General features: G+C 39.8%; 2 protein-coding genes across 2 annotated transcripts; one reads left to right on the top strand and one right to left on the bottom strand.

Moving 5' to 3' along the window:
• Window positions 1-1,714: 1,714 nt before the first annotated feature.
• On the bottom strand, window positions 1,715-5,365 carry UTP23 (UTP23 small subunit processome component). Its single transcript, XM_050891374.1, has 3 exons — window positions 5,149-5,365; window positions 3,121-3,295; window positions 1,715-2,213 (listed from the first exon to the last, which is right to left on the bottom strand). The coding sequence occupies exons 1-3, from the start codon at window positions 5,334-5,336 to the stop codon at window positions 1,827-1,829; spliced, it is 750 nt and encodes a 249-aa protein (XP_050747331.1). The 5' UTR covers window positions 5,337-5,365; the 3' UTR covers window positions 1,715-1,826.
• Window positions 5,366-14,884: 9,519 nt separating this feature from the next.
• On the top strand, window positions 14,885-104,126 carry EIF3H (eukaryotic translation initiation factor 3 subunit H). The gene is made up of 8 exons (XM_050891568.1): window positions 14,885-15,013; window positions 37,142-37,298; window positions 86,721-86,888; window positions 88,394-88,493; window positions 89,927-90,076; window positions 98,546-98,666; window positions 101,262-101,394; window positions 103,864-104,126. Exons 1-8 carry the CDS (start codon window positions 14,894-14,896, stop codon window positions 103,959-103,961), a joined length of 1,047 nt encoding a protein of 348 aa, XP_050747525.1. The 5' UTR covers window positions 14,885-14,893; the 3' UTR covers window positions 103,962-104,126.
• The last annotated feature ends 40,053 nt before the right edge of the window (window positions 104,127-144,179 follow it).

Here is a 144,179-nt window from a genome sequence, read left to right on the forward strand (position 1 = left end):
TGGGGAGGGGGAAGAAATACAAGCAATATTTAAGGGGGGATGGGAAGCAAAACTACATTAGCATGGCACTGTGCCCGAAGTGAAGGAGCAGGGAATATGACAGCTTGAGAAAGGCCATATACATTAAACAAATATGTTGCATTAAGGAATTTCTAGGAGTTATTAAATTTCTCCTCAGGACTCACTATTAGCAATCAATGTAGGAACAATACCACGATGAGTGTGACTGTTTTAAATTTTGATTAAAGCTTTCATCATGAGTGTAGCACCCTTCCTTGCTGCTTCCATCTCTCGCAGTCAGTTCCCAAGGCACACACGGTCTCTCGTATGGAACAATAAAGGCACAGCCCGCTCCTGCCAGCTGTGTTGCAAGGAACGGCTTCGACCTGGGCCTGCAGCAGCAGCGGACCGTGCTGCAAGCACAGAGCACACCGATGCACCTCTCCTGCGCCGGCGGGAGGGAAATCTCTGCAGATTCTAGGGAAGGACCCTGCAGTTTCCACTAAGACCGGCCAACTCCCATCACTCAAGCTGGTTTCTCAAACTCCAGGAAACAACTGTCCTTATAGTTTAAAAAGCCAACAGAAAGCATCATACATTATAGCTGTGTACGTAATCCAGACATTCAAGAACCGGTGCAGATAATGCACGAGAACTACTTTGCAAACGTATGATACATGGGTTGAAGGATTCTTTAAAAAACATGGCTTAAACCCACATAGGTGAAGAAACAGAAAGCCTTCCTTTTAAGAATTGCATCTTGGTTAAGTAGAAATGCAGCCAGAAAAAGTTAAAAATCTATTAAGAGGTGACTGGAACACTGTTAGAGCACACCTGTGCCACAGCATGTACTATACTGCATACCCCTCTACTAGGTCATCTCAGTCACCCACTTCTGCTTCCTAATGCCACCACACATGCAAGGTACAGGAAACTGCTACTAAAGAAAATCAGGTACTTGAAACATTTTTGGCAGCTCCCTCCTCCAACCCAGTTCTATTCTGTTCATAACCTTACAGAACAGTGAAACAAGTGCAACAGGGTCTGAGTCCCACCACCATCAGCTGGCTGTATTTCAGAACTCCTCCACAGCTGTGCTATACTGTGAGGGCATTAGGTGTTAGCCAGTGCTTTGATTCAGCATTTTCAAGCTGCATTCTTCCTATTTAAAAAGGAAGAATAAACTAGAGATAAACTAGACACACTAGAGATGCCATTATAATGTCAGGAATATCAACACAATCACACGCCCTCCAGGATCTTCTTAATAAATAAAGATCATGAACAACAGACATACCAGTTCACATGGAGTGTACAGAGTAATTCAGGCTGGAAGGGACTTCTTAAGGGCACCCGGTCACTTTGCAAAAGAGTTAACTTTTGTATTCAAACAATACAGATAAATGAGACGTTGTGCTCTTTTAGGTCAATTCCACATTCTGTAACAGAACAACTTTCAAAACTAGTAAGAATAGCAACCTAGATTTAGAAAGAAGTCTAGTATCCCACCAAAACCCATATGAAACCCAAGAAGCATTTCTAAAAAATTGCTACCGATCGTGTGAACTCTCTGGCAGGAATCAAGATGCTGGAGAGAACAATGAAACCTGAGAGCTCCTAAATATTTTGTCACAAACTCAATTACTAAACAACAGAATAAATTATTAGGACAATAACCTACAAATGTTGAGATGCAGTAATAACAAGTACCACCTCATAAAAAAAAGTTTTAATACTAACAACTTGATTTCACATATTGCATATTAATCTTTCTTTTTGCAAAGTTCAAACAATGTTCAAGTCCTGCATTGTTTGCAAAGATGGGTTTATTCTTCTTCATTCTTCTGCACTGACTGCACAGCTTCTGCTTTAACTCTATTCCGCTTTCTTTTTCTTCTTTTCTTCTTTTCAGCAGAAGGCTCCTGACCGTCCTGTGTTTTCTTCTTTTTCTTCTTCAGACAGCTGAGAGGATTGGGGCCGCCTGCCCTTTTACGTTTTCTTCTCTTTTCACCTTCTTGCTTTGCTAGTCCTTCTTTTTCTTTAAGCTGCACAATGCTTTGTTTTTGGTGCTCTGGAACAAGCTGATTTGTCTGCAACTTTTGAACAAATACCAAAGATTTAGGAGAAGGTTTGTCTAGCACCATAGTGTTCTGAATAATAAAGAGGAGAGGAACGCCAGCCTTCTTTTTCACTTTGTTTGCTAAATCCTGGTCCTGTAAAATTAAATACTTTAGTCAATATTTTGGGATTAAACGATATTTGCAATTCAAACGCACCTACTTTTAATACAAAACTATGCAGATAAATTACGTTATGAAAAAGATAAGAAACTTAATCTAGCAGATATACATGGCAGTGCCTTTCAGAGCAATTTCAATTTCAATTTCTCTCCTTCTGATTAGCTGTACTTCTGATGGAAAATTTATTAACATTTCCTTTTTTCATGTATCTGTAAGCATACATGCATTTTTTGAGGAAAAATTCCCAGTTCACTGGTATGCAGTCCACCACTTCACAAGAAGTAACATAATTTCTTCTATAACAAGTCATTTTAAACTCCATGTATCTTACCTAAGTATACAGGATTCTACTGTAAACCATTTTACATATATTGTATATAATTTATACAAACAGTTCCAATAACAGACCTAAGAAAAAACCTGCCTTTCTTATTTGTACACAAGTTCTACCTTCATTCTTTAGTTAAAACCTCCAAAATTTCTTAAAATTGAAGTTATATGGTCATTTAACACTTAATTTCACTTTTCAGACTACTGTGCAGAACAGTTTGGGGCAGCGGACATACACACAAGCAACATGCAAATTAACATTCATCAGTTGTTTTTCTACATGTCAAGAGGTAGTCAGTATGTTTTCTACCCTTTCTGCTAAACTAAGCAATATCCTTCTAGCGTAGAAAAATGTAGTTGTTCAAGTAAGACAAAAGATTCCCTACTTCGTAATCAGCAAATACATTTAAGAGCAAGTAAGGCTTTACAAGATTGATTGCCACAAGCTATTTAAAAATCTCATAGTCAAGGTTTCTGTAGGTTTCCTTATCCTTCGGTATCAAAGGATCACTTCAAATGAAATGGAGTTACGTTTCCCATGAGCATTTACCTGTGTAGCGATAAAGAAGTGATGAGGGTTACCTTCTTCAATCATGGAAAGTAAACAGGCTGAACCACTCACAGGATCCTTGCGGTGAGAACAGTTTCGAACTTCAAATTTTTGGGCAATTAATTTTGCTCCGTACAGTGCTTTCCCCAATGATTCCAGTTCTTTTAGAACACATCTGAAAACAAAAGCAACAATGATTTCTAAATGAGAAAATAACTACACATTTTTCACAACAGCAAAAGGTTGATGTGAGTTAACTAAGAATGATCAATGCCTAGTTGTTCAGGCTCTATGATTTGTAAATGGCATCCAGTAATCTGAAAGCAGTAGCCCATCTGAAGACATCAGCAAGATTTCCTCGGTTCCAAACAAGATTAACCAGTAAGAACATTAAGTTATATTAAATGATTTTAAAATATTTCATATCAGTGACAATGCTAAGTCCTTACCTTTATGTTCCGATATCACCTAGCATATGAACTACTACTTAACAAATGAAATTACTTGAATTAGCACAAACTGATTAATCACTGCATGCAAGTTAAACTTGATACGTCCATCACCTTGCTTCAAACTTGCTATCAGAATCTGAATCAAGCAGCAGAAGAAAAAACGATTGTCCATATGATTAAAAATCTGGAAGTTTATGGCTCCGCAAGGTTCCAAATAGAGAATAAAATGCAAACCTAAAATCCTCCTCTGAGCAGCACTCAGAGCAGATGTTCACACAGGACAGCGCAGCAGTCTATGAGGATGCTAGCTTGGATACTCAGAAATGAACAGGAGATGAAACCTAACTTACTCTGGCTACTGAGTCTTACTATTAAATGTGGACAGTGGTAAGAATGTATGGCCTTGAAATACAGCTTCAAGAATATGGTAGCAACTATTTTTCTTTCCAGAGAAGAAAGTTTAGCCTTTGAGGACAGCCTTTGTGGAGACTTGAGTCTGTTCTTTTCGCAAAGACTCTCAAGCGAGCCAGCTCATTTCCTCAGGGAAGCTCTGGTCATGCCATTGAGGTGCTGCCTCACCAACTTAGCATTCTGACAGCAGAGAAAATGAGTCCATTCAGCTGCCCTAAGTGAAAACAGGTCAAAAAGACCAATAGATATTGCTGAAAGAAGGAAGCAAGAAGTAACATTTAGACATGACTAGAATACAGTTTGGATCAAAGCGATTGCCGAACCTTTCACAGCTAAGGTCATGACTCGTTATTTTCTACTGTTTAGAAGTACGGGCCAGTTCTGTATGCTTTGCAAGATGGCTCAGCGTTTCATTTTTGTACCCTAGGGTATACAACTTCCTGATATTTTCAGCAGTTGCCTCCATGATGGGCAGTTGGCTATTCTGTCATTGCAGAAATCCAAGTGAGGAAGATTTTATCATACACAATATACAAATTCAAGTAAAAACAAATGCAACTTCAAAGCAACTTAAGATATTTAGTGTGTATGCTTTACTTCCACGCCTCTGTCTAGCACATCCTTGTTCTCCCTTGGAAACAATCCATTACAGGCAGGATGAAACTCCAGACAAGCAATAAATCCCTCCCTGCCCAAGAGATCTGAGCTTGCCTCTACTGTTCCCACTTCGCCAAGACGACGCTGGGACTGGGAAGAGGCCCACCCAGCCGTCCCTCACACACCGGGGTTACCCCTCGCCCTACCTCATCCCTCAACAGTTTCTGCCACCTTTGGAAAGGCAGCTGGTACTGAAAGAAGCTCCTATCCTTCTGCAAGTTAACTACAGCCCACACCGCCACCTCCTCACCACAGCTACCGCCCTCGGCCCCGTAACCCCCAGAGCCCCACGTCGCCCACCCCACCGCCGGCGGTGCCCGAGGCTGAGGGACCGCGGCACACACCACCCCGCACGCATGCGCACTGCACCTCACGCCCTCCGACTCCAGGACCCCCACCCCCCCGGGCATGCGCACTGCGGCTCCCCGTGGTCTTCAGCCGCCCCCCCGGGCATGCGCACTGGGGCAGTCCGGCGGCCGCCGCAGAGGCGGCGGCCTCCGTGCCTCACCGGGTGGTGCAGAGCTGCGTGGCGCCGTCCAGGTACCCGGGCAGCTGCTCCCGGATCTGGATCTTGTTGCGGAGCGCGGCCTGGCAGAAGGTGCCGTCCAGCAGCACCTGGAAGGGCTCGCGGAAGTGGAAGTTGTGCTTGTAGAAGCTCATGTTCTTCTTGGCGTGCTTCTGCCGCGTCACCTTCATGGCGCCGCCGCCGCCCGCCCGGAACGGCCGGTGGCTCCCCCGGAAGCTGCGCCGGGCCCGGCCGCCGCCGAGCGGGGCGGGGCGGGGCCTTCCGCGGCCCCCCGCCCCCCCGCAGGCCTGCGGGAGCCGGGGGGAAGCGCGGTGGGTGCCGCGGCCGCCTGCCCCGCTGGGCGCGGCCTGCGGTTACGCTCTCGCTGCGGGGAGCGGCCGGCAGAGCCCGGGTCTGGCTGCCTTGTGCCTCGCCGGCCAGGCGGGCGTGCGCCGCGGCTCGGGGCGTGCGGCGCCGCCGGTGCGCGACCGGCGGAGCTGAGTGTGCTGCCCGCCCGCCGTGCGTGGGGCCTGCAAGGGGCCTCGCTCACCCCTCTCGTTCTTCACACTCATTACCTGAAGACTCGTTCGCTACCCTGTGTTTGGCGGTGCCATGTCAGCTCCTGCCGTTTGCTGAGATCGGAAATACAGTTTTCTTTTTTCTAATTCACTGTAATGATTGAATTTCAGTTACTGTCCCAGAGACTGTAGTTTAATCATGCATCGCCGTACTTCCCTTAGGAAGGCTTATTCAATGCCTGCTTATATTGTTTGCCTGTATTGGCTACATCAGTGTAAGCTCTATGTGTGCAAAATTGAAACTGAAAAGCATATATTCTACATTTTAATACTACTACTTTTTTTCCATGACAAATAGAAAATTCAATTTCACTGTAGTCTGGGGAAACGGCTGTCATTCAGAAAGCTAGATTGCACAAACTCCTCCCTGTCCAACGGAAAACATGAGCACACCAGACATTTGGCAATTAAGAAACTGAACTTAATGCCTGTATTTTAGGCAGGCAAAGGGATGTGATATCTTAACACCATCAAAATGATAATTGGAGACATCTCTTGCTATGCAGGTACAACAGGAGACATCTTTCTGCCAGGGACAACTGTATTGCAAGCAAAAAATGGCAGGTACCTGCCAGTTAGCTGTAATCGGTCAGACCGCTCCAACGTCATTTAAGCAAATACCCACCTGTCGTATTGGTCTTTTTGCTAGCAAAGAGACATGGAAAACATCTGCTTCCAAGCAGGTTAGTTAGTGTTAAAAGAAACTGAAAAATAATGCATTTAATTACTATTGTAGAAATTCAAATGTTTAAATAGGAAGATATTTTAAAGTACTTACAGGATGAAAAGTGCGAAGAACAGGCGATGGAGAGTATTTTCCATGGGATCTGATTGTGCTGTTGACAGTATATTTCTGTCATTAAATCCTTCTTTCCAGCTGTCTTCAGGGGACAGTTGCCATTGCTCTTGAGTATCACGGACATACATGGATACATGCCCTACTCTATGAGCTAAGTGATACATTGAATTCATTGGTCTTTATTAAACTTCAGTCCTGTGGCCGACGTATTCCCATGCTGGCATGGTCTCCCAGTTCTTCTATCTAACTGCATAGTTTCATTATTTAAAACATTAGACAAGAACACTCAGCAAGACTCCAAAGTAAAACCTTATTAGATGAATTATTTTTTTCTTCAAGTAGTTTTTTCTTTTTTGGGGGGGGGACGACGACAACTAATTAACTGCCCAAAGACAGGCAGTTATTCCTTATTAAGAACACTTTTCCACATCTCACACCTAGAATGCGGAATCTGCAATGATAACAGCTGCTATTGCAGAATGGAGGTAAAAAGGAGAAACAAGGAAATGAGAGCTTGAACTAGTCATCGTTTTGAACTAAGTGCAAAGTAAGAGATAATCCAGAGTAGGGTGTTAAATACCATTGTGATGAGATACTCTGTCCCTGTTCAGTTGGTAAATAGTACCATCACAGACAAGTTGTAATGCGATTGGTATGGTAAAGTATGTTCAGAAGGCTGGCTAGCCGGCAAAACAACAGCACAGATTTCTCCTTCTTCATTGTGCAGAAGATAGCATTAATTGTAGGATAAACTACTTGCAGTACCGTTCTGTAAATTGTATTTCACTTGTATGCAGTTCTTTTGAAGTTTCTTTTTAATAAATTTTAAATGTTAAAAGTAATGTCTGTAAGAATACTATAGCAGTGCAGAGAAGTACAGTTTTTTCAGACCTTCTGTATATCCAAAGTAAGTTTGTACTGAACTTCACCAAATCTGAGCAATGATGGGCGTCATAGGAAACCCGGCTTCACCCGTTGCACTGCACACAAAACTTGCTCCAGCAGAGTATTAGCTCTTTGCAGAGAAGACCATCTCTTGGCATATATGAGTTCAGCTCTGGTTTTCAGATGCTAGGTAATGCAGTAGTAGAATTAAAGAACATAAAATTGCTGTGAGGTGGATTACTTGAAGTGAAAGCTGTTCTTTGTCAAAAGAGCTTTGATGTAGGCCTAGTCACAAAGATTTCCCTTAATAGCTGGCACTTGGCAAATGCTTGTAGCTTGGCGAGAAAAAGATCTCAGCTCCCAATTGTCTCAAACTTGTCCTGTCTCAGACCTTTTTAATCTAAATGTGTTGCTTTTGTGCAAATGTTGTGCTCTGTGGTTATCTCCAATAAGTCTTAGCACCAGACATGCTTAAATATGAAAACTTAACTGATTTACAAAAAAGGGTAGGGTTTTCAATTAGAACATTTGGAAACAAAACTATAATAAATAAACACAGGACAGTAAAATGTTGTTGGAGTGTGTCTGAAAATATTTTCCTAGGTGTATTTTTGAATTTTTCTGAGGTATGTATAGGCCACAGAATAAGATTCAGCAGCATTTAATATGCTAAATTATATTTGTCAAAATGTTTATTATTCATGGCTGGCTCCTCCTTTCATCGCCTTGAGGCTGGTTTTGAGCTTTTGAATTTTAGCCTTCATCATGTACATTCATCTTTTACAGTACCTATTTTTCTATTATCTCATGGGAATGCAGCATCTGGATTTATAATAAACATGGCTGTGACAAGCCCTGATTTTTCTTTATGGATTGGTATGAACTCAGCAGATGAGAATTTTGTATATGGTAAAGCTTTCTGCACCTTTCTGGCTCTACTGTTACCATAATCCTTAGTTAGAAGATTACTTCTTGCTTAAATACCATAACTGCCCATCACAGTGTGTCCCACATTAACTATCCTGTAAATTGTGTATCATAAGAATTACACACTTAATGCAGAGGTTAGGATATTTAGTTCACTACATTCTGGTGACTTCCATGGGTAAGAAAAAGAGTATCTATACAGCAGATATCTATACAGGCTTTTAAGTGACTGCTTATTGTAGCAAATACTTTGAGAATGTTCTGGAGGACAAAGGTGTTGCAGGCAACTTTAGCTTTCTTAGTAGAGGTGGAAGAAATTATAGGGCTGAAAATAATCAGTGGGATTCTTGACAGCTTTTCAAATGTTATACACCAGCTTTTTTCTCTTTTTTTGACCTTGAACCAAATTCACATGAATGATGAACAAAATCAGATCTTATCTAATTTAACTAAATCTTTTGTCTTTCTGAATAGATACACATCACCAATACACACCATTTAGTTTATGCAGCATTTTTGGTTGATGTAGCTCTTTAAGATGTACATGTTAAACAACCGGTTTCATGCTGCTTTAAGGACACACAAGGGCTTCCTTTCGGAGCAGCCTTTCCTCCCCGCACTGTTCGTGAGATCTGGACTAGTTAGTTGCCATTCTGCTCCCTCTATACTCACAGAGCTTGTAGAAGTACTTAAGAGTGATGTAAAAGTGCCATAAGGTAGAAAAATAGGAAGTCTTCGTGGAGTACCCAGGACTGGAATCGTAACTTCAATTTGGGGAGCGGGAAGAGCGCAGGAGACAGGAAGGTATCTTGCCAAACACTGATTATGGGATAGCTGATGTGCTAGGCAGATAGAGGGGAAGAATGGAGTGACGCTTTACATCTTGTCTCCTGTTGTGCCTATGAAAGTATCCATTGCTTCATTTTGAGCAGAACATCCCTCTCGCCCTTTTAGTATTTCTGACAGAAAGTAAATATATCGGGTCCAGTTTAGTTCTTTTAAACAACTACATGGTTCTACTTTGGAGATTACAGGAAGCTGGAAGACATAAAACATTTTGGATTTTTGGTGTGCTTATTTCCTTTGTTTCCTCATTGTTGTTCTTAGAGAAGGTTGTTATCTTTGGCATGTGATAGCTTGCGTGTCATCAAGAATCAGAAGGTGCATTAGTTGATTATGAAGATAAGGCAGAACAAATTGACATCAAAAGAGAAATTACGTGGGAAGCCTATCTCAGACAAAAAATTAACTTTATGGCCAAAATTCTGATTTGTGCAAGAGAATTCAGTTCAGTTGCCTGAGATACTATACGTGTCTTTTCAGCCTTTCATTGATTTCAGGGAGAAATCAGTTAACTGGGAACAGAAAAGTGGCATCTTTACATTGTGGTGATAAATGATATATACTCTCTATGCTTACATAATTTTCTAACTTGATACTATAACAAGAGTCTGGCTCTGCTCAAAAACATATAACAACTTTGTGCAAATAACTTTTCTTTGTTTTACAGGCCAAAATTAGCACTTAAAATATCTCAGTGTTTTTCATCAACTACGTTTTTAATTAGATAATTTTATTGTTAATTCCTATGTAATTTTTTTCCTTCCTGTTAGTTGTATGCTAAAGGTTTTGAGGTGCTATACTAAATGATCCATGAATAATAAAAAATAGCTATATACACCTGGAACATAAAAAGAGTGGATAGGAATAGAAGGTAACTAAAACCATTTATTGGAAAACAGTTATGAAAAAAGCAGAGGAAAAAAACCCCACACTTTCCCAAGAGAAGAGCTTACATTTTAAAATATTTCCTTCATGTGCAGAAATATCTTATTATGCTACTGTCCAGGACAGCTGCTCCATTTTTTTTAATATAATGCTTTTACATTTAGTCAAGCAAATGCTAAAAGGCTGCCTGTCGAAGAGCATGGCTGAAACCATGCATGGCCTCTGAAACCTCCATTCTTACAGAAAAGAAATTGAATTTTCAAAGCTTACATTCTGGTCCTGTAGTTCCTTTATTGCATTTGATGTTTGTCCCTGGGGGTTTCTATGCTGTTGCAGCTCCCACCTTTACCATTTTTCTATCACTCCTGCACCTTATTACTTTCCATTTCCTATTTCAAATAAAAAATCCAATAAAACCACTTTCTTCACTTTGATTCTTTTGAAGAAAATTAGAAAAAATTGTGGAATGGACTTCAGTATTGGCACCGATAACTTCTAAAATCACAATTAGCCTCATGACAAACACTAGTACTTAAAAATTCTTTGGCACAAAATGCACATGCAGTTATGTAGCTTGATCTTAAATTTTCACATTGAGCTCCTCTGTGTAAAGTAGTAAGCATTGGAATATCTGACACTAAAGATTATTTATCAATGAAACAGAATCCTGTAGATGCTGTAGACCTAAGTGTGCAAAGGGCCTGGCTTCAGTGACTTGCATCTGGTGAAGTAATCAGTGATATCTGAACAAAGTGGGTGTAGAGTGCTACCTTATTTATCAGGGAGAACCTTTTTAACATGGAGTTGATATGCCAGGGGATATTTCATTTCCTTCAGACTTAAAATGCTGTGGTCAGCAGAACACAAATGGCTGAAACCCCTGAATTACACAGGATTTATACACAATGCTGCTTCCTGAAGCTGTAGTCGCTATTTGGAATTGCTTGCACATGGCACGCAGCGCTACTGAATATAACTGTAGTTAATGGAAGAGTAATGCATGCACTTGGCAAAACTGCGCCGACTGGAGAGACCTGAGAGTCCCTGATACATCTTCTCCCAACTGCTTTTTTTTGTGAACAAAGGAAAGAAAAGAATGAGCATTTAGGAGATCTTGTCTGTCCCATGGCTTCTGAAACTCGATTCACAAGTCTTCTTGCCTTCCTCCTGTTTTCTCCCCATCCTGTGGGAGAGGGGAGTGAGCGAGAGGCTGGGTGGGTGTTTGGCTGTTGCCCGGCTTAACCCACCACACATACTGTTGACACCGAGGTACCTTCTCGTCATAAGGATTTTCACTCTGAGAGTGGTATGTAAGTGAGAGGCTACTATCAAAAGGCATCCGGTGAATAAGAAAGGGATTTCAAAAGGAGCAAAGAGACCATGCCATGTGTAGAATGATGTAGAATAAGCTTTTTACTTGAACGTAGGGATTAAGTACAGCCTTATATTCACTACGCTTCTCCCAAATATAAGCCTTACTTTACACAGAAAAAACATTAGATACTTACTTCATTTTTAAGCAATGCACCTGCCTGGTAAGGCAGAGTAGACACGTTAGATACAATGGCACATTGAAAAAGGTCAGCGATACGTTGACATGGAGATGTGCCATGTGCCCATGTTTCTTGATGTTTGAAAGTTTAAGCCTGAATACCTCACCTCTTTGAGAAAACTGAGCTGTTCTGAACTTCCAGCTTCTGTAAGGGTGCAAGATATTACAAGGCAATTTTAAGTCTGTGTTAGGAGAATCTGTTGCCACCGAGTTTTGGAGATTATTTTACTGGAAACAATTTCTTTTTGTAGATAATTAATGTTGTTTTAGGCAGTTGTAGTTATTAGTGCAACTTTGTATTTGGGGTGTTGTGTCTCAATGCAAGTACAGACTGCTATATGTGTATCCTAAGCCATTCTTCCCTATTCCTCTGTACTTTGTGATAATGAAATTAAGGTGTTCATTATGCTTAAAAATATTTGGAATTGCTGAGAGGGTAGGGAGGAAAAACACAGAGTTCAGGCACAACCCATTTACCAAGTGGTAACAAGTCATTGCAGGTTAGCCCATCTCTGATAACTATTCATGTGCATGGTCGTAGCCTGCAGCATACACAAAGGTAATTCAAGTTGGTTTAGCCCTTAAGGTAAAGTCAGTCTGACAATTTGGAAGGGATTACACCTTTGAACCCTTAATCAGATAATTTCCATTTAGCAACACTAGTTCTGCTCATAGCACTGATAGGGTGCAGCGGTGCTGTGGAGGGACATGACGCATCTCAGTTACACCAAGGTTTTTACTTCAACAGGACTGGGGAATAAAAGGGTTTTGTTTGGTTCCAGCTGTCTTGTGATTTAGAGTATCATTTAAAAATGATTAATGGAGTTTGTGCACTACTTGAATTTTCTAAAATATTTTGTGATGGAAATCATCTGTTTTGTGGTTTTCCTGAGTAGCTTGGGCAATGTTACTAAAATTTTTCAGTCTGACATCCTTTTTATGGCCTCCTTTTCAAGATTTCAGTATTTTCAATGGGGAAATTTTCTATGGCCTCTTGCCTCCAGTGATCTGCTGAGTTCTGTAAAGTAGAAAGTTGATATTTGTGTTTCATTTTTCATGTTAATCATAATTAACCAAATTGACTGAATTATTCTGGCAATGCATTAAGTAATGTGAGCCCTATGCCAGTCCCTCGAATAGGGCTATTTTGGGTGCCCACAGCAACCTCTTTGAACATGCTGATGTTCTGTGCTGTAGCTACTTGTTGGTTTGTTTTTGTTTTTGTTTTTTTCTTTTTAAATTACATTGAGTTTCTGTTCAAAAACTGATAGGCGGGAAAAATGTATCACATTTGTCTTATCCCAGGAGTTTTCATTCCTTTTCGGATCCCTAAGAATTTGCCAGTGGTAAAGCACTGTGCATTTACTGACAGAAGACATGTTTTTTTCTATTTAAATACCTTTCACCAGCATCTTTGAAGTAGCCCACAGATCTCCAGCAGTCCATGGACTGTAGTTGAAAACCACTATATTACCATATTACCACTGTATTACTGTTTCCTAATCTTAGTTTTCTTTAATTAAAGCTATTTGATCATATTTGTAAATTAAAAGTGGATATGCATGTGTATATAAGAGCAAAGTGAAATATTAATATTGAATCAACCAACTTTGTTCTCTAAAAAAACTTCAAAAGGCAATGCCAGTGGGAGTGCAACATTCAGTCATGGAAACCTGTGAAGGGTAGGACTCAAATTTGCAACACCTACGTGACAGTTGAGCTCATTGGCCACAGCATACTGCCTTGAAACTCCGGGTCGTTATTGCATCAGCCTCTCTACAAACCTATGTTTTAGAACAACGCCCTAATCCCGCTGCACATGCACCCTTCCGTCTCTTTGGGGCACAAGGCACATTTGACCTCAGCGATGCTGCAATTCTAAACTTCCCCTTCAATCTCCATTTAACAGTTTTTTTCCCAATGGAAAACGTAAAGTGGGATTCATCTCACCCAACTTTAGACATCTATTGCAAGGTGTTCGTAGCTAATCTGGGTGTCTAGGTTTCTTGTTAGCGTCAATGCAGATCTAGTCAGTGATATCAGTGGCATTTAGGATATGATTTGCCTGGTGGGAATGATTATTATACTAGATTCTTTGCTTGAATTTGTTCCAGCCCCAATGCAGGCAGCTGGTCGGGAACGTTCTCAGTGATGTTAAAGCCATTTTATAGGAACAGGCAAATGCTGGGTCTGTGTCTGCTGGAAAATGCAGATACATCTTGGTATTGGCGTTTCTAGGTATGTTCCCCTCCTTTAGTTAGAAATTAGCGTCAACTACATTGTTGAAAAGGTTTCTTGAAAAGGTAAATTTTTATGACGTCACATATTTGGCATAGTGTCTGGACAGCTTTGGGGTGTTTGGTATGTCTACCTTTCACAGCCCATTTCATTTCTTCAGAATAATGTGTAGGGTTTGAAATACTTGGGAAAAAACAAACCAAAAACAAATAAAAAAGAGCAGCAAAGCAAACCCAGCAGTCAACTTTTAATACAACACTTAAACCCTTTCCTGAGAACAACATGAGTAGTTGATAGTTCAGGGTTTTGTTTGTATGTAATGTTAAGATTTTGTATTCCCTCTCAGTGCACTGAAAACTCATTATTTGTGCTCAAGACAGATACTCACATAACTCCATAGCAGTCTGCTTTTTTGAGATAATCCCCAAAGCTTTCAAATCTATTATGTCTTGGAAGTGCTTCTCCCTCAATATCAAGCTGGTTTATTAGGTGTAAACGCTCCCCATGAGCAGAGCCTCCCCCATGTCCTGCTGGGGAACCCCCACTGCAGCCCACTGGCCACGTCTGGCCTAGTAACGTGGCTGTGACTTTACGTGACTGGAAGCACCAGAATCGCCCAAGGAAGCCATGGAAATCCACAGCCCGAGGTTCCCAGGTTGTCAGAAACGGTTTGCCAGGTGCCAACCGACATGTGGAGAGGAAGGGCCCCTCGGCCTCTCTCCCGTCCCAGGTCGGGTGAGCTGGGATGGCCACCGGCGACTTGCACAAGGCACAGGCTTTCTCCTGCTCCAGGTAGCCGTGGGACCGCTGGGCCGGCTGGCGAGGCCGAGCGAGGGCCGGTCCGCCCCGCCCGGAGAGCGCCCGGGGCCCTGAAGGAGCGCCGCCATCGCATCGCCGCCACCGCACCCCCGCAGCGGCACTGCGCATGCGCCTCTCTCCCGCCGAGTTTCCGCCCGGAGCCGTTTCCCTGCTGCGCCGCCGCGGCCTCGCCGTCGCTTCCGGTGTTTCGTTTTTCTCTTTCCGGCCGGTGCGAGGGGAAAGATGGCGTCGCGCAAGGAAGGCTCCGGGGCTGCCGGCAGCGGCTTCGGCGCCTCGAAAGGCAAAGGCAAGGCCGCCGCCACGGGCGACTCGGCCGTCAAGCAAGTGCAGATCGACGGGCTGGTGAGCGGAGGAGCCGGGGCCGCCGCTGGCGGAGGGGCGGGCGGGGCGGCCGCGGCCGCGTGGAGCCGCCGGCGGGGCTGGTCCCGTCTGTGGGGCAGTGCCGCTGCCGGGGGACGGTGTCCGTTCCGGGGCTGGGGTCGCCGTGGCGCCCCGAGGGGCAGGAGCGGTTTCATCCTTCTTCAGAGCTTCCTAACCCGTGGCCAGGCTCCCCCTGTGCTCATCCCTGGGGAGGGGAGCGACTCCCTCCTTTGTGTAAGCGAAGGCCGGGACAGGGCAGGAGTTAATTGCTCTTAAATATTCCCTTTCATCCTTCAGCTCCGGTGCCTGGGTTTTCTCTTTCCACCTTTCATAGCTCAGACGGTGGAAACCTACACAGGTGTAAGAGATGGTGAGCACAGGGGTTTTTTCCCTCATCCGTTGTGCTTTTTGCCTTCTCTGTTAGGACTGCTAACACTTACTGTGTTTTATTAATAAGGAATAAAACGATGGATTGAAGGGGTTTAGTAGAGAATGAAGCCATCCTAATAGAGGTGATCCTTGCAGACCTTAAGCAGAAGAGTGTCTACTGAAGTTGGTTCTTGGCTTTGCTGCTGAATGTTTTTGTGTCAGTTCATGTCTCATACGATTGGTATTATTCACAATGACATAAAGTGGGGAAATAATAGTTACTTAAACTTCTTAAGGATAGAAGTATTGTTTGTTACTTCTTCATTATCTTTCCCAAGTGTCACCAGAACACTGTACAGCTGAAGTGTGAAGGATAATTAGTATACCGGTAATGAGAAGAAAGATCATAATTTTGGGGCAAGCTTTGAAGGCTACTTGGCATTTATTAGTAATAGGCCCCAGTCATTATCCTGGAGTTATACAGTATAGTAAACATTTGGGAAGAGGAAAAATAACTTATTTGTGTATAGTGGTTCTTATGAAAGAGAAAATTTGAATTAGAGGTATTTCTGCAGTATGCTGTTCAATTGTCTGTGTATCTGTGGCTTTGGTGCACATAGCATTTTCAAGCAATGGTGAAAACTGACCAGTTGTGGAACGTAGCCCTAAAAATATAGCAGCTGACAGCAGACTGCTGCTGTTGCAAGCAGGCTAGTGCCAGATGGACAGTGGTGGGGGTGTGTGTGTCTTTCTGTTAGCAAGTTTGAGGGAACAATGAAAAAGGGAATAGTTAAGAGCAGGATACAGGTTGGCACCTTTAATTCCATTTCTGTGGGTATAAAAGCTGTTTTATCAGTTTTGGACTTAATAACAACTGTTAAATTTGATTTCTTTTGTTCCTGCTTTCATGAAATAAAGAGAACAGGTGTTTCAAAACTCTTCTCTATCGGATGTGTAATCTGCTTTGTGAACTACTGTTCATTCTAATCAACTGTGAGTGGCCCTGATGGTCTGCTTCTGACAGTCCAACAAATGCCTATGATTACTTCTTGCTTTATGGTTTGTTTTTTTTTTTTAACTTGTTCTTGTGTATTCTTCTGGTACAGTACAGTGGTGCCTCTTGCATGGAGTCTGTACGGAGGAAGGTGACTTACTGAAAACAGTGGAAAGCTTTCACCTTTCCACCTGCTGAAGATGTGTCCCAATGGATCTTACACAAAGTGTTCTCAGGACACTTAACAGCGCAGCTCACAAACTTCCATGACTGCGGTGAAGAGAAGTGTTGGCATAAATTTGCTTGCTTTGTAAACAAACTGGTCCCTATTGCAAGTCCTTAGAATGTCTTACTGAAATTCTGCTAAAATGTTTCTAATACCTTACTGATTTAAATGTCTTGTCTGTGCTCTCACAAAGTAACAAGACTTCGTCAGTCATCTTGATGATGACCAGGGGGATTTTGTGCCAAAACTGGGGATGAATTTTGGTGGGCGTCAGGAAAGTTGGCAATCTCTTTGTCTCCACTGGTGCCTCATCTCTTGGCAGTGGTATAAGGAATCCTTTCAAATGGGACTGCTTTGAAAGCAAAGGCACGCTATGTAGGTCACTTTTGGGTCTGTGTATGCAAAATAGAAGATGTATCAGTCTTCTCTATATGTGAGAATGTGAAAGTATTTTTAGAAAGCTTGTTATTTCAGAGGAACAGTGAAGTAAAAGAAAACAATATTAGTAATGAAGAGAAGACGTTCTAAATGTCAGTATGTTACCTTGAAATGTAATACATAATGATGCAGCAATACCTGCTTTTCTGGCCTCCTTCTTAAATTTGGTACAAGTAGAGCATCCTATAGTTAATTTCTTTCTTATTTTAATCTGATTAATTTCTTATTTTATTACATAACGGTGTAATTTGGATTTATATCAAGTGCAATTTTGTTTCAGGTAACACAATAGTAAATTAAAAAGCACTGCCATGGCAGGAGTGAAAGCTAACAGTGAAACCCTAACTAATAAGATAAGCTAAATTTGCGTAAATTATTTTAAAAAGTTACTACTATTAGAGTATTCCGCAAAAATAATAGCACCAAAATTTAGGAAGATTGAGGGAGAACTGTGTCACATTGTGGGCACTTGATAACTTGATTGAAGTACCTGAATGCTTGTTTATAAAATGCTTCTGAAATTACACGTGAATTTCCAATCTTCATAGTTTGACAAAAAGGAGAGGAAAAATACAAGTTGACTCTTTTCTGTCAGCTTTTCTGCTAGATAGTTAAGGTCTCGGTCATCAAATGATACATATGGCTAGCTACTGTATCAGCATGATAGTGAGACTCTTGAATATTTTATTCTATTTTTGGTAGCTTGAACATGGTTTTGTTTTCAGATTCATTTTTGAGAGATTTGTAGCAGACAGAAAGTATCTATGCATACAGTTATATTGGCTGTTTTGAATTAGGAATGTCTTTTGTAAGGTGCAATAAGCAAAAGTGGGTGGTATTCTTCATCCACCTCAGGAATACAAGGAGCGACCACAATATCAAAGAAAATTTACTCTATCCAGTTGCTTTCACAACACAGAAAAAGACACTGATTGCATGTGGATTCAGAGCCATTGAAGTTGAGGAGGTTTGTTAAATAAGGCACCTTTGAAGTGCTCTCTTTTTGGAACTGGTCGTCTTATGAATTATTGAGTTGAATGGGTATTGCAGTTTAGACTGTGTTGAATAGAAATAGGAGATTTCTGTTATTCCTTTTAAGACAATATTGTGATCTGCTTTGGGTTTATTTAGTAATAAAGATTAGTGGCAGCCTGTGCGTGTTCTACAGATCACTGTGTTTAACTCATCCCTAGTGAGTAGGGATGTGTAGTCTATATAAGAATTTGTACAACTGTAAGGGATAACATGGGTTTAGTTGCATATTATGGAAAGTGTTAATATGTCACTGGTTTATGCCATCATGAAGTGCTTGGGCTCATTCAGCTTCTATTGGCTCAGCAAAAAAAGCATCCCATGCATTTAAGTTTTTACATGGAACTTTTGTTGATATAGCAGTGTGTCAGAAAAATTATATGCTTAATAAATAAACCTGTAGTGAAAGCAGTTTCTAATGTAGGTGGTCTGGTCTTTCTAAGAAATTAGAAATCGCAGGGTAAATAATAACTCTCCAGAAACTCTCATTTATAATGTGCTTTTTCTTTCAGATGAGATGTAAGATTGCATGTATTCGTTTTTGACAATCCTGAGAAAAAGATCAGAAGATGAGTGTAGTACATCACGTTTTGTTGTCTTTGCTTCCTGTTGTAGAAATTTGAATAGAGATTCCATCATGTTCTTTCCACTCTAGTTGCCCAAAGAAAACTTATGTTCACAGTAGTGGTGATGACATGCATAGGGTATCTCTGTCTTTTTTTTTTTTTTTTTTTTTTTTCCTCCTTTCTGTGTGGCTGTGGGTAAGCAGCCTTTCCATGTTTCTGCTTTTTTGAGAGATTAGCACTTACCTGATCACTCAAATTTGTGATTATTATGACTACAAGGAGCTTTATGAAGACTCTTAAATGCCTTCTGGAGTTCTTAGAAACAGTAGTTGTAAATTTTATGGTGAGTGTCCATCTGCAGTAATCACAGAAGAAAAATGATGCTTTTAATATAAAAACTGGAAAAAAAAAAAAAAGCATGACTGGGTTTTTGCAGCTTGGTTTGCAGTAGGCTTTTGGACCTAATTAAAGCTCACACCTTCTTAAAGCTGTTTGTCCACTTGGAGTACCGTAGCCTTTTTACTTTGTGCAGATTGCTTTCTAAAGGCATTTGTAGAAGGTGAGTGAGCTTATTCTTCAAATAGTCTATTTACTCTGCTCAGCTACCTACTTGGATGGAGTCCATAAGAAAGAGAGCTCTCTTGAAGAAATCAGTTTAGTTTCTTCAGTTTAGTAAAATCACTGGCAACTTTGGAAGTATAGGTGGAAGAACATATACGAGCACGGGCATCATGTAAGTTTTCCTTCTATATGGAACTAGACTAATAATTCTAGTGACTCAGTGTCTTATATTATTGGAACATGTGTATCTGATGTGGTCACCTCAAACTGTTTTGTAGTTGTGTTTTAAAAGAAGTACAGGGTTAAGATGACCTTGTGATCATCTTTTGCCATTTGAGAAGGTGAATTTAGACAGAATTCAGACATATGAAGACTAAAAATTACTTTGGTTTACTATTAGTTCTGGGACTTCTGCATACTCTCACCTGCCTGGTGGTAGATCAGGGCATCTAGTTCCAGATGTACCAGCTGCATTCATAGTTGGTTGCAACTGTATTTAATTGCAGGCATGCCACTCAGAGATTGGAAAAGTTGTGGTTGTGACCAGACATCTAGGAGTCCCTTGTAGATAATTAAATTTTGTCTCTGTTCACTTTTTCATTGAAAGAAAGGTTATATAACATATGCTTTTTCTAAGCTTCGCATATGGAGGAGAAAGGGTAGCACAGCTCTGGTGTGTGTGTGTGAGGAATGCATGGAAGGAAAGTACATAGGCTTTCTTCCTAGTTGCTTGTGTGCAGCAGATTGTCCGAAGCCTTTTTCCTGCTGAATGGGGAAGTAGCAACAGATACAACAAACGTTGTGATTTGTAGCTTTTACTACACTTGCTGGAGGCCCTTCTGATTTTTTGTGTAGCTAGTGGGGTCCAGGTATGTAAGAGAACCATATTGTAACTTGAACACTTACATATTTCTGACAAAATTCATGGGTGTAGTTTAGACTAGGTTGTGCATGACTTTGTGAGCCATTTCTTCGATGCCTATAAGCGTGCTAGATTTTTAGTTTTGCAGTTATATGACCCTTCATAGCAAGGGACTCAAAAGCCACTCTCAGGGGTAATGATTATCACATGCTGTCTGAAAGAAATGTAAAGCAGTGCCATAATTTGCTTACCTTTTTCTTTTTTTGCAAGACGTGTTGATGGACTTGTTTGTTGTATTTTTAGAAATTCTTTAGTGGGGGCTGAATTTTTTGGAATTCAGCTGCTGAAATTAATCAGATTTGGTTCACTGACCTTATATTCTTTTCCTTCAGTAAGGTGCAATAAATTTCAAACTGAAAGAAGTTTTCAGGTTAGCTGAATAGACATGGCAGTTTTCTTTTATGAGTACCTACCTGTGCAGTCAAGTGACCTTCTGTGTTAATCTACAAAAAGGAAAGATACTTGTGCGTTCCTGTTTCTTGCAAGAAAGCAAGAGAGAAGGTTAGATTACCAAATGATTGCATTTAGTGATGTCAAAATGCAGAATAAAGTCTATAAATTTGCTGGAACTTTTACAAGACTCTTGTACCTACAATTACTAGTCTGAGCGGTCTAAATTTGTAAATTTGGGTATAAATATTAATTTTCCTTATTTCTACAAAACTCATCTTAAGTCTGAAGTTCAAACTTCAACTGCATACATAAAACTTTTGTAGCTGTCTCTAAAAATCACATATTTTCTGGGAGTGTGGTTAGTGGGGCTGTATTGTTGATTTATACAGATAGCTATATTGGAAAATATAACCTGCTTCAGGTTTTTTTCGTATCTTGGTGTTTGTTTCCTTAAAGCTAACAAACATAATCTTTCCTCTTTTTCATTCTTTGTCCTGTACTAATTTGGGATCTGCATTATGCCATGGAGGTAATGTAACAAAAAAAAATTCTGTTTTTGTTTGGTGTTATGGCTGTGTCATGAAACACTACTCTGTTGTACAGGGTTTCAGATATAAACCCACTTGTGGAATATTGCTCTTTTCTTCAGAATGCTGTTATTTATTTGTTTTCCAGTGGAAAATTTGAAATGGGAGAGGGTGAAAAGGAAATACTGTGTCAATTCTGTGCTTATTGGATTAATGATAAAGGTCCTTGGATTTCTTGCATCTGCAATTTTAAATAAGAGCAATTATAATCATAAAGAGAGTGTAATGAACAATTCTGATCAGCTACATTTCCTGATAGTTATTTATTATCTCTTAAATTGTAAGGTGGTTTTTTTTTTCCAAAATTACTATTCTGCTGTTGCAATTTTTATCTGACCTCTTTTACACAGGCACTGGATTATAGCCTTTAACTGTATGAGTGCCAACTGTTTCCTCTGTGGTACCTTTGCATCCTTTCTCTCACACAGCAAAGCGAGTAAATGAGGCAAAGAGGACAGAGAAACTCTGATTCTAAAGTACCTGTGCTGTGACCATGAGAGCAGATGGAACGAGTTAGCCTGTCATTAAAAAGTCTTGTCTTCCAGTTTGCTGCATTATTACAATGGAAGTTTGCAGGCTAACCTTGTTTCATGTTTGTAGTAACTCTTCAGCATTTGTTTTTGCAATATTAGTGTTCTTTTCAACAAAGTAATCATATGTATGATAACATTATTTAGGCTCAGTATTACATTGCTTTACTGGAAGTAGCAGGTCGATGGCTGTAGGGTGTTGTGACACTTTGATTGTTTTTCTTCATTTACAGACTGTTTTCCCGTTGCTACATAGCCTAATCTTGCAAACTTGTACTCTTGGGTAAGCCTATTCCTGGGGTACCTGAAAGTTTAGTTTTGTAAAAGGAAACAGCATGCAGATTTTCCGGTTTTTAAATTGTCTACTGTTGGAAGTACTGGGAAACGGTGTAGTCCTAATAAGAGATTCTGAATTTCCATCAAACCTTGGAGGCTTTTCTAGAATGCTTTTTTAGTGAAACTTCCAACCCTACTCAACTGTATAAAATGGCACTTATCAAGGACCTCCTTGGCATATTTCTGCAGTTCTCACAATTTTAGTAGTCACATCAGGCAACATGTAAAATTGTGAAAGCAGAGATGAACTGGTGTATCACTCAGACATAAGATCAGGCAGGGTAAGTAACATTTTTACTAGATGAGCATGAAAGCTTATGTAGTACAGAAATTGAACTAATATTCAAAACCAGAGTTACTCCATGTGGTGGATTGTGGGTCGTGTCTGACCACTAGTATGTCGATAATGGATATATGGAAACTTTCTTCTGGGAAAATAACAGCTGTGGGTTGGGAGATGGGGATCTTTTAGCAAGGCAAGTGTGCTGGCTGCTAGGCCAAATAAGTGTTTTTTATTAATCAAGTTTGCCTTCAGAGTAGTCACAAGGAGATATGTTATTACTGCGAAGCTGCTTCATTCTTTGCAAATCCTCTGCATGAGGATATTCTAGGAAGGAGAGTAAAAGTAAAGGAAAATAATTCTTATCTAACTAAATTCTTTAGCACGAATATATGACTCTTTTTTTCTTTTTTGAATCCTAACCTCTTGAATTTATGTATGCATTCAGAAAACTATATCCAGTAATACTTTTGGAGAACACAGTGTTGACTGACTGAATAAGGTTTTCTTATACATTGCTCTTGCATAACAATATAACTGGAGCCTTAACAACATGCTAAAGCATTAATATGCACATTGCTCTTATTATTTCATTAATGGGAATGATGTTTCCTTTTTTATTAAACCACTGCGAATGAGTTCTTTTTACACTTATGCGCATTGCACACAAATTTAACATGTTGTAGAAAGTAGCAAAAGTTATGTAGGCTTCTCAAAACAGCCATAGGTTTCTATTCCTTTATCTTCATAGCTGCTAATGTGGAAAGCCTTAATACTAGTAACAAATTGCCATTCTGTAGTTAATGAATATTGCTAGAGCTTTCAACAGAAGCCTTCGTGGATAGCAATGGGTGAGGGATACCTGAATCTTCAGGCCATCAAACTCTGAGATGAGGGTTAGAGGCCATGTTAATACTCAAGATGATTTTCTAATGCCAGGTAATATTTGTTCCAGCTACTTAATTCTATGAGTCTGAATATACTTCAGGTGTACTTCTTAGAGTTTGTATAGAACTTAAGCTAAACTTTAAGATATCCTTGTCAGTTTATTTGTATTAAATACAAACATACATTGGCTAAAAAGTAAATATGTCAAGAAGATGGTTAGAAGTTGTAGGCCTTGTCTGCATTGGTATTTGCACCAGTGTGAGATATGACTGATTTAATCAAAGATTGTTACTTTAAGCTTCATTACATCATCCCTGATTTGGTGATGGTGTCGTGTTCCTAATGGTTTGTATTCTCATCTATGGTATATAGAGGGTTTTTTAGTATTTGTTTAACATAGATAAAAACATGTGAGTCTACCTTTTTAAAAACACTCTGACATTATTGAATTGTTTTTCAATAGTTACTCTACTCATAGTTGTGATATTTAAGTTGCTTGTGCCTTGTTTTCTTATTACCAGCCATTTTTGTCCTAAAGGCGTATGATAGATAGGATTGTATCCCCAGCTGTTAATAGGGAAAGCCTAGTTAGCTTCTTGGGTGAGGAGCTCTGTAGGATGATACGTTTGATCATAGTAAGTGAAATAAGGTACCATGTTTACTGAAAATCAGTTTTTGAGACTCATCTTGCAAATGTTTGTTTAAGCACTTTTTTAAATGACAACTTTTGACACTCTTGGAAAGAAAGCAATCAATTCCGCAGTTGTTTGAGTAACTGGTAATAATAGTGAAGCCTGTATTGAACTAGCTAAAAATCCTTGACATTTTTTAAGTTGTGATGATTGTGCTTTTTCTGGCTTTTCTTGTGGTTTCTTCCCTTCTCCTTTACCCTTTTTGAAGACTGAGCAAGAATGCCTAGACTGTGTGTTCTGCCTGCTGTTCTCTGTACAGTTTCTTGACATTGCAGAGCTGTAGAACGGGATTTTAGGGTATATCGTTCTTCAGGCTGTATTGTGTTTTGTGTGTCCTCCAAAGGAGTTCAAATGGAATTTTAAGTTGAAGTTTAATCTCTTTGACTTTTCCTTGACCTGTTTCCCTAAAAATTTAGATCAGATTATGCTGGCACTGAGAGTTAGTGTGTGAATTGAATACTAGCTTGATGTGTTCATGGATACCTTGAACCATGGAGAAGACAGAAGCGTTTTGTGTTAGCTGGGTGATATGTATGTACTTCCTATTAATCTTCAGGTATAATGAGTTGCATGAATCTAACCCAGAGGGGAACTTCTGACATATAATCCGTGTTTACATTCAGAAGAGAAAGCGTTAATGTGTACTAGCAAGTTGAAATGTCAAGAACCTCCATGGAATATAACACTTTTCAGGCTTAGTGAAGATTTCTTAACCTGAAATGGGTAAAGTACCCACATCATGGTGGTCTGAGGATTAAAATTTCAGTGTGTTTTGTCAGTGGATAGCAGGTATACTTGCTAACAGAGCACAAACTAAATGATTTGTAACAGTGCATTGGTGCACTCAGCATCTACTAAGTGTCATGGTAAGTATACTCTAGTGAGGCATTTAGAACTAGAACATCTGGTATCACTTCGTACCGTGAAACTAGTGTGCTGACAAAAGGAGTTAATCTAAATGCGGAGGTGGCTTAAATGTGTTGAGCAGTGTTACACTTCAAGACTTGAAGGGGAAAATATTATTTCGAAACAGCCTTTTCTTTTTTTTCTGTGTGCAGGGAGAAAAAATGTGTTGCCCTCTACACTGCTGTCATTAACAGTTAAACTTCTCATTATTTTTTGTTCCTGTTATGTGCATATCAAACTGGTCTCTTGCCTTGTAATTATGTATACATAGCTGTTGAAAACAGTAAATCGTGCTCGTGTGATACCTATTTGGCTGTGTTAATACCAAGGAAAATAGTATTTCCACCAAATATCTTTCAAATAACTTACTACATTTTAATGATTAAAATGTCACATCAGAAACAAACGAGATAATAAGCATTACCTTTGTGTCTTATTTAGGTGTTAAATTCGACTCTGGTATCTACGAGTGGGGAAGTGACAATTGCTGGCTTTGTTGCTGAGACAATGCATTATGTCCTCTTGCACACTGAAACATTGTTAAATATTCTCCTTTGCTTTTCAGTTTATTGTGACAAAATTAGACCTTTACAGCTGACATGCAGCATGGTGTAGTTGAGGGAAGCATACAAGATAAGGCAGGCCATGGGTAGAAAAACAGCAGGTACGGATACTGAAAGGCCCTTTGTGGTATGTATAAAATGAACATCTTTATGCCTTATTATGTCTTAGGACTTTTTCTTCCACCTTTTAAATAAATCCTACAGACCTTATGAGAGGCCTTGTAAGAAGAGGAACAAGTCTTTTGTTTTTTTTCTAGTCTTTGAAAAAAGATAACGTATTTTCAACTTATTGTTGCTATAGTCTTTTTTTATTAATGTTTCATTGCCAGAGACATTTTTTGGGTATGATTACTTTGTGTGTTATTTTTCCATATTTACACATATGCTCAAAATACATTCTCAATGATGGTACAGTTTTGAGCATGCTGTTCTTTCATATTTTTTTTTTTTGCAGTCTTCAGGCAGCGTTAAGATTGCAGAGATGTGATACCTGCTTTAACCTACTTTAATGACAATACTTAGCAGTTCGATTATGTTACCACATAACATAATGGTATCATCTTAACGGAAAGTAAATAAATTGTTAATATAATAAATTGGAAAATTTCAGGCTTGTATAATAAGTATTCTTGTTAGGATTTTGTAAGATTATTCAGTAATCTAAAATCAAGAATGCAAAGCAAAGACAATATAACTTATTTAACTTTGATAATGTCTTTTGTAACGTGCATACACAAGGTTATTTAGGAATAAGCGTGGGAATATTCTTGGATGATGTGTGTGGATACGTGTTTCAGATAAGCATTTTATTCATTTCTTTTGGCTTAATCTAATTTTAAAGTTAGAGAGGCTTATTTACTTACTGGAGTTTGAAGATGCACCTGAATTTTGCTGTATGCGTGCAATAACAGGCTAATTCTCTTTTATAAATATTTGGCCTTTTACTGGAAAAGGAGGGTTAGGGTGTTGCTTTGAGTATATAAGGCTTGTCAGTTTCTGCCTTTGTCCTGCTTAAACATTATATCCTGCTTTGCAGTCCATTTGCTGCGCATCCTTCCCATTCCATGGGGCCCTGTATCTGTGCAATACGCAATATACATAGCTATTTGTGTTAAGCAAGCGTCATGCCCATTTTGTGTTTAGGATCTTAGTTGGAGGTGTAAGTCACTTCTTGTCAATATTTGGGTTTTTTATGCATATCTGAGGAAAACAGGCAGTCTCATTGACAAAATTCTTCATTAACATAGGGCTGAGTTTTGAGCACTTAGGACTCAGTTATTTTTTACTATTACATTATTATCAGTGCAAAAAACCTAACTGTCTTAAAGCTTTTTAAACTTTAGATGACGTATAGGGTATTTACTGCAGCTATCATATCACTTTTGGGGAACAATCTGAAAGCCACACTGCCTTATCCATTGGCGCGCTCAGTGATAAAATTAGAATGGTTGTTTTTAGTCTCAGTGCCACAGTAGCTGTTACTAGAAGTGGAGCTCTTCTGGAAGTGGTTTTCACATGGCCATGTTCAGATGGTGATACAAAGGCAAGTCTTATCTCTATTTGAAAGATGGAGAAGCTGAAGCTTACCAGCAATAACTGACTTTCATGTTTTTCCCTCAATTTTATACTTTAAGTCAGCAGGAAAACTGAAACTCAGTCCAGGCTTGGCTCTCTGGATTGCACTACCTCTTACTAGGAGGATCTGTCTCTGTCGCAGCCACTTAGCACATAACCAAGCATTTTCCAGAAATGATAAGTGCTTGAATGTGGAAAAGATTGTTGCACAAAAGGTTATAAATTATTAAAATGACATGGAAGTCATGTCCAGTAGGGATTTTACTGGTTACTTGGAAGCATCTGTTGAATGCATATGGAAGTCATGATTTTAAGACACACCCTTAAACAGTATACGTATTCCAGTTCTGTTGTGCAGGGTATGGTCTTTGAAAAAGATCAGTAGTCTCAGCTCAGCCCTGACTCCCTCCTCCCCATCTAGCTCTGCCCTATTTTACTACTTTTTGAAGGTCAAATAGATAAGGGTAACTGTCTTGCGGTTTTTCTTCAGCTTCAAAATGATAAGAGTTTGGCACAATCTGATTAAAAAATAGGCTGTTAAATAAAATTTGCTACTGCTGCTTTTGGCTGTCATCTTTAAATCTTTTTATAGGAAGCTGCTAGAAGTTGATGCTGAAGAGAAAGCCTTTTACTTGCAAATACACTACTAGCTCAATGAGCACTGAATATTTGAACGATGGTGATTCACTAATACATAGAACGTATGTATCGACTGTATGTTGAAGTATAAGCGTAAGGCTCTGGTGTATCACGTGGAAAATGTTGAAACTGTGCCTGCCTTTACTGCTTCTATATAATTTCCATATGTTGTGCTCTAAAGGAGTATATTCATCAGCTTTCATTCTTGAAATGATGGTTAGGTATTGAATTCATTAAAAATAATAAATATAAATTGTATTGGCAATTTACGAAAATTGCCTAAAGTACTGAATGTTTTCAAAAGGTTTGAGTTCGGTGAGATTTGTGAAATAGGAGAAATAATACACTAAGTAGTCCTGGGGAAATGCTCCGTCCCGCTTGTAACTAGCAGAACTTTGGACATTAATCTTATTACAGCCCTATCGCTGCCTCCTAACAGTATGCTAATAACATCTAATGCCCTGCTGCTTGCACGATTGAAATCCTGGGGCTGCCTTACAGAAATGTTTCTACAAGGAAGTGATTCTGCAGTGCCTGTGGCCCTGACGGTTTCCATGGGAATGAGCATGAATCCATGTACTGTGAAAGGTGTTATGAAACTTTGTATCGCAGAGAAATACATTATACCAGTGTGTGAACAGGGTAATGGAGAATTTAAATACACAAATGTAATGGCACATTTTGACTTACATTGAGACAATATTTAAAGTGTACTAATGGCTTGTGAATAACCGTGGAGATGGTTGTTAACCTGAACTGTTGTGTAGTCCAAAAAAAAAAAAAAAAACCTCACCAACCAAAACAAATGAAAATGTAGCAGGACAAAAATCAGGAAGAGATTGGTCTGTTTTGTAAAACACACCTTGATTAACATTCAATATTTTTCTATGTTTTAAGAAACTTTGCTTTTCTCCGCTGTTTAATGACTTTTTCCTTTGGTGCACCACAGTTTATGTTTGACTTCTTCCCTTTGCAAGAACAAGCAGCTCGCTTGGACATGAGTAAATAAATGACTTAAACAGATGTTTCATGGTACCTACAAGACATATCTGATTAATGTAAGTTCCTGACAGAGTCAAGGAAAACCACAGCCTATGAAAAACCAACAGGCCTCTAACCAAAACCCAGTAATCTCCCCTTCTAATGTTGTATTTGTACAGAAACAGGCTTAGTGTCAGTCCTATTTCAGTTCTTCAGGCTGAATTCCACCTACTTGTTTATGTCAGTAGCAAAATCTTTTTCATACTATATTTTAGATAAGATATTTGCCAGTTTTAGTTCTAGGTATTAACTAATGTTTTTTTTCATGTTCTGTGTCTGGTTTTACATAAAATCAGTGATTTTTATAATTTGGAGTAGCTTTTTTTTTTTAATAGGCTTTATGGGTTTTTTTAAATCCCTAAAGCTTTTGAAGTATCCCAGTAATAGAATGAGTGAGAAGCTAATCCATGTGTACAGCAGCTGGATATGCTTCCAGTAAGTACAATGTATGTGTAAATCACTTGGCAGTGTACGTAGTGAGCCTGGACTTGCACTGTGTGAATGACCAGCTTTGCTGGAAGACTGGGACTGTTGGAAGGTGCAGGCAGGCTTTACCACCATAGATGAAGGCCCTGTTCTTGTTAGACTGGATTTCCCTCTTGCTTGAAGGGAAATTCTAGAGCTTTTGAATTGCCGCAGTTTGGAAGTAGTTCCTCTTAAAAAGAGAAATAACAAAACAACTGAAAGAGCAGATACTTATGAAGTATTTTATATGGGGCATTACCTGGTGGTGGTTTAAGCTTTGCATTCAGTTTGCATTGAATGTGTTGCTGAGATACACATAATCTGTGTAACAGAGTTACAGAAAGTGAAAAAGGAACTGAATGTTTACTTTTTCTAGACTGAGCTTCAGGGTAAGCAAGGTACAGCTTTTCCAGCCGTGCCTCAAAGAGTGGACATAACCAGTTAAGGTTCAGGAAGGAGTGATAAAATGCTTCTTGGCCTGTCACTGAATTTGAGTTGTGCTTTGAGTCAGCCGCTTACTGAGATAAAGCGGCAAGGTATATTCTGTCTAGCTTAATACTATGTATGGATATTGTCACCTTCTTTGTACTGTTGGAAAAAAAGACAACACAGGAAAGTGTAGAGTTAGATGGCTATAAGCACTTTATGAGGCAGGAGGTAACATGGAAAACCATCAAGATTTGTATAATTACAGGGTGATAGGGTTCCTAAACCAAGTAGAAGTGACTGAAAATACTAATGTTAAATCAATAATATGTTATGATTTGGGTAGTTTTCTTCAGCCTAATGTACATATTGTGGAGCTGCACTCCTTTTTGAAGGTTACTGATGTTCCCTTTTGTACTTAAATAATCTGAAATCTTGAGGTTTACAAACTAAGCAGGTGATATGGTACAAACTGATGTAATAAGTCACCCAGGGAACAAAAAGCTTTTAGTGCTTTTCATATGATTCCTAGTATTCAAATAGTACACAAGCATGTAACATTCCCCGTGCCCACCCCCCCCCCTCCCCCCCCCCCAAAAAAAAAAACCAAAACCCTATGTCCTGGTTTCGGCTGGGACAGAGTTAACTCTCTTCTTAGTAGCTGGTACAGTGCTGGGTTTTGGATTTAGTGTGAGAATGATGTTGATAACACTCTGATGTTTTAGTTGTTGCTAAGTAGCGCTTATCTTAAGCCAAGGACTTTTCAGTTTCGCATGCTCTGCCAGCAAGCAGGTGTGTAAGAAGCTGGGAGGGAGCAGAGCCGGGGCAGCCGACCCGAACTAGCCAAAGGGGTATTCCATACCATGGAACGTCATGCCCAGTATAGAAACAGGGGGGAGTTGGCCGGGAGGGACGGATTGTGGCTCTGTCATCGGTCAGTGGGTGGTGAGCGATTGCATTATGCATCGTTGGTTCCCCCCGCCCCCTTTTTTTCCTCTCTTTTTTTTTTTTGTTATATTCCTTTTCATTATTATTATTATATTTCATTATTATTAGTATTATATTTTACTTTAGTTATTAAACCATTCTTATCTCAGCCCACGAGTTTTACCTTCTTTTGCAATTCTCCTCCCCATCCCACTGGGAGCAGGGGCAGGGAGAGTGAGGGAGCAGCTGCGTGGTGCTTAGCTGCTGACTGGGGTTAAACCACGACACCCTACAGTTCAGGATGGAATATTTTCCATTCAATTTAACAAGGATTTCCAAAATTATTTGGTACTGAGGACCTACATGAGACAAAACCAACAGAATCCTATGATTTATAATTTCTGTGTGAAAATATGTGTAGTATCCCCTGCTTGAGGATCACCTCAGATCAATATGCATTGCTTATAATAGTTGAATTCAGGCTCAGCTCCAGGAAATTTCCCTCTCATGTCAAAAACAGATTTTTATATTTGTACCTTATTGAGATGGTATGAAATGGCATGCATCATTTTGTTATACCTCCTGTATAATTATTGTTTTTAAGCCCCAAATTTCTGTCAAGTTCAGAAGTAAGATTTTAACATCTGGTGTTTATTAGCTGTTGAGTGACGTAAAATGTAAGCTTACTATTCAAAGAACTGTATTTCCAAAGGCTTTGTAAATGTTGGTGTTAGGGCTCTAGCCAGTCAAGATAAAGGTAAAACATGGTGGGGTGTTTGAGGCCTTCTGTCCAAAGGATGACTATTATACTTGCTAAACAGAACAGTGAGGGCTAAGACTCATTATTTCTGAACTTGCTGTTCAGAAACAACATTTTTTAAAGTTACCTTGGTTTTCAGGTCTACTCAGTCTTGTCCTTTTGGCCTTAGATTTTGTACAGTATGTTCAGATTAAGTATCTTTCTGATTACTTGTCAGGGAATTAAAATACCTTTTTTTTTGGCCACCAATCATAGTTAGGATTGAAGGTATCTGTCAAAACAATTACTTTAAGATGTTGAAGGTCTTAATGGAAAACAATAATTTTTTTTTACTTTTCCTGAGATAAAATTGGTCTAACAGTTGTAAGAGCTTTTATTCCAAAGTTAAGCGTGAGGAAAAAAAGAATAAATGTTTAGACACCAGTCATGTCAGGAATGGTCAAAAAATCAGCACTGTTGAATAAGAGAATCTAGAAAAATTCAAAAAGAACAATCTCTGCAGATGATCTAGAATATGCATTTAAGTGAATTCAGGATTTGATTTTCAGTAGCGATTGTCATATTTCTCAAGATTAGTATAACGTGGAAAATTCAGTTTCACCTCTAATCTTCAGTTCACCTCACGGCACGACTTTGTGGTGGCAGTCTTGCATCGTGAAACTTCATATCCAACACCTAGAAGACTAGGATATCAACCTGTTGATTTTGTGCTTTTGATGCAGTATCTGTCAGACAGTGCTTTCTAGAACATGTTTCTGTGGACTGCACTGATTAAGTTTGGAATTTTTTGTGTGTGTGTGTAAACATCTGTCTCCTTAATCATCTGGAGGAGAGCGTTATGTGTATTAGACATATGGTTTCTTACTCTTAACTGTTGCAGCGGTATCTTTAATTTACTTCAGAGTTCCTTTTCTCCTGGCAGGAAAGTTGAGAGACTTTGTTACCATCTTATCAAGTGGTGCTATAGCCAGGAGACAAATCGGCTCAAGGCAAATTTTTGCTTGGTCAGCTTCCAGAACTTGTCTTTTCTAAGTGTAGGATAAGCACTTATCTGTAGTGTGTAAAAACAAAACCACCAAAAAACCCACCTCATCTGGAACTATTAAAAAATGTTAATGTTGCCCATGTTTCACTCTGTCTTGCTCTAGTTTTCTCTTATTTTTTTTTTCAAGTCTTTGTTTAAAAACAAAGCCATTCCATGCTTACCTTAACTGTTTAATTAAATTTAATTTCTGTGTAGCTAATTGGTTAAGTTTCAGTACAGTGCAGGTTGTAGATTTGCTTTTGGTGTAGTGCGTGCTGGGGAAGCAGGCAGGGCCACTAAATTAGTGTAAAATTTGGTATGTCTTCATTTGGATATTATTGAACAGGTGAACTAGCTCTCTTTTTCCAGAAGTGCCATATATGCATTTTATGTGTGTCAGGTAGATGTCTTAATTTTGGGCATCTCTGATTTTAGCACAATTCAAACTCAATTACATGAGTTGTTGTTAGTCATGATAGTTGAGATCTGTCCATTTACAAAAACACCTTAACGATTCTCTCTTGAACTTTGTCTGTGCTAGGATTTTAAGTAAAATTGCTCATACTGTGATGCTTAAATGTAGAAGTTCATGGTTTGAGTTTTAAGAATTCATATGGAGAAGGCTCCATATGTGATACGGATGTATTCAAAGTATATCACACACTATTAATGGTAATAGCTTTCAAGACTCTTTTGCCAACCTAAATATTGATCGCAGTTTCACTAGTGTTAAATAGTGAGAGGATGTGGGCATTGTGGCACCTTCCACATTTGATGCCCATGTCGGTTATGGTTGGTTTGAAAACAGCTACATTACACAGGATGGGGAGAGAGTGTAAATAACACTTTCCCCAGATGCTGGCAATTGGTGCTTGTGGTTGTGCCGACAAAGCTGTCTTGGGTGGGAAAAAATGTTAAGCATTCAAAAAGATTTAAATACTTCATTTAAGACTGTAAATCAGCTTGTTACATCATGTATCCAGTGGGCTAACGGAAGCGCTCTCTTGTTTGATATCTCATCTGTAAGACACAGCACAGGTACTGGAAATCTGGTTTCAATGTGGTGACTTTCAGCTCTCTGGAACACGATCATAAATGAATCTTCAGTGCTTTGATTTGCTGTTGTCACTCTTTAGAGAAACACAGAAACATGCATCTTGGCATATTCGTGTCCTTAGAGTGGAATCTTCCCAGGACCCCCCAAAGGCTTACGATACTTCAGCTGATGGTTCATGTTATAGGTATTTCTGTAATGAGATACAAACTTTTGGAATTAACAACTGTCAAGTCGGGATGTAGCCAAAGTTAAAATTCGGCATTACACTCCTACAGCTAAAATATGTATCTTTGAAGTTTTTAATAGTTTCAGAATGGTTCTTTTTTGTAGTATGACTTCATTCTTAATGTTTGAGCAGTGCTTTGAAGATCTGAAGATTAGAAACACTGCTGAACTGCAAGCTTTTTTTGTGTGTGTTAATTGAAGATTAATGGCCATTAAAATCTGACAAGTGGCTACTCCAAGTGATTAAATTATTTTGGTGTTTTGAACACTAAATTTACAAGGCTGGGGGACTCTGAGTTTTATTAAGGAGTTATTTGTATATCATTTTCTAAAGAGTCTTTGTGTACCTGAATATTTCTTACATACTAATTGTATTTACTAAATCAAGCTGCATACGATTATTGACTTGTGTGTTCAGAGGTATCAGAATTTAGAAATATGATTTTTTTTTTTTTTTTTTTTAAACAATAAGTCAAATTACTTGATACCTTTTCTGCTTGAGTACATAGCATTTCCTGGTTGACCAGCTGCATTACTTAAATAACAGTGACAGTTGAAATGTGGTTTGGTTACTGTTAATTTCATGTAGCAATGGTATAGCAGTGAAGGGTCGAAGGGTATTTAAAAACAATTATAGTTTGCACAAAGAGGCGGTATCTCTTAGTAGATGAATAGGTGGATGGGCATTGTAAGTAGTGTTTGGAAAGTGAGTCAGCATTGGATGAAAGATGGGTTGTACTGGTGTTCATTTGGATTTCTTTGGGATATTTTTTTCTGTGTCATTTGGAAAAATTAATTTGTATTTCTCTGTGTTGTGTTACTTGCATTATTTATATTAACACTTCTTACATTTATTTTCAGACCAATAAAACTATCCTGATTCTGTTCTCATGCTTCATAAACATAACATCTTTTCTGGGAAATGTCTAGATGCAAGTTAGTGTTCATTTTTTTGGGTATGTGTGATTTACTCAATATGAAGTATTGGTTTGTACAGTCAAATCACGAAATGTCATGGCATTGTTTGTATAGTGATCAGCTCTTCCTGCTGTATCTAGACTAGCAAACAAATGCAAACAACATTTTTAATGTTTGAAACCGGTCTTGTTATCACTAGAGAAATAGTTCTACTTTACACTTGAAGGTCTGTTTTTAGTACTGAAATGCAAGTTCCACTGCATGTTTGCCTCTTGGTCATATGGTATTATTTTGATGGCAGGTTTTTCAATCCAAGTTTAAGAGCCTGCTGTACTAAAGACTTGTCTTATGCGCTAAATAAAACTCTTTGGATGCATTTCTCAGGCTTGTTCATTTATCTTTTTATAAATGATTTCAGTAGCTAATGTATTTTCCAGTGTAGTCATAAACCTGAACTTCCGCAGCTTGCTAACGGGTGTGAAATTTAGAGTAGTGAGTTCATGACCTCTGCTGCCTTCCTCAGACTCCATTAGAAAACAAGCTTGCAGGTAGGCCTAAATTGGGGTCTGTATCTCCCTGGATAATATCTGCTGTGGTCTTCAGGCTGGAGATTGAAAAATGCAGACTTGTGTAATAACTTCACTGTGTATTGGCGTATTTGGTTAGCATTTAAGAGTTTTGAACTCCTAGTTTTATCTCTCTGAAAAATCATTGATACTCTGTGACAGCCCATGCTCTTTTCATTTGCTGCTGCTTTCTGTGAGCAATTATGATCAGAAATGCTGTGATAAAATTGGCATCGTATCACAAATGCTCCTGGAATGGAATCAGACAGGCAAACAGGATTCACCGTAACAGGGACAGGCAGCGTGCTTAGAAAACTCAAGAGCAAATGAGGAGAAAAATACTGGAAAAGGTGAAGCTTACAAGATTGTAAAGATGTTGAGAGTAGTTACAGGCAGAGAGCATGCTGTGCTGTCATCTGTCCAGTTAGTTATGGATTCCTTGACTGTGGAAGACAGAGCTTATGGCAAATATGTGATAAACCTTAACTTTACACGAAATGCAAGCTGCATATTATTTATATGCTGGCTCTGTGGTAGAAGGCATCCATCTTCTACATCCAGATGATCTTGAACTGGTGTTTGCTGCTTTCAGCACTGCTAAATTCTACTTCACTGCCCACTGACCTTAATTTCCTTGCTGTTTTCCCATGAAATGAGATTTGTAACACCGAAGTATCTCTTTGTCTCTCTGCTCTGTAGACTTGTTTTAACAAATTGGATAAAAAGGTATGGCTTCAAAGGACTTGAGGGACAGATGTGAATGTGAATTGGGGTGAAACAGTGTTACCTACCTGTGATTGAGAAGCTTCAATGCAAGTGTATCTAGATGCAAGAGAAAGAACGAGTGAGTGATATTGTGAAAAAAAAAAAAAAAAAGGAATCAGTGGGTGTTAGTCCTGTTTGATACTTATATCCAACTTAGTTGGAAAAAGGTATTTCTTTTCCATTCTCCCCCCACCCTCCCAAAGTGGGCTGTACGTGAGGCTCGTTTTCCCATTTTACCCGAAGAAGGCAATGTATTTGTAAAAAAACTTCTTTTCTAGTCACTTTTTTCCTCCATTTAACCTATGTTGTGGTGCTTTAATTCATTAATGGTGTTTTTAAAATTGTGACATAATGTTCTGCTAAACAACCAAGGAGAAAGCTAGGGACAAATATATGTTTGTGATGTGTAAATATGAGCTTAACTGCCCCCCCTGCCCCATAGAATGTTCACTAAATACCAGTATTTGTACAAAATCTGCTCTCAGTGTGGTTGAGCTGAAATCCATTAGACTAGCCTCTTTGCCAACAGACATTAAAGTAGTATTGCTTTAATAACAAAATAGTCATCGGACATTTTCTGTTGTATTTTGCTTGGATGGATTAGGGTTTAGTGAAATAAAACCCACTTTTGCTGGACAAAGCATAAGTTCTTTCAATTCTGTGTTTGTGGTTAGTGTCTTATCTTGTTCTGGTTCTTGTTAAGCATAGAATTTTACTTAAGTGTAAAGCATTTCTAGCAAATGATTGACTGTTTTTGAGTGTTTTTGTTCATGCTGTTCCAATTTACCATATCATCTCATGAGAATTATTCATTGTAGAGTTCAGATTTAGGGAAGGAAGTGAGAATTATATTATTAAAAATATGATGAGTAATTTGTACTCCTTTTTTGCTTTATCATTCATTATTCTTAAATATCCTATGACACATAGTTTACAAAAATATAAATTACATTATCATCTGAAGTAAAACTGCAATGAGACGTAGTTTTGAAGGTTAATGTAACTGAAATTTGATGCATTTTGTGCCTTTAAAAAATTTCCTACCAGTTTCTGCAGTTACTTTCAAGGTCTTTTGATAGTTTCTTGTGCAATGTTTCCCTCAGGAGGGAGCTTATTGCCCCTGCAAGATAGCTTTTAACAGTTACAGCAACAAAGTAAAGTAAAAAAGATCAATACTTCATTTTAGAAGGGTGTTTCGGAAAATTGGTTCAAAACTGTGTTTTGACCATTCATTTAATGGTCTTTTTTATTCTCCTGTAATATTAGGATGGCCTCCAGTTCTTCAACCTGTATTAAAATTGCTGGTGTTTAAGCCACTAGCTCACTTGGTTTGCAACTCTAATTTATGCAACACTTCAATAATTTAAAAATTCCAAATATATAGTTTGAGGACAAAAAAACCCATTGCATAATATGGCTTTCTTGTCTTTGTGTTGTAGGTTGTGTTAAAGATCATTAAACATTACCAGGAAGAAGGACAGGGGAATGAAGTGGTCCAGGGAGTGCTGCTGGGTCTTGTGGTGGATGACAGACTTGAAATCACAAATTGCTTCCCTTTCCCTCAGCACACAGAAGATGATGCAGACTTTGATGAAGGTAATGGTTACAGTTTTGCAAAACTTTAGGTAAAAAAAAAAAATCCAAAAGTGCAAAAAAGGATTCTACCCTCCCCCCCCCAGTGACCAGAAGCTTGTATGTGATCAGAGAGTGTTTTTATTTGACTTGAGGTATCAATGGGTTACTCACAATGCCATCCTGTGTATCCAACTGAAATCGTGTCTATGTAAGAAAAGTTATAGGGATGAATACTGTATTATATGAACACACTTATTTTAGAGTAGGACTGTCCACACAGGAAGTTGCATAAGTTTCCAGTTTATAATTTATATAGACTAAAGCTTTTTATGAAAATGGCTGTGTGTGTATATGTGTATATATATATACAGGTACGTGTATGTAGTCAGTCATATAGATTGCCTGTCTGTGGATTTATTTGTATGTGTTAAGTATTCCTTGAAAGCCTGGAAAACAGAGCTTTTTAAGTTTAAGAGGTACTGGTTAACTTGAAATCTGGGTAATATTTTTGCTTTTCCAAGTGAGCTAGAAGTAGCATCGGTGGTTTCTATCTGTCTTGGTGGTGTTTCCTTGCTGGTCCTAGTAATGTTTTGTTATTGCCACTGTACGTCAGTATAATCGGCTTGACACAGAATGGTATAAAATTTATAAAGTAAACTCGAAAGGCTTACAATTCTAATCTTGGTAATGTGTGTGTGTGTGTATTTAATGATACTAGTAGAAACGCTTCTTTGTTAGGGCTTAGAGAGAGAAGTTTAACTTCAAGAGTAACTGAAGAGGCAATATAGTCAAAGTAGTTGCGGTTGGAAGCTTGATTCTGTCTAATTTTGATAATTCAGTCTGAGCGAGATTACTTAATCTTTTAAGTATAAAATGCTTTTTCTTGCTTATAATGAGATTAGATATTACTAATTCAATCTTTTCTCTTATTACAAAAGAGTCTCGGACCCTGCCTTTAAAACAGAGATCACTTCAAGAATTCTTTGCAACTTAGTGAGGTTTCTTAGCTGTTTATTGCTTCTGTTGTGGGATTATACAATTTGCTATATGGAGGAAAAAAAAAAAAAGCAAAACACAAGGGAATCTTAATTGTCCTACATTAATATGGTGCTTGACTCAGAACTATATTTTATTAAAGCCTAAAAGATATTTTTAAGACTCCTTCTCTTCTGGAGCTCTTCAAAGGATTGGAATAATCTAAATTTTTAATTGGAGCCCATGCTTCAGTTTTTCCTGTAGAAAATGCCTGAATTATTTTCACGTAGCTGATAGGCAAGCAAGGAGTGAAATAAATTTCTTAGTTTCAGAGATGGATTCATCTCACCATATGATGACTACCATGCTGAGGCTGTAAGCCTGTGATCTGGTGTGCAAGGTTCGACTGTTCCTGCTTGGGAGAAACTTCATTCCAAGAAAGTGACTCGTTACCAGCCTTTCTTTTTCCCTTTTTAGCAAGTAGGCAATAATCCAGGCATTAAGTAAGGTGCAAAAGGCAATGCTTGTGGAGCTTCCCTCACCTGGATGCCTTAGCTTTGTCAACCTTCTGTTCCCATGCTGCAGGCACAGAAAGAAGAGCAAACTCCAGCCAGAGTGGAAAGCGAACCTATCACAGTGATGCTGATGCATGTCTCTAGCAGTGGTAGGGAATTTGCAGCCAGGTCAGGGGAGCTTGCCTGTGCTGAACCCTATAAGCCAACCTCAAGAGCCATTTTGTATTGGTTTTCATCTTCCCTAGCCTCTACCGTATGGGTCACAGAGAGGTTCTCTCTGTATTCTTCTCAGTGAAATACAGTAAAATAGACTGAACCATTCAGGAAACGCACAGTGCTCATGTTCATTCTGCATTCCCTTTACGTAGGGCCTGTTCAGCCCTTTGACCTGTGTGGTAGAGGCTAGGGAAGATGAAAACCCAAACAAAATGGCTCTTGAGGTTGCCAGCTTGAGCGTTAGGTACCTTTTTAGGCTCTATATAGAGTTGTCTTCTGTCTTGCCAATGTGAAAAACAATAATGTTTTATAAATACTCCTTGTTTGTTTTCCCTGGAGCGATGTTTCCCTATGCGAGCATCCTGCCAGATTTTCAAAAGATTCTTTTTTTCTTCTAGGTACAGATATTTCAGCAGAGAAATCTCTTGTTATATGCCAGAACCTTAAAATTCAGGATGCTAAAAACCAAACCAAACAAGGCACCTCCCTCCCCCCAAGACTTGTATGTTACACCAGTATCATAACTGGCTTTATATAGTTGCACAAATTCAGGCCCAGAGGTACGGAAGGGAAGTATAAGGGTCTTGACACTTCAGTGCCTGCATCACCCAGAATGATACTTAACGTTGTTCTCTTTGGTCAGAATAACATTGTATTGTCTTTTCTTCTTCCTTAGTGTATATTTTTATTTTTTATTTTTTTTCCCCTTGTCTAAGATTCTGGAATAGGAACAATCCTATTGAGATTCCAAGTTTCTGGGCCTGCAGAAAGCATTTCTTAGCGGACTTTGGTCATACTTGATCTTATGTTAATGCAGGGACTGTTGCACTGGCTGAGGGGCCACACTACCCCAGCTGCTCTTCTCCTGAGGGGAGGAAACAGGGAGCAACCATGGTGTGGTTATCTGTTGGCAAACTCTAATCTGCTATGCTGAGAATTGAATGAATACACTCAAAAAATCATTTCTTCTATATCATTTTGCAGGAGCTCTAGGAACAGGTCACCTGAAAAATACTCATTTGCCTTGTGGTCTCAACGTGATCCTTGTTAAGAGAATTGAGCTTATGTACAGGAGGGTGGTATTTGAGCAAACAAACTGTTGGATAATTGGCAAGACACATTTAAGATAATGTTTTCCTCTTTTAAACTGAGCAAATCTAATATAAAACACATTTTTGAGGGTGCTAAGAAAATATCCTTAATTTGAACTTGAAATAGGTATGCATGACATTTAAGAATCAGTTTGATAAAGATGTATTTCTAACTTTTTAGCAACAACCATTTCTTCAGATATGCTTAGATACGCTTTTGTTATGGTGCCATTTTGTCTCTTGCTGCTAATGCCTGAGATCATATTAAGTTTTGACTATTTGCTGCAACAGAATTCCTTAAAAAAATGAAATTTTTGATTTAAAAAAACCATACCCAAACTCGTTCTTTCAGTACAAGAATGTTTTTTAGTGCAGTTTGAATTGGACTAGAAACTACAGAAAACATGAGAGGTTTTTTAGCTTCATGTAATTCTTATTACAAATCTGGGAGGATTGTCTACCATTTATGAATCCACAGGTGTTTTTCATCTTAGAAAGTTTCTCCTGCAGTGTCGTCTTCCTACGATTCTTTTTACAAAGTGTAATTTTTTTGTAAGATTTTCCTGTCAGGGAAGTCTTAAACACTTAGGTCGGCCTGCTGCAGCACAAGATTTTTGGAGGGGGTGGGAGGGTTCAACCCAGCTGTCTGTGTTAGAAATTTGTAGGTGAAGTTTAGTTGATGATGTGTGAGCTAATGGAGGAAAATTGCAGAACAGGGGTATGTTGTTATGTCTTCAGCAAAAGATGCTTCAACATGAATGTTTGATATTTTCAGGCTGCACTCTGGACTTTTGGTCAAGCGTTTACTTTTCAGATAACTGTGTTTCCTTATTACTAGTGCACTTAAATCGTCATAGGTTTTGAATTTATTTTTCAAAACACAGATCTTTAATTTTAAGAAGATACACTTTCAGTTATCTATACGTACAACTCCTATTTGTGTGCCCCCCCCCCCCCCCCCCCATCTTTCCCCCGATGGATTCAGCTCTTGTTTAGGAAAAATCAGATTTCAGCTGTAAGGATTTTTGGCTTAGGCACTTCTGTGAAATGATGCAGTACCCCAGCTTGTCTTTGCGAGGGTAGTTTTCTGAGAATTACTTTCACTTTAGGGCACTTCCAAGCTTTTGTCTAAGCATAGTTTTGCTTGCTTTCAGTAAAGGTTTACAAAAAAAGTGTAATGCGTGAGGTGTATTTTCTTCCTAAGAAATAAATGTATTATTCTTGACTATAAATTGTGTCTTTAAGCGACATGTTAAGTTCAATCCTTTGCACTTCATTGTTTTTTATCTTCAGTGCTATTCATTGAGTAGCTCTTCTCCCTGTTTAAAGGAAATTTATATTCCTGTCATGGAAAACTACGTTTTTAACTGTTGCATACATCTTGTGATTCATTATAGATCTTGTGAGATGTTATTTTGATAAGGTATTTTGAAAAAGATTTTATTTCAACATGATAGATTTTAGTACCTTACTTACAAAGCTGAGATAATAAATTAAGTGCTGTGGTAATTATGCCAATAGAAACTTCGAGACAGTTATATAATTATACATCAAAATAAGTTCTAGAAGGTTGTAACTTTCTCTTCTTTTATAACTATGCAGAGTTTTCATTAGATTCCCTCTGAAATGCTACAGATGAAAAGGTGATGCAGCCTTCCTTCTCCTCCCCCCGCCAACATGATTTTTACTTTCTTACCTGAGAAGGTTAATTTTGTTTTTCAATTATCAGGTTAGAAGTATCTAGATGATGAAAGATTCTAATACCTGTATTTTTTGGTGCTGTAGGTTGTATTTAGTTGTATCATCAGTCAGTAATTCTACAAAAACACTCACCATTTTCTTTTTTTGTGGCTTCTATTTAGCCTCAAATGAATGCAGTTGCATATGGAGAAAGATGTCGTAGCTCCTATATAGTATTTTTTTCAGGATTTTAATTGGCCAGGGGTAGCAGCAGTTGATACTGCTGAGCCTTACCTCCAGTGTTGCCAGTACAGTGACCTGCGATATGTGCTCCTTGCAGAAGCAGAGGGCTTCAGGTAGCTAAAAGAAACATGCTTAGAAAAGTTAATTTAAGATAAAGCAATGAACTGAATGTGTGCTTTTGAACTGTTGCCTACTGCAGTGAGAATGCAGTGAGTGCTGACTGTGTTAAGGCCCCTCCTGTTTTATTGGAGGACTTGTTCTTGAGGTTGCATTTCTTGAAGTGAAGCCTGTGGTCTGCTACACTGGTTTGACATTATAGAGGCTTCAAGACCAAAGTCACATGAGTTCTTACACCTTCCAGCATACTGTGTCTTGGTGCTTAGGTGTGGTAGTGTTTAGTGGACTGTTTTGGCTTTTTAAAAAGCATCTTAATAAAAAAGGCTACTGTCTTCTAGAGTTATTTTTTTTTTTTCCTTTTATTAAGTTAATAGTGTAGCTCCACAAACAGCCTTGTGATCACAACTGGAGAGGTAGTATGAACCCCTAAGGTGCTTGAAAATCCTGTATGGTCAAACCAGAATCTCCCAGACAGTACGTATATACCTATAGGGACCAAATAGACTCTGTGAAGGTTGATTTCTTTTGCTAGTGTTGCTGTAGAAGTCTTGATGTCATTAAATCAGAGCCCCCTAGCTGTGTTGATTCATCTCCTTTCTGTAAAGGCTTCTGTCAAGGCTAAATTTTGTCAGTTTTTCCTGTGAAAACAACTTCCAGTTATTCCCATTTTAAATCTGCTAGTATTATATCTCAAAGGTTTATCGTTGTAGGCATATCTTTTATTTCTCTTGTATTGTTGCAGGACAGAACTTGAACATGCTGTAACTGCTCTGAATAGGTAGATACGATTTTAGCTGACAAATTTTTTTCTGTTTTTTTTGTTTAGGTTTATTTAGGTATAACAGTTGGCAAAAATAGAGAAGGTCATGTGTATTGTCTTTTATTGTGAGAAAATGGAATGTTTATGAAATGCAGAAATACAGTTATATGAAATTTAAGTTTTATTTCACTAAGGACAGGAACAGATGACCCAAAAGCTCCTAAATCACAGCCTTGGTTCGGGTTCCAGTTGTAGTCCATTTATCTGAATTCCTCAACCGTGTTTTTCGTAAGTTCCTATAGTAATTTAGGAAGAAAGCTATACTATGTAAATGTTGACTTTTCAATTACTAAGTGCTGGCAAAATCCCATCAGGTTTGTGAGTGCATTTATGAAGTTTCACTTTGTGCTCTTTGTAAAAAGGATATTGAATTTTAAGTTGGATTTTTTTCTTTATCATTTGGGTGTAAAGAATTCATGAAATAGTCTGTAGAATTGGAAAGGATTAATTTATATAAGGAATTCAGATGATTATGACAGATGGTCAGTTGTTAAACATGCAAAACAGTCTCATCTAATCTTCCATATTTTGGGGTTTTTTTTGTGGGTTGCCAGAACTGATATTGGAATATACTGATTGACAGAGAGGTTCGTTATTAGGTGTGCTTAATTGTCATGTAATAAGATGTATCGTATAATCAAGGTTCTTCAATACGGCTGCTAATCACACCTGAGTTATTTTGTACTTTATCTGTCACTAGTGTGAGTTCTTGATTTGTTTCCTAAAAGGAAACTAATATTGACACTGTTCACATAATTGTAATGGTTCAATGGAGTAGCAGGCATGCAGCATGTTAAATGTTTTGCGTAGGTTTTCATACTGTGCAGACTTATCTCTGCTGGAGGTTTTTCTCTTTATTGGGCAAAGAAGAAGAAACTCAGATAAAAGACTACTTTTCAGGGCACGGTCTAAAGTGCGCTGTATGTGCGGATACATGGACTTGTCTATATCAGATAAAGCAATGTACCCCAAAGTATGTTTTTGTAACAAAAGGTCCTAAGAATAAGTGCTTTTAATGATTGTAAATACAACAGAGGAATGTGAAGAGTACGTGTATGTATCCTCATCTTAATTTTAAAGCTCTCTTAAATCAGGCTATGGACTGAAACCAGCGTGACAGCAGGCGGTCTCGGTGGAGCCCCCATTAGAGGGCACTCGTACCCAGCACACAAGCCTCCAGGCTGGGCTGCTTTCTAAGCCAGGAAACCTGGGGCTTGCAGACGGAAGAGGGATAAAAATTATTTTCATCTGATAAGGTTCATATAATCTTTTATACAAATGAATTCCGAAAATACGTTACCAAGTGCATTGAATTAAATACAGCTCTACTGACTCAATGTTTTTTTCGTTTCTTAAAACAGCCCAAATGTGCTGTGTGTTCTAAGGAACTATATAGATTGGTAGAATTCAATTCAGAGACTTTTGTGTGTGTATATGTATCCTAAAAGCAGAACAGGAGCTTTCTTGTTTTGCAGGTTCTCTTCTTCACTTCCCAATTCTACCACATGTAACTAAGAAAGAGGAGATAGCACTTGTGACGGATCTTCTTAGCTTATTTAAGTAGGTTTATACTGCTGGACTGTGTAGACTTAAAACTGCATGTAAACTATTCCTTTTCTGATGGTATTGCATTAAATGCCTGAAATGCTTTGTTTATTACATTTCTGGATTTTCAAGTTGATTTTTACTGTAGAGGCAATGCTTTAAAGTGGTAGGTAAATCCTTTTGTTCAAAGTCTAATTTTGAATCAAAAAAGATAAATAATTTTGCTCTTTACAGCACCAGGCATATTAAAGTTTTATTTAAGTGCAGTTCCATGAAGATTTTGCTGCAAAAGAAGTTAGTGTAATTTGTTTTTAAACACAGAAATGCTGTACTATCTTTTATCTTTTTTTTTTAAGAAAACATATTTCATGGCATTTTTCCTTGAGTAATTTTAAACAAAAACCTTGTGGCTGCCTAGATTCTGAAAACTTCAGTCATAGTTTGTTTGATTTTTTTTTTTTTTTTAAATAATCCACAATTGCAATGGATATTAACATATCTAATAAACTTTCATGCTGAACTTCACTGAAAATTATGCTTAACAATAATACTTTAGTAATCCTAAAAATGAAGTTAGAGAAGCATCTATTTTAAGTGATAAGTAGTTTGCTGTATGTAACTATCTTTTAGCAGCATTAGAATGAGCTGGAAGACTGTATCCAGCTGAGTTTTGCATTCAACCATTTCACTGTATGCAAGTTTTGAACTTGAAGCCAGGAGATTTTTACTTCATAGTTTGTGTTCTATCTTAATTGTATTCTTTATTTATAATCATGATATACAATCATTTAGTTTGCTATATGGATATTTCATATAGTTTTGTAACACTTGCAGAAACTCATTAATTTTTATGTAATCAGCAATATGAAAGCCCAATTTATTCTTTTATTTTCTGCAATTTAGGTAAAATATTAGAAGTGAGCTATTCTGAATTTGATTTTTCATGCTAATATAATCAGCTCAACTCTGACTAAAGACATTAAAGTGCACAGAAGAGGATAACCAACTAAATAATAAAAGAATATTCAGATGTTTAATATCTGTTCTTTGATTTCAGGCATCAATCTGTGAATTTCATGCCTATATTATAGTTTGTGATAGTGATTTGAAAACATTAAGTCTTATACTTACTGTTTATTAGGGGAGAGAAAATGTACAGGTTATTTACCCTGAGTACTCAAAAGTTTTTTTTTTAAAACAATTTTTGATGAGTTAAAAAGAATCTGAAGGTTGAGTTTTACAGATTCATTTAATATATTATTTGTTCAGTTTTGAGAATATGCAAGAACTCTGAAATATGAAAATATTTTGTATTCCCCCACACTTTAAATCACACAGATGCAAATGACCTCATGTTTATATTTTATCATTAACTTGTGGAAATATTATGGTAAACAATGTCTAGTGTGCTAGTTCCTATTAAAAGCAGAGGCTCCCAAGTAATTCTTTTAGCTGATCTACTACAGATAAGTTTGTGAAACAATATTGCTGTGAACAAATGGCAAAGGTGAAACTTGCTGGCTTTTTTTTTTTTCCCAGATTTACTTTTATCATGTACTGAGCATTTGAATTTTGCTGTACCACAATTCAGGAAAAAAGTCTGGATATAACCATTAGTATTTTAAGGAAAGAGAGTTTTTCCAGGCAATTGCTAGAACATATAATAGACATCCTGGTAGATCCTGTATTCATCTTACCCAGCTGAGGTAGGTGCCGCCTTGGGTGCTTAAAGGTTAGAAAAGGAGAAGCTTTAGGCTACCTCTGTGTTTGGAGGAAGTAGAGCTTCATCCAGAAGGAAGCCCAGACCGTGTAAAGACAGTGTTGTCAATTCTGGTAAAAACTTTCTACTTCTTCATCCTTGATTATGATTCTTCAGTATTAGACAACGTGCTACAGGAGTGGACGTTTCCACTGGGCTGCCTGGATCGATCACTCTGTGCTTTTTGTGTGTTTTGTTTTGGTCTGTAGCATGTCCTTTCTGAAGAGACCGATTGCTTGTGGTTCCTGTGTTCCCCTGTAGCTTTGGCCAGGTATTTTGACTCTATGATTGTTTGTTCTTTGGTAACACTTCTCCCAGCATGACTGGACCAAAAGGGAGAGAGTGCTCTTTTAACACCTTCTTATTACCTCTTTCCATTCCCCCTCCTTTCCTTTTTTGCTAATGCAAGTATTTAGCCATTTCCTTCCCCGAAGAATGCTGCAATAAACTTGAGGGACCTGAAGAAAAGCACGGCAAAACTAACACATCCCACGTGCTAATATTTTTTCCTGAGACCCAAAATGAAGGAAATGCCTATAGATCTATTTAACAACAATTCAAATCACTACATCTGGGTGAAAAATAATAGAAACTGATTGAAATAAGTAGTAGTGGTAAATTAAGAAAAATCTTTTTGGTTCTTGTTTGTTGCTCCATAATGTTTTATGGATTTCTCAACTGCATAATCTGGAAAAATTATGTAGCATTATTCTCTTCTAGAAGAAAATTATACATATTCAAAGTATAGAACACATTAAACGCAAGTCGCACCTTTTTTGTTTATAGCATTTATATTTATTTTATTGATGGAAAGACAGAGACGCATTACTGGCCCAAGGTTCAGTACTGAATATTGAATTGAATGCATGAGGAATGGATTTGAAATCCATTTTGCTAACAGGAAACCTACTGCAGCAGTGGAGTTGAAGGGATAAGAAGTGGATTCACAAAGATTACTAAACTTAAAAGATTTTCTAGACAAATACTAGTCTTCGATAGAAAAGAGAAAAATACTTAATAGAGTTTAAGTTTAGATCTATATTTTAGCATTATTTATTTATGATTAATATATGTTGTTAAATCCAGTGGTGCAGTCAAAAATATATGGAGAAACTGAGAAAGCTCAAACTGAGCAAATCTTGCATTTTGCTGTAGTCTGTGTATAGAAACTTAATAACAGCAAAATTTAAGGAAATAAAAACTTCTTTAAAGCTCTACTGAAGATGAGCAGGGTGCGCATAGCTGCACATGTAATAGTGTATAGTAGCTTAAACGTATATAATTCTTTATCACCTGTATCTACAAAATGTATTTATTGCAGATAAGGTTGTTCTCACCCATCTTAACTTCAAGACATTTACTATATTTTGGTTCGTGATGTGTTGGTTGAGAAGTTGCTGTAGTATGCAGCTTGTCTTTTGTTTCACTGTTTGCTGAATACACAGTTTGGTTTCTTTTATTGGATTACATGCTTCAGTTCAGCGTAAATTCATGCAGTAGAAAAATACACATTAAAATAGATTGTTTACTCTTCAGTAAAACACTTGTATGTTTTTGTAGGTTTAGTGTGATAAATCCTCGATGCACATATTTATAGCCAACATGCAGCACTGTGGAGTTTTAGTCAATAATAGAAATGGAAAGATTTCTTAAAACTTTTTTAGAAAACAAGACAGGCATGTTCTTTGTGCAATGTATTTAGGTCATAAGGGACATCTGCTGAGGATAATTTTTTAACACTTGCTAACAATCCTAATATAATATGGCCTATTCATCAGTCATATTGTTCCTGACTTGGCTAGTGCGGCTTTTAGTGATTCCCGATGTGCATTCAGACTCTCTTAATTGCTAGTTTCTTGCTGTTCTATCTTATTGTTTTGTAGGACAATGCATAAGCGGGCACAGAATAATCAAAATGGTTTCCCTGGCCATATTAGGCACCTAACAGAGATATATTTGCTGTGCAATGTGTGCATGTTTTCGCAAGTGGAAGTCTCGTTGAAACAAAATAAATCTTAACGGGGAAGTAATTCAACAAGATTTGAACATGCTATTCAATATGTGTGTGTGAATACATATATATATTAAAATACGTGTTTATATTTATACATGCATATATATATTTATATATATAAAAACCTAATCGGTGTGATACATCTTGGAGCTTTTATAGCATGCATTTATGCAGCAGAGAAATTGGAGGGGTAAGTTAGGGAGGCAGTATAGACACTGAACATCAGGATTTTAGAGTTCTCGATAAACTGTTAAATTATGCCAGTTTTGTGCCTTTGGTTGAGAAAGAAAAGCTGGTTCAGAGAGATTTCCAGTATAACTGAGATCTAATCTTTTATGTTCTCATGAACTCAGAATTTCGCTTAGCTGTAAGGCATTTGACTCCTGAAGAGGTGCATGTAATGTTCCTTGAACTAGCACATGCAAGGCAGATAGTAAGTAAGATGGGTAATGCTAGGCTTCAGTGTTTGAGGGGAGACAGGTTATGGTGGGTTTTAGATTTTGATATTAGTGAAACAGGAAAACTGACCAGCTGAAGTCTGGCAAAATTACTGAAAGGGATATTTGCAATTTGACTTCCGCATGTAGATGGAAATACATTCCCCCCCCCCTTTTTCCCCTAGCATGTTTTTGTTTTTTTCTTTTTAGCAGTTTGTATTGCTCCATACTGTGTTCTTACCTACCAATAGAGTAATAGCTGTTTAATGCTTTAGGATAATCATTCTAATCATTAAGAGTTTTATCTTAATCCAGTTTTTGCAACTCTGAACTGTTTGTGATAGTGAAAGAAAAAAAAAGTAGAAATTGTAGCTTTTGCAGCAGGTTGGGGGAAGCTTTCTTTATAGCTTACTCCAGGTGTTGAATCTTGTTTAAACCTAAGTCTTATCCCCCTGTTCAATTTTGGGAGGAAACAAAAGGACTTTATTTGCTAGATTTGTTACTCTCATTTTTACTCAGTTGTCTTAGCCAAGCACAATAGATGATCTTTAAAATCCTGTGTAGCTGCAAAGCATGAAAATAGGTTTGTTGGTTTTTTTTTTTTCTAATTCTTTAAGTGATTTTTAGTTCTGCTCTAACAAAGAGTGTTTAGGAAAACTGGTTTGGGCTATTAAAGCAATACCAAAGATCGAGAATAAATCAGCTCGTGGCTGTTAAGTCAGTTGTTGAGTACAGTTGAAAGACCATAGTCTATGCAAATGTTGATTTCATTCAGAGTTTAAATCTGTAGCTGTATGGCTTAATTGAAGTATTTTATCGGACTTGATAGTTGTTCTCCACATTAAATAGTTGAAAATTTGATTCATCTATACACTGTTGGTTAAAACAGTTCGGCAAAAGCTTTATGTAAACTGCTTTGCTTAAAGTATACTTTATGAAATGTACATTTTAAGCATAGAGCTGCTGATTTTCTGTGGCTGCAGCCTCGGAGAAAGGAATGAGGGAAGACTGTTTGAGAAGGGAATTGAAGACGCTGTTGTAAGGATGCAGTTTGGACACTGGGTGCCACTCCTGGTACACACTGAGGCTCGAAAGCCTTTCTCACGCAGCGGAACAACAAGAACTCTTAAAAATGGAGGTCTTTGTTACTCAGGAAATTCTGAAGGTCTTCGTCCCCTGAGCCTAGTGGTTCATCTAGTTGAAAAACATATTTCTGAGTCCTACAAGGAGTAACTAAAGCTAAAAGGGCAGGATTATTTTTTTATTATTTTAATTCTACTGAGGATGAATTTCTAGACTTGATGTGTTGCTCTCTAGTTACGTAGCTCTCATCATGTACAAGAAAGACAAGGTTGCAGCGCCAAGTATTCAGGAACTAGACCAAACATGGCAATTCTCCTCAGGAACAGAAAGAATAATTTCAAAATAAAAAAAAAATAGGAATTAAGTGTCTCCTCGGAAGTTTTTTTTTTTGTGGGTGGTTTTTTTTTTGTCTTTTGGTCATGTGCTTGTTAGAATAGTACAGTGTCAAAAATCATTGAGTGGTGTGTTACTGATGGAAGACTAGATGAAAAGACAGTTGAGGATCACTTTGGGATTGATCAACTTGCAGAAACTAGAATTGGAGGCGCATAGTGATGATTTCCAATAGGCACCAAGTGCTGAAGATAAGAGGAACGCTGAGGAGACGGAGTGAGGAGTGGGAGTAAGAAGTGTTTAGATGTAAATTGGAACAAGGTTAGTGCTCCCATCCTGAAAGCTGTGTAGCTCTCAAACTAGGAAGCACAATGTGATTTATGCTTTACTGTGCTCATGCCCAGAGGCGTTAGCTGGCTCTGGGGGTCCTAAACATGGTACAAACACATATTTGCTCAAACATTTTAGAAACGGCACAGGAGTATAGGTGTCCAGGTCCTAATGGCTTTCAGTGGAATATTGGCATCTCTACCGGCTAATTTGGAAACTGAAATGTCAGTTATAACTGACAGGCAAATGGAGGTTTGGAAGGCTACATGCTATAGCATTTTAAAAATGTTAGTCTTCTAAACCTGATTTCTATACAACAACTTTATCCACTCTTTTGTTTGAAAAGGAATTGAAATAGTGGGTCAGAAATTAAAATGTACTTGGAGGGGGGGGGAAAGCGAGACACTACTTGAAATAATGAATGGCAGGATAAGCGATGACAGAGTTCCTTGTAAAATTCTACTTTGGTGCAATGGTGTAGAATTAAAAACAAAAAGTCCCTCCATCCTCAAATGTAGAAATTTGAGCTCTTGGTTTTACTTTTTAAAATTACATTTGAAAATGGGTTCCTGTTATTCACAGTGCTCCATTCTGTGATATTTGACTGAATCTTGTAAGCCACTTTTCTTATAATGATGTTTCAAGTGGAAAACTAATTAATGTATTTGGATGCATAAAGCACAAAGTTAAAACGAAGAATAAATATCAAATAATCTTTTTTTTTTTGGTCTGCTTGCTGCCAGAACTTATACTCCTTTTAAAGGTAAAGACTTTAAAAAGTAGTTAAAAATATTAACTGTGTTTTTAATTGAAACTTGCAAGTTAAGTCTCTTGAAGTTGCCATTAAATTTTTTGGGCTTTCCAGGGCAAACATATTGGCCCACAGAAAACTATGGCAAACATGAGTCATTTGGTATCTCCTTTGTAATTAGCTAAGCTTTATGTAGATAGTGAATAATACAAAGCCACATTGGTTTCTGTGGTTTTGTTAACTTTTTTTTTTTAAATTAGACCTTCTTATCAAAAGGCACCAGATACATAAGCAGAGCCAGAAATGAAAGAACTGGCAACAAACCTTCTTTTGTTGTTACCTAGAAATCTATTAAATGGGCCACTTGAAATAATGAGTATGGCATATGATAAGCTAGAGCCACCTGGGTTTTATTAGGCTACTTGATGCTTTGATCACAACTGTATTTAAAGAGTTGTCTGTTTATAGTGTCAATGTTCCTTGTCATCGCTGTGATTTAGATTTTCATCTGACACAATACAAAGAGGGATTGCAAAAACCAAGACAGTATTCAAATCAGAAATCGGTATGGGAGAGATGCTAGTTGAACTTGTCAACCTTGGAACAAAAGCACCTGTTAAACAAAACCTGTAACCTGAAAGTAGAGCAGTAGATGATTTTCAGCGGATGTGGGACACATCTGCATCATGCCATGGAGAGCAACGGTAGTAACTCACGCTTGCTGGGAGCAGACAGAGGAGTTCACGTGGAGCGGTGCGGTGTCATCTCGGGTGGAGGGATCAGGGTGGACGTCAATAAGGACGTGTGTGTGTTGGCATGCTGCAGTCGTGTCCCTTGGAAGCTAGTGTCACGAGTAAGCACGGCTGTAGGCCATGTGCACACTGCACATTTCACAGGCATTGCACTGTGAAACAGCTGGGTTCTGGTCAGCTTCAGGTGCCCAGCACTGCCCTCTGTATGATACAGACATGCTCCTTATGATTTTCCTTTGCTTTCCCTTCACGCATTTAAGTGGCCCTTTAACATGAAAGAAGGAACACTTAGGTCCGTCCTCTGATCCTGCTCATTCTTGTTAATAAATTAGTAAAATTTGATCCATCTTAATAACTTGAATATGGGAAATATCTGTCTTTATTCTTTCTCTTAATAAATTTTTGATGCAGTTTTGCAGACATGAAATAAAACCATCGCTGTATACAAAATGCCTAGGTTGTAACTTTTTGAGGATTTGCTGATTGGCAGAGCTAGGAGAACTGCTTGTTTGATAGCATCTGTGTATTTGGTTTGGTCGTGGATAATTAAGCATATTATTCAGCCTCTAACAATACTACTTTTCTTGCTGAGTTTATCTGCTACTGAAAACTCTCCCCCCCTTTTTTTTAGTATGTAACAGAGTAACAGCTAGTGTTTAATAATAAGGATGACAATAGTTCTTAATTGGGATTTTTTTTTTTGTTTCTTTTGTGTGTTTTCGGGTTATTCAGAGTAGACAGGGCGAAGAGACATTGATTAAGTCTCCATTAAGAAAAAAGTTTCCGCAAAAGAAGAAGAAAATATTTTTTCCTCTGTCCAAGATGGCTGCAAGAAGAATCAGTGGGTTTAACTTTTATCAAGGGTGAGTCATGAGGAGAAATACTGTAAGGGTAGTGGTATGCTATCGCAGGTTGAGGGGAAGTCTGGGGAGGTCTCGAAGGATATGTTAGCCAAACGCTCACTACAAACAGTATATAATGGGAGGAAACGGCTATCAAATGACATTTAGCTCTGTCGCTATGATTTTGATATCGTATTTATCCTGAATTTGAAAGAGACTTTTAAATTACTAAAATCTATGCATTTCAACATCTGTAATTTGATCAACTTGTTTGGTAATATTTTCCATATACCCCCCTGTATGTGGAAGTCTTCATTTGTGCAGGGGTTGATGTGAACGTGGTTTGAGTTCATTGAAAATATTTAGGGTTATGAAATGGAAAACCAGAGTTTGTATGAAAACATCTCAAACGTTGTAGTTCAGGTATCTCAGAATAGTATAAAGAAGAAATAATGTTTTGCTTTTCATTATTTGGCATTTTACTTGGTTGTATGTGTTGCAGTTTTTACCCTTTTGACACAGAGGAAGGTAGTTGATGTGAACATGGTAAACACAGTGTAATGTCCAAACGTCTTTGAGATCCACTATGTTATAAAATGAGAACAGGTCATTTGGGCAGGATTATGGGGGATGGGGAGGAAAATAGGGGAAATGCTCCCCACTTTTAAACGTTTCATTTTGGTTTTAGGGTTTTTTTTCTGTTTCCAGATTACATACAAAAGTTAAAGCTTCCTTATATATATTTTCCTGTAAAATCTAATTTTTCCTTGATACTTTTTAGCAATTTGAGTGTAAAATTTAATGTTCATTAAATATATGCAAGCAACTGTTTCATTAATCCCCATTTTCTCTTTCAGAACAAATAAAGTTTAATTACTAAGCTAAATTTTTAATTAGTTTTACTGTTGGCATTTTTTTGCATTCAAAGAAATGCTATAATCTTAGTTAAAATAGCAGTAGGTGCGTATTTTCAGGTGATATGCATGCAGTGTATATATAACCTTCTTGCTTATTTCACATGTCCTTTCTTCAGAAGTTCTCATCATTGTGTCGCTGTCCTTCAACTTGCTTCAAAGCTTAAGTGAACCTCTGGAAACATGTGTCCACAGGAGATGCTGGACTGACTTGTAGGGACCTAAGTCCTGTAACTCCTCCTAGTTGTGCCACTGCAATTAGCAAGGGCTCTGGCTGGTTTGTAGTTAGTGCTGCTGTGTGGTCCTGAGCAGGCAAGGGTCCTGCTCACAGGGTTTGTGTGAGCAGTTATTCCAGCAAGATCTGTAGCTGAGCCCTCGCTTGTACAGGCGTGAACTGGAAAGGGCCATATAAATGGGGATAGATCTGTGACTGCCTATGGTTATCGGGACCTAGCCCATGTATTTAAGAGACTTCCAAATATCTTTCACAATGAGACTGTTTCTATCTGGATCAGTTCTCAAACGTGGTACTCTGCTTAATGTTAAAAAGGTATTGGCCAAATAAAGCAAATGGTAGCGGTCAATTTTTATATTAAAGTGTCAAAGCATAATATTAATGTACACTCCCAGTCCCTGTTAACTCTTTTTTTAAGTTAGCTAAAATAGTGACACAACTTCCACAATACTCTAAGTCTTTCTGCCAAATGTGTGTGTTTAAGTGTGGAAACTAGTTGATGAAATGATTTGTTTATTGTAAACTTGGATAAAAATAGTGGTATTTACTTTTAACAGCACACTTTTGTATAAGCTGTTGTTAGGAAATGTGCTGCTAAATTCTGGGCCTTCAGCTCAGGTACACTTTTTTTGTTTTCATTTCCTTGTAAGGTCTTGCAGATCTTTGGCTCAGGTAAAGGCCCATCCCCATTTTTTTTTTAAAATTACAGGAAACTTAGGGGAATAAAGTAATACAACTTCCACTCTCATGAAAGATCACTATCATATCTTGATAAAAACAAGATCACTATTCTGGTTGTATCAAGAAATGGCTAAAGTGTTAAGAGAATTGTAGATGTGGTTGAATAACTAAAGCTTTCACTAAATCTATTTACTAATACTAAATGTATTTTGTCTATAAATCCATTCAAACTCTTACCAATTAACAAAACCCCCCATTTTTGTTATGTAGGAATAGAATTAATATATCGTGACATGAACAGCCTAATGGATCAGGTGTTTTTAAACACTTCAGCAGTCTTTTAATTTAAAAAGTATTAAATATTTAGAAGTGCCGTTGGTATTTTTCTTCCCAGAATACTTTTCTTCTCCAGTCAGGACTTCTGTAAATGTATATGCGTGCTTCTTTTTGTCTCTGTATAGCAGAAAGGTGTATTGCGCACTGAACATCTATAAAACGGTATTGCTGTTGGCTCTGTGAAAAGGGAAAAATACTCAAAAGAGACTTGGAAGAAAAGAATGGAAAGGGACCTTGGTTTCAGGGCTGGGGAACTGCAGAGCACTTCTGAGCTGCTGGAAGAAAAAAAAAAAAAGGCTTTGTTTATACTAGTAAATCATAACTAGAAGCTATAGTGAATGCAGAACTAAAGTGGATTTAGCCAGTGTCGTGTAACTTTGATCATCATTATGGTTTGTTTTGCATTTCCTTCGTAGTGTCCCACCAGGCTGTCTTTGAATCGGCTTTGTTGTCATCATGTCATCCACACGTGCAGACTCCGAAACGGCTGTTCTTCCGTCCTATCTGGAACCTTGCAAATGCTGTGTTTTCTTTAACTTTCTAAAGTGTTTTGCTTTTTCTTCCGTCTTTTTGTATGGAATATTGCTTTATGGTAAACTAATTTTTACTGTCACCTCTTTTCTAAAGTCTCTCCCATCTCCCATCCAGATTATGGCATTAGGGTAACAGCTGATTTATGACTGTTTTTGTCTCTCTCCTTGATCTTTCTCTTTCCTTCCCCCAGCTTGTCCTGTTAACATAGAGCAGATCTGCCCTTGCTTGCACTGCTGCTCTTTTTCCCCTGCACTTCCTGCTTTGAAACCTTTTCTGTGCTTGATCTTCTGACCTGCAGACCAGACTGATAAAAGCACTATCTCTTTGCTGCGCTGTCCTTTTTGCTACCTCTGCTGCATCCGTATCACCGGTACATCATGACTGTGAATTTTCCAGTGTTTGTGTTACTGCCTGCTCCGAACTTAAGATTGTTTTATTAATTTAGAAGGAAGTCTTCATCTAATATGTTATTTACATAATGTTATGATGAATGAAGTGTAAGCATTCTAACTGGGTATAGAACCAATGCACGTTTTGAAAAGTATGCAATTAAAAGTTAAACTTACAAAGATGGCCAGTGGTCCTTTTGCCCCTTCTATGCTACAGCTTTTATGCAAGTTAGATGGTATCTGGCAACATATCTGTTACATGCAGCTGACAGAAACTGCATGGATCTCATAGTACTGCAGCCAAAACCTGAATGCCTGTATGCAGCTTGCAGGCTGTGTATTTGGGCAGTCTACCTGAAGCTGCAGATGTCTTGAACCAAATGCCCTGTTTTATGCAGGAAAGTGTAGGTAGCTGAACCACAAAAGTGCACTGTGTCTAAGATGTCTGCTGTGGGGAACCTAGCCAACGTATGTAGTAGAGAGTTTAAATGGTTGTAAAGCTGCCAACACTAGGTAGAAGGTGGGATAAGAGAATGATTTGTACCTAGAGTGTGAGATTAATACCCTGCACTTGCATAGCACCTTTCATTTGAGGATCTTGGCACACTTTATGATCAGTTAATGGCCTCATAACCTCTCTGTGAGGTAAACTATCAGTAGTTTACAGTTAAAGAAACTGATGCATAGAAGAATTTAAGTAACTTCTTTGGGATGCCTGGGTAGTTGTGGGAGAAACGTGTGAAGTTTGCCTCCTGCTTATTTTGGAATGTCTAACATCACAACACTTAATTTCCCTAAACAAAAGGCAATAACTGATCCTCGCTCTTTCTTGCTCTTCCAGCTCTTCCGTTGTGTGGGTTCCTTTCCTGTGGTTTTTTTCCCTGTCGTCCTTTGAACTGTGGTCTTACAGGTGGTGGCTGTGGCGAACTGTTGGAAAGGGAAAAGAAGTGCTCTTTTGACTGTGTTATAGGCACTGCAACTTGTCCGTCTTTTTTAGATGCTGAAGAGCAGAGTTTTACCATGAAAAGAATTGAAGTCTTCTGACTTTCTTCCCATTCTCCTGAACATACAGCTGTCTTAAAGCTTCTTCCTATGTTCCCTATTGTTCTTGTCACTTAGGGAAATCACAAACCAGTAATCCTGTAGTGCCCACGTTAACATGCTCGTTCGCTAAATGTGTGTATTGCTGGTGACGGTCTAGCAATGCTAGGTGAGCTATACACTACTGACTAGTAATGCTCATGTTAAGGCATGGCTTTGTCTCTGTTAGAACTTAGAAGCACTAAATAAAATTGCATTTCTGTTTTAGCATATGAACACACCTTTCTGTGGCCCAAAGAAAACTTTCACAGTTAGTTTATTCTAATTGGCCTTTTTTCATGTTAGGAATAAAATAATCAGAGCTATCTTTTTAATTATTTTAACCATGTCTGTATAAAATTCCTGCTTGTCTACACTAGTTATAAAGACAGAAGTGAGTAGAAGTTAATATGTGCCGGGAAAGAATATGTTGGGTATTTGGTTGAAGAGGCATTAGAATATGAAAATTAAATTTATCTTTTAGGGAAACAGTGCTACAGGCTGCATCCTTCGTAGCAGTATATATAAAAAGCTATCTTTAGAAAGGCAACTGACAGTAGTAATTCTTAAGATAGAAAAGTACTTCAAAATTTTTTTGGAACTATGACAATTTATATTCTGGTTTGAAGTACACGTGGATAAAAATGGACACTGCGTACACAGCCCCCAACTTCATGAAACGTGATTTCCTTATTACATGTACCAGTTCCTGTTAGTAGTGACTTTCTTCTGGTTTTAAGACACTGGACAGTGAGAGGTGGTGAAAGAAAGCTGGAATTAGCCATGTGCTCAATAAGCAAAACACATTTTTTGACCCGGCTTTGGAGAAGAAAAAGAAAAAAGTAAACAGGACTTTCCCTTAAGATACTGCAGACTTGACAAGACTGATAATTCATTTTAATCTTTCATTTCAGCTGCTGTTGCCTCACAAGATAAAGTATTTTTTCTTCTGTTTCTTAATAGGCAATAATGCATCTCATGCTGCAAGGCAAAATCATAAGGTCAAGTATTCAAGATAGACAAAATTTTTGTTGTTTACATAATTTTTTATCCCAAACCTACTGTTTAATTGTTCTGCTTTTCTGATCTGCATCTCATTTAGCAAAGCTATACAGTACTTCTTTAAAATAAGAGCAACTAGAGCTGAACGTAATTTAACTGGTTTCTTAAAGAGAGATCTTTTGAAACAGATGTACAAAGCTTGTCTCTGTTACAGGAGACAATTTTAGAAACTTTGTAGATGGCACAAGGATGACTGTTGTGATGGGAAAGGTAATGGGTTGTTTCCAGGGAGAAAACTTACCAGCTTTAAGTTCAAAAAACAACAAGTTGAGTGGTTTTGAGCTAGATGCATCTGCTGATGCTGTTTTTAAAAATGATACTTTTACTCCGATAATGTATTGCGTACATGTAATATTAACCAGCTCACTCTAGCTTATCATCCCAACTCCAAGAAAGTTAATTAGGCTCACATTAGGTATGTTACAAATTTCAGAGGTTCATACTGGTAAGCGTTCAAACTTTCATGATAGACAGCTGAGCAGAATTAATCCCTTGTCTTATCAGTATGCCTGCAAAACTTCTGACCATAGCTGTTTTCTTCTAGTGTTTTAATGGTACTTGTTCTGCATTTGGGATGTAATAAAGAGCAGGCGTTATTGGAGTACCTGTTGCTGTAGCCTCAGTAAAGTTATGGTCATCTTGTAGAAAAACAAACACCTTTGGTTGTTTTTCTCTTCTGTGTAGTACACAATGTATGGTGTTGTGGGTGTTTTATCCATTTATGTGCTCCTTCTGCGTGGGGTTTCTCTCCCGACTGACTTACATGCGTTTTTCATTGTCGAAATGGTACTGATGCATCGCCCATTTTCAGTGCTCAGTTAATTTGTCACACAGAAGATAACTGACTGCTGGCCATAAAATTTGTTTTATTGCCAATACATTTAAACACTTCTGATTAACTTTTATTGGGGTCATTTTATTAAATTTGATGCCTGCGAGTATCATGCTGAGGTAAAGATTGCTACTTCAGATGCAACAAATTTTATTAAATTGTTATCTGAGAGCATGGTGTTTTTTTGTTCCTGGCCTTGGACATCAAATTGATTTGGAATCTGGCGAAAGAACATGTTGTTTCCTTCTTTTGAATTGGTATCATGCAAAGTAGTAGGGCCTCCCAAATGCTTTATACAATTATTTTTAAAAGATGCAGAAAACCCCAGAAATATGAAGAGACTTCTTTTAAAAGCTTGGATGAGTCATTTGAAGGACAGATTTATTTGCTTTGCCTCTTCTACAAAAGAGTTCACAAAATAATAATGCCCAAGAAAACGTACCTCTTTGCAGGTAGTTTTATTGTCTTTACAGAAAATAATCCAGCTGACCTATTTGAAACACATATTTGCTGTTTCCCTTCACAGTGGGCTGGAAATGAAGTTTGTAGTATTTAATGATTCAGCCCTGGAGGAGATTTTTTTTTTTTTTTTAACTGAACTGGCTACTTTTAGTGCAAGTTAATTAGATTTTACTCCCAAGAAGAGTAAGACAGTAGTAGTCTCACTGCAGCTCAATATTGATTTGCAGATTACATTTTATTAATTTATACTTTAAAAATAAATAATTTTTCATTATTTAAGAAACGGCTGTTAGAAGTAGATGTTCTTATTTTTATTGATAATAAATAATTTTTATATAATGTAATAGAAGTTATATGATTCTATATCATGAAGACTTTATGTGTTTGTTAATTGATATCATAGCAGTCGAATAGTATTACAAGTCCATTCTGCTGAGGAGGAGACGTGCGAAACAGTTACATACTAGGACTTGAACAGGCCAAGTAAGTTATTAATTTTAAGTAGTAAATGGGCTACTAGGTAATGTTTACCTGCAATTTATACTGGGAAAAAGAATGTCTTTAATAGGCTTTTGGTGAAAATTTTAGATGGATTAACCCTGGTCCCCAGCGGTAAATAGAAAGGCAAAGAAGGATTGGCAAAACAGACCAGAGAGTAATGCTTAAGAGAAATGCAGATGATAGCTTACTACTTTTATGTTTACAAGATGATAATTTACTACTTTTGTATTTACTCAGTGAGAGTTGCATGAGTAAACAGCCACAGCTTAGGCAGCAGGGACAATGGAAAGAAATATGGGCATTAAATTGGCTGAGAGAGAGATCACAGCAATAAGAAGTGGAGAGAGAGAGAAGAGGAGAATTTATACATAAAGAAATAATGTATTTACTGTGGTGTGAGTTGTAATTTGGTGTTACTGGGAGCGAAATGGTGATGGAAAGTAGAAAATGGAAGGCCAAGTATTGGTCTCTCTTTTCATAAAGATAAGGCTAAAATGGGTAAGTTTATTTCCTACATTGTAAAAATTGAAGGATTTGATTCAATGCATAAAACCGGCATTTGAGAAATTTGATGAACTGTGTGCTAAGTGATTATTTTACCTCCACGAGAGACCCTGAGGACCTGCAAGTTTTTGACACTGAGGGAAATGTGTAATTCTTTAAAATAACTCCTGCTGCTAACCTAAGTAAAGAGAGAACCTTCCTATGGAAACCTAATACATGTGTTCCCTTAGTCATGCCAGAAATGCAGATATGGTGTTTCATGTAGGCTTTTCTGTGGCTCCCAGTAACAAAATTGCTGAACATCTGACAGCAATGAATGTATTTCACCATAAATTGGTAATCATCTGCGCTTTGGATGAGAAAAGGATAGTAATCTTTTTGCCTTGTGTCGCCTAATCTGATTTTCAATTCTTCAGTTACATAAACACTACAAAATCAAAATGTGGGCATCTGTTCTAGAACATTTGGTGATTTCTTTTTTAATACTAATTTCTATTTTCAGTTTGTGTTTTCTGTTAAAAAAAGATTTCTTAAATTTTTTTTTCCTCAGGCTTTCATGGACTAATCCTCTTCCGTCATATTAAACCATGGCTTTCCTTTTCTAAAAATGCAGGAAATAGCTGTGAAATGTCTTAATTTCTTGAGCCTTCATGTGAAGAGCTAAAGCATACCAGCCCCCTCCCTTTTTTTCAAAGGAACAAGCTTTGTATGCTTTTTAAAAATTACTAAAAATACTTTATCATTGTGTGCTCCATCATGGTAGACAGTATTTCAGGATAAACACGTATAAGGTACAGATTACAAAAACTTAGTGTACTGTATAGATGTTGTGGAAGGTGATATGTCTACATACTAGGAAAGATGTTTACCTCTACTCAACAAAACCAGATTATTTTCTTAAGCAAGAGAGCTGTTTATACAAAATACTGTCACTTCAGGATACATACAAAGTTAATGACTAGATGAACCTGTTTGAGGTGCCATCAGATGGTGGTATGCGTTTTTGGCACACCATACTTACTAGTATTCTGATGTTTCAGACCAGATTTTATTTTAAACATAATTTATCTGAAAACTGGGCATGTAAATAGTGCTCTCCCTCCTCACCAACAGAAACACTCTTTTTACAAATTTTCTCTGAGAAGTTTAACTATATCGTTGTAAAACCAACTGGAGAACAAGACCTGAACAGATATGAGAGTCACAGTATTTGAAGTTTGCTCTGTCTGCTGTTTTTTGTAGGAATATTTTTTCTTTACAAGTAAGAAGAAAATAAATTGCAGTAAATTACTATAGCTGGATGGCCTTCATGGAAGTTGAAAAAAAAAGAAAAACAGCTGACTTGCTAATAGATTGTAGAATTTGTAACTGAAAAAAAGGGATACTTCACAGCTATTAGAAGACAGTGGGCAGTATTATAACCAGCTAGAGGAAAATGGGTTGTAAGTCATTCCAAAATAAATAAAGCTTGTGGTTCTTACTGTGATACTGGGGGGGGGAAGGGGGGAAGTAAAATCTTTAGAAATATTTTAATGTGTTGTTTTTCTAAGTGTAATTAATTAATGACTCCTAAGTTTTTTTCCATGTAATTTGTACAAGTCAATTATGACTAATGGAAAAAAAAAAAACCCCAAACCAACAGATTTTCAGTTATTTTGTACAAAATTCCACAAAAGGTGATGAACGAAGTCTGGTAGCTGCACTGTTCCTTGCAGTGGGCAGATTGAAGCAGGATTTTTAAGCATTTCTTTAGAATAAGACAGCTACCTATCCAGTTTTGAAAATTTTACTAGTCTCAGATAATTGAGGGAAAGGACACTGATAAATTGAGTTGACCCTAATCTAGTCACACTCAACACTTAACACTGTGGACAGAAGGAATCCTACTGTTTTTCAGACTCCTTTTTTGACTTTCTTAAATTACATGAACGTAACATGTAGGTTTTTCTGGTACTTCTAGTCTTCTGTGTGTCTTGGTAGCTATAGCTGCTGTGGAAGTGGTGGGCAATTGCAGATCAAGGGAGCAGTTTACAAAGGTGGAGGAAGGATGGGGTAGTAGCTTGTGAATGTCCCTTGACAATATCTCAGAGGCCAAATTTATTCTATTGAGACAGATCTCCTAGGCTCGCTTTTCATTTATGAGAGGGCAAAGCTCAAAGAGAGCGGCTAATTTGGTGGCAGGGAAGATCTCAACTGACATTTCACTCCAGAATGAGAGGGTGAGTATCTGTGATCTGGCCATAATAAAGGCACATCACTGAACGGAATTAAGCAACAAATGGTAAAAATAAATGTTTAAGTAGTGCATAACTAACCTGTTAAATGTTGAAAGTATTTACTGAAGGAGGTGATAATTTTTCATTCCAAGTTTATAAGACAGTACTATGTTACACCCTCACAGAAACATGCAAGTGAAGAGAGGATAACGTGAGGTATCTTGTATTTTACTAGAGACTAGAGAGTAAAAGCAATTACTTTTCAAGGTATAACAAACTTTCAGTGTAACACCATTTGTTTTAAAATAAGGTACTAGCTTTTAGTCAAGTTTTTCCTGTGCTTTAGCTGATACATTTTGATTTTTTGCAAAACTCATGAGTTGTTTGTTTAAGCACGTTTTTAAATTGTAATTGTGCTTAATGTTCTGGTGAGATGGAGAGGACTGTATTTGTGAATGGTTTTTTTAGTTATATACTGAAGCAGTTTTTAAAAAATATTCTACTGTTTGAGTCCTTATGGTACCTCAGCCTTCCTAGTATCCAGTTTAATGAACTGTCTCCGTTCAAACACAGGCATGTTTTCTCTGCTGTTTCTTACGTGCCTAAAAGCTGGGTGTCTCAGAGGATTTTTAATTCATAAACTGCTCACTAATTTTTCGCGGAATTCAGTCTTTTTCCCATAAATTACATTTAATTGACTCAGAAGTTGTAAATGGGTCCTTCAGTTTCTAAGTGTATAGGAAAGTGTCCTCCTCCCTGCAACGTCCATTCGGTGGCGTAGCAGTTAAAACCTATATTAGAAAGGTGGGCTCAAAGGGGTTGCTGTACATTTGCTTATTCACCTGTGGGGATGGTTGCAGCAATGGAATCAGAGTAACTGGCAATGTAGGGATAAGTCCATCTGGGCTGCCGCATTGTGGCAAGATATCACTGCCCAGCTAGAGAACCTGGTTGTGAAAGTACATCATGTAGATGCTCACGTACCTAAGAGTTGGGCCACTGAAGAACATCAAAACAACCAACAGGTAGACAAGGCTGCTAGGATTGAAGTGGCTCAGGTGGATCTGGATTGGCAACATAAGGGTGAATTATTTATGGCTCGGTGGGCCCATGACACCTCAGGCCATCAGGAAAGAGACGCAACATATAGATGGGCTCGTGATCGAGGGGCAGACTTGTCCATGGACACTATCACACAGGTTATCTATGAATGTGAAACATGTGCTGCAATTAAGCAAGCCAAACGGTTAAAGCCTCTTTGGTATGGAGGACGATGGCTGAAATACCAGCCACACACCAAATGTGTTAAGATATTTGTCAAACCAAAATGTGGTCACGTTACATTTGTGCAATGCGGCAACTGCCATGTTTCTCTGCTTGGAAGTGTTAGCAACTTGAGCATGGGTATTAAAATAGACCTGATAAATTAATAGACTCTTATCAAGCTTTCTTAAGCATCCTGACAGAGCAGTGGTTTCTCAAAGAATAATGAGAAGGATTTGCAGCTGGCTTTGGACAACTCTTCATAAGCAAAAAAGACAGTGCTTGTACTTTCCTTCGTAAGTTTAGGTGAAATACTGCAAAAAGATAATGGAGATCGGTATGGGGTGTGGGAATAGCAAAAAGGAAATGAGCCTTTCAGTATTGAATGAGAATTTACATGCAGAAAATGGAAAGGCAGACAAAAGCCTTAGAAGTGAAGAGATCAACTTACATTTATTGTAACTAGAACACTGCTTCCCTTCCACTCCAGTTGTCTTTATACTGTATTAGAGTGTATTAAAGCAGTTGTATAGGAGAACTATCTATATCAACTTTGTGAATTTATATGAAGAAATTACTAGTATACTGGTCAAAGCCAAAGGAAAGCAAATGTCAGATTTATAATCAAGAAAATATCAAGAGACCGGATCATTTAATTGTCCACTTGTTGTTCCTGTACATAGGAATGGCTGTGTGTTAAGTTCTGATTGACTTCTCTTAAGGATGGGTCTAGGATAGAACTTGAGAGGATCCCCACGTGCTGACTGTAAGCAGTATATTTAGTGAGCTTTACACATCAATAAAAGCAGATGTATTCCAAGGTGGGATTTTTCATGTAAAGTAAAGCGCTTGGATTGACAAGAAAATGAGCCATAGGGAATTTCAGAATATGGAAGAAGGCCAACTGGGAAGAAGAAGAAAATATACTGGCTAGTTTTTATCAGCTGTCCTATTTAGAGAGGAAATTGAGAGGTTTTGAGAAATGGGGAAAAGGTGATTCAGACTGTTGGTATAAAGCCTGAGCTGGTGAAGTAGCGTTCGTTCAATAGGAAGATGCTCAAAGATGTCCCTTCTCTAGAAAGGGCATGGAGGTGTTAGCTGGTGCTATGGGAAAACTCATGCTGTTGTGATCTAATCTGAAGGATCAAACTCAATTTGGGGACTTGATCCTGCATTTGCTGCAAAATTAAACATATGCTTCAATCTTTTTAATTGGTCTGCTATTTTACCAGTCTCCCAAGAATAGAAATCTCTGTTCTCTCTCTTTCTCACAAGAAATGCAATTCACAGTTGGAGTTTGAATAATATTTGTTGTGATTCATCTTGTCCATATAGAGTTCTGCAGAGGGGAAGACATTTTCTTTGATGGTACCTGTCTTGCCTTATTTCATGTAGTTGTTAATTGGTCATAGAGTGAAATACAATATGTACCATTATTTCTTCTGCGTAATTTGATCTTACTCGACCTGCCAACAGCACCACAAAGCTACGTGTATGGGGGGAGTGGTTTGCATGCACTGTGGCATGGGGAGAAGAATGCAGAATGACTTAAAGCAAGATATGTCAACATTTCCAAGCTCTGTAACTCTACTTGGTGATATAACTTTTCAGAGACTATTTCCTAATAATTTGATTTTATATAAAAGTATTCAAATCAGTAATTCTAATTCCAAGCAGCCAGGAGACCTTGAGTATTAACACAGTCTTCTATTGCATGTTTTTCTATTTCAAACTGTTTTGGAGCTTTCCTTTATCATTAGAGTACTTTCGGTATTGATACACACTACTCCCAAAATACCTGTTTTAGTTGACAAAGCAAATGCTTACCCTTTACATAGCTTTTTACACAGAAGACCTTTTTTTTTTCTTTAAGAAAAGATTTATTGTTTTGGAATTCTGACACCCCTTTTTAATCATTCGCTGCATAAATCCTGTATCCGTGCGTAGGACACTCTGAGTATGGATTTGTCCTCCTTCACGTTCTAACCTTCAGTGAATTAAAGTTTCCAGTTAATGTCACAGGGCTCTTGCTCTGAGTTTTACAATCTTTTTTCAGTTTCTCATATGTGAAAAACAAAGTAAGGCTATACATATGTATTATTTGATAAATTCTGTAAGTTCTGGATGACTTTACATCATTTTAATGGTATTTAAGTTTCTTTCTTGTGATTCTCCTAGTTAATTATATCTCTTGTTATGGTACGCATTACTAGGAGCAGACCATTTCATTGCAGTGCCATTTCTGAAGCAAATGATCGTTGTTACAGGGAGACCTTTGTAGGTAGTGTTTAATTTAAATATGTTCTTACAGCAGTCTCTTGGCTGTTAAATTTTGTAATTCAAGCATCTGTCATTCAGAGCTCACTCCCTGGCAAAGCACATCTTAGGTAACAGAGGCATTTATATTGTGGCCTGGAAGCAGCAGTGTATTGATTAAGGTGGATGGTTTCAAGAATGGTAAATTAACTGTAACATGTAATTTACCCCTTCTTTGTTATTTCAGTAGGATAGGTTTTTTAAATATTGTATAACAAAAAAAAATTGATTGGGTGTTTCTAGTTACGATACTGTTCATTCTAGAAGGAGTGATTTGTTGTCTGCAGGTGAACTTTCATAATACATGTAATCTAATCTAACAGCCAAGGAATGGGAGGGGTCCTGACTGTTCCTCTGTGTGCTTGGCTGCATGTTCCTGCCTCCTCCCTTGCGTAGGATCTAGCGATTGCATGGCCACAAAGTGAGTCAGATTAGTTTGTTCATCTGCTGGAGAGTGAATCCAACAAGTTGATGCAGCTCACGTAGCTGGAGGAAGAGGAGGATTGAGTAGGGACCACCCATTTCAGCAGCAATTTGGGGTAAAGGATTGAGTGTAACATGAAACAGTAGCATTTTTGTTCCCATATTATTTACTTTGTTGTCTGTTAGCACAGTGGAGAGTTTATTTTATCATAAAATGATCAAGAGCTGTAAACATTATTGGGGTGACTTGTTTAACTCTTAGCTAAATATCTAGATAACATGTCAGATACAGTAATTCTGAAATAAGCCCGAGCAAAATATTATCTGTATCACAGCTGTAGACTTATTTGTCAAATTGTGTAGAAAAGCCGAGCAACTGTTTTGTGTCTCATTAAGGGAAGAACTAAATTTGAGCTCACAAAGACAGGTTAGCTGAGTATTTATCTTTACATGATACTTTGCTTGAGATTCCTCCAAACTGCTGTACATGGACAAGGTGGTGTAAACAGATAATGATTTATAGACCCGAGCATACAAATTTCATAGGGCTGTCCATGTCAGAGTAACGTTTTGGTCATTTGTACTGGTTTGGGTTTTTGGGTGTGTGGTCCCCCCCCCGCCCCAGGCTGATTTGAGTTATGAAAAGCTTTTGCATCACACTTGTCTTCAAAGTATTTCGAAGTTACATTCCAAGGCAGACTATCTGCAACAGTTATTTGGAACAGAAGTTGAAGCTTGCTTGCTTTTTCTTAAAACCAAACAAATGGAAGTGCCCCTTCTGCCTCTTGGTTTTCATTATGTGAGAGGTGGTCCCTTTCTTTATCCATTCTTCTCTTGGAACCTTTCATCGCTTTTCTGCAGGGTGTCAAGGAGCAGGACACAAGCCTAACATCAACACCTAATAACTTGGTATGCTTGGTATTGCAGTTCTATTTCTGCGTGATAGATTCTTGGTATCGTGCATGATTTATATCATAACGCTACTCACTTCACCGCGTTTTCCACGGCCAGTTCTTAATCTCTGTTTTCCCTAGTTGACTACATTACATTCATCTGTTCCCTGTTTTTGTCTCATGTCTTGCATTAAGTACATGTAGAACTTTTTTTATTATTATAATAAAGGCTATTATGCAAAGGTAAGTGGGAGAAAAGGGCCCTGTACTGAGAGAGTTCTCTGCAACACAGTTTGTGTTAACGTGTGGTCTATTTGGTGGAAAAGTTTCAGTGTTCCTGTGATGGCATTAAACATTTTAATCGCTTTCAGTTCTACTATGAAATTTTTATCCAGGAAAAATAAGTTTGGGTCTGGATATCACTTCTTCATCTTCTAAGTTTGACTAACCAAATGCCCACTAGGGTATTTATTCTTCTGATTTGTGTCCCAGGTTTGATGTTAGAATTGTTTAGTGACCAAGCTCTGTTTCCACTGTCAGTAATGTTCCTACCATTTATAACACTGCGTAAAATCCAGTCTCTCTTTCATCAGTACTAATGGAAGTGAATGATAGTATGAGGTGATGGAAACATTTTATTTCCTAAACACTTCTCAGTTTGCCGTTGATTTCGGTTACTCTGGAGGACTGATCTTTCACAGCTGTTGCAAAATCTAAGTGGGTTTTTTCCCTGCTGTGCAGATATCTGCCTTTTTCTAAACTCTCTGTGGCACAAAAGGGTCTTTTTAAAATGTCACAAATACAAAGCAATTTATGTTGGCATTAAATGTAAACATTTTGCTGTCATTGTTTATGGAAGAAATTGAAAGTTTAGGAGTGGATGGGTAAAAAGATAAATATTGAGCGACCTCCTTATAGAAACAGGAATGCAAGTTACACATAGTTTTTTCCTTAGGAAATATCTTATATTGAGTTTTATCAGTTACTACTTAAATACTTGGGGCTTCACTTTTATATAATTACAGTAACTATGTGTTTTACTGTCTGCTCTTGTTTTTTACAAATAAGTTTTGTCAAATGTAATGACGTATGGATGAATTAATTGTTGTAAGTTTGCTTGTGGTCTAAGCCTAGTGAAAACTATATGTATGTATATCTAGTTTTATCTAGCTATACATACATATATATGTGTATATAAATATGCCTAGATAAATGGTTGTGTATGCATAAAACTGCCTAAAACCCCCTATGATATAAAATAAGAGGATAGGTTTTAAATGAGATAACTTTACTTTTAGAAATTGTTTTCCACTGAGGGTTAGTGCTGGACATTAATGCATACATATGGAAGCACAATGTTGATTCAGATGGAAGAGGAAATATCAATTTAGATTGAGGAATGTGTTCCCTATAATCCTCCTTGTTCTCAGTTATTCTTATAGAGCTTTGCATAGAGCTTGTAGCTATGGTGCGGGAATACTAACTTCAGTAGCAGATGTGAGCCTGAAGCTTATTACATGTTTCACCAGATGTTTCATTTATCTTTAGGGCAACCTTCTGGTTTGTTTTTTATATCAAACACTGTGAGAAATAAAATTCAGAATGTATTTTAAACATGTTATGGGTATTTGGAGATAAAGGAACCCTTTTATTACCTGAAGAAGCATTGTAATGTCTCATATTAAATATATTTTTCTTTTAAACTATATTTCAACAAGATACTTTATAATTTCATGTATTGATCCAATTTGATTTACGCTAAGCTTCCTTGTAAAGATAATGTAACCCTAAACTGAGCAGGTTTTGTTTGTTTATGTAAGCTCATGTGTACTTTAATATTTCTTTATTAATAGTTCATGTGATTTAATAGCTTACGTATTTGCTGTTAAAATTTGTTTACAGCTTAAAATAATCTTTTGGTTGAATAAGCCTCAGCGTTTTCAGTAATAATTGTGAATCTCAGGAAGAGATCCCTCAGAGAGGCTGATTCAGTTGGGAGTTGTGGAAGGAAATTGATCTTTGGGACACTTCTGTGGCTCACTGTCTTTGTCTCTGTACAGTGGCCATTGCTTCTGTGCAGGATAGGAGGTCAGAAATTCAGCTTCTGTGTTCCTGCACCTGCTCACGTGCTTAAAACCCTGTGCTATCCTTGCCATGTTTGAGTTACAAGATTGTCCTAAAGCTGATGTGTGTTTGGTGTCTGTTAATGAAAATTTTAGTACTTGTGACTCGCAGTTCGGGAGTATAACAAAACCACATTTTGGAAAGTTTTACCAGTGAAAATTGTAGGGGACAGCAAGTGAAATGTCTGTAAAGTCTTTTTAGTGATTTTTGTTCATCAAGCACATTTAATGATGTTGCTCATTCCGCACCGTCTCTGCCTTCTGACTTTTCTTTCATCACCATGTCGATTCCATGAAAAAGAAATACCTCGTTCGCAAACTTACCAAAAAAACAGAGTGAATTGTCAGTCAGCTGCAACTAGAAGGTAAGTAGGAACCAAGTAAACACTTAAATCTGACTCTGTTCTGTATATCTGAATATTACACTTCAGTTCTGGAGAAAAATTGTCAGACTTTGCAAAATCCAGCAAAGGTCGAGTGCAATTCTTGCACTTGAAATGCAGCATTAGAAAACAAGTTCTTTATTGCTCTTGTCCTTGAAAGGAGAACTAAAAGAGATAGTAATTTTAAAAAGCACTTTGGATCAAGAGTTTGTGAACTCTTGTGTAAGATGGAGCAGATCTTAACAAAGACTATTCTGTGTACATACTCTTCCCTTTGTGGATCTCTCCTTTGTGGCTGTGCAAACATCTCTCCCCTTTGGGACTTAATTACATAGCCTCCTTATAACAGCTACAATTGCTTACATAGAAAAGTAATACTGGGAGAGTATTTCATGTATTTATAACTGTCTTTTAAAACAACAGCTGGCTACCAGAGCCAGCACGATGTGATCAGCAATTGCTCTCCAAAACAGAATTTGGAAGTCTGTTTTAAAAGCTAATTGACGTACCTTTAAGTGCGGGGTAGTATTTCTGTTCCTCCTCATGCTTCCAAAGTAATGCCTAAGAAGGGAGGCCTTGAGGATAGACTTTCATTGCTGTATGGCCTTGTGGGGGTAGAGGAGTAGAGAAGAGAGAGCAGCCTGAGCTCCACTTCTCCTTTAAAAGACAACAGTGGAACGGGCAAAGTTTCAGTTGTGTCAGAGTGATCATGTAGCTAATTTAGCCAGTTGCCTAAAAATCTCACTGAAGGGTTGTCCATTGCAGGAATGGTACAGTTTACCATGGACTGGGTTATGCTGAGTCCCTAGTGGAAGTCTGGATTTGTGAAGTCATTGTGGATTCAGCTCTCCCATGCTGAGGTTTTGGTAGTGCAATTGCCAGTTTGTTGAGTCTTTCTAACTCACAGGACTCTGGCGAGGCCATTTTTCACGTGGAATCTTCTCTTCCGCCAGCTGAAGGAGTGGGACGCCATTTCCAAGACCCCTCAACGCTAAGTGTAAAAACTCAAAAAAGATTATTTGTAGAAAAAGTGTCTTAGACTCTTAAGGTAAACAGTAACTGTTTACTATGCAGAAAAAAATTCTTTTTTTATTATGCCACCAACCAACATAATTAGTTGGTGTTTTATGGCTAAGGACTCTGTGCACACACCCCGCAAGCTCTGTGTCTATGTGGATACATTAATGCTCTCTAATAAGCAGCGCTGTGGCTCACAGTCTTCCTCCAGAAAGAAGGATTTTTTAGGTTTTTTTTTTTCAGTCCCCTGGAGTATATTCTTACAATAAAATATGGAGGAGGTGTTGGAAACACAAATTGCAGTTTTTAAGTAGTTGTTTGGAGACTCTGAGAACAATATAAACACCTTTCTTCTGAGGCAGAGAAAACTTTTGACAAAGTTTGCAGTATTTCCTGCTGGCACCTGATACTATGATTGTGATATATATAAATAAAACAAATTGGGAAGTTTAATTATTTTAAGTAAACAGAATTGAGCTTATTCTTATTGAATTATCACCTTTCCAGATACCTCAAAGTTGCCACTGTCCAGCTCATTGAACTTTTGTTATTCTGAACTGTTTTCTGATATGAATGTATATCTGTGGCACATGTAAATTTTTGTTTTTCAGTGAAATACTTCAGAAAATAACATTCTTTGTAATGTCTTGCAGAGAAAGGATCTTCAACAGTTCATCTAGTTTTTATTCTGGTTATATTATTATTCAAGAGAATTTACTGACTTTGCTGTTGATGGCTGCAACAGTATTTCTCAATTTTCTTGATTTAAATGCAGTTTTAAACAGAGGATATCATGGTCAGTGTACTAAGAAGCTTTTTAATTCGTATTTCTTTCTGCCATGTTTCCCCATCTGTTGAACAAAATGAATTCTCTAGGCCTCTCTTTTCAAGTCCTCTTGACATTGCAGTTCAGTGTTATTCAGTCCTTGGCTTTGTTTCCTTTCTGTCCTTTGACAGTTCTGTATTTTCATGTTTGCTTACCATATTGAACTGCAGTCGCAAATCTAAGCACAGTTTGTGAAACAAAATATTTTCAGACTGGCTTACCCATGTTAATTTTTTGAAACCATTTCTGTTGCATTTTTGACATTCAATGAGAGTGGCTAAAATAAATATAGGCTGTGGCTGTTAACCAAAGATTTTGTACCTATTGTGACTAGTGTCTTGTTTGCATTTGAAAAAGTATTTAGACTGAATCTTCTGAGAATTATATAGTGCTCTGCATAATTGCTTTTAACATTTTCAATAGCTAACAAAAAGATGAATGCAGAATGAAAATAACTGCTTTTGAAACACAAAAAGTCTCCTTTGATGAAATTTCACACTATGGTTGTTTGTTTCTAAAAGCCTGTATTTTACTCAAACCGAATTTGGATTACTTAGATCGCCATAATTTTTCTTTAGTATGTAGCAGAACTTTTGGGATCTCGGCTCCTTTAAAAAAAAATTAAAAAAGAACACTAATATTTTGTGTGACTTGAATTAAGATTTGGTGGTTTTTTGGTTATTTGTTTCTTTACCATGTTCTAACTTTATTGAGCCATCTTTTCCAGTCATAGAATCACTGAATAGCTGAGGTTGGAGGGGATGTCTAGAGGTCTCTGGTCCAATCCCCCTGCTCAAAGCAGGGTCAACTAGAACAGGTTGCTTAGGGCTTTGTACATTTGGGTTTTGATTATCTGCAAGGATTGAGGCTCCACAGCTTCTCTGAACAAGCCTGATCCAGAGTTTGTCCATCCTCACAGCTTTTTAAAAAAAAACCAAACCCAAACAAACAAAAACCCCCAAAAAGGTATTTTGTCTTATTTTTAAGTTGAATTTCTTATGCCCATTACCTTTAATCCTGTCACTGGGCACCACTGAGAAGAGGCTGGTTCTTCCTTCTTGATATCCCTGCCCCTCCCTGCTTAAGGATTTATGCACATGGGTAAGATCGCCCTGAGCCTTCTCTTCTCCAGACTGAACAGCCCCAGCTCTTTCAGCCTCTCCTCATATGGCAGATGTCCCCAGTCCCCAGTCACCTTCATGGCCTGTCCCTGAACTCTCTCCAGTAAGTCCATGTCTGTCTTGTACTGGGGAGCCCAGCACTGGAGGCAGCACCTCAGATGTGTCCCACCAGTGCCACTTGACCTACTGGTAACTCTGTCTAATGCAGCCCAGGAGGCTGTTGGCCTTCTTTGCTGCAAGGGTGCATTCCTAGCTCCTGGTCAACTTGGTATCCACTAGGATCCCCGGGGTCTTTTCTGCAGAGTTTCTTTCCAGCCAGTCAGCCCCAGCATGTGCTGGTGCCTGGGGTTATTCCTCTCCAGGGGCAGGACTTTGCATTTCCATTTGCTGAACTTTAAGATTCCTGTCAGCCCGTTTCTCCAGCCTGTTGAAGTCCCTCTGGATGTCAGCACAAACCTCTGGTGTATCAACCACTCCTCCCAGTTTTGTATCATTGCAAACTTGCTGAGGGTGCACTCTGTCCCATCATCCAGGCTATTAATGAAGATGACAGAAGAGTATTGGACCCAGTATTGAACCCTGGGGCACACCACAAGTGACTGGCCTCCAGATGGACTTTGTGCTGCTGATCCTGCACGCCTCATCATTACTGTGTCTTTTATCTGGAGTCTTTTTGGGTAGTATTAATCTTGATGAACATTTTTTTCTCCAGCTATAATTTAGGTTTGTAAATATAATTTAGTTATGAAGGCATTTTGGCAGTCAGTGAAATATAGGTACCACCAAGTGATTCAATGATTCATCTTTTCCACAAACGGGGCTGTTTTGCTTTGGGGCTGTGTTCAGAATAAATGGTGAATGCTGTCCCAAGGGTTTATAATCTTCAGAGAAGAAGCAGGAATGGAAAGAATTGACTTGTCCAGCCCCCATCAGGGAGTCCTTCAGCTGAGCGAGCAGTGGAACCACAGCCTCCTGCCTCCAGCTCCCATGTACTGCACATTACACTGTGCTTTTTCTCTTACTTGTTAGAGAACTGATTGCAGTAGATCTGTCCCCCTGCTTCCCGACTTGTTTCCCATGTACAAAACCTGCTTTAAGTTTGTAGCTTCCTCCTTGGCAGAGAGCACTTTTTCTGCCTGTTTAAACAGGGTGTGAGTTTAGTTCTTGGCTACTTTAAAAGAACAAGCCACACTTAGGTATAAAAGTTGCAAGTGCTATGTTGCTGAAATATTAGCTTTGGCTTGCAGAATCCTGCCATATGATGTTACAAGCCCTAGAAAGGGGAGAAATTCACCCTAACTCTGTCTTGTGTAGCTTGATCTAAAAGCCACGAGTTTCATTTTCTAAATTTAATATTCTTAAACTGTTGAGGGTTTTAGTTTTGTTTAAATCATTTGCTATCTTTTGCATTTGAACATAATGCATGATCTCAAGTTGTTAGATGCCAGAGGCTGCTTGTGAGAAGGCATGACTGTCTTTCACCTCAAATATCTAACCACTCCTGCTTTTATTGTTCCTCTTGCTGTGCTATGGAAAAGACTTTTTGAAGCTGACCTGAATTCATTGTTTCTTTGAGGACACATTGAAGAAGTTATACTAACAACAGGCGTTTCTAGTGTTAGCCTGGGCTTTAGAAACTCTACTGAGTAATACCAATGGTAATGCCATTCAGTAGATACCGTGCAGTGTTACAGCTCCTAACTGCAGCACTAACACACAATGAAATGGGGATTTCTGTTTTGAGTTACCTTGGTCTGAATTCCCTAACTGTCAGGTTGTTATCTTGGGCAGTGGTGTGAAATCATAAGCTGGATTGATTGATTTATTTATTTTGGGGGGAGGTAGAGATGAACTTCGTAATACTGCGAACGAATGCATGCTGTCAGGCTTCTGTGTCTTGTTTGCTGCTGAGAAGTTGCCTTTCCATTACTTATTGTTGAATTTGCTTTACAACACCCTTTTTCCATGTATATAAAAGTATGGCTGTGTGCATTAACATTTACCATGGTATCCACCTTGATTCTTGGTTAAATGTGTATTTAAATATAGGGGGGTTGTGTATATTCTCTCTCTCTCTCCCCTTCTCTCCCCCGCCCCCGGTATATGTGTTTGTATATGTACATATAGATACACACATAAGTGAAAACAAGGAAGCAGTAAGTGATGATGAGAAATCTGATTTCCTTGGGAAAAAAATAGGACCTGTAATAGCTAACTATCCAGGTTGTCCAAGACAAGGTTGGAAGTCTGATGTAGAAGTAGTTTTGGGATTTGGAGAATGTTAATGCATCAACACAGTTGGGCTGGATCTGTCTTGGCCAGCTGAAATATCATTTAGTTGTATGAGGTTTTACGTTCTTCACATCCGTGTGGAAAGCCTCTGAAGACTAAACAATGCTTGTTTAAGTACTTCAGTAGATTCTTGTGTGTTAAAATAAGGACTGGCATTCTTCCTTCCTCCCCAAGTGTGGCATGCTAAATTGTATTTTTCTTCCCCAAATTAAGGAGTGAGCATTCTGGTAGAAAGGTAGTGGAAACTGGGGGGGGGGGGGGGGAGACACACGACAACGACGACACACGATGACGGGACTTTTATGTTTTTTTTGTCAAAATGGTGTAGTTGCTGCCAGTGAGCCTTTCAAAACTCTACCTGCTGGCTTTCCATGGCACCTGTGTTGTAAGTAGCTGACCCTGTGTTAAAGCATCATGGCATAAAAGCAAGGTTTCACCTAATGAAGCATGACGTACTTCCTCAGATGATTAGATCCAAAATTCTTAACACATTGTTTTTCTTCTGTCATTGGTGCTTAGCTGGATGGGATGAGATGTGTTGAAACTTTGGATGCCATCAGTTCTGGATGATGATTTTCTGGTCAGAATGTCATGTCTTTCATCACTGTAAGCTCTTGCTGCCTGCTAGCATCCATGGCCACTAAATAACTTTTGCATCTCCAATACCCTGCTAATTCTATTGCCTGTCCTGTTGACATTTACATAATATTATTTGGCTTCAGGAATCAAAGGAGGCTGGTTTTCACATGCAGGAAGGGACTGCCTCTATCAGAATTTGATTTAACCTGCTGTTTCTTGGTGCAGCCAGCAGCTTCCAAAATGATTGTGCCATGGCCATTGGCAGGGAGGACTTAATAAAAAGGCATAGGTTTTCATGAGATGTGAAAATGTCTTGTCATCTAATTGCAATGATTTATTAGTCTTTCGGGCAAATGAACCACTGGTCCTACTCTTCCTCCAAAATTGAACATTTTTCTTCAAACTCCCTAGAATATGTTAATCAGGGTCTTCTACTCTTGAGCCCACGTACAATCGGTTTCCTTCATATTGTTTCACAAACTCTAAACTATCCTAAGAGAGAATTGAGAACAGCTCTTGGTAACCAACATGCTACAATAAAATACTAGTGTAACGCGTATCCCTTATGAATATTTTAATGTATATTAAAAAAAAAAGAAGACAGTTATTTCAGATACTCAGTTCTGGCTCTCATTTGGCGTCAGCTAAGTATGGATCCACAGCCTCCACATGTGCAACACAAGCCTTTCACTTCATCTGTAGAAGTGTTTAGGTGGAGGGGTTGTTTAGTTATCCTTTCAGAAACCTGCATGTTAAGAATTTTTTGTGTTAGCACTAGGGTAGTAAAAGTTGATTTTTCCCTCTCTTTTAAAGAGTTGCCCAGTGATAATAAGTGATGTTGAATATGTCTGTCTCCTGCGTAGTGGTTGGATCTGTAGCTCGAGAACTAAACCAGCAGGGAACCCATCGCTCTCAGATCTTTCTGTCTGCAAGCTAAAGAAGGGTAAAGATTTTTATTGTGGCAGGGATTGCAAGCAAGAGGACTTGATTCATTTTATCTGAAAGCCAAGACTTGGCAAAGTGAATGGCTGACCGTGGATCTCATAGTGGAGAGATGTTTTCTCATCTATCTACTGGGTAGGACTTTGCCTGGATTCTGACTTACTTATAGCTTGTGTGAATTAAAGTTATGTTGCTCATGGCTTGAGGACTTGGCTGACAGCGATGAGGAGTGCACGTAGACAGTAGTGCAGCAGAGATCCAAATGAAGCTACCCTTGGTTGGAGCTTTCATATGGTTTAATGGTTGCTCTCTAAGCTAGTCGGATGGGATGTCTTAGTCTTTCTTTGTGTCATGGACAGTGAAATGGCTACCTGCTCAAGGAGATGTGTTAGAGAGAGGTGTCAGGTGGTGTTTTAAGAGTGTTGTAAGAGGTATACTGAAAGGTCCTTGTGACATTGTGTTCATCTAGGTATTATACAAAGCTCCTAGTTATTGCTTTAAATGAGGGGTGAGAGTTAAGTGCTATTCTTACTGAAAAAGAAATTAATACAGCGTTTTACTGCTATTCGATCAGTGAGTAACAGCACCTGGGAGAGATAAAACTGGTAGACTTTGTAAAACTAAAGTGAATTTTGGGGGTTGTGTGGGGTCCTCTTTTCTTCCTTAAAGGAGCAGTAGATGTTAACTGCTTCAGGCCTTCCTGGTGCATGGGGAGATCTTGCTCTGCACAAATAGGCCCCTGATGGAAGAAGCTGTAAGCCTGAGGCTGAAGACATGCTCTTCCCTTCCCCCCCCCGAAGTGCACTTAACACATTTGAAAGCTAGATACTTGTGGAACTCTGATTCAAAAGACGTGTGTTTATGGGGGTAGCTACCATGTTGTTCTTCTGTTTTGCCAAAAATCAGAACTTTTCTTGACTGATTCTGCCTGCCAAATATTTAACAGTGTTATGCCTACATGATGGGCTGATGGAGGTCACAGAAAACAAATAGCTTGTGTAACTTTCAACTGAAGAAACAGTCTGTAGCAATGATTTTTCTTTTAATGGATCCTGATTTTACTATAAGGACAATTCAGGAAAATTGTTGTATGGGGACTGTCGGCTTCAGCATTCAGACCAGATTTTGTGAGCTTGAAACTTAAGAACAGTGTGAGAGATTCTTCAAAACAGACGTGTAGGTATTTAATACCAAGGCATTAGAAAACCACTTGCTTCATTGTATCTGGTAAGACAAGATGGGTGTTTTGGCTTTAAGCAAGCTGTTGAAGATGTCCCTCTTCTTCCCCCTGCCCTTTGAATTTTTGCAATGCAGACACTCAGAGTGGTACAAGATACCCAAACTTTGAAGCTTTACAAAAAAGAAAAATCTTTTTCTACTTTTCAAGGGGAGGTGGGGGATTTAAAAGCCCTAAAACCCCTTATGTGGAGTCATCATTATTTTTCTTATTGAAAAGTTATTGACAAAATGAGACTGACTTTCTTGGGATGTGTACTGTATGATATTACTGATTTTCAAAGTGCAGTGATTGCTAAGTTGTTTCCATTTCAGTGTCTGTCCTCATTCTGCTTTCAAATTGTTGAATACGAAAATCTGTGTTAAATTAAAAAAGTAAAAATGACCGTGTAATTCATTAATCTTTAAACATTTCCAAATTTTTTCCAGATAATTTAATAACCTCTCTGAGCATTTATGTAATACAAAATTTCATAAAAATACATTAATCTGATTGACATTTATGTAGGAAAGGAATTAGATTTTCACCACACATTTTTGTGTTACTGTGTGCTTAATTGCTTTGTAACTTGTAGCACTAAGGTAGATATGTTGATAATATTTTGTAAGGAAAGAGCTTTTACCTGTTAATGTAGCCTCACTAGAGTAAACAAGCAAAAATCAATGGCCAGTAAAGAAACTTAAGGAAATCTTACTAAACTTTTAAAAAATTTATTTAGTTTTTTTTAAAGGGGGTGCTGAGTCAGGTATGAGGTTACTCTAACATACAGTTGGGTTTTGACCATTTTAGTGGCTACAATGATACTCATTGGACAAAAATTGTATAAGTCAAGGCTTCAAGGTGCTGAAGTTCATGGGAATGCATTCCTAATAGAAAACATTTGATGCTTTCATTAGGCATTTGATGTTTATTAGGAAATGAGATACATCTCATCCTTTTACAAGGAGAGCAAGAATTAAGTTGCCCAGATGGCATTTTTAGGAGTATAATTTACTGCTGTCATGACAATGTAGGCTGGCTGAAACTTTTTTTCTTGATAAAGATTTCAATCTTGTATCAAATCCATCTTCAGTCAACATAAAAATAGTAATGTCGTAAGCCAAATGGACGCTTAGATGTGGATAATGCTTACCTGCTGTATAGGAAGAGATTGAGGATTAAGTGATGAGTGTTTGTAAGATGCTGTGAAGATGGACGTTTCTATATAAATGCCAAGAAAACTACTCCAAATATATGGCAGAAAACCTTCAAAATATGTTGCATTTTCTTCTGGCAGTTGCTTCTTAAAGATCGTCAACAAAATAGTGAAATTATATTGCTTGATTTCAACTTTAATTTCAAGATGCTGGTTTAAAATGGATTTCTGAATTAAAAATGCTTTTAGAAGACTCAAGTGTTTTAATATTTCTGAAAGATAGTATTATAATGCTTTTATCCTTTGGAATAATGTTGCATACCTTAGAAGACAATTTTGCAAGTTATCTTTATAGTTCTGCCCATATTCTTTAGGCTGTTCTTGAGGCTCGGGTGCGTTTATTTAAAAACAGTACAAGTTTCCATCATCTTGAGTTGTGTAGGGAATTGTGTGGTCAGTGAGATTTATTTAGTTTGTCCAGAGGCTTATCTGAGTGTTTGCTCATGTGTTAATAAAATGATATGATAGCTTGATTGGTTTGATTGCCTCCTCATTCAGTGGTTATGTGCTTGGACCAGAGCCCCAGGCTTGCTGTCAGAAAACACTGGGCGAGTGCCAGCACATGTGCAGGAAGTGGTGTGCTTCCATTTGCTGCTCTCCCGTTGTCCCGTCACGCACATCCCCATGCTCCCCATTCCCTTGTTTTACTCCTTTTCTCTGAAAACTTGTCCTCATCCTCCTTTATTCCCACCAGCAACAGAGCTACCCCTTCCTACCTTGCCCTGCTTTGGTAGGAGGTATGTCCTTGTGCTGGCCCACGTCTTGGAGCCATCTCTGTAAAGCAACAAGGCAGTGATGGGCAGTTACTGCCTGCATTGGTGTGGTGTCCCACGCTCCAGGACAGCTACCTCTGCCCGTACTGCCAAGCCTCTAGTCATCAACTCTGGTGGAGACTATGCATGGGCAACTGCTGTCTAAACTGGTAATAAATAACAGTCTGGAGATACATGCTTACATCTTGGGTAAATATCTCCAGACAGAAGCGCTCCAACCATGTTGTTTTATTTTTATTATTTTCCTGTTACTTTTCACTGTTCACTTACTGATTGTGATACCTCCTCTGGGTGTCCCATACTTTTTCTGTAGAGCACAATTAGTATCACACAGTGCTGTAGTAAAACTAACATTGAATTGTGATCAGGGTTAAAAATGAATGAGTTCACGGAGCATACACAATGAATAGTTACTTTAGAGTTTTCCATCTTTTGTTTCTCCCCTTCTTTCTCACAAAATGAAGGACTTTTTGCTTTAGAAAGCATTAAGACACTAGCAAAGCCTCAGTTGCTGTAATGAGCATCTACTCACGGAAAACGGTTGGGCTTGCTCTTACTAGAGCAGTAACATTGGTGGTATAGATTGCTACAGATTTGCTTTCATTTTATCCCATAGTCTATAAAGAAAATGCAGATTTGTAAAGTGTGCTTTTCAGATGGTGTGCAATTTTTCCACCACAGTTGCTAACTTATTAAAATATAACAATTCCTTAAGAAAAAATTAATCCACTTTGGACAAATATGTTCTGCCCTTTTTTTCATCCTTGAATTTAGCAATTAAAATGGAGTTGAATTAAGTCTTTTGACTCACTTTTGTTTTTGTGGTCTTATGATTGACTATGACTCTTGGACTTTTGCCTATTTTCAGGTGATTTTTTTTTTTTCCCATCCAGCTACTCACAGGCCCTGGTCTGCTTAGCTTCCAAGTTTAGAGGAGATCAGGTGCTTTCAGCCCAGTATAGCAAAAGTGCATAAAATAGAGTACTGTTTTGTAACCCTGACTTGATATTTCAGAGGAGGAAATGAATATTATTGAGGAAGGCAATATTTACTTTTAATTTTTTTCTCCCTGAATAGGAGATTTGTTGAGTTACTGAGCTTGTGCATTTGTCTTGGGAGAAGTGGGAGGGGGGCTGGATATAGATAAAAAACTGCAAATATGTGCATGCATATGTGTTGCACACTTAAGCTTTAGAAATATATGTCAGCAGTATCTAAAGGCTTTTTCAGATAAAACATTGCCTTTGCTGGAATTAACTGTCAATTCTTGTTCCTCTTTACCCATCCTTTTTATTTGTATTTTTTTAACCAGAATAAGTTGGTTGTGGTACTAATTATATTTGTATCTTTACAATTGGAATTGTTATCAATAGATGCAGTCATTGTGATTCAATAGTTTTTTAGACAATTAATTGAGATTGTGTGTATGGAGGGAAACAAATTAATCTGTTGTCTCCATAATTCTCTGTGCTTAATTAAATTAATCAGTTTTCCTTCTTTTCAAATGCATACACTGGTTCCTTGAACTAGCATCTGCTAACTTGTTTTACTCATTGAAGATACTGTCTGAAGCATACATGTGGTTTGGCAAAGCTTAATATGTATAGAAAAAATAGAATTTTTTGTGCTGCTAAAAAGTACCATGTAGTGTATAGCACTTGTTCAGTACGCATGCCTCCACATGGTAGCACTTCAAAAGAGACAAATTATTGCTGTAAAAATGCTATCCACGTTAGTAGTGGTGCTATAAAAGGAATATTTTAGCTGTTTTTCAACATAGTTTGACCAGAATAACCGAAATTTGCCATGTTCACGTTGCCAGTTAAATTCAGACAAGTGTTAGCGCAGAGGCTGGATGCTGTTTCTTCTGATGGACTTTTGTGTCCCTTGGAAAGTATGCCCAGTCTTGTGTAAATTTTAGTTAGTGACAACCCTAAGTTTTAGTTCATCTGTCTTGTGGATGCCCAAGATTCTGCGAGGAAACAATATTTGTCCTCAGATACTCCAGAGGGTCTTGTTGAGGAGGCTGTTGTGGGTGAGGGAGCAGTAAAGGTCTACCTTGATCTTGAAATCAGTGACCTGCCCTCATGAAGATGTGTAACTTCTGCTGTTTGGGTTCATTGTTTAAGGACAAATTTGTGAAGTGTGAGTCAAGACAAACACTTAATTGTGAAATCCAGACTGAAGGCTATGCAGATATTAGTGGTTGGTAGCATAGAGTTGGTTGTTACCTCTCTTGGTTGTGCTGCCTGTGTCCAGTGTACGCTGCAGTGAGCTGGGTGAGCAGCAATGTAAAACCAGGCATGTGATACTGGGTACGAAGTTCTTCTGCCTTGGAGGAGCTTGGCTTTTTAGGAGACGTGTTGGTTGCCGCTCTTAAAACCAGATTTCTTAAGTCATATCAACTTAAAATATGTTTTGGAAATTGAGGCCTTGAGCATCTGAGGTGCCATCAAATGTATTGCTTCTAGGCCATCTTTGATCAGGGTTTCACATGTCATAATATTTACCAGCAGTCTGAATATGGCCAGGCTGAAATACATCTCATCTGATGGTAATGATAACTACTTAAAGACTAAATTTTGGTAAAGCATACATTGATATGTGACCTCCTGAGAGCTGGATTTTAATGAATTGTTTATAAAGAAATGAAAATAATACAGTTTTAGTGATAAATAAACTTGCATCATGTGTCAGGTTGCTACAAGAACACTTGTTTCGGAAGTGTTTTAGAAATAAGCTGTTATTTCAAGAAGGATGTAAATCTGCCAGTTGTTTGTAAACTCTGGTGTCTTGGATTTGTTTGCATTTTAAAATCATCACATGGACCTTTTTTCATTTTTTCAGTGCCTCAGTTGATTCAACCTATTCTTAAATTAGGTTTTCAAATAACGAAGTTATTGACCGAGGATATTTTAAGGTATTTAGAGAACATGTCTGAGTTGTCCCAGTGTTGAACAAGTCATCACATTAGTGTTCAGTTCTTGGCCTTGTCTCCGATTTATTATATAATTTTGGGTATGTTATTTTCTTATTAGTAAGGTAGGGGGTATACCTCCTATACGTTAAAGCCCAGATAAAGTTTCTAATGCTGCCAGTACTTTTTAGAAAAGGAAAATGTGTTTACATTATTTTAGTATTTTCTTTAATCTTTTCCAACAAGTTTGTTAAAACTTAGTTTAATTCAGGAGAAAAAAATACCCACCAAACTGCTGTAATAGGGTTTACTGTTTTCAGTGAAGGGATTTTATTAGTACAAATTCACACAAGTCAGTCATACTCAAGCAAAACACCCATACTGTATAGTGTTGCACTTTTTCTGCTTTAGACAAATTATAGTTACACTTTCTAGCTGCATTAATCCCCCCCCATTTGTTTGCAAACTAATGGAAAAATTGCCCTTTTAGATGAAGGAGGGTTTTTTTTAAATAATAACAAAAGAGGGAATCTTCTGTTCAAAAGAAGTTCTCCCGAGAGAGGTGCTCAGGAGACAGAGGCTGTGCATTCTCAATGCAAGAAGTACCCTAAGAAGTGCAAACATGACTGTTAGCTTTCCTAATCATAAGGACACTCCTGAACAAATAATTTGCTTAAAAATATAGGTACACTGTTTAAATGCGGGGGAGAGGGGGAAAGCATCCTGGTCTGGCTGTGCCCCTGCTCTTTTCCTTGCTTACCTCAGTTCTGGGCACCCTCAGACTTCGCAGCACTTTTTAGTCATGCCTTTGTGGCATGGCTTGGGAAGGACTATGACTTGAAACAGTGAACTCCTTCGTTAGAAGTGCATGACTGTCCCAAGTCTTACCAGACTGGGTAGAAGGAGAGAGCTCTTGCCTAGTCTGTGCTAAACTTCTAGGTAAAAAGACGAGGTTTTGTAGATTGGGCAAAAGATGTAAAGAAACAGTGGTAATGATATCAACAAAAGCAACTTGGGGGCTGTTACCCATTTGTGCAAGTTGGCAGCTTGTTGGAGCTATCTAGCTACTAATACATGTTATAAAATATATGTTTGGTTAAAAGAGTTTCCATGTCTCCCTGGTGGGGACTACATCATGTTTTAATTTCTGCTGTTGTTTTCCCAAGGCAGAGATGTTGGCTATTGATGCTTTATTGGTTCTTTGAGATTTTTCTGCTATTTCCTTCATTATCATCTAACTGCTAACAGTCATGAGAGGAAGAATTGCTGACTTGAAATCTGGATGGTTTTCAGTAAGTCCTTTTTCTTCTGGACAATACCACTTACACTTATGTTCAGTTACATACTGCTGGTTATACCGTGTTTAAGAAAATAAGTTGTCCTGGAACTTGGTTACGAGTTACCTCTCAGATGAACGCTTTTAAGAGCATGATATACCTTTATTCAAGTTTGTAAAAGATCTGGATGTTTTCTTAGGGTATTCCCTCTCTTTAACGTTACACGTCTTAAGGGAGAAATTATCTGAATGGGTCAACCACATGATTTCATAGGAATCTATATATGAGTATCTTTTTCCCATCATTACATGACCACCTCTACTTTGACAGTGTCCTCAATTACAGGAGAATTGCCACTGCAAGGAGCAGTTTAGGTCGGCTATCCAAAAATCCACAGTTAACTTCATTCTCAAAATATGTTTTCTCTCTTTCAGTTTATCTCTTGCTTTTGAAAATCTCTTTCTAGTTTTTCCTTTTCATGACTTCATTTAGCTAGAAAGGATCTAGGCATAATTTCACGTCTTAGCATGTTGTAGCACATCATGTCAAAAGGCAGTCTTACTTGCTTTCCACACAGATATATCTTTGGAAAGCTTCTTTTAACCAAAATAGTTTATTCTAGCTACATTTAATAAATGGATCATATGCTTTTTCAATTCAAAATTGTGGTCACAGCAGGAGTCTTTTAGTTTGTTCCGGGGGAGGTCTGTGTTCTTTATGTTTTAATTGTAAAATTTAGAAAGTTAACGTCTTCCTCCCAAAAAAACCCAACAAAATGTATGAGTTTAAGGACTGAGCTTCTTTGACAAGTTGGATCTTGGCTTTGCTTTTGTGAGAAACGTTGAGATGCTACCTGCTAAAACATCGGGGCTGCTGTGTAAGGAGTATGCTTGAAACTGGCCAGTATTTCTGGAATTGTGCAATGAAAGCAGGATTGAAATTTATTTTGATCTGGCAAGGGGAAAGATTTTCAAACTGACTTTGAAATAGTTATTTGATCAGTTCTACTTAGCTGTCTGTCCTGGAGCATGTAGTGGCATCTTTAGATTTGCCTTGGTTTAGACACAGCCAAATGGTGCAGGCCCTTTCTTTTCTTGCAGTGTATTATAGGATTTCAGACTGTAGCCTGGATGGTTTTGCTGTATTAGTTTTGGGATGCTCTATTATCATGGTGTTCTGGCTGAAACACAACTTGCAGGTCATTTATACTAAGATGATATGAAATAAAATGCAAGCACCAACATATGCTGATGGAAGAAGTCTGCAAGGGCTTATATAAGTGTATGTAGATTACTTTAAAAATACAGTTAGTAAGATGTGGCAGTTTAATGAAAAGGGCCAGCAGACTGTAGAATGTAGTTTGTGCTATAAGGGTGATAAGTTGGAAAAATATTTGTCCAATCTTGAAAAATGTCTCCTCATATCTTTAAATAATACAGTTGATTTTTTTTTTTCTCTTGAAAGGGTATGAAGTGGGGTCTGAAAACGTAGCACGTTCTGTTCTGTAATTAATTTATGTTGCTTTATTTTATAATGGATATCATATTTTCATCTGCGGAAGGAGAAGCCTTGAAAAAAATTAACAAAAATAAGTGCGTAGGAGGAGGTTGGTTTTTATCTTTGTAAATTTTGCAGCTGCAGACAAAACTTAAGTATTGTGTAGTATTGTTGCATTTGATTTCCTATCAGTTGGCTGTGAGCGTTGGTTCATCTGATAATCACACTGAAATCTCTGTTTCCTTAAATTTAACCAGCAGGCACAGTGTCTGTCTATTTAAAAGGTCTGATAAGTGATAAGGTGTGTTGATCTGCTCGATGGGATTATGTTAAACATTCCTGAATACAATTCTGTTCCATCAAGGCAATCTGCTTGAATGAGGCATTTAGTAGAAACAGAATTTATTTGTTGGTACAATGGAACATTACAGCTGTTGGTGTAAAAAACCTGACAAAAAAAATGTTCTTTACTGTCTAAGGTAACTTACTGTATATAAATATGGGTGTGTTATGTATAATATATGCATACATATGCATTTATATATATACCTAAAAAGAAGAAACAGTGTTGAAAATCTGAAGATAAATGCAGTCAAAACTATCTGACAGCTATAGCTGGTCCCCCAAACTCTAATACTGAAAATGTAGTTTTACGCTGTGAAAAAGGCATAAATAGGTTATCTTTTATTTCATATACTTGTTAAATAATTTTCCTTTTGATTCCAAAAGTTACCTAATTCCTGACAGTATTTTCACTTAAATCACAATATTTCTTTGTTACGAAATGGTAAAATGTTACTGCTTAGTGAAACCCAGTATCAGAAATTTTTTATGAATGAGCAAGGTAATACACGCTGTTCAATGACATGTAACAGTTTGTTGATCACTTTAGCAATTAACTGCAGCTGAAAAAAGTCTGCTTACTCAGGCTGGTCTTACTCTCATTCTCTGAGAAAGCTCTGGATTTTAATGAAGACAGTCCAGCAGTGAATAAACAGACTTCTACAGAGTTGCAAAAATGAAAATAAAATAAAATACAATTTACTCATTTAATACCAAGCTCTCCCTTGAAATAGTACAGATTGTGTAAGTTTACTTTTTAAATGTACTTTTTATTTAGTTCAATACCAGATGGAAATGATGCGAAGCCTTCGCCACGTAAACATTGATCATCTTCACGTTGGCTGGTACCAGTCCACATACTATGGCTCTTTTGTCACTCGTGCCCTCCTGGACTCCCAGTTCAGTTACCAGCACGCAATTGAGGAGTCTGTAGTTCTCATTTACGGTTAGTATGAGGTTTCCTTTATTATTCTTTTCCCCTGTTAATATTATTACTACTATTTTTGTATTCTGTCTTTTGCCTGTAAGAGTAGCCTGGCAGGCCTTTTCGAGTAAATACCAACCCTGTGTCTACGGCAGCCTCAGCAGCAGCTAAGTCTAGACAGGGTTTCCTTCTTTCTGTTTATTTTTCTTGCTATCAGAGCCCTGATGTGTACGTTTTGGAATGCTGGAGTAGCTGCTTCATTTTTATTCCTTCATCTCCCCTCCCTCGTCGAAGGGGCTGGTGGAACCCGACCAGATGTCTAACAAACCCGGCTTGCTAGCGTGTCTGGCTCTGTACGTGACTGACCAATCATCGCACGAATTGCCAAGTTTTTTTTATACCTCTGACAGAAGCATACAAAACCTGGACTGTTTCTTAGCACAAAGATTTTTTTCTTTTCTGCCTATTTAATGGTGTTTCCTCAAGCTCTCCAGACCAGATGTTCTGTGCTGTATCAGAACCGTAGGCAATTTAACAGCTTTATAGCCTCCCCCTCCCCAAACACTCACAGTTCGCCATATCTGGCAGACTTGCATATAGTTTCCAGCTGAGAAGTAAATGTAATGTCCTGAGTATCTGTCAGAAAAAATACTAATGAATACGATCAATCTTATGAGCTGCCCCAAAATTGTTTCAGTATGTTAACAATTGGATTACAGTAAAGAACAAGTTGTTAAAGTATACTTATATTGGCTGGAAACATTGCATCATCAGACCTTGATGAATTTTCCACTTGTTTCAGTCTATTTTGGTTTTCATTTTATCACCGATTGCTAAAAGTTTTACTGTGTTAAGTTTCAGACAACATGAATGTTAACACAGCTTTTATTCTCATGTTGGCATGCTTCAGCCGTTATCATGCTGCAAGTGTTAAGCTTCTTTGTCCTAGGAATGTAACAGTTTGTTTAGAAAATTTCCCCCTAAATTCAGTAGAGTATGTCAAGGCAAAACTAATCTTTTTATATACCAGTTACGTTGTTATGCACGAAGCAGCAGGGCAACTTGATCTGAATTAGCTTATTGCTACTCTAAAATTACTTTTTTTTTTTTTTTTATAAAATGTAGTTTAATGAATATTTTAATTTACTGCATAATGAGTGGAGGGAAAAATCTTTATTTAAATGAGGTAGCTCTTACATAAGTTCTGTGGATAGTTCATATGAACGAAGAGAAAATGTGAATTAGACCTTTAGTGGGGAAATAATGTTGTGGGTAGAATGGGTCAGGACCCCTCCATGTTCTCCAAGTTTATTAATTAGCTTCACTGTATATAGTTGGATGTATTTTACGTTTCAGTACAATAGGTTTACTTCCGCTGTAGTATCTTTTCTGTGTTGGTTGCCTTAATTTTTTTTTAATAGGACTACTTAGTTATTTTCCTCCTGTTTATGTCATTCAGACATTTAAAAAAAAAAAAAGGCAATCTGGGGTTAGTAATAATATGCTTCCTCCATTTTTAATTATAGATCCCATTAAGACTGCCCAGGGGTCTTTGTCACTAAAGGCATATAGGCTGACTCCCAAACTGATGGAAGTTTGCAAAGAAAAAGACTTCTCTCCAGAAGCGTAAGTAACTTAAAAGAATGTTTTGTCATAGGTTTTGCTGGATTATTTGGGAGGCAGAAGGGTACACGGGATGATGAAATACTGCATTTTAAAATCTCATGTAATAGTGTGTGCTGGAGAAACTGGATATACGCGGGTAGCGATAGATGTGCACTGATACAGTGAGCTGAGAAGGCATGAAGGTGTGTCTTTGGGCGTCTAAATAAGGGCTGAAGTGGTGGAACTTGAACTGATTTTGAAGATGGTCAGCGGGCTGGCTGTAAGGACCATGGTGAAGATAGCTGTATCTGGGAACATAGTCAAAAATATAAAAAAAGAAATGGAGAAGGGGAAATAGCTGGTCTGTCTTTAAGCTCTTTTTTTCCAGAAGGAAAATTGAACAGGTATTCTGGAATATCTGTTCCTCTGTATTTATTCCAAATTAACTCCCCCGTGTGGACACAGTCTTCTGGAGTAAAGTAGGATAATTATTCTGTTTCAAAAGATTAGCCGCTTGTAATAGATGTAGGCCTTAGCTGTCATCTTTTTCCTCAAACAGCTTGGTGTTCAACGGCAAAAGCACAAGCGCTTGTTAAACTTTCTTCGTTGAGGAAAAACGGAATCATTTCATTGCGTGGTGTCTAAACATAACATTTCCATGATGAACAAACAAATCTGTTCTTAGTCAAAAAAAAAAAAAAAAAAGAAAAAGAAAAAAAAAAGGGGGGGGGGAGGCAAAAAGCAAAAGTTTTTATTCCAAAATCCAATATGCATACAAAGAAGTTAAAAGATATATTTTCTTAGAAACTTATAGATCATGCTTTTATTTCCAGATTTTGTGAAAGGTATTACTGTCTACTTTATTATAAAGCAATAACAATAGTTTTTACATGTATATTGTAAAAAAAAAAATATACACTGGAAATTTATATTTCATATCCACCATCGAATTTAATTATTCCAAAACACACACTATTTTGTCAATCTGATTTTTGGTCAGTAAAAATTTTAATTATTCAGCTATTGAGGAAATTGTTTTTCATTGTAGTAGTTATGATTTTAAAGGTATTTTGGTGTCATGTGGACACTAACTGTTCACTTCTATTTAAGAAACCCTGATGGCAGGGAAATTAGTAAAATATTTTGGAAGGGGCAGAGTTAATCCTGTCTGTACAGTCTTTTGCTGGAGGCTTTTTCATGTAAGTAATGTATTAGCAAGCAAAGCAGCTGCTTGACTTCTGAGACTTTTTCCTAGAGCAGCTTTTCCTAGTCTTTGTAAACGTGAGGTTTTGCCATGCAAATGCTCTCTTACCAAAACCTGACTCTTGTTTGTTTGTGGAACTATGAAAATCAAGAGTTTTTACAAAATTGCCAATTGTTGGAGCAACAATTCAACAAAAAGAACAAGAGAGTTACTGGTTATATTAATAAATATTTTTTAACTTTTTTCACAGCTTGAAAAAAGCAAATATTGCTTATGAAAACATGTTTGAAGAAGTGCCCATTGTAATTAAGAATTCATACCTGATCAATGTGATGTTGTGGGAACTGGAAAAGAAATCCGCAGTAGCCGATAGACATGAATTGCTCAGTCTGGCTAGCAGGTAAGTACTTGTTACAATAATGGATGTATTTTTATGCGCTTTCCCAAACCACAGTTTAACACCTTGGGTGAAATCCCAGTCTCATTACAGTCCATGGAAGCTTTGCCTTGACTTTTAATGGGGCTAAGACTTTACCCTTCATGTTCTTTTGCTGAAGGAAAAACTACATGGCAAAACTATAGCATGAGATTCCAGGACTAAATTCAGTCTGTAATCCGCATATACCGGTACTGTTTGAAGTGTATAATCTTTTCAGTAGTGTATATTTCTTCAAGAAAATACTGGCATTCAGAAAATTCAAGCAAATAGATCTGGAAATAAAAATTGATTTTGTTAAATATTCCGTAAGTAATTCTATAAATTATTTTAATAAAAAATAAATTGCATTTGTTCTACTTTGGTAGCAGGATGCATTTGAAAATAAAATAATAAAGCCTCTATCTGAGAAACTGGCAAAAATGGTCAGACTGATTGTCATGACAGCCAGCATTCATGATGTCAGAAATTGTTTAAGAGTTTCTAGAATGATCTTCTCATAACTTTGTCTGAGAATAACTTTTTGTTCTTGTAGCACTTTGCCCTGAAAATACATTTATGATAACAAAGTAGGCATGACCTCTTGCACTATGATCAGAAATGTGGTGGTGCTTAAATCTTACACAACAGAGTACAGTTAACTGGATTATTATTGGGCTGACTAAAATAACCAGATAGACAAAATGATGCAGTATCTTGTTGCATGCAGAAACTGGGATGTATTCACTAATAGGTTTTTGGGGTGTAACACCTTCTTTTTATGTCAAGGTATTGTCTGCCAAGATTCTGATCCCCTCTGACTCTGACAACCAAGTTAGCCGAATACTAGTGGCCTCTTTTCTTTTTCCATTTTTCTACACGCATGTGTGCGTGCCCACCCCCCCCCCCCCCTCCCACCCCCCCCCGCAATGTAAGGCTGTTGTTAATGGATCCATATTGCTAGTGGTCCATATGTTGCCTGAGTTAGCAGAAATTTTCCACTCTGTTTTCTTTACTTGAGCTTATGTAGATGTATTGAGGGATCTGATAGCTTTTAGAGAAATCGGTCAAGAGAGAACAGGTATAGGGTTGAACTCTACCAGGGAATTTACAGATGTCGCAAGAGATACTTAGTAATTTTGTCCAGTAAAGTTGTGACTTTGCACCTTGGAATTAACAAAGTGAAGAATTTTTGCCGAGATGTTCAGTCTGCTTGACTTTGCAGGCTTTCTGTCAGGCTCTTTTCTTGGTCAAAGATCACAAAGCTTTTACCATCTGAGGAGGGGGTAGGCACTGGATGTAGGAGAGGACAGTGATTACTCGTGAGCTCTACCACTTTCCTGTGGAAAGGAGGACTGTGCTGAGGATACAGCAGGTTTCCAGGTGACCTGACAGCATCGCCATTGATTGTTTCTATGGGTTTGCTCCTGTAAAAAGCATTGGGATTACCCAGCACCCTGGGTCCTAGCACAGGCTGCTGCTAGTCATGCGATACAATTCTGGAAATGGAAATTAATTTGAACAGATCACAAACCACAGTTGAAGTCAGCTTTACATCTTACGTAGTAACTGCTCCGTACCACTGCCCTGACTCAAGATTAAAGATAAGAACTGTACAAATTAATTTCCTTTCTGGAATGACGGTGTTAGTAGCCTGGTGCGAGACAGGCTTTTGTGTTGGTCCTCATATCAGTAAACAGGATGAGAAGTGAACAAGAAAAACACGAGCCCGAAAGAAAAAGGAGACTTCATAATTTGTGTTTAGGAATCCTTCACAACAGGGAAAAAAAGGGATAACTTTTTTTCTTAGTGAATCAAGGTTTCTTTTCAATGGATGTTTTCTTGGAGCAGTGCAGCACTGTTCTTGACAGTGACACAGGTGGAACTGGATTCTTGATAAACCTAGTTAAAAGTGCCTTTTCAATTAAATGTGTTTCTTTGAACTTACCCAGTTACTGTCCTATATACTGGCAGCAATTTCTTGAGCTTATTGAAGTCTAGAATTTCCCACTAATGGGGAACTAATTCAACAGATTCATCAGTTTTCAGAGGTATTTCTGAATTATGTCTCCTGAACTGACTTTCCTGGCAGCATTCTTCTGGCTCACCTGGTCTATTTGAGGAACCTAAGGTGCTTAGTTTGGTTTGAAAGAGAGAAAGCTTTGGAAATTACCCCAATGGGTTTATTTGGAGGTTTTTGTATGTGTCTTTTTTTTAATATTTGATAGCTGCTTTTAGTTACCAGGCAGGTTACATTCAGTGAAATCTTACATTGGTATAACTCAGCAGCTGGCAAATTAAGACATTTTAATGCTCGTTTGTTCAAGGTAGGGTGACTTATACTGCCTGCTGAAATATTTAACTAGTTTTTACTTGAATTCAACTACGAAGATTTCTCTGTCAAAGAATATATTGCCTGAAGTAGGGGAGTTCAAACCCCCACTGTTCTGGAGTTTTATTTTCACTTTGCATTTCCTTATTTTTGTCTTTGAATAGTTGTGGCTAAAACATTTCAGATATCAACTGTAAGGCTACTCTTTTTTTTGTTTTGTTTTTTTTAGGGTTTGGGGTTGGTTGGGTTTTTGGGGGGGTTTTTTGGTCCCTTGGATGCATCCCTGAACCTTTTTTAATCTTCTGAAGCAATGGTTTTGGCAATGAAATTATTTACCCATAGTTCTTCTCCTCTGGAGAGTTTGTTTCATCAAGATTCTCACGTGTTCAGCCACCCACCTTGTCTGAGTTTGAAGCTGTACCTATTTGAGGTACTTTGTCTGCACCTTAATATCTTTCTCCTTTTGAAGTACTTTTGTGATAATTGTATAGAGTAGTTTACTTTTTTGGGCATAAATTTGTGTTTCTCTTGTGAAATCTGAATTGACTGGAATATTCTAGGGAAAAAAGTTGAAGGCAGAATAGCACAAGGCTAGCAAGTAATAGCAAGTAAAGGCCTTTTGCTGAAACTGTTATCCTCCTGCTACCCTTAAGGACCAAAATGTCTTGAAGACCTTGGAGTACTGCCAGTCTTTTGATAGAGACTCAAGAATTAAAATCCTGTCAGATAATGTTCCAGATCTTCAGAGAAATAATTACAACCAACTTTCCCATTCTCATCCATCTCTTCCCTATTCTATTGATGATCTAGTTTAAATTAAAAAAAGCTTTTTTGTGGTCTAGCTTCATAATAGGGTTGTTCTATAATATCTCAATTTGTCTCAAGCAATTTTTCTAATAGTGTGCGTCAGTAGAAGCAAACATGTGCTGAACACTTACTGCAGTAACATCTACTTGGCAGATATATTTTTCAAACATCAGATGCAGTATTTTTGCAAAAGTGACATAAGGAGGGTTACTTCGGCTTTTGAAAACAATATTAACCTTTATACATTTTACTGCTTATTCAGAAATCTCAATGTGCTTAACGGATTATTAAGATAATTATGAAAATCTCTAATTTGCAGTTGGGGGAAGCTGACACAGAGAGGGTAAATGTGTTGCCCAAAGGCATACATCAAAGTCGGAGTAGAAAAGGGAATGGAGCTCAAGACTCCTGACTTGCATATCTCATTCGAACAAAATCCTCTTAAAAAGAGCACAGGTTGAACTTGGGCTGAAATGCTGAGATGTAAACAAGTTCTGCTAAGCAGTGGGAACGTTCCTTAGAAATATTTAATCAAAAAGATGTGCTTTGCCCAGCAGTACGTCTCTAATCCACCTAAAGCTGTTCCCACCAGGAGGAGAAACGCTGCGCAGGGTGGCACCTTTCCTGAAAAACAGTGACTCTGAGAGGGGCCTCAGTAGAGCTGATGGAAAGTGGAAAAACCGAGCAGCAGATAGAGCATTTTCTTGCACTTCCTCTTGCTGCTCCCTGTTCTCATCTTCCTTAGCCAGGGTGCAAGCAAAATAAAATGAAATAAATGAGGGGGTCCGTTTATGGCAATTGTAGGCAAGTTTAGGGGACCATCTTTTTTGGACACCTCCAGCTTCAGAATTGTTATACCCAAAAATTAGGTGCCCGAGTACAGCACAGTCATTCAGGTCTCGGAGGCTGGGCACCTCTGCTCCCTCCGGGGACAGTGCAGGTAGGTGGGCTTCTCCAAAAGTGCAAGCTGAGGCCCACGAGCTGTGTGTAGAGACAGTTAAAACTAATGAGCAGGACATGGGAAGCTGAGAATGATGTGAATGGCTGCCTCTCTTTGAAGCTTTGGTGTCTGACTCGAGGCTGCGTTTTGGGTGTTTCAGACCTTTAGCGAGTGTGTGTCTGGAGTCCTTTCCTGATTAAAGATGCTGAAGTAAATGTGGGCTTCATGTGTAGTTCCCCATTATGAATCCTATAGAAGCGGAGCCAGTTTGAGGTTCCAGCCCCAGCTGCTTGCATCATTCCTCCCCACTACCCTCATTTCATCTCTACACCCCTCCCACCCTCAAAGATTTTTATTCCCTCATCTGTTTCAGAATATGGCTGTACAAATAGCTTGTGGAATAGTCTGGTGGAAAAAGTCAGGCTCCCACTCTTCCCTTCCAGCCTTTCCCTCAACCTCCCTAAAAAAAAAAAAAAAAGAAACCCCAACAGAGCGTGTTTTTGCATTTGCAGTAGACTATTTCACTGAAAGAGTTTGAAGTGTGCCCACGCAAACAGCTGAATCCATACAGCTGAGAGTGCTATAATCCTTCGGCAAAGAGGGAGGGAGAGGCAGGAAGGTGCTGATGCTAGAACCTCTTAAACTGGCTTTGCTGGCAACAGCAAACTGGACCTTTGCTCTCCTTAAAATATATCTGCAAAGGGAGGCTCTGGTGGTACGAGCCTTCCCTCAGGAAGAGGGAGGCTTGCATTCGGATCTCTTAGCCCGATCTGTATCCTAACAGAATGCTCTCGTGTAGTGAGTGATCTGTGAGTTTAGTTAATGTATAGTTGTTGCTTTCCTCTACTATGGATGCTAGACCATAACACCGCCAAATGCAAGGCTCACCAGCAGGAAGAACAAGGCAGAAAGGACCTTGACTGTTATCTGTAGATTAGGCTACTCACAGGTTTCTACTTCTAACCCTCAGAATTATTTGACCTTTGTATTTGATAGTTGTTAAACAAGGAACCAGAAGTAATCCATGTGTCAAGGACTTGATTTCGTATCTGCCCTTTTGAGTGAAGGATTATACCCCATCAAGTATAAGGCTGTTAAAGCAAAAATGCACAGCACAAGAAATTGCTTTGCAGGCTATACTTTCTAGTCTGTTTTTTTTCTAACCAGACTTTGACAGTTTCCCTTTGACAGTTTGTATGTGTTTATTCTTTTTTGGCATTTTTGATTATGTCATCCAAGCTACACAGATAAGTCTCAAATGATAAATTTCTGGAAGTTTTACAGGTCACTCACTACGGGTGAGTGATCCTAATAACAATTCTGGTGAAGGAGTGCACTCACATTAGATTTATTTCTTCGTTAGATGTGTAAGAATCCACATGACAGATATTTTTTGACTGTCCTAACTGCAGGAGAAGCTCCATTCTGTTTTTTCCCCTTTTATTATCTATATTTCTCCCCAAAAAAGAACACAGTCCCCATGTGTGGACTTTCTGATGCTTAGTATGATAGCAATTCTGCAGCTGATATTTTTCTCCCACGAAGATTTACTGATACCTGAGGTGTGGTGGTCTCCTGGTGCTATCTTTAAGGTGGAGCCATGTCTTTTAGTTCAATTCAGGAGTGTGCTCAGATCATCACCCCTGGGTGAGCTCAGACCTGACTTATTTCAGATGAAACTAAACTGAAGATAGGCTTTAGGAGGATAGCTACTGTGCTTCAGCCACTAATGGGCTTTCAGATCGCTGGACTACGTCGGAACTAGTGGTAAGAAACCCCCCTGAAACACATGTAGCGTGGACATTGGTTTCTCAGCACCAGCTGTTTTGCTTTATAGATCCGTTCCTGTTGGTCTACACTACTCACTAAATGTAAACTCGATTTAATTGACTCTTTCGCTGAATCAGCTGATTGAAATGCATCCATTGAAAATGCAGTTTCTTTATTACCGATGCCCTCAGAACAACAACAAATGCAAGTGCTGAGTTCCACGTTGTCTACATTTGACTGTCACAGAGCCTTGTAGGAAAGTGAGTCTTGATGGGGATGTGAGCAGAATTTACTGGCACTCTCCCCACCCCCCACCCCCCCACATTTTTTTCTTTTTGTAAAATTTTTTTTTATTTTTAATTTTTTTTAGTTGCATTGACACGTAGGGGACATTTAGGTACCTAGCAGTGTGATCTTTGAGATCTGTTGTAGGGGAGTACACAAGGTAAGGAGGTGCCTAAAAGAGCCTTTGGGCTAAGTAAGTGTATGATGAGTCTTATGGGCTGGAGCAATGCAATTTGACTTCCTAAATCTCACCAGAATAAACTTCAGCTGAATAAAGCTTGCTTAAACATTGTATATATACATTTTTACAAATTACTACCTATTGGTCTTTCTATTTTTTTAAGAGATGGAGCAAAAAAGAGTATCAACCACATGAGAACTGAGGAAAAAGCTGGTCCTGTATTTACAGCATACTTATCACTTCATGTCTCAGTTCACATCTGTTTAAGTTATCTGTTTTTAGCTTTTTGTTTCCCTGGCAATGAGAGCAAACACTATATTACTGCAACTTCTAACAATAACTCTCTGTTTCTGTATTCTGCTGTACTAAGCTGGTCCCAAAGAGATTCGCATAAAATCATTCTTTGTAACCAGCTATATTTCATATGGACACTATCTGTAAAATAATTATGTATTCCTGATGTCCACATACCCTACAAGGCTATTAGTGTGAACCTACATAGGCATTTCTGATAATATCCAGTTCTAACACTAACTCTGTATAACATAAACTCTATAAAAAACTGAAAATATGCACACCCCTAGCCATGGCAATATTCCACAGTTCTAAATATCATGTGCTTGAAATGTTCAACCAAAAAAAACCCAAGAAGTTTAAAAATAATTATTGTAGTGGCGCCTTTCTTGCTGCTGTGTAGCTGAAGTCCTCCTCACCATCTGCCCCTGTACGCAACTGAGATTTAAAACTCTGGCTTGTAAATAAATTGTGGTCTGAAGTTACTGATACAGCCTTTTGTTCAGTGAGCAGGCAGCTCAGCTAGTGCAATAGCTGTCCTAGTGCTTGGAGATAAGGGTGCCTTTAGCCATGTTGTCAGCAGGTATCCTCTAGTGCCTTAGTACATTACCAACTGTCTCCAGCTATGAGTTCTATGGATTTGGGGAGTAAATTACACTTAAAAAGGGATGTGCACAGTATTACATATGTGTTTCCCTTTTCACTTTCTGCCTGTCTCTTCCAGTTAGAGTTTCCCCAGTCCATAGGCTGTAGGATGGTGGGAATGCTTTGTGAAAGGCAGAAAGAGTCTCATATAAACTGGAGAAGCAGTTGACTGAAGGATAGGATTCTGACATAGAAGTGCACCAAACTTTTTATTTGAAAGAAACTCTCATGAATAGTAGTGGATTTCAGTTGAGAAGGAGAAGGATGGAGTTTAGCTTTTTGAGTTGTTGTTCTTCAGCCAAGTAGGACTGGGTAAGGCTTAGATCAGAGCCAACAAACTAGCTTCTGATCAAAGGGATCAATAGAGACCAGTAAGTATCCTCCTTTTACTGCACTACCCGGTAAACACAATTTAGGATAAATACTGTCTCCATGGGCACCAACCTAAAAACTTCCAAAACTTTAACTTGGAAGCTATACCTTAAGTTGAACATTCCTGAAAAATACTGAATCCACTGCTAAAAATGGTTACAATAAAAGTTGTTTAACAGACTGCATTTGTCTGGCCAAGGCAGTAGATCGCATAACTGGAACTGGACGCGCCCCGCCTAGCTGCTTCCATGTTGCCTATGGTATGGAATGTGGAGCTGGCTGGACTGGACGCTACACTCCCTCTCAACAGCTAAGATCAAGCGATGTCTGCTGAACTTCCAGGCGTGGTTTGATAGACTAGTTAATGAGAGGGAGTTCTGAAGAATATTTAACTATCCTTCTGCAGGGATAGTTAAATATTCGTGAAAAAGCTAGCAGTAACTTGAAACCAAACTCTTTGAACACATCTCCTGGAACATTGTTGGGGGTTACATGTCACAAAAGCATCAGACTTACTTTTAAACGTTTGACCTGCATCTCTAATATCAGTAAATTCCCAAAAAGCATTGTTTTTTCATAACTATGGGGTTCCCTGCAAAGACCAAAACACTTGAACATGGTATTTGCAAGGTGGCAAAGATGCTAGAAGAGGAGATGCAATGTAAAGTATCATCAAATAAATATATGAACAAAGATAACCAGGAACTTAAAAATTTGCAAACTATGCCATTTGGGCAGAAATGCTGGTCAAGTGACTTGAAATTAATTTTAAATTTTAAATATCTTTTTAATAAATCCAATCTTTAATGAATGTTTCTTGTCTTTCAGTAATCACCTAGGGAAGAGTCTGCAGCTGCTCATGGACAGAGTGGATGAGATGAGCCAAGACATTGTTAAATACAATACCTACCTGAGGAATGTAAGCAAACAGCAGCAGCAGAAACACCAGGTTGGTAACATGGAAAACCTGAATGAGAGGATTTTTTTTCCACAAAATATGGTTTGGGTGGTGTTATCTAAGACAGATACATTTGGATCTAAGCAAGATAAAATTCTTACACAAACATATCCATTAAGTAGATTTATAAAATGTGCTAGTCAGTGGGGAATTATCAAATGGATTCACTTCTGCTGACATGTAGTGTGTATTGGTCTTTCTTTGCTACTTTACGTGTTTGTTAGTGATTTATGATAAACCAAAATCATTGATAAATGTGCTGTGGACACAGGGATTAGAGGTTTAGTAAATGAAATGAAAGAGCTGATACTGCAAGTGAATTGTTCCAAAACAAACCGTGTTTTAATACTATCACATGTAGTCATGCATCTAGAAATAAAGAAACATAGTCTACATTTAAAAGACAGCGGACTATTCTCTGGTCGGAAATGACATTGTAGTCATGTTTTGTATCAGTAGATAGTGATACCCATCAGATGATGCTGACTTTTAATTCCTGATGCCAAAGGGCTTCTTTAAAATCCAAAATAGTCTGATGAGAGAATACTGAGTATAGGGACTGGCTCTAGGTGGCCCTGCTTGAGCAGAGGGATTGGACAAGGTGGCCTCCAGAGGTCCCTTCCAACCTCAACCGTTCTGTGATTTGGAGATGGTATTACTTTATTTGCTGTTGCTGCATTTGATAAAGCAATACTGTGTCTAATTATAGAAGAATGCTGGTAAATTGGAAAAAAGCACTATGAGAATGATTTAAAAGCCTGGAAAGCAGATCTAAGTGAACGCAATTCACTTTATGTGATAAATTAAGTTAACGAGTGACTTGCTTACTCAAGAAGTACCTGCATGAAAAATAAATCTGAACTCTTTAATTTAGCAGACAGAGATATGACAAGATTCAATATCGGCCAACTGAAAATGGGCCAGGCCACTTTAAAGATAAAATATTGCAGATATTGCTACACAAAGTAGCTAATTATTAAAAAGAGCACCGGCGGTTCATGTGAAATGCTTCATCACTGACTATTTTAAAATCAAAATTGGCTTTTTTCACTTAAGTAAAGTGTAGCTTGAACAGGGAGTACTTTAGGGAAGCAGCACATGATCGGTGGTCTCTCCTGGCTTTGTAATTCCTGAGGACATAGAAGCTTCATGCGTGTTATCTTCAGAAAATTTATTTTCCTTTGCTGCCTAATTTGAATAGAAAGATGGCATCCACTTCAAAGGTTTTTGTTAATAACAAGAGGATCTATTTATTTTGAAAAGCAGAGCAAAGTAGGTTCCATAGTGTCTCACTTCATTTCTTTACTAACTATAGCTGCTTTAGTAGTGGCTCATTGCAGCATAGTTAGTGGTCTTAACTTCATTTTTAAAATGGAGCAATTGTGATTAAGAGCAAGCTGTTTCAATAGAGAATAATAGGCAGACTGCTGAGAAGTGAATGGGGTAATGCAAAGAAAGAAGAAACTACATGCAATTCACATACAAATATGGGCATTTAAGATTTTATTTTTAACATTGTCCAAAACCATGTATTTGTCACTACTACTGGAAAAAAAATTACTTCATTTGAGTATGCCACCAAGTATGAACTGTTTTCAGACTCTTATGCACAGATACATTTAAGTAAGAGAGAAAACACCCTGTACTCTTTGGCCTGTTTCTTTTTAAAGATTTTTTTTTGTGTGTGTGTGCGTTTAATACGAGGGCTTTGATAGACAAACCTTACAACTAATTCCTGGCTGTGATACAAAGTACGAAATCTCAACATGCATGTTTTTGACTGTATGTACTTCTGCAAGAACAAATGTTTATCCAATAGCTGAAGAAATGGTCTGCCTCAATTTTTATAAAGTTTGATTAATCTACATGGCAAAGGGAAGCACTGAAAACAAATCTGATTTTTTTTTTTTTTTTTAATAGCAGAATAATTTCTACAAACTGCTACTCTAGCATATCCTCTAGTAACCCACAGAGAAATGGCATCAAAGTGGCGGAATATCTAAATAACTGGAATGGAGAAATGAACCATTATGCTTTGTTTCAGGCACCACTTTGTTCTCAGTTTAGAGTTAATATTTTTTGGCTTAAAATACCTTGTTTAATCAAATTCTCTTCCGCTTTCACATTAATACTGTTTTGACCTTTAACTTGCATAAAATTGAGTATTTCTGGTTTGTGTAACTATTTGAAGTAATGGCTTCTCATACTTGCATATCCCAACCTTGTTTTCCTTTTTTTGCGTGGGAAAATGGAGGCCTTTATCTACCATACTGTATTCTCTCCATCAGGTACAGTATTTATCAAAAATTTTTAAAAATTAACTCCAGTACATCAGTACCACATAATTTTCCACTGCCTCACTTATTTGAGGTGCCAGCTTGGGGTGTGGGGGGGAAATGCTTGTTACCAGTGAATTGAAATAAACTGTGAATTGCACTTGCATTATTTGAAATAAACTGAATTGCATTGAATAAGTATAATTTTTAAAACATACTTGCTGGTTAGGTAAAGAGCATCTGAAAAGAAAAACTTTTTTGCTGCTTTGTTGAATACTGTTGCATTCTGTTTCTGTTGCTTTATTTTCAGTACCAGCAGAGACGTCAGCAAGAAAATATACAGCGTCAAAGCCGAGGAGAAGCCCCTCTTCCTGAGGAGGACATAAATAAGCTTTTTAAACCACCACAGCCGCCTCCAAGAATGGAGTCACTCCTTATTGCAGGTAATGTTCTAGCAGCCTCTTCAACTCATCTTTTCATATATGAATTTTAGCTTGGGAAAAAGTGCAGTTGTTACCTTAGAAAGCATCTTAGTTTTTCATTACCTTTGCCATTATGGTGTGATAGTTTGGCATTGGTAGTATTCCAAATACAGTCCTTCATTTGGTCAAAGGCAGGGGTTTCAACCTGTGATCTACTGCCCTAGTGTCTGAAGTATTAAAAAAAAAAAAAAGTAGCTAAGAAGAACAACCTTATTCCTAGTAGGCAGTCCCTGCCTCTGTTAGAAAGTGAGCTTCCACACATAGAAGAATTTTAAACCATCTAGGTAAGTAACAGAGGCATGTTATCCATGCAGATATGAACGTACGTAATTTTTTGAAAGCGAGCCGCTATGTTTAACCAGAATGGCCGCATAAAGCATTAAACTTGATGCATGGAGACTTTCTCCCTTCATTTCTTATTTTGCCATGGTACCGAGCTCCTGCTTGACCATCTGTGCCTCCTGGGTTGCTGGGAAAGGGCAGGAGCAGCAGCCAGAGCCTCTTCCTGGCTCCATTCTGAGAGGGTGAAATGGGATTTTAAAGGAGAGCTAGAGAAATGCCCCATGGAGCAGACTTTCTGCACAAATGGGTGTAGTGACTACTGCACTCAATAAGCTGCTCCCTGCACTCATACCCCAGCTCCTCCCTCAACTCCAGAAGTGAGGGGGCTGTACAGACAAGAGGCAGGAATAAGCTGTTTGGGCTGGAACTGCTGATTCAGAGCAGAGCAGTTGTCTACACCTTAAGTTACTGATAACATCCCTAGGTGTTGAACTGGCTGTTGCAGCAACTGAGATGATGTTCCTTTCAATTTCACACAGAATTGGGATAATTTCTTTGATTTCTACAGCCAGAGTTTTAAGGAAACTATCCCCATCTTCCTGCACCCCAAGGTGAATGAAAACGTAAATGGGAACAAAGCATAGGTATAGGTCCCATGCCCCCAGTTTCTTCAGTTTACTGGTATGCTGCAGTATGTAGCCACAGTTTGGTACAAAAGTCAGTGCCTGTCCTGTGCCTCCTGGAAGGGGAAAAATATCTGGGACCTCACAATGGCAATAGAGAGCAGAAAACCTAGATACCCTGCTAAGTAATTTAAATTTGGAAAATATCATGAGAAAGCAAATTGTTTAACTATAGCAGGCTTTTTGGATCAGTTAGCTATCACCTTGTTTTGTACTGAGAGAAAATTAAATCAAAGTCCTTTGACATTAAAAAACAAAGTGAATTTGAACTACCGCTCTTAAATTTTGGAGTGACCAAGAGATTAGTATTTTAATATTAATACTGTTTCACACTGCTCGTAAGTGCTGCTTTTAGAAGAAATAATGTTCTCGATTTATTATTCCTTCCAGAGTCTTTCAAAAAAACGGTTGTTTTGATAGTTTTTACCAGTTAATGAATCCTAGCAGCGTTAAAGTATTTAAACATTCAGCTTCAGCATAGCTTAAAAATGCAACAGAAGTGTGTATATGTGTACATGTGTGTTTTATGAAAGTGATAGCTTAGGATGAATCATCTCTTACAAGAGGAGGAATTGAAAACTATTATACTTAAAGGAAAAAACAGTTTTCAGCCAAAGCACTCTCTTTGTTGGTTCTTTTACCATAGTCAGGGGAAGAATTGAAAGCATCCACTTCAACTTAGATGAAGTAAAGTTTGTGGATAAAGAATAAAACTTAGCTCTCTTGTCTCTGAGGCATTTAAAAACTTTTCAAATAGAGCATTAAATTGAGAGTTTATAGGCCTTCTAAACAGTCTTAATTTTGATTAAACTGACTTCATGTTTTGCAATTCCTAGCTAACAAGGGAAATAACTTGTAGCAGTACGTGTATAAAAATGTTTTGATGGGCATGTTTGATTTGTAAAGCACTGATAAGTCTTCATACCCTGATGATTTTTGAAACAGCTAATAAAGTGAAATATTAGGTGGAAAAAAAGGCTAGCAAAATGTCAAACAGGAGTACCACAATTTTCAATCTGCTACTGAAAAATATTTGTAACAAATATTTTAATAGGGACAGCAAATGCATAAGAACAGAACTGAAATTCAGTCTTGTATTTTTAGAGCAACTAAATTGAACGATTAATGTGATTAAGCTTCCAATACAGCAGCAAGAATTGTTTATTCTTTTTATTGTCATATGCCTTTTCAGAAATTGTACGTAATAGACTTGTAGGAAAATGAAGGGTTTTTTAAGCATACCACTTTACCTATTCTGCTAATTTAGTTTCTTCTTCTTCCCAAACCTATCTGGGAATACTGAAAATGTAAAATTCCTAAGTGTAGAGTAGTTGAGCTGTTTTGGTTGCTTCTCTCTATAAATCCTGAATGATTTATGCACATTTGGCTTTTTAAAAATTATGTTCTAGGATGTCTTTCTGAATTTCAGAACTGACGAGGGTTTACTCTTCTTTCCTTTTGACAGGTCAAATTAATACCTACTGCCAGAATATTAAGGAGTTCAATGCACAGAACCTGGGCAAGCTTTTCATGGCTCAGGCTCTCCAAAATTACAACAACTGAAGAAACTTTGCTGTAGCCCTCAACAGGAAAAGTTATTTACAGTTTTATACTGTTCATGATCCTCCTGAAAATTTAGTATATTGGGAAAAGAGTCTTGTAAAACAGAGTCACCTTGGTTTGTGTAGAATTCTCCTGTAAGAAAAATAAAGGCAAATTTTAATGATATTTTAGTATTTCCTTATTTGTTGGCCCTATTGGACTGGAATTTTCTGTGGTCACTCAGGTTTTCTAAATGTTTGGCAGTTATTCGTGTTTAGTCATAGCAAATAATACAGGTTTTATTTAACTTGGAATCTGAAATAAAACCAAGTTATTACAAATATTCAGTATAGCTGACTTCACAGAAGAAATTTAAGATTTCCCAGTTTTGGTTGAGAACTTACAACCGTAATGTGCTAGTTGCTTGGAGCAGTTGCTCGTTGTTATTTTAATCTGTTTGGACAGACTGGTGTGATGGACGTTGCATATCACAAATATTTCATAGGCTTCACATTCGGAACATACAAAACTAGTGTTACGTGGAGACTGATCCCCACCATATCATGCTAAGCTGCGTTCCCATTTTCTGTTGCTGCCACCAACTGGATTGAAATCCAGTGATGCTGCAAGTCTTCATGACAGAAACTGTAGAAGTAGCTAACTTGAGGCAGCTAATGTGGTGTTAAATGGACACCATACCTACTCTGCATTAACTTTGCCATCTGGATGTGCCTTTATTCCTGAACTCAGGCTACTTACCTTTTTAACAAGAATGTTAATTTAAAGGTTTAATACGTGGCAACTCACACATGTTAGTGTCATTGATTTCTTTTTTTTTTCTTGCGTTCTTTCTTGCATGTCATTGTGTGATGAGTTCTGAGAGCCTGAAATGGCTGAAGGAGTGTGGTTTGGTCTTTTAAAATAAATAACATCCTCTAAATATGGACCTAGCATGGAATATTTCAACCTCTAAGGTGAATGTTTTGGAAATTCAGAAGTGTGTGAAGACTGCGGGTTAGACTAAGAACTTATTCTTTTCCAGTCTAAACTATAGTGATTGCAGTATTTATGTAAATATAGATGCAAATTTTGTTCAGCCCTCACATATCTGGCAAATTGCCAGTCTGATCTTTTGCCTTGGCAACTTCGGGCAACTTTGTTAGCTTTCGTTCAGTGAACTTGTCTGAAATCAGAGATTAGTTAAGTATCCTGCTACAGTGCCACATGATTGAGTTTCATTTCCTATACAGATAATATTCAAACCGTGTTAATTTTCTAGTTTTCTGAAGGACCAAAATAACCACCAGGAAACAGAAGTAGGAGCAGATAATTAGGCTAAGATGAGACATTTGAGATAGAAAAAATGATCTTCTGGATAACTGGGAATAGAGGACTGACTCTGTAGTGACTGTGTATAGAAGGAAGCAGCAGTAACATTATACATACTAGAAGGTCTGCAAAGGAGGTGTTCGCAAAATAAATACTTGGAATAGGTTACAAACAAACTGTATGTTTTGAATTGGTTCTTTAAGATTGAGGATGTAAATGCGAGAAAGAGGGCAGTAATATTCTACTCTGTTGGAGTTTAACAAGATTGGTGAATTTTACATAGCTAGATCAAATGTGCTAAATGTCAATTAAAGTCCATGAAGAAATGTGGAAGACTTCAGTAGAGATTTGTGGCTTCTAAAGGTATGGATCTGGGTCAGGCAGGGGAATGAGATACGAAAGTAGGTGAGGTGTAAGTAGACTTCAGAGATAATTTGACTATTCTGTTCTGAATCACACTTTAGTCTTCTGTCATGGTGGAAATAATTAGAGGAAGCCTCCCTGAGCGAGGGAGGTGGAGTCAGTTGAAGCTGTAGGTCTATAATGAGAATCGACAGCTGTGGAGATCAGGAATTAAAAGGGATGAGGCTCTGTCTTCATGCTGGGTTCAGTGTGAGCTTTCCCCACTATATTCCTGGAACTTCATTTTTACATGTTCTCTTCCTAATGTGAGTGAGCTGGCAGCTCATTCGCCATAAGACATGTCCTTTCCATTTCTAATTATCATAGCACTACCTATTTTTTCTCCTTCTTTGGCTGTGAAAGGCTTTTCTGTATACTAATAAAAATGTAGTGGCATTAGAGTCTTTAAAAATCACCTCTAAAGAAGTTAGCACTTCTTTTTGGTCAGCGAGCCTATTGTCATTGCAGAGGCAAGCAAGGCCTCTGCCCCGTGGTTCCATCTCCATCATGTGTCCCCACGTAACGCACATGCACACAGGAGACAATGTGCACGTAAGGGAAAACCTTCCCTGCAGTCATTAGTTACACACATAGTCCACATCTAGCCATCGTCTATCCTGTCACGCTCCTAACCACACAGGTCTGTGTTGAGGTAACTGTTTTGTAATTGTTTTTTATTTGTGCAGAACTATAATCCTTATAAGAGAAAATGTTACTTTGGAATCCAGCTCTAATCGGCATGACTCTTACAGGCAAGTCTTTCAAACATGAGGTTTGAAAGGAGAAAAAAGGAGACAGTTATTTTAGTTTTGATGCTGAAGAAGAACAGTATTTCTTCTAGTTAGTCGATACTTGGGATCTTCACCAGTATAGCTCCAATTTTGCTGTAACATTTAGTGCCTCTGTTCCACTGCTGCTTGTAAAATGCTCTAATTGTACTGATAATTTGAGCCTATGTCGGATGTGAAGTGCCATCTCCCTTAATCGTAGCCCTAGCTTGGTCATACTGCCATGACTGCCTACTTACGGGATGGTGTGGTCCTCTGCCTCAGCTCCCTTTTCACGTATACACAAAACTTAAGGGCTTTGCTGGTGTCAGGTGAGGTGGATGCAACTTGGTGTTGCATACATAGTTAGAAAGTTAGTGCTCCTATACTTCAAGGTAGCGCTCTCCCTGAGGAGTCACAGTAATGGATGGTGCATGCTCGTTCCACAACACGAAGTGGAATAGGTTCGTCTCTGAGCCTTTCTAACAATCTGAAATGTGTCTGGTTGTAATGACAGCCCTGAGGTTATCTTCAGGACAGGCAACAGGAAAGGATGCTAAACTTTGGACCATCTGTTTGGTTAACTAAGAAAATATGTGTAATTCCTCAGATATGGTTAACTGCCACAGTTGTTATCAGAGACTAACCCTTTATATTAATATTTAAGGCAAATAAAGCCAAATGGGAGAGAGCTTTTCTGTAATCCAGACATACTTGGCGTGCCCTTATCTTGACATCAAGATACGTACCGGTATTCCTTTCTCCTTTCGGCGTTTTCAAAGTTGGACCAAGCTGCATCTGAACTGTAAACATTCTGCCGCTGACTGCCACATGGAGGAAACCTGGAGTGCTTTCTCCAGTTATTCTACATAAGGTTATCATGTCCTTTTTCTTCTCAGCTCCACATGGTATTCCCCCAAATACTTAAACGTTTTAGAGGCTGAATTTCTGCTCCTCTGCATCCTGTCAAAGTTTGGACTTCTGTGCAGAGCTGAACAGCGTGAGTGTAAGGTGCTACAACATCTACACAGAGTACAGAGCGGAGAAGGTCTGGGTGAGGTTGCAGATGTCCTTTTTGGTGCTAACAAAGACGTTGGATGGGATTGGCAGTGGCAACCAATAACACTTGTAAAGAACATCTGACGTCTTTGTGTTTATGCTCTTTATGCTTTGCAAATTCCTGATCACAGTCATTCATTAATCTTCTTGTTGGTCAGTATTGCCTGATTTTTTTGCCTTCTGATGAATCTCTGATACGACAAATCACTGGTGACAATCTGAGACACCTTTAAGAAGCAAGCACTGTTTAATGGTTCTCACTTGATAGTCAAAGGACTCCTGGTGTTCTGAAGTCGTTAGGAGCTGGTGATGCAAATAATATCAGCAGCCGAAATATGTGCAATGTGTGCAGTAAGAGGAATTGAACTGCTCTCTGTAGAACTGCTTCTCATCCAGTTTGCCAGCCCTGGGGTGAGAGATATGTCCCTCATGATTTTCCATGCCTGTGCATTTTCTTCCCCTGGATTTTATGCTTCCTTTTAATTTTCTTCAGATTTTGCCCACAGCATGTTGATTTTTAAGCAAAAAGAGCTCTAAATCCAATGCCTTCTGTCATCATGTGCTTTACTTTTCCATGAATTCTTCTGGAAAGCTTTGTCTGCAGTTGGAAAAATGCTTTGAATTTTGTGATCTGAACATCAAATTCATGGTGGAAGTTTCAGTTGCTCACGTGTCAGGTGTGGTCCTGAGTTCATCTTTCTCATGCCTCTGGTCTTCAGTTGCAGGGGACTGAAGGCACTGGCACTGCTCAGGAGATGGTGGTGCTGCTCCTTGGGACTGGTCCAGAGGGAGTGATTCAGAAGCTTTTCATACCAACTTTACAACTGGAAGGAGGTTTATACAAAGTTGGGCCTGTGTTTTATTTTTTGATCTTTTAATTGACAGAACAGATTGCTGTTGACACAACTCATCATATGCTGAGCGGTAGCGAATTGCACAGAGCTGTAGAGAATGTCTTTAAAAACAACAGCTTTGGCAAAAGGCTCCTTAGTGAGAGAAAAGTTAATGTCTTATTTCAATTAAAGCAAACATTTATATGTGAGGAAAAATGGCCAGATCCATTTTACAATGATATTAAAAGGCATTAGGGTGTCAGTAAAATAAACAAGGAAGGGTAGCAATGTATTTATCCAGCAGAAACACAGCTAAAGACTTCAAAAGCTTTATAAGATGAAAAGAATGTGTGCAACAAAGACTTCCATTCCGGTTTAAATGATCGATTTATTAATCTCTCACCATTACTGAGGGTGGTGGTCCTTAAATGTTGTATGATACATCAAGGTTTTAATCTTTTTTTTTCTTCTTCTGGATTTGAGCAATACAAATTTAGTCTTATAGGCAAAAATGTGTCCTGTTTTCATCATTCAGTGTGGGATTTCATCTCTTATATCTCAGTAAAACTGGTGGAGAGTCATATCCAACAGGATAGCAAGTTGAAAGCTGATTGAAAGATTCAGGGGTATCATCCCACGTGCAGTGTTTGCTTGCTTGTGTATCCTGATGTTTGAAAACAAATCAAGGGGTTTAAAGTAGGTTTTGTCTGTCACAGAATTGGTTAATTTTTTTGTTCCCAAATCTTCTACTTGGCTTCTTTCACATTAGCAAATTTAATTATTAGCCTGCAGATTGCATCTAAGGCAGGAAAACATATATAACTGGAATGCACCAGTTGCAACAGACTTGCCTGTTTCAAGATGTGGTAATAAATATGCCTGAAAGTGAAGTCTAACTAATAATGACCAATTTATACATTTTAGGAGAAGTAAGCAATATGATGATCAAGGCTAGTCTGTCTTACAACAGATTGTAACACTTGAGCATTTTCTGCTTTGGACCAAATGTGTGACTTCCACACAGATATTTATTTTTTTTTTTTAGCAAAAAAAGCGTGGTCATATTAATTGCTGTAACATTTAACATAATACAGTAGTCAGGCAAATCTGTTGTTACTAGCTATGAAAAAAATAGTTTCCAAAAGGATTAGCAATTACAAGCTTCAATGATGTTAACAACTTGTTTACATGGACTACAAGGTCATATTCAATTCAATAATTTTTAACGTGACTCTTGAAGCCATGTTCTAAGAGTATCTAGGTTTCTAGTACAATTAGGGGGGAAAAAAACCCTTTCAGTTTATAGAAGAGCACTTTCTACAGTTCTATATGTGAGCACAAGCAGTCACGGACTTGGTTTCTTGTGGCTTTACGGTCTTTTTAGTTCAACCACAACTAGCTGTTCACAATGACTCCTACACACAACTGCCACATACCTTCAGCTCCCTCCAGGAATTTCTTACTCTCCCTCTTTTGAGCGCGTGCCGGTCCAGCGCTCGCCCTCGGCTGCCCGGCTCCTGGCCGGCCACGCGAGTGGCTCCCCGTCACTGCCTGCGCCCAGCCATCCTGGGCTGCGTGTCATGCAGGTCTGCTCTGGGACCTCGGCCGCCGAGCCCACCGACCTGTCATCTCGCTGCCCTTGGCCAATGAGTGTAGAAGTTATCAGAGTGGAGTTAAGAGGCTGCGTAACTGCATGAGCTCCGTTTCTTTAGAAAAGCTCAGCATACCCCTTCATTTATGCTGGTATCAACAGCTGTGCATAGTGCGGGGCGGGGGGGTGAAGAGGAAGCTGGGCAGATCTGGGTTCGCATGGACCACCAGCATCTGTCCTGGGGTGGACAACATAGATGGCAGTTGACCAAGCTACTTGGAAATTAAAAACTCTCCCATTTGCTAATTGATTTTCATAAGACTTCAATGAATATTTAATGAACCCCTACTCTCAAAGGAAAAATTTCTACTTGGGGAGGACACCCAGACATTTTAATTTTGTATATCTGTAGAAGGGAAATGGGGTGATTTATGAGAAGGAAAGAGGCTTCTGAATCGAGCACTAAACCCAGTTACGTGGTCACAGAGGGACTGGATTGTGGCTGTCTGCCATTTACGTACACTGGCATGAAATACAAATCCTATAGCATTTGTTGGTGTGAATATTTCTTAAGTCGTAAGACTTTTCAGTAGATCACAACATTATTAGAAGAGACTCCTTTTGTATATTTATGGTATTTTTCAGCTATCTTAAAATAAGTGACTGAAGTGGTACGAATCAGGCACCTATCTGAAATTTCTCATCCCCTTCATAGGCAGCTGCTGCTTCCTCTCCTGGGACAACCGAAGCTGTGCTTTTCTCCTACAAAACACAGGAGGGCTTTCCTCACTGAAGGAGGCAAAAGGGGACCTGGGCTATGGGCTGAGCAGTCCCAAAGGAGGAAACCACCATGCCTGGAGAGAAGCTTGTCCCTGTGTTTTGGCCCACTAGCCACAAGCTCTCCTTGCCACCCAGGCAATAGCTGTGAACTTGCCACTCCTATTACTAGAGTGTAAGTAGTGATGTTGGTAGACACAGGTGAATAATTTCCTTATGTAAAGAGCAGCTCTTCTTGATATGAAACATATGAGCTGCTTCGTCATTCACAACTGCCTGGCAACGTAGACATGAGCCTAGCGGGAATCCTGTGTCTAAACCTGGATACAGTAGATCCAGATAAACGCCCTGAGCAGGTCCTTGAATCCCAGCGCTTCACTCCTTCAGTGTAATAAGCAGTGATTCTGTCTCTCTTGTGTTTTCAGAGTGTAAGCTCCTTAAGACAGATGCCATGTCTGTCATATGCATTTAAAGTGCTTCATGTGCTCAATCCAGCCCATGCTCAGCAGGTCCTTGATATCATTTGGAGAATCTAAGTATAATTGCCTGATTATTACATCTTACAGAGAAAATAGTACATGATTAGGCCATTAAAAGGTTGTGTGCTGAGTAACTGGATGAAGATTGCACTGACAATTCAAGTTTTTCCTCTCTCTTGAGAGCTCAGATTTCCAAACTTTAGTAAAGCAGATTTTATTGTACGAATCTGTGTAGACTGCCATGCCAACTGTATTTTGAGGCTGTGTTGGAAGCACAGTTATCCGCTCTCAGAGCTAAGAGCGTGGAAAGCAGCAGCACAATGCAATTACCCGCTATATGTACCTGACAGCAGAGAGGTGTTAATGGGCTTCTTTGCTACTTGCCAAACAGCAAAGCAGTGTTGAGGCCAAAGTGCGTAGATGTGATGAACCCTCCTAGCCTTGTAACCCTACCAGCCAGACAAGGTTGTTCTGCCTAGCCTCTTCTTAGCACCTGCTTTTAATTTCTTATGTCTCCTAATTCTGGAATTAGCTTATCACGTTATTTATTTTCAGCTTGTTGTGGTTTAAACCCAGTCAGCAACTAAGCACTAAGTAAAACTTGTGGGTTGAGATAAGAACAGTTTAATAACTAAAGTAAAATATAATATTAACAATAGTAATAATGAAATATAATAATAATAGTAATGAAAAGGAATATAACAAAAAAAGGGGGGGGGGGGGGGGAAACCAGTGATGCACAATGCAATTGCTCACCACCCGCTGACCGACACCCGAACAGCGATCCGCCCCTCCCGGCCAACTCCCCCCAGTTTCTATACTGGGCATGACGTTCCATGGTATGGAATACCCCTTTGGCTAGTTCGGGTCAGCTGCCCCGGCTCTGCTCCCTCCCAGCTTCTTGCACACCTGCTTGCTGGCAGAGCATGGGAAACTGAAAAGTCCTTGGCTTAAGATAAGCGCTACTTAGCAACAACTAAACCATCAGAGTGTTATCAACACTATTCTCACACTAAATCCAAAACCCAGCACTGTACCAGCTACTAAGAAGAGAGTTAACTCTGTCCCAGCCGAAACCAGGACACAGCCATACTCTGTGCTCTTTTTCAGCCTTCATCCTTGGTCATTCTTTGAATTTTCAGCAGGGTGACGATCAAAACTCTTGTTTTACTTTATGGCAGCACCAGAGCTTTTCATGTGAAACTGTAGTTTTTCTCCTTTTTTCTCTTTTTTTTTTTCTTTTCTTTTCTGTAACCTCAGTCTTGGAAATAGCTGAATCCCTTGAGCAAAAGCTTCCCAAAAAAGATCCTATTAGTCAGACAGCTAACATCAGGAATGTTTAGCCTGAATTGTTCAAAGTTCTCCTGAAGCGGAGTATTACAATGGAAAATGTTAAGTAGCCTCCGCATAAATGTGGCTACTTGTGCTGCCATTAATAACCTTGGCCTTGTAGAGAATGTTCTTGTGCTAGCTAAATTAGATTAACCAGTAAATTTTCTCCATCTTTAATGTCTATCAGATTTAAGACTTCTGGGCTTAAGCCTGCTGCCACTAAAGCTGATGGTAAAACCGTTGGATTCTGTGTGAACATGGACTTTTCAGGAATGATGTCAGAATTTTGTACTGTTGAAATCTGTGAGCATTAAGAATACAGACATTACAATGCAAAACTAAAGTGAATAGCTTTCAGACCAGGCTTAAGTGTGAACAAGAATGTGTATGGCATTTCAGTCAGTTTTAACGTTAGCTTGTAAAAATCTTTAAGTATATTAAGAACATAGGAGTCCCCACGGCTTCTGGTAAAATTACATTTTTAATATTGTAGAAAAAAAACTGTGTGATGAAGGGCTCAATTCCATTTTTCTGAATGCTTCATATATCTGAAGTATTACAACTCTCGGGAGAGCATAATATAATATCTAAAGTCATATTAGTATTTAATGTTTTATCATTGTAGTTCTGCTTGCAGCCTCTGCACCTTATTCCATCACCCTCAGATATGCTGTGGCATTATTCGAATTTAAATAGCTTTTACCACTCTCTGGCAAGAAAGCCATTCCAAAAATATTGTCTGCATTGCTTGCTAAAAAACCTGGTAATGTAAGCTGCTGCCCTTTTCAACTGGTGATCGCTGCCTGGTGCCACTATTAAATAGCAGGTAAACAAGCAGCATCCCAGGGTCTCAGCTGGCAAATTGTCACTCGGGTGTAGTAATATGTGCCCTTCTCCTAAGTACAGGTGAGACATTTACAGATTTAAAATACTGAGCTATTTTGTCCTGTATTTTGTATGTGCTAGGCAATTTTTTGTCCCCATGAAAGTCTAGAGTATCTTCAATGCTGTTTCATGTTGGTTTTCAGTTCCCAGAGTTTTTAAGAGCTAAATACTGCCATGCCAGGGCATGAGCCAGACCAGAGCTGGCTTTGGGAGCAAGTAGTTCAGTGGGATGAGTCTTTGCCTGAGATAACTCACCTGGCTGGCCTGCTGTGATATCCCAACTAACTGGAGTATTTTCGCGCTGCTCTGCCATGCATAGTATAGACAGCCTTCAGTCTGAGATCCCTGCAGGGAAAATACACTGTATCTGTGAGCTGAGCCACTCTGCTCAGCCTCTGCTTTGTTCCCCACAACGTGCCAGGGAGTAGAGAGGGAGGTGAGAGGTTTCGGTACGTCTCGGGTGGGAAGTCTGTGCCGCCTCCTCCCCAATTTGAAAGCGAGAGGTGACGGTGACTGAAGTCAAGAGTTTTACTGGCCATGCCTGGAGAGCAGGAGCCTATTCCCGGCAGAGGAGAGCTGATGTCCCATAAAATGTGCAGGGACAGGAGTAACATCTGACCCAAAAAATACAGACTATCCACCGACTCATATCCACCGCACAGAGAATTCACAGTGAGTGCTCATACTTGACCACCTTGCAAAGTGATGAGATCAGCTACAAATGAGCATCTCTCCTTTGGATCGCTCTGCTGAGCTAAACGGGAGAACCTCTCTGAAGCTTGTTCGTGGCTGATTTTAATAGCAGCAGTCTCATCTTGGTGTGTGGGGCTTTAATTGTGCACATCCCATTAGTGCTAATGGAGTTATGCACCTGAAGTCCTGCGCATGGAGATGAGACTATAAATCTAGGGTTACAACCTCATTAAAGTTGTTTATTTCATGTGTAATAGCCCTTTTGCCACCAGGATACCTTAATTCATTACTTTATTTGTCCCTTTGAATGAAGTCTCCTCATCTCAAGGTCTTAACTGCCTCTCCTGTGCCGTGCCCTGAGATGACCACTCATACTTTTCTCCATTTCTGTTGCGCAGCTTGGCAAAAAAAAAGCCAGGACTCATCTCCTGAGAGTTACTGGGACCCTGATACAGGGAAACTTTTTTTTGTTTTGTTTTTTAATCTTTTGGGCCTCACCGATTTCTGTGTTGTTTTTCATTGTGAGTGCTGGAAGGTGCTGCTAGGCTATGCCGTTTCTCAGCACAATTTACCATTGCTGTTGGAAATCCAGCTGTACTCAGCACTTCCCTCCGGGCAGTGAGCGCAGGGTGCAGTGGAAGCAGGGTGCCGCAGCAGCTGGGCTCGTGCTGGAGAAGGTGCGTGTGTGCATCGAGGAATGAGCTGCTGTGGCACATGAGGTCTGGGGAAAAGGCTCTTAAATAAAAGCGGAGGGGAAAAGAGAAGGTGGGAAAGCCAGGAGAGGACTGGGGCTTGCAGAACCGAAGAAAGCTCACTTTCCAGAAGAACAAGTGCCAACAACTGATGGCATAAAAAGGCAGGTTTCCCGAAGTGTCAAAAGCAGGCTCAGGTGAGGCCATTTATAAAAAAGGGAGGTTTGTGAAGGGATGGAGCATGCTGATGGCAAGCAGCACTGGGCAGAGGAGATGTCTGCTCCGGTCCCACAGGAGGAGAAGCTTCTGACAAGTGGGTACCTCATCTCTTGTACTCATCTTAGGAAGATGGATGCCTTTGTCTTCTGCTGTCTTGTGGTCTTTTCAGCCCTGAATCCTGTTTGTCTCTGAAGGGTGATATATACAGGAATAACAGGGCTTTTTCTAATCCACCACAAATAACAGATGACAATAAAAAAAAGAAGTTATATTCTAATGGCCTTTGTTTTGAACTTATTTTTTCAGCAAGAGTGATTTTGTTCATACTGGTCATGAAAAGCTTTGCCATCTCCAGGCCAAGACTTTATACAGCAGTTAATAAGCTAAGTGTCCCTCACAGGTTGTCTTAAAAAGACTGGTTTGCCAAAGACATGAAGTGAGGTCTGAGCTCTCTAAAGGGGTATAACAAGGTTAATGGTTATTTGAGAATATTGGTCTTTTTCTGGCATGGAGGGGCTGACAAATGGGCTTTAGGCCCATGTTTCTTGATTTGGATTTTCATGAGTGTTGTGCTTTTGGCAGGGTGACACTTGAGGCTACAGGGAGGGCCGCAGGGAAGCGAGCGCCTGTGCTTCGGCCAGCCCAGTATGTCGGAGGGCAGCGGAGATGGGGGTGCAGGGGCCAGCTTGGAAATAGGTTATGTTTCAAAAACACAGGTAGGAAGGTGATCGTTAGGAGGATAAGCAAAGGGTGGATCATTTAGGGAAGTCTTGGTGGGGAGAGGAAAGGGGAGGAGTTAGGAAGACACAGAGCTATTTACGTGACCTAGCAAGTTAGCTGACTTGAAGAAATGCCCATCTGTGAGGAAGACATTAAAGGCAGATGCAAATGTGGATTTTCATATTATTGAGTGGGAAGAGTGCTGCATGGAAGAAGCTGAAACTAGGCAGAAAAATCACGAATGTGAGCAGACTGGAGCCAATGATGAGCAGTCTGCTGCAAGCAGTTGGACAATGTTGGTGAGCTGGGAAGAGAAAGTAGAGATTTGAATAGAAGTGATGCTAAATGTAAATGAAATTGGTGAAATAGGAAACTTTTTCTCAGGTATTAGTTATTCTCAGGTGTTAGTTCACAGATGACACTTTCTTCTGGAGAATTGGAGTGTGTCCTCGCCAGTTAGAACTACAAAACTGGAGCTCAACCCCTTCACCAAGGCCCCCGTGCTCATCGCATCCCCCAGCACCGTCCTGTGTTGTCCAGTGATTGCCGTTTCTGTTCGTGTGTGTGAGTCTCTTTCAGAATAAGCTTTAATAGCATTGCAGAGCTTCCACTTCACTCTTGCGTTTGGTTTTCAATATGCAACTCACCGAGTTAATTCGCAAGGGTAGTTATCATGATTTGAAACACCTCATTTGGAGATGGATCCAGATGAGACAGCAGCAGGTATTGAACTCCGTGTTGTGCATCAAAATAATAACCAAAATGGAACTTCTTTACCTTGTTCTTTCCATTTCCATTTTATTTTCTTATTCATTTAAGCGAGTAATTAAGATGCAGGTTGCCCCCAAGTACCTGTTTCACCCAAAGCTGCATGGTACAGGCAACTGGACCCACAGAAGCCACCTTAGAGGTGTTTTAAATTCATTTAAAGACTCAGTTATTTGAGACAGCTCTGAGATTTCAGGTGTACTGAATGTTTTTGTCTGCTCCACTGAGATAAACGTTTGCCTGCCATTGGCACACTTTCAAGCTATGGCATCGCAAAGGCAGCCAGTATCCAGGCACAGCTCTCCCTCTCCCCATCCGTAACTGAGACCATCCCTTCTCAGCCATCCTTCGGTGTCCCACTGGCAAAGCAAGCAGCTAAGCAGGCCTTGCAGTCGTTCCATTTGTGCAAGCCTAGGGAGAGAGTGAGGACCCTTCAGTTGAGGACTCTTCAGTCAAACTGCTGGCTCTACCCCTTTGGTGACAATCACAGACACAGAAACAAATTCAGACACTGTCAGTTTGTACCAACTTTTTGTTCTTCCACGCTGATCTGATTTGTTGTTCCAGAGCTGTGCAGTTTTTTGTTGTTTTTAAGGGGTTTTTATTTTTGACCAAATCAGCACAAAGTAGTAGTGGCAGTAAAAATCAGGCCATTTTATTTTAACATCTGGCTTTGAGTCACGTTTGACATTGACAGGGAATAAATAAAGGCATTCTGTTGTTTCCATGTGAAATGAGATTGTTTTTTCTGGGCATTTAGGTGTGTACTGTGCTCTGCAGAAAGTGCATCCCATAGTTCCTCATGAAACTTTCATAATTGTGGGCCGGGTAGGATAAATGTTTAGCAATCGACTTGGCAGGGGAAGCGCCGCCGGGAGCCACCGCCCAGGGAGCACCCCACCACCTACTCCTAGACCAGATCCAGCAGTACCGGTACCACCGAGATCCTGGCTGCCATGCCACCCGGGTTGCTGGTTGCTGGCCTGGGCAAGCCCTTTGATGAGGCCACACAAGCTGGCTTTCATCTAGAGGCTACCACTTGCAAAGGGCTCTTGTGTATCACTTGCCCATGGTGCGATTCATCTCAGCTGGCTTCTGCTTCCTGTGTTGGTCCTGATCGTCTGGGCACCTCTCAGTGAAGCGTGCGATGGTCAGGGGACCAGATGTCAGCACCTACTTTCGAATGAGATGTTTCTGCCCTGAGCTCTGCTGACTACAGAGGAGGCGCAGGACTACCTGCTTGGGTGGAGACAGTCCTTCAGTCAAATGAATATAGCCTCGGGTACTTCCAACAAGATCATGTTAGAGTTGAGGGTCCCACCGGGTTTGTCCTGGCTCACCCATATCTTCTGTATGCCCTTTATGCATCGAAGAGATCCATCTCTTCATCCTGGGCATGTGCTACTCTGAATTTCCACCTGGAAATGGGAAAAGAGCAAGTCCGCATGTGAGGAGTGTCCTCGCCAAGCTGTGCCGCCCTCGGCTGCGTCTACCAGCAGGTGCTTTGCGTGTGCTCTCCTGCACGCTCTGAAAATCAAGTCCCCACTGATAACCAAGCTTTGAAATATGGTACGTGCCCATCCTAGGGAGAGAATCGTGTTGGTTACATGAAGTGTATCATGTTGCTGGCTTTGTCGATATTTTTGTATAGCTACAAATATTTTCTCTCAAGTTTTATTAAGTGAGACCCACATACTTCTTCCAGCTGTGAGCGTGCGGTCTGTTCCTACATAGCTGTTCACCCCGCCCTTGCTCAGCAACACTTCACAGTCATGCTGTGGTGCAGATGAAGAATTTGGGTTTGAAGCTGGCAATCTGATTCCCATTAAAGCTGTATGGAAATTTGCCACACACCTGCCTAGGAGGCTGGAATAAATAATTCAGTGCTGCACAGTGATACCTCATGGCAAGCAGATAACTTGAATAACCTTGTACTGTGTTAAGCTCATCAGTGCCCTGTCCTTTCATGACAAGAGAAGGAAAAAAAAAAAACCAAAACCCAAGACAGACGTGGAGAGGTTAAAAAGGGCTGTGGACATTCTCTTTCTTGGAATGAGCTTTCAGCCCTTCCGAAAGGAAGGGACTGACATCTGGTACAGCTGAGGAATCCAGTGAGGAGAGCAAACTGTGAGACCCAGTAACGCTTGCTGGCGATAGTCGGCAGCAACGAGAACACGGTGGAGTTAATTGCTACACGTTAATAACCATACAAGGCAAAAAAAAGAGCGTGTAAATCTTTGTGTCTGACTCCCATTTTCGGAAATACCTTCAGACTTTAGGAGCAAGTGTCGTAAGTAGAATTTAGACTCTTCATGGCATGGATCACTTTTGCAAGGAAGGCCAGCTTCATTACATACATCTATTAACCATTAACTGTGGGAGCAACACTTCTACAAGCATGACTGATTTCCCCTCACTTGGATGCAGCTACAGAAAGTTATTTTGAAAGCTAGGCATGCAGGAGCTGTGGGCAGAAACTTCTAGGTTTAGGTCCTGTGCTGCTTAGGAAGTCAGTTGGTCGTGTTGGTTTCCTAGTGCTTTCTCACTTTTTTTGCTATCTACGTGCCTATGGACACCTGGTGATTAATATCTGGAGTTAGAGCGAGTGTCATCAGATCTAACTGCTGTTGTTTCATTTTATATTTTATAGCTCTAAAAGGCTGGGCATCTCGCATGAGAGATGAAGCCATCATGGTGTTTTTTTGGAGTTCACAAGGTAATCTATGAGAAAATAATCTTAAAAAATACTGGTTTACATTTAAAAAACTTGATTTGCATAAAATTATATTAGCTTTTTGTCTGCAACATCTTTTAATTGTCATTGTTTCTTATTCTTGCAAGTGAAATAATCCCTGCCTCCAGGCTGTTGGTGATCTGTAAGTTACATTGGAGACAATATGTCTAATTCAGCAAGAATGATGCACTAACTCCAATATACGGTACAGCCTGTTAAAAAAGATAATCTAATCTTGCTAAATATATGAATAGATTAAGAATGTAGTAACTGTAACAATCGAAGTTTGTGACTCTGGGCTCATGGGCTTCAATGACAGCTCTCTCCCTCCTGCCCTGTTGCCAAGCCTACAACTGCACCCAACGCACAGCAGATTGTTTCTGTTTGTTATCACCAAAAGCTAAAACTGTATCTGCTGCGTAGAGACACCTGTCAATCCTCTGCAACACTTTTACCTACAGACTTGCTATTGCGGGCCTGATCTTGAATGGGGGGGGGAATCTTGGATGGCATCAGGTACGCCAACCCAAGCTGAAGAAGTGCCTCACTGCAGACCCCGGCGGCGGCGGGCTCCCGTCCCCACGGCGCTGCCCCCGGCCCCTTGCGGGGAGCGGCCCCCTGGGAGGAAGAATAAACTGTAGCTACAAACATAGCCTTGCTTTCAAAGCAAGCAGGAGAATAGCTGTAGATGCAGATAAGGAGAAGATTTGCTGCGCAGGAAGGTGTCATTCTTGTAGCGTCGCTTTCCAGCACTGTAAACTCTCTGGGCCGACGTAAATAATATCAGTGAACTAAACAGAAGTGGTTTCTACTATTACGTAGTTATTGTAATTATTTCCAAGTTGTATGGCAAAGAGATTTTTCCGGCATGTCTGTGCTCGGAGGGAAACTGTAGGTAGGTCTGCGTGCTCAATTTCAGCATTTAATCTTGGGACAAGTAGGTTAACAAGTAGTCTCTCAATGACATTACAGTATATTGTGTTTACGATGTCAAACTAAGGCCATTCTGATTTTTTGACTTCTATAAAACACCCCATATACTGTACTAGGAAATAGTCACTTTTTTACATATGATGTGCCAGGTTGGTATAGTGAGACAGTTTTGGTACATTTCCAACGAAACTAGACTTCTGGGATTTTTTATTTCATTCCGCCCAATGCAATCTGATCTACTGCTGGTCCCATGTGAAGTCAGTTTATGTACCTTTGGCCACACAACCCCACATGATTACTAGCTGACTTTTTTGGCTCTTAGGAAAACTGTCAGGCAGTTTTTTGATGTTAGCTCTAAACAAGGAGAAACAGGGAGCTTGCTGGTCCTGGTTCTGCACACAAATGGTGGGGAAAAAAAAGCACATCTTTTCTTTAAATATAGGGTAATTAAAAAAAAAAATCCTTGAACTACATTTTTCTTCTGTCTGAGCAATTATAAGATTCTGGTTTCTTTACTTGGGAGAAACAGCATTCTCATACCCCTAATTGGAGACTGGAACAGATCTTGAAACAGAAAAATCTGCTTTACTAATAAAATCTATCAATCAGCTAAACATGCATACCCAATAACTCCTAGCAGGTCATGCTAACTGCTCACTGGAAAACTGTGAGGTCTGTAGTACTTGAAAACATTTTTTATATGTTATTATTTCTCAATCTTTGTTTTCATTTGGTGATGTCAGAATGCCAAGTTTATAAATAATGGGGTCCTTTCACCTTTTATTTAACTACTGGACGAGCCGCATCCCTCTGGTTGCAGCTCTGGTTTAACTCCATGGCACTGGAGACCCTTCAGGGTCAGGCATTTCTCGTCCTGCTCCCGGGCAGGGGACCGCGGGTGGGCTGATCCCGCAGAGGGCAGATGAAGCAGCATCGCTGCTGGAGCGGTAACGCTGCCCGCCGGGCAACTCGGCACAGCGGGCTCCAGTCCTGCCCCCCGCTAATGTTACCGGCCAGGGGATTTGGGAGCAGGGTGGGGAAGAGTTTTGAGGAGATTTGACTCAAGATGCAGATTTTGCAGCTTGGACCTACTTCTGTTTCTGGCCAGGGAAAATCCTGCTGGTAGTTTCTGCCTGATGGAGGGACAGTGGGGAGGAGGTGGCACGTTCCTGACTGCAGTGGGAGAAGGTGCAGGCTTTGGGAGGCAAAGTCACAGCTCTGCCCTATTTCACAGAAGCTAAATGAGTGTTTCTCAATCTTTTAAAATCAAAGGACCTACAAGCCTTTTTGATCTGAGCACCAGCAGCCAGGGAGCGAACGGTGCCTGTGGGCAGGCGCTGACATAAGCGCCTGCCAACTGCGTGGGATGGCGTGTGTGTGTTTTGGTTTAGTTTCTTAATTATTTTTCTGCAATCAGTTCACAGACCACCTTCTGGTGCCTTATGGATTGCGGGTTGCCCATGGGCCCCACAGAGCAATGCTGAGCTGGATGACTGTTACTTACGAACTTAGGCTGCACCGGAGGCATTATAGATGAAGGATTTATGTGCTGTTACACATATTCCCTGAAATAATCACCTCTGTCTCAAGTACTTTGATATTGATAAGTGACTGAGGTAGAATCTGTGTTCCTATCTAGTTCTACATGCCTTGTTTTGCAATTATCCACCTTCACTGGTTTCCTCGTCTAGGCTTAAATTTAGCAATTATTTCTTTGCAATGTTCTACATTAATTCAGACATTGCATCCAAGGGTTTACTTTAATGTGTGCATTTCAGGTGAAACATTAGAAACCTTCCAGCATCTGTAATAATTTTTCTGTATTAAATGAAGGAATTTTTAAATTTAACATTAAAAAAATACACTTAAATAATATGGGCCAGCTTCAAAGTGGCTGCAGACAGGAAATTGGAAGGTGGATGCTCTCTTTTTAGCCCATCTGAACATAAAAATGAAGTTTCACAGGAGCTGGACTTCAAGGCCAGCTCAGTGTGGTCTTCGTTTGCTGAGCTTGCTGCTTCACAGGGAACACGAGGTCCTTCCTGGGGATGGATGAAACTTTGGCAGGAGGCTGGCAGGCACGTCTGTGTGACCTTGCCTTGTGGAAAGCTGTATGCTGCTGCTGCTCTGTACCCCCATTAGCTGGGGTCCTTCTGGGGCATGTTTGTTTCTGTTGCACCAAATCACTGAGAGCCCATGGACATTGGAGTCAGTAGGTGTTAGTTGGTGGTCACCAACTTAAACTGAAAATCCTGTCTTCCCCTGAGGAGGAGTCAGCAGATGCACTGGGGGTCTGGCAGGAGAATGTGCGGCCAGGGCAGAGAGCGGGAAGTGCCCGATTTACATCACTACATTAACTGCCGTTAATTTCTGTGACCAAGGCCTCGGGCAAACACTAAGAAAAAGCTGCTCTTGCCTCAAAAAGGCATTGTGTACGGGTGTTTAACGCACGGCTCGTGGCTTCAGGCTGAGACCTGGTGGTCCTGTAGCAGTGGTGGGTTCCTGCTCCCTGCATCCACCTACATGTGGAGCAACAGAGGGTGAAGGTAGCCCAGGAAAGGCAGGTAATGATATGATAATGATAATGAAAAGGTAAATCAATTATTATGTGTGAAAAGGGTAATTAGCGAGCAGGTTAACACTTAGCAGCCGAGCTTTTAATCTGTTTGGTCAGGCTAATTTTTTCAGGAGTGGCTGATAGGCTGTAATACTTGATCTCTCGGGTACATACATCTCGTTCTGTGGGTAACTGGCTGAAGTGATAAATCTGGCTACGCTGCAGCAGAGCTTAATCCCGCTTGTGAACAGCCACTGTAAAAACATTTGGGGCATGTGCTGCATTTTAAACATTGATGTTGTGGCTGGTTTTGTTGATATTTCAAAACACTGGAAGAGACAAGGCAACAGGATTATATAGTTCTCCAGCTCTCTTTTGCTTGTTCCTAATCTTAAAGTGATTTTTTTCAGTCATAAATAGCATTCTTTTCATTTTCTGTTAATTTTGTCTGCCGCTTTGGACGTCAGATCTGGTTTATATACTCAGCGTACACACACATTCCTTAAAATAGAGGGATCCTGCTATTTTGCCTCAGGCACTTTGCAGCCCATTCCTGGTTATAGCAACAGCAAATCTACGCGAAGAGCAATACCCTCTGCCCTGCCAAGTACATGACTCGCAGCGGAGTTGGTGCAGGCAGCATTGGACCTCTGCGTTCTCCTCATACTCTGCCTGTCCTGTAGCTAAGGAAAACTAAATCTTCCCTCACAGCTAGAGCAATTAGGATTTTTTTGGCCAAAGGAGGGGATGGGGAGGGGAAACCTCCTCACCTGCCCTGTAAGAATGTGGAGTCTCCTGTAGTCAATTGGAAAAATGATGGTGCAGCAATTTTCTTGCGTGGCTCTTGAAGCTGTTTATTTTCTTTAAGCGTTATTTCCTGTGAGTGCAGAACAATCTCAGGTTTCATTTTGTATTAGAAGAAGGTAATTTTCTAAGTAATGCTTTAATTTTGTTGAAGAAAAGCTTGAGAGAAAAACTTCAAGGCTCAAAACCTAAAAGGTGAACAAGAAGAAACCCACAGGGTATTATTATTAAGACAAACAAACAAGCCAATCAACTAACCAACCCAACAAATAAAGACCGTCTGGCTCAGTTTCTGATCAGAGCTGGCAGTGCTGTGCACTTCTGTCTGTCGTACTGACATTGTCATTACTCTCTCTGTTCCTCCTCCTCCCCCTTGTCTTCTAGTTTTGTGAATGATATTTTTATAAATGCTTCTTCTTGGATGTGCTTGGTGTTGGTGAAGGGACAGATCAGTAGAAACACCATCATCTGATCCGCTCTGGGCTTGGTTGTGTTTTTCCGTGCATGTTTTTTGCTTGCTGGCCGTGCTGCGTGCCTCCCTGATTGCCTCTGTTCTGGGTCGGCAGCTGTGAGAGCTTGGGAGGGCACCAGGTCCTCGTAAGGCTGATCTGCTTGGTCAGGACACTTTTACAAATATGCCTGACATCGATCTAATTGTCCTCTGCCCTGGCAGAGCTGACAGCCTTCAGACCTCCCAGGATGTCCCCTCCCCTGCTTTTTGGCTTTCCCTCCATCACTTTCCATACTGTGTCTATCTCTTTCACTGCTGGAAGAGCTCAGGACTGAGCTGGAAATGGAGATATTGTGGCTTTATTAAGAGGATCTGGTATTGTTATTTACTTTTCCCATGGTTCCTATTCTAATGGCCATCATAGCTCATGTTTTATTTCAGTCTGACGTTTGACAATTCATTTAAGAATAATGGACTCTTAATTTCAACTTTGCCTGAAAATATCCACAAGGCTTATGTTTGGAGTTGCCAAAACCAGTAGCCCCATAGAGAGGAGGCTGCTGCAGCCCCACGTCCCCTGGCCCAGCCAGCAGTGAGACTGAGCATGTGTTCCCAGTAGGCACATGCATGCACACACATAGAGTATACACCTATGTGCACTGCCTAAAAATAACACAAAGTAAAGCAGACAGAAATACGCAAACACAGATGTCACAAATGACCTAATCCTGTCCCCTTCTCTGGCTCGGCAGGATGGAGGTCAATGAGTAGGAATATATAGACGTTCATATCTACAAGGTGCATCCCTCCAGCAGCTGGGCTCAGAGTGGTTTTCAGTCTCCCCAGTTGCTGGCACCCACACAAGTGAGGTCCCAAGGCCACAGCCCCACTCCAGTTGCTGCATTCAGACCCCCTTGTGCACACATGCACACAGAAGAGAGAGCCCCGCTCCCAGAAAAGAGTTAGAAATGGAGTTGTTTAGGAAGATAGGACAGACTGCTGCATGGCCAGACAAACATATTGACCAGACACCTTTCTACGTGCAGCTGGCCCCTTTTATGTCCTTTTCACTCTATTTTCCCACATTTATTCCTCACCAAACCACATCAGTCCCTCCCTTTCCTAGCCTTTGATTCCTTCCCTAAACATCCCATAGTAAGTCTCGCACAATTCCAGAATGCTCTTCCCCCACATCCCATAATGAGTCCTATCCTGCAGGGCAGAGACCCCCCAGTCTGTGCAGTGCCCCAGAGAGCTGTGCCCTTGGACTCATGGTGCTGGGTCTCCCCCAACCCGTGGGGCCGATGCTCTCCTGGGACAGCCCTGGAGGGGCTGGGACACGGTTTTGTGTCTCTGACTGGGGCGTTGGGGCTTCCCCGGTGCCTCTGTGCTCTTCTGTGTGGGTAGGGGTGAGCCTTTCATCACGTAATTTAACAGGTTGTTTCTGGAACCAGAAATTGTCCAGAAACGCTAGAGATTACCTCGAGGTCAGCCAAGACTTAGGCATGTTCAGAAATGCCTGAGTGACTTAGCAGCCTCGTGTCCTTCCTCGATACTTATGAACATAAAACTCATCAAAAAACAGTTGTTGTTTGTGGTCCCAGGTTGCTTCCGAACAGGGGGCTGAGGCTTTTCTCTGCAATATTTACTCCTGTTTTGACTAGTATTGCACAAGCCGTAGATTTTGTACTATGAAAACTGCTCCCAACATAACAATTTATGGTGAAACTGCAGCACATATTTTAGAAAGATAGAGACTTTGACTCAGGACTGGATAAATAATGGAAAATGCATCACACCATTTAGCAACTTGTTCCAATAGCAACTTTGTTCTAACAGACAGTCATTTGTCAAAATCTACTGTCTAAAACCTAATTGAAATGGGTTGCGCTGATTGACAGAGCTGTAGTCAACAACATTCAACGCAGAAATAAACAGGATATTTTCTTCCCCGTGTGCTTGTTAGATTAAAGAGCTCTCAAGGATCAGAAGACGTGTCTCTGTCTAAGGAACAGAGGCATCTGTGAATGGTAGGGGTGTAATTTCCTACCCACCTCCAATTACACTCTCTTGTGATCCATCTGTCTGGGAAGCTATCAGGTATTGTGTTTTATAATTACTGCTTGTTAAAAATATCATCTTCATTGGAAGTTTAAAAAAGGAAATCTCAAAAGACCCTCAAAAAATGAAAGCAAAGCTACTTTTAGAAAAAAATTTTAATGAGAAAGAGATTAAAAATGGGAGCACTTTACACAAGGATTTGATTTGAAAAAAACCCCAACAACCCATGTAGAGCATTTCAATGATAAAAGAAATGTATGTACTTATGAAAATGTTTTCTGTCAAGAAAGTGCATTAAAATGTTTAGATGAAGATGTCTCAGTATAATTGTAGGATTGCATTGAGAGGTGTCCTTTGCCTGTTCAGGTGCAAGACTGAACTCCGAGTTTGACCTTCAAGGTAGCAGCTGTGCTCAACTTCCCTCATCTGGGAGCAAAGTGGTACATCTAATGGACAGGAAAGATGGACTTATTTGCTAATGGGATCTAGGTCTCCTTAAATAAGTGTCTGATTTCCCCATAGAGCTGAATTTAGGCAGGAAGAGCAGGTGCCTTACAGCCCCAGTTTTCCCTTCAGCTAGGTGAGAGGGGACACTGCTAGCCCCCTTCCAACCTACATACCTGGATTTCCTTCCCACAGAAAGAAAAGGTTGTGGCTGAGTTATGCATCTGGACCTAGGACCTGGAAGCTCTTCCTCGGCCCCCGTTATGGATATAGCCAGGATTCACGCTCTGGAGGTCTCTGAAAGCACTTCATTTCCATAATTAATATATAAGGAATTAGGAGAACCATTGCATTAAGCATTAGAGGAGCCTTAACTAAGTGGATTTGATCCCACCTGGACCAGTCTTCACCTCAGTGCAACTGTGAACTGTTTAAGCAAGAAAGAGCATTATCAGGTAGCAGGGACTGAAAACTCATGCATAATTCTAGTGATCGCAATGGCACAACACAGTATATATGCTGATTTAACAGCAGAATTTGCCTCTATCATTGAAGAAATGATGGCATTTTGATGCACATCCCATTCCTTGTCCTTGTTCTGGTATCACCATTTGCTTCTATGGAAAACTAGATGTCCCCAGCCCAGCTGATCCATGTGTTTGAGAAAACCGATTCAGTTGATCCTGTCTACTCTTTCCAGCTTATTCCTAGTTGCTTCCCACTTTCCTTTTTTAGTTCCTAGTCACCCAGATTACGAATCAGTCATCTAGAGTTGCAGAATTCCAACATTTGCTTGTGTGCCCTCTGTTATAGGAGCTGACCCATCTATACCAATAACAGCCTGAGAGGCCACCTAAATCCAGGTGGGCTTGCCCCTTCCTGCAGTGGTATATGCCAAGGATGCTCGTTGAGGCAAGCAAGCTCATTCCTCATGTCCAGGCACATACAGACAGACTGGAAGATGCTGGGCTGACCTACACAGCAGCGATACAGGCTCTTGGATTTATGCAACTAAAACAAGATAAGAAAGGGAAATGACCGACTGTGGTTCATGACCATGGACTAATTGTTATTTTGGATCTGAGGCCGTAAGCCCAGACGTTGCATATCTTCAGGATGGCACCTTCAACAAAGCCGTACCAATTTCCGTGGGCTGATGATGTAGCTTAGTAACTGCATGGCTATTCCTTCCTCTGCAGATGGTCAACATGCGAGGGAGAAAGTGGGGTGGATTTTCAGACCAGCGTTCAAATTGACTAGTCAACATTAGAAAGAATAACCCTAAGCCTGCGTAGGCAGGGAAAGAGTTAAAAACCGGAATTCCACTTTGGACATCGAAGGGAATCATGACTTTTACTACATCCCTCTGCCCAGCAAGTATAGTAACAAACTGGGTGGATGAGGATCTCTCTCTGTTTGTAGAGACTGAAAATTATGGTATTTGCACAGCAATAAACTGCTGTGGGAATAAAAACAGCTCTCAGATGTTTACTGCTGGCAAACAGGGGGATCCCGAAAAAAAGGATCACGTAAGGATTTATGTTTTGTGGTGGAGACACTGACAGTAAACTATATTTTTAAAAAAGCCAGTATTCTTACCTGATACCATGGGCAGGCTCTGCTGTTTCATGGTTTCACCCCGCTGGACCATATTTCACACTCTCTGCAGAGGCAGTACGCTTTCTTTGCAGAATGAGAGCGTGACAACTTCTCTCTCATCCTCTGCCCTGGAGGCTTGTTAAAAGGAGGAAGAATAAGTGCATCTGGAAAGTGACTGGCTACATTATCCAGGAGCCAAAGAATTGGGGGTGTGTGAGGGGGTTAAAGTACAGTTTGTGGGTTACTCTAGCTAATATCTCAAACTGCTCATCCCATGGAGTTACGATGGGGTAACTAGAAGGGTACTCCTACTTCTAGTCACAATTCAGGTGTTGCCTCTGGGATCCCTGTGCACTGAATGGACTGTTTTTCCTAAGGAAAGTCTATAATTAAAATACTCCTTAAGCTGTCCTCTGTGTACCTTGAGTCCCTGGGGAACCTCCAGAGGCAAATGCCCGGCTGTAAAACTCCTGGGATTTCCTCCACTGGGCCACGTGCACGTATTTCTTCCAGGGCCATATGTGGTTTTTCCGGTAAAAGTGGTCTGAGCCGGGGCTGTCAGGGGGATGGGATGAGGGGGACGGGCACACTGCCCTGCGGGGATGCTGGGCATGGCATGGCCCGTAGCCGCCAAGTCTTTCTGGCGGTCAGGGTGCCGGAGAAGGGGCTGTAAGACCTCCCTGTGGCAGTGGCTGGAAGCGGAGGGGGAATTTCTGCATCCAGAAGGGAGCCAGCTTTGCATAAGGAAATAATCTCGTACGACAGTGTGATGAATTTGTGTGCATGTATATCCTCGCTCGCTGCTGGAGGCAGTCCAAGCTACGTGTCTGTGTGCCATAGGCCCTCTGTGGCTCAGAACACACAGAGGATCCCTTTCAGCCTACGTGGTGGGGAACCGTCCTCTTGGCATGAGGCATCCCTGGGTCACGGGTCATTTCCCAAGCTAGGCATTTTGGCTTAACAATGCTCAGGAAAGAGACTTTGATTTTTGCTGTTTTATACTAGCGAAAGCTCTGGAGAAGGAATGGTTGATTTTGTGCTGTTACGCTTAAGTAATTTAATTTGGTAATGGCAGAACTTTACTGGTGAAAGCCCTGTTTTTCTGATGTAACCTAGAGAACCTGCCCGTGCTCCGCTCCCCCAGCAAGCCCCCTCCTACACAGGTAAGACCTGATGCAAAGGGCTGCTCAGGATCTGGCCGGTGCCCTCCACTCTTGCATGGAGGGGTCTGGCAGAAAATATCTATCTGTTTCAGCCCAGGAATGCGCCGCAATGAGAAACAAGTCGTGGAGCATGCGGGTGACCGTGCCGGCAGCCATTCGCAGCAGGGGTGAAGCTGTCTGCCCCGAGCGGGTGGTGGGAGGAGAGCGGCTCCCTGCCAGCGGAGCTGGCGCGGGGCGCTGGGGCGGACTGAGCGATCTCTGTTCCCCCACGCCGCGGCCACCCCGGCCTCCCTCTTTCCCAGTAGTTACGTCAGAGCCTGTGCACTTCGCCAGTAGGTTTGATACGACTGACTAAAAGCACCATTTTCCTGGTAAAACAAACACAGACTCCTTTTTAAAAACACCTTTTGATACTTTATGAGCGGGGCTGGTATATGTAACCTATCAAGACCAACATATGGCTTATTATGACATTTAGCTGATTAAAATAGTCTAGACATAAACTTGAGATTTCAGAAATGTTTAAGCTAAGTCCGAAATACATTTTAATGTACAGTAGATGTATACTGCAATTTGGGCCACCTGTGTCCCTGTAGGAATTATGGAGCAGGAAGTACTTTTGACTCAAGAAGTGTGTCTGAAAATTGAGGCTATAAATTAACAACAGCTTGTCTATTAGATTATTTCACCCATAAAGGAGTCTGTATATTTCTAAATGCCTTGTGATTTTCAATACCTTGCTGTTGTTACTTTTATTAAAGAAGGAGGTTGGCAACAGTCTGGGCTTCTAGGTCGAGGCACATTTTTAGAAAATCGTGGAATAAATAGCAGCAGCCAGCCAGACGGTGGTGAAGCATACCTGTGGCCGCAAGAGGAGGAAACCCCAGGTTGGCCTGTTAGTGGGCATGGTGGTGCCGGTGTCCCCTGGCATCCAGGAGACTCAGCCCGGCTTGCTGCAGACGACGGGTCTCCTGCTTGTTGGCCATTTCAAAGCTGAAGGCAGGGTGCTGTGTGCACACCGCCATTAGCCGTCCCTGCAAAAGGCCACATAATTTACCTCTTTGTCAGCTTCCCGGTCGTGCTGCATAACTTCACGTCATCATCTTACTCGCCTGCTTTTCTTCTTTATTTTTCCTCCCTTCCAAGAGTTTGGTCTATTTACAGTTGTTCAGCTGTCTCTGGAAAGGCCAGAATGGGAAACGAAGGGGAAAAAAAAAAAAGATTCCTGCCACACGATCTGTCCCAAGCTTCCCTGGAGTAGCTCTTAAAGGGGGGAGCAATGAATCCTGAAGGCTGTGGAGAGGGGTCCATCTCTGCAGACTCCGAGCAAGGGGCATGAGAGTAAGGCTGAATAGGGGTAAGAGCATCAGCAGCAGGGGGACAGGGCTGGGGCAGAGGGAGAAATACCTACAGGGAAATTTCCATGAGGAGGAAGTTATTGGACAGAATATACATCCTAGCCTCCATAAATTGCTATATAATTCCCATTTTGCTGAGCAGTTCTGCCACATAAGTTAGGCCTAATAACTTGCACAGAGCATGAGAGAGTGGCCTACATGGGGGTGATTATTTTGGCAAAGAGCTATGTTATGTTCAGTCTGGTCATTATGGAGAGGGCTAGATACATTACCCCTCTGTGGTTCATCCTCAGGAGAGGTCTGTACCCCCTGCACGGACACTCCCCTCCCACTGAATGGAATAGCACATTGGCTGAGGTACAGGATCCTGTTACATGGACAAATGTTTGGCCCACAAGAAAAATGAAACCATGGGCGACAACTCATGGAAACTCTTGGTTCACTTGGAAAGCAGAGGGCTGTGGTTTGGTAGCTAGTACTCCCATGGTCTTGCAATGCCCCATCTGCAAGGTGGGTCGGTAGGCAACTGGCAGATGAAGGCGGTGGGGGATGTGTCCTTGCTCTGGATCTGGGCTAAGATACAAGTGTCATTTGTCCAGCCAATGCTACCCGATGGTGGAATGGTCTTGTTCTGCCTGCAGAGAGGTCTCCCTGTCGCATTAGAGCTAGTGGCAAGTGATCAGGCTGCCTGCAGCACGGATGCCCTGTCTAGCAGCCCTTCCGATATGCAAGAGCATGCTGAGTGCAGAGCCCAGGTTATCTGAGGGGCTCCGGACGGAAACCTACTGCAAGCTGAGTCAAGGCAAACACACACGCACAAAACCGAAAAGTCCTCTGAATCTCCCCTCCTGTTCCCTGGTTTCTCTCTTTCGCAATCCCCTTGCTTTGTTGGCTTGGCATTGCCCCCATCCCTGCTCTTCCAGGCTTGGTCCATCTGGCACGTCGGTTGCTAAATCACTGGTGGGCAGGCTTGCCAGGACGCCTGGCTCCAGCCGACCGCCCGAAGGCCTCTTGCTTGCCTTTTAATCCATGAATGAAAGCGAACCAGACGGAGGGGAATATTCTGGCTTTGCCGCAGGGTGCTTGGTGTGACTGTGTCAAGCGCATAACGTAGTTTCTTTGCACGTGCAGAGCTGGGTCAAACGGGCTGGCGCAGGCTGCAGCCAGAGCCTGCTTGCCCCACAGCCCCGGCAGGGAGCGGGCAGCGAGCAGGGGCCACCGAGCGGGTGACGGACCCCTGTGCTGGTGGGTAAAGCTGGGGAGCGGGGCCACGGCGGTGCCGGGGGAGAGGGAGCAGTTGTCACTCTGGATCAGCTTCTCCCGTCCCAGAATGCAGCATATTAAAGCAATTAAGAAAAGCTCTGCTCAATGCGGGGATTTTGAAGGGAAATATGAATGTAAGGATACAGCATTCCTCGATCAGAGGGGAGAAATAGCAGAGGGTAAATTAAACACAGCTGGAATGAGCATAAGAAATAGATTAATTCCACGAGAATTTTTTTTTTCTTTCCGTTCTTTACAAATTATAGGAGCTAGGAAAACTAGCACTTCTTAATTCCACTTGGTATGCAACCCTTTAATCCTCCAGCCTGTCAGCCAGCATGCACAGAATTCAAGTGCAAGCCATTCACCCCACAAACCCTTAACTGGGGACGCCTCTGCTCTCCCCCACACCCCCTGCACATATCCTTCTCACCTCCCCTTGTGCTCTGTGAGAACAAATACTGTGGACAGGGGAACACTGGAAAATATATCAGGAAATTATACTTGCTGGTATGTTGTGATACTGGTTCAGAGCAATGAACAGTGCTTATTTGCAACAGCAACATCAGGTTTTCCTCCCAATATGCTTGTTGGAGTGGGGATCTTCCCTCAGTTCTGAGGCTGCACAGCACCTGACACAACGGTGTCTTGGTCCATGGCACAATGAGGTCTTGGTCCATGGCTCAGGTGTTTAGTTTAATGCAATATATATGGTAAATAATAGTGGGGTTTGTGGACTGAGACTCACAAGCTGCTGCTGCTGTGGCGAGTGCTCAACTCCTCTTGGTTCTGGGCACCTTATGACAAGGTTGGGCAGGACCTGTGAAATCCTGAGCTTTGCCTGAGTGCTCCTGAGTTATGGAGGAAGAGAGAAATGAGAGCAAACAGGAAAAATATAACTATGTTGGTGCCAGTATTGCCATACATTGCTCTCACTCCTGCTGGATCCTAAGTAAAGGGGCTGGGGAAGCCCATCTGACCATTGCTTCAGGACAGGGGTCAGCTTCACGTTAGTGCCTATAGGGCCTGGACTGTATGCTGAGAAGGTAGCTGAGTCCAGGGATCCGAGTCCAGAGATGCCAGGGGGAGGGAGCCAGTGCCTGGAGCTGCCCAAAGCCGCAGGAGTATGAAACACGCTCCCCTGCAGTCTGCATGTGGGTGCAGGCCGCTGCTGAGCCCCACAGCCCAGGGTGCTCTCCGCGCCAGGACGCACTGGCCCCCTTGCTCAGCCAGACACCGGCCCCCATCCTACCCCTCCATCTCTCCGTCTTCTGGGGGTTTGCATCTCCTGGGAAAGTCTGTCCTTGGGTTTGGGGCTGGGCTGTTGGATACAGCCCCACCACTGAAGGGCTTGGGAGGACTCAGCCCCACAACTCTGCCTGTGGCACCCTCCCAGGGATGGCTGGGCTGCAGCAGCTTTTGCTTAAAAAAGATGGAAGATACAAGAGTCAGGAAGAGGATACTGCTGGGTGCTTATTGTGGGCACTGCAAAAGCAGGAAAGGGTTTGACAGAACAGTTGAAGCCTGTTTCCATAATGTACAAATTGGTACATTAACCAGCGCTGGACAAGAAATGCAAGTTATGGCTGGCAGTCGGCTCTTACCTCATATAGCTGCTGGGTAAAAGCATAAAGGATAACCTTGACTTTGAATCTCTTGGCTTCTCTTAACTTGTATTGCAGCCATAATATTAAGTAAATACATGTTTTCTTCTAGGAAGATATTTTCTTTTTTTCTTTGGCAATGACAGTTTTTGTTGTTTTTTATTTAATAAAATAACATATGGTCATAAAATGTGTATCATTTACCTCAACTACATGGATGACTTTGTTGGAACTTGTCCAGTCTTCAGTTAAAGATATATTTAAGCAGGTTTAAAATACAGTATGTATTTAACATGAGGTGAATAATCCTTGAGGCATTTTGAAAATGATGTTTAAGAAAAGTCTGTTCAGGGTATATTTTGGTATCTTTCCCCCCACCCCACAGTTAAGTATAATGTCTTCAGTGATGCACTCAGACTGTCATAAATGTTAAACTCAGCAGGTATGTATGGACTCCCATGCAAGTGCACAGTATGGATAAAATACCCTCTGGGAGGTCTGGGAGCCACGTCTGCATTTCCTAGCACTCCCAGGCACTTCCTGGGCTCTGCTGGATTTCTGGAGCAGCATCCTTTGAGCTGTGCCAGGGCATCCAGGCACCCTCATGCTCTCCACACTGCCCTCTTCATATGCACCTCTTCCCCTCCCTGTCCTCTGCCCTGGCCTTCCCATTGCTCTCCTCCCTTCCCTCCAGGGCAACTGCCTTGAGAGGGCCAGAGTCATTACACCATTCCCAAGCCAGCTGGCAAGCTGTTTTATATAGATGATATTTCCTAGCAGAAGGGCTCTGATGTCTTAAAGCACTTTTTTTCTTTCTGTATATCAGCTGAGCAGTATAAAGAAGCCTTAAAGGAGGAGAAGAATTGAGACTACACTTCTGGAGAGAATGGATATAAATGTAATGTAATGCAGTACGCATCCCATAGATGCAACCGCTGAATTTTGGCACGTTAGTCTCTGTCTCTTCCAGTTCCCTGAAGATGCTGATTTTGTTGCTTCCTGCTCAGTACAGTGGGTGCCCCAGAAACCTTCCAGAGCAAGCAGAGGACGATTTTGCAAGACCGGTGGGAAGTTTAAGGGATGTTCAAAGCACGCATTATAGACTTCAAACAAAGCTGTGCAGATAATTTCGGCTGCAGGACTGTAATTAGATAGAGGAAAATGTATGCTGTGATAAACTCAGCTGCTGTTCTCATAGCATGTGATTGATATAGCAGGCACAAGGCCAAGACCAGAAAAGGTCAAAGCCGTGGTTAAAATGCTGCCTTCTAAAATCTATCAGATCTGATGTGCTTCTTCAGGACAATGAAATGCTGGTTCCGATTCTCTTCTCACCTCATTTGAGGAGGCCAGGGAAGATCGGTCCCAAACAGTTTGCTTGCTCCCCTTGCAAAACCTAGTCAGACACTTTTCAAGACCATGGCTGCCTACATGCTGTGCAAAATACAGATAAGCAGAAGAGGTCCTGACGAGATGACCCGTTTGTACCAGCATAAATTCTCTGTATTTTATCCAAAAGAACCTTCTGTGGTGGCTAATATTGCATGGATCTTCGTCAATGACACTTCTAAAGCTTGGATCTTGCAACTCCTTGATGACCTTTGTGATTTAACAAGGAGGCCTCCAAAAAGATGGGGTATGTCCAATAATTAAGACATTTTATAATCTACACTCTTGTCAAGAGCAGGCAAAAACTCCATTCCTGGTACGATTTTGGTGTAAAATAAATGTAAGTGTCACAGTGAGATCACTGAGAGACATTCAATTTGAAGATCTTATTTCTCCAGTCAGACTTACAATCATTGCCAGGTTGCAGTAAAATAGATTAAAAAGAAAAGCTTGACATTTAGCATCAGAACTGAAAATGAAGCAGTCATGCTCTTGTCTTATCTCTGACATAGGGTTGCCTTGGCAGGCTTGACATGTCATGTAGTGTGTTGATGTCTCAGTTTTGCCATGTGTAAAATGGTGGTATCCATTCTGTTTCCTGAAGGAGCATGAGGGATGCATGTTTAGCAGCTGATAAATGTAAAATTTATATTTGGAAAAAATACACATTTAATTGTATAAAAATTCAGTGATAAATCAATGAATTAAAAAATCTGATTGCCAGGAAGGCAGGGGCTGAATGAGACCTGCAGGCCTGTAGGTCAGCAGTGAAATGTGATGGTAAGACTTTATTTCTGTTTTTAAATTTTTTTTTTCCCTCTTCTCTCATACTCTCATTTTTTAAAAAAACCTAAATTATATCTTAGGGTTTTGAAATAGCATCAAAGGCATAGCTGGAATGCTTATAAATAGCTGTATCTTTTCTCGAAGGTGTGGTGGCCAAGTTTATTTCAGGTTTTGAGGTAGGGAAGCACTATAGGCCATGGGCTGCAGACACTGCATGGGCCTGGCTCCCTGGCAAGGCCTGTATTTACCCTCCTCGCTCGCTGATGTACCCAGACCCCGCTCCTCCACAGCCACCCCACTTGCTGTTTCGCCCCGCTGGTAGCCTGTGCTACCTGCCCTGGGGGATGCCGATGTATGTGCTGGCTTGTCCCAGTGCGTTCCACCTTTGCCATCCACCATTTGTCTCCCCAAACCCTCCCCTCCTTCTTCTCCTCACTTGCCGGTCCTGTTGGGCCCTCCCTTTCCCCTGGCTTTAGACACACGGGCAGAGAACAATTCCCTTCCGCATGTCTCCTTAGGACAGACCTAATAACGTGTCCCCTCCCTCTGTGGGGGTCTGAAAGCTCCATAACACGTCCCCAGGCACTGCCTCTGGTGAGGCAGCCGCCTCCGTGGCTGGCACACCATCTCTGTGCCACGTGCGTGCTTGTGGTGACCTGCGAGCAGAGGGGAGATGTTGTGTCAGACAGCAGGGCGAAGCCTCTCCTTTGAAGAAAAACACTGGAGAGCCGTGGATGTTGATCTGCAGAAGGGCCTTGGACCCTCCCCACAGCCTGAGGGAAGGTGGCTCCCCGGGGACAGATCAGGAAGAGCCACGGGATGGCATCTCGTGGCGCGGCGGCACAGGGGACGGGCTGCTGGGAGTAAAACCCAGCGTTTCTTGGCTCAGAGTTCATGGAATGAACTGTAACCGCCAGCCTATAAATGAGAACATCCAAACAAACAAACAGAAATAAGACCAAACACACACACACACAAAAAACCCAAACCAGAAAAAAAAAAAAAAAAAGAGGCAGGATGGTGCTGCTTTGACTCTGGGCCCTGTCGTCTTCTAGGACTGATGAAGCGACTGGGTGGTTCTTCAGATTCCTGTGGTCTGAACACACACCCTAGTCATCACTGAGATGAGCTCGGAAAAAACCAGTAATGAAAGAGGGCTCTGATTTATTTCCTGATAAAATAACCTTTGCTCTCAAAGGCTAACATTTCAGCTCCAGCTTGCAGAGAATGATCTTTTATTTCCATCCATCAAAGCCTACATCGTGCTGGATATCCAGAGAGTATTCTTCACACACAGCCGTGTGTTGGCCAATGAAGGAAAATTACTACCTATAAATTTTTTTCTCTGAGGGAGGAGAAAAAGGAGGGGGGGCTGAAGTCCGTATTAAAGACTGGAATAATTACTATCCATTGCAACCCTGTGACTACAGTATGAGGAAAATTGCTTAAAAGTACTGTGCGAGCCAAAGTTTTTCTTTGCAGTAAATAATCTCTGTGTTTTTTGTGGCGTTTGATCTGAATCATCATCCAAATAATTCCTGTTTATTTTTGCCCAGGTACACATCTTGAATGAGCATTCAGGGGCTTTCCGCTCTGCCACTGTGTTAGATCTATACCAGTACATCATGGTTTTGTCCATTACAGGTCTCATTTTGGCGTGAGGTAAGAGCCTGCAATCTTGACTGAGACCGACAAGAGTAAAAGTTACAATTTCCAATTCACATGGACAATTTCACACCACATTGTGCTGCAAATGGCTACGGGGAACAGTCAGCATAAGTGAGTTAAAAGCAAGGCAGATATTTATTTGCAATCAAAACATTAGCTGAGCTTGATACATGAAGAGCCCAGAGGCACCTGCTCTGTAGAGCCACTCGTTGAAATAATGTGTTGTTTTCCATAAAAGAGAGCCTGATTCAGCTAATTTTTCTGAAAGTATAACTGTTTTATGTCAGTGGGCTGTACTTCGGTAGAACAGAGTAGAGGGTCTTGCAGTGTTCATATGATCACCAGAACTAGCAGTGCTGAGCAGTAAGCCCCGACACACGGGGGATCAGGGTTCACACGGCTGAACACCTCGGTACTCCCTATGTGTGAGAGAACTGGCTGGGAGTGCCGGCTCAGATGTTAGCCCAGAGTAATGCCAGGGTTTTCCCTGAGTTGTGATAGTGGATTTATGGAGGGTTTGGAGCCCTCTGAGAAGGCACATCTCACAGAGCTCCGTTTTGTGAGCCCTGAGTCTTTGGTGAGTTGGCAGAGCCTCTCTGCCATGCGGGTTTGATGGTGTTTACAAAGCTCTGTGAAGAGGCGGTGTTGCAGGAAGAAGCTCGTGTGGGTGTAGAAAGCAGCAAGGGGCTGTTTTTCTGTGAAGGTGGATAAAGCATGTCCATGGGTGCATGCACTGTATGCCATCCAGTGCGTCAGAACAAATGTTTCTATATACAGCGATCAGCACACAGAAGTGAAAGGCAGGAGGAGTGCAGAGCCCATGACCCCAAGGCTCTGGAAGTCAGCAGGGACTTCCTTTTTTGCTAGGACCTGAGCTCTGCTTTTTCCTGGGAGAGCTCACGCTATCACAAGCTCACAGAGGAGGTCCAGAAAGGATGGGATGAGGGGGAGAGAAAAGGCTTTTGTGCAGATGAGTGGAGTGATGCTGCTGTAGGTTGTCAGTAGGGACTGACCCCCACCACTGCAGAAAGCACAAACTTACTTCCTTTGAGCTAAAAAGAGTAGCACTTCATAGTGGGCAAGTATTATAGAGCTGCTTCCCATGGGGACCAGCTACTACAAAGAGAGGTGAGCAGAGTTACCTTGCAAATGGTGCAAGAGGACTAAAGGTCAGCCTCCCGTGTGGGTGCCTCCAGCAACAGTCAATGAGAGTTTTAAGGGCTGGATATCCTCACTGCAGTCAGTTAAGGCTTTCATAAGGCAAGTTAATGTTGGTTTTATTATGAGACAATATAATAATGGAATGGGCCATCCAGCCATTAGCATATCTACCTTGGCTATAGGGAAACATCCATGGCCCAAAACAGGAGCTGGAACAAAATTGCAGAATAGCAGTAAAGAGCCCTAATTCCCTCATTTTCAGGTTCTGATGTTAAGGACCTACAAGATTATTCCCCAATTCTCAGCTAACCAGTCCTTCCAGCTCTTGCTGTAAGCAGTTTTCACGTAGCCTGACTTTCCCTCTAAGTGAACCCTTCATCCACAAGGACCCCATAAAAAGTATTAGGCAAAGATTAAACATTATAAGCATATAACCAGCTCATAAAATGAATTTTAAATGCTAAGCATGAAAGGGTGAATTTGCCTAAGGGGGCTGCTCTGAGGTCCATTGGCTCAGGGAAATTTGTTCCTTGAGGGACATATTTATCACTACAGTTTATTTGTATTACAAGAGGCACCACTGGAGACTGGGGACTTCACTGTGTGAAGTGCAGCTCAGACATCCAGTAGGAATCAATTCCCCCTGAATATTTTATATCAAAACAGATAGGAGAGGCCTAGGCCAATAATAAGGGAAGGTTTTCTATCCCCACTTCATGGCTGGGAAACTGAGGATTTGCAGGATGAAGGGCTTTGCCCAGTGCATGGTGGCGGTCATGTAAAAGCAAAGGAGCTCAGCCCAACCCTACAGCATGTCCACTGCAGATCCTTAGTAGGATCAGCCCCCGACCTGTCCTTGCAGGTGATCAGTACAAGGCCTGAGCCCTCTGCACTGTTCCCACCTCATGCCTTCCTATGACAGACCACTTTTATGATCAAGATCAAATGCGGACAAGGTAGAATAAAGCTCCTGGAATATATTCTCCCTTCACAAGTGCAGCCGATGACCTAGCCATTAGCTGGAGAAGCGAAAATGCTGTGTCGTTTATGTGACTTACACAGCCAGAAAAGAAAAGAGGTCACAAAGAGGCTACTGGGAGAAGGTGCATTTTTGCATGGATGATTTGAGATCAAGGATGGTGGGAAAAAAAATCCAAAATGGAGATAGACCTATGTTTATAGTCCTTAATAATTGACTTGATTTTTCAGGCCTGCCAAACATGTGAGAGCTTTCCCAGAATAATTTATTTTACACTCGACTCCTCAACAAATAGCCTTTGTGTCTGTAGAGTTCGCAACCAAAGAAGCATTGAAAATTGCATGTGTCAAAAGAAGAGTTAAATTTTGCATTAAATTCCAAACCTTTCCTTTCCTCTAGGCTAGCTAACGTTTCCTATCGTCATCTAACCAGAGTTTGTTTTCACGTCTCATTTTCTTTTTCTATTGATGTATTAGTCTGGTAGGCTGAGTTTTCTTGGAGGGTGGACTTCCGTGCAAGTTTCATTAAAAATATTTCACAATACCTCTCTAAAATGTGATCTGTGCTTTTGTGCTGATTGAAAATGGTACAGCAGCTTGTTAAAACATATTCTTTTATATTTCATCAAAACAGATATGTTTTAAATGGAAATCTTGACTATTATGTTTCTCTGTGGAGATTAAAGTGAGGTTTTTCAAACTGTCAATACAATTGCTTTGAGCCTGATTCTCTTGTCAGAAGTATCTCAGCAAATAAGGAGAAATTCTTCTGAAATCACTGGAATTATTCCGCTGAAAAACTTCAATGCATGATCTAGCGAGGGCCCTTGTTTTTATTATGTATCAGCCAGGCTGTCTGAGCTGTCCCAGAGCTGCCCGTTAGTAGCGTAGATTTAACTAGAATATTAACGAAGGGAAAAGTCCAAGTATTTGCAGTTAATGTATTTCTTTAAAACTTCACAATAGGAAACAACATGTTTCACATTACCACTTACCTCCTCTAAGGCAAGAGTTGTTCCAACGGGTAGACCGTGTGAGAAATTATGTTACATACCACCACGGAGCCTCGTGTATCTCTAAGCAATCTGAAATTCTTTAAATCTGCAAATCAAAATGCTGCTGTGTATTACAACAAGCTGTGCTGTACCATACCATCTCCTCTCAAGTCACAGAAAGAGATGAATAATTCACTAGGGTGTTTTTTAATTTCTAAAATAAACACTTTAGTGCTGTTCATTTTAATAGATATTGCAGAAGGCGACTGTTGTTTCAGAATCCAAATGTTCTTATCATTGCATCAGAGTAAATACTTTGCACTTTTTGTCTCCCTGATTTGTGTTGTTTGGTTTTGGTTTCTGAAGCTGTCCAGAATGTTGAGATTTGTTACGCTTGTCTGCTGCCACATTGCCTCGAGCACTCATCTTTTTCTTACTGTTGGATAAGCAGACTTGGGCCTGCTCAATACATGTATGGGAAATCTCCAAAAACACGTGTGGTAGGAAACGATGTCATATATTCAGGTCCTGACTCTCCTCTCCCTGATTTAGCCTGGAACTGGAGGCCTCTTGTAATGCTAGAGAAAATTTTCACTGCTGGACTTTTCTCAGGAGCTGGATTGCTTATTCCAGCTTCTTGATTAACTCATAATTATGGTGATTATGCTCTGCTCATCCAAAATTCTCCTATATAAGAGTTTAATTTAAAAACAGTTGGCTTTCCTCTCTTTTACCAACACGCAAGTATTAGAACAACCTGCAGGTGCAAACTTTTGCTAAACCAAGCTTAAAAGGAGGTGGGAAGTTCAAAGATGATGCAAAGTCTCCTCTGTCCATTTCTCCTGGGTTATGTAAACGGCAGAGAACAAAGGCTTCAGGCTCATTATCTTTGTCCTGATCTCTTTGCTGAGTAGATCTGGTTGGAAAACAGAATTTCTTTTAACGGGAAATTTGACTCTTCCAGATTTGTTTTTGTTGTCAATGAGAAAGTTAGTTCTCCATTTTCTCACAGACCCTTCATTAAGGGGGGGGGGGAAAAAGAATAATTAGGAAATGTCACATTATTTTATTTTCATTATGGGAAATGTATTTTGTTTTGGTAATATGGAAATATTTTGTTTTGATATGCTGAAGATGTTTAGTTTTTCAGAAAAAAACAAGGAGAGAGACTGACTTCTTTCTTTCTGATTTCTTTGGAAATTGGCTTATTTGTCCAAATGAATTTTTTTTATTAGAACAAAGCCCAATTTTCCAAAGAAAACTGTTCTGTGGAAATATTTATTAATCCCAACTTGCTTTTGCTGTTGCTGAAAGTTGCTCAAAATGTATCATGGCTCCAGTTTTCAGCCAATAATTGAACCAATCTCTACACCCCTACCTGAGTATGTGTATATATGTTGCACGTGTACATACATGTATGCACAGGACTAACTTCTGCCCTCAGCTATGTATGTAAATCCCAGTGGAGATTTCCATCAGCATTGTGCGTATATGAATGAAAGCAGAATTTGGCTCAGGATTTGTAATCAATATATAAGGCTTACTGAGTGATTTGAGATGCTTGGAGAAAGCTGTTACATAAATGTTAGTCATTATTATTTGTAATAATTACCTACAGCTGTAACTATGGCAAACCTCCATATAAAAACAGCTAGCCCCTGACATATGGCTTCTGTGCTTCAGCTCCAGATTCCACCAAAGTGCACAATAAACTCTTTCTTTAAAAGCATGTGCCTAAAGGGAACATGTAAACTCTAGCACATGATAGCAGCCATAAATGACGAGGAGAGAATTATGCCATCCTTATTAGCAGCAGCAGTCTGACTTTCACAGAAAGGAATGGGTGTTGGATTGGACCCTATCATGCGAATAACATGCTCCTGAGATGCATTACAGCCATGGGCAATGTAGGCAGCAAGTTAAATTCAGGTTGTAACTGGGCCAGGGCTGAAGAACATTTTGTAACCATGTTTTTCCAATGTGGCTGCAGATTAGCTGGATCCTTATTTTGGGGATGTCTTCATTCTCTTCGATTTTACTTTTAAACTAAACAAATAATAATTACAAAAGAACCAAACCAAAACAACGAACCCACCCCCGCAAAGATCCTCCCAAGACAAATAAAGCCTTCCACGTGTCCGCTTACCTTTTCTAGCTTTTCCCATTTCTGACTTGACCACTACAGCCATTTAAAAGATGAAACACAGAAACTGTTGAGCAGCACACAATGCTGCTACTCAATAGTCTCAGGAGGAAGCGAGGAATATGGCATCTGACTGAAACTGCTTGGGAATTTAGGCAAACAGCCTGTAATTGCCAAATTGATTTTGGCCAGAAGACCAGGGCTAACACCCACAATAAGTATAAAGTGCCATGGGATCTTTAATGACCCCACTGCTTTGGACACAGTTTTACATTTATTTAATGCACATTTTATGTTTGTGAATAATATACTCCATAAAATATATACAGTCAGGAAATGCCAAACATTGCCAGTTTCCCAAAGGCAATTTCAGAGCTTGCAGAGAGCACTCTCAGGCCTCGATTCATGATCGTGTTAAACTTTGTTTATATGAGGTAATCCAATATTTTATACATTAAAATGCACCATGCACCTAAGAGGAATTAACAAATGCTTTACTATGCACTAAAATTGTTCTTCCCCCTTCAGTGAGGATTAAGCAGGAATAGTTCATGGACCCCTGGACCTCGCGCGGTCAAGGAGGCTGCGGATGCTGGCTCTGCCGGCTTCGCAGCAGCCCTCCGGATCAGGCGCCGGGTCCTTGCTGGCAAAGGCAGGGCAGAGAAGCCTGGAGAGGGCAGATGGAAACTTGTGTAATGAGCTGCCCGGGACTCTGAAAGCCCTTGGGGTCCTCTTCACCATTGGGGAGAAGCTTTTATCCAAAGACAGTGGGTGGAGGTCCTGCCTCGCCTTAGGATGCTCTGAGGCTGGCAATAGCTGAAGGTAAAGAAAGATGGTGGGTGCCATACCGAGGAGGAGAGACACGTAGCAGTCACCCAGCATAACGGAACAGTAGCTGATTAGCAACGAAATGAGGGAAACGTCTGCATCTCTGAATTCACAGTGGCATCTTCTACAGGCTGCTTGGCTCGGGGGTTAATTGCCACTGAGTAGCTATGATGAGAATTCAGGTTTTTCTCTGTCTTTAGGCCAGCTATAAGAGCCCTTTGTGTTATACGGACGGTAATTTTGCTTGGGTGCAAACAGACCAAGATTTTCAAAAATAGGTCACTAAACTTAGGCTCCAAGGAGTTTATATGTAGACACTTAACTCAGTGATCTGATTAAAAAAAAAGCAATCTGAGTGCCCAAGGTCTCCCAAAGTTGTCAGATCTGTAGCCAGGCAAACACAGAAAGCTATAATCAGGTCTGCACAATTATGTACATATTTGTAATTTTAAAGATTATGCTTCTATTCTGGTAATGACCGGGGTTTTAAACAGCCTTTTGTATTTACTTCTTTTTTTTTTTAAGGAAAATGATGGTGATGGTTTCCTGAAATCCAGATCAGGTCTCTTTGAAAAAGCCCACAGTCTAGTTCACCTATAGCATCCTGATCTGTATCCTGCTCAGCACAATGCGCAGAGTCTGGAGTCAGTGTCAGAAGTAGATCTTCATCTGCCTCTGAAGATCCAACCTCCTATCGGTGCCGAGAGCTGCTCAGACAGTCTGCACTCAGCAGATGGATCAGATATGACTGCAAACACCACACATCTGAGAATA

The sequence above is a fragment of the Gymnogyps californianus genome, chromosome 2 (genome assembly GCF_018139145.2).
Source record: "Gymnogyps californianus isolate 813 chromosome 2, ASM1813914v2, whole genome shotgun sequence".
Lineage (NCBI taxonomy): Eukaryota > Metazoa > Chordata > Aves > Accipitriformes > Cathartidae > Gymnogyps > Gymnogyps californianus.

Coding starts and splice junctions, on each gene's coding strand:
- UTP23 (XM_050891374.1), bottom strand. CDS start 5,336: ATGAAGGTGACGCGGCAGAAGCACGCCAAGAAGAACATGAGCTTCTAC. Junction 3,296..5,148: donor ACGCAGCTCTGCACCACCCG/GTGAGGCACGGA, acceptor TTTTGTTTTCAG/ATGTGTTCTAAAAGAACTGG. Junction 2,214..3,120: donor ACTTCTTTATCGCTACACAG/GTAAATGCTCAT, acceptor TTAATTTTACAG/GACCAGGATTTAGCAAACAA.
- EIF3H (XM_050891568.1), top strand. CDS start 14,894: ATGGCGTCGCGCAAGGAAGGCTCCGGGGCTGCCGGCAGCGGCTTCGGC. Junction 86,889..88,393: donor GTCTGTAGTTCTCATTTACG/GTTAGTATGAGG, acceptor TTTTAATTATAG/ATCCCATTAAGACTGCCCAG. Junction 101,395..103,863: donor GGAGTCACTCCTTATTGCAG/GTAATGTTCTAG, acceptor TCCTTTTGACAG/GTCAAATTAATACCTACTGC.